We start from the raw sequence: 144,179 nt of genomic DNA, 5'->3' as shown, positions 1-144,179 counted from the left end.
TCATCCGCCTCCTGTGATACTCCTCGAACTGTTTTTTGGGAAGTAATGGAGAAGAGAAGCATCGAGGAAGACCCTATTGGAATCCTAGACAGAAGCTCAACATGGATGGATCCAATCAGGGAATATCTGACAAACGGTACCCTGCCGGATGATCATCAACAGGCGGTAGCACTGAAAAAACGAGCAACCAGTTTTGAAATAATAAAGGGAGAACTTCACAAAAGGGGGTACCTTCAACCCTTCTTAAAGTGTGTTACTCCAGAAAAGGGACGAGAGATACTAGACGATCTTCACTCTGGTTACTGTGCTTCCCATATAGGCGGTAGGACGCTTGCTCAACGGGCAAGGCGGCAGGGCTACTTTTGGCCTACTTTAGAAGCAGATGCGATGGTGATGGTGAAAAAATGTGACAAGTGCCAAAGGTTTGGCAAACTAATTCACCGTCCGGCTACTGACCTCACTACCATTCATAGCCCACTACCGTTTGCTAAGTGGGGCATGGATATTCTGGGTCCATATACGCCTGCTACAGGCGGAAGGAGGTACATACTTGTTGCCGTCGACTACTTCACTAAATGGGTAGAGGCGGAGGCTGTAAAGGGAATCAAGACAAAGGATGTAATTTCATTCATTTGGAAAAATGTCATCACTCGGTTCGGGGTTCCCATGTCTATGGTTTTTGATAATGTTACCCAATTTGAGACGTCTGTTCTCAAAAGCTGGTTGGGTGACCAAGGAATTTCACACTACTTTGCATCTGTCGGCCGTCCACAAGCAAACGGCCAGGTAGAAGCCTTTAATAAAATCATCTCAGACGGTCTCAAGAAAAAGATTGAACGAGCAGGCGGCCTATGGGCGGATGAATTACCACATGTTCTCTGGGCCATTAGGACGACTGAAAAAGGGGCGACTGGAGAAACTTCATTCCTCCTAACTTATGGTGCGAAAGCTGTTCTTCCAATAGAACACTACGAGCCGACTCTTCGAGTAATGCTATATGATGAAGAGGCAAACTGGGAAGCCATGCGCCTGGCATTAGACTCACTTCCTGAAAGGAGGGGCAATGCTGTCTTGCGCCATGAAATTTACCGCCTGAGAATGACTAGATCATACAACAAAAAAGTACACAGGCGTCCACTCAAAGTGGGGGACTTTGTACTTAGAAAAATGGAAGCAGTTGGTAGGGCTAATGAGTCTGGCAAACTAACTCCCAACTGGGAAGGACCCTACCGAATCTGTGAAGAGGTCAGGGACGGTACCTACCGTCTGGGAACACCAGACGAACAACCGTTGCCTCGAACTTGGAATGTAGATAATCTTAAGAAATATTTCTTTTGAATGATGTAAATAGTCAAGGGCTACTTAATAAAAGTTTGCATACTTAATATTCAATTTTGTACTAAGAGGGGCACGCCTACTAACAAACAGTCGGCTACTCTCCATGTTTAATTTTTATTCTTACTTAAAAGGGGCAGGCCGCCTATACATTTACAGTCGGCTACTCTCCATTGAGTATTTTACTCTATCTTCAGAGGGGCATGCCGCCTGTACCTTTACAGTCGGCTACTCTCCATTGAGTATTTTACTCTATCTTCAGAGGCGCATGCCGTCTGTACCTTTACAGTCGGCTACTCTCCATTGAGTATTTTACTCTATCTTCAGAGGGGCATGCCGCTTGTACCTTTACAGTCGGCTACTCTCCATTGAATATTTTACTCTATCACCATAGGGGCATGCCGTCTGGACATATAGTCGGCTACTCTCCATAAAAGAGGGCCGACTGGTTCCAAACACACAGCCACCCCCCTTATACTTAACTAAAAATGATCAGGGCCTGGCCGACCCTGTGCCTAAACAGGCGGCTACCCTCCTTTTACTTAGCACCTACGTTCACCAAGAACTAACTAAGGCCACAGGCCGAATGATCAGACCAGGCGCCAAGCCAACTGATCAAATCTTCAAAACTAATACGACCTGTCCCAACATCATAGCAGGCGTCCGGCGGCATCCCTCCGGATGAAATTCGTCGCAGAGAGCAGTTCCCTTTTGGGTAGAACATTGCTCTATAAACTAATTACACGGCACCTATACGGCTGTCCCCAAGGGCAACCACATAGCTGTTTTTGAGACAAGGATAACTCTATCACTAACCAAACCAGTGGTAGCAGTTGACATCTGAGTCAGATGACCACCTGTATTACTTGGGATAAATGCAGGGGGTACCTCTTGAGTTAATAGCCAACAAACATTGGGGAATCAAAAGGTTCAGCCGGCCTCCGCCGCCTGGTACCTTTACTACTCAAGCAGGAGTGACGGCGACTGAGTAACTCCAAAGTTAACTCATAGTCACTCTCTCAAACTTAGTATGGAGCCTAAAAGGTATGAGTCGTCCGCCTGTTTTTAGCAAACAGGGGCTCTCAACCACTACTCCTGCTAGGTTAACAACCTATGAGTTAAAAGCCAACAAACATTGGCAAATAAAGGGGAACAACCGGTACCCACCGCTTGATACCTCTACTACTCAGTTACTTGGCGACTAGGTAACAATCATGTTTACTAGGTCACTCCCTAAAAATTTTAGTTTGAAACTAAAAAGGTGTTCATACAGTCGGCTTAGACGGCCTAAAGTCTCTAGCCTAAAAGCATGACAAGTAGGAAACAACTTTCCTACTTGGTTAAATTTTACAAATGACAGGACCGCCTGCCTAAAGGGGATCCAACCTTTAAAATGGTTCGAATACCGACTGGATAAATGGCCGACTGATCGTCTAGCCTGGAAACAGACAACCAGTCGTCCAGGGGAATAGGCGGCGTGACTAACTATCCGTACCTGTCTGCAACTATTGGCCATGTAAAACAGTCGGTATAGTGTACAATTGGATATCAGAATATTCAATACTTAAACAAATTTGAAGCAAAACAAAAAAATTCATTAAAAAGAAGCCGGTCATTAAAGACCGGCAAAATATTCAGAGCCCCGGCCCCCTGGCCGGGTAAACACAAACAAACGGCACGCAGGCCGTGGGAAGAAGACATAAAGCTTAAGAAGGGGTCAGATCTTCAATATCAGCAGCTGCCGCCTGGTCAGCACTCTTCTTGCTGGACTCGGCTTCAGCTGCATCCTTCTTTGATGCATTACCCCCAAGCGACACAAGCGCCACTACCGGCTCCTCCTCCTCCTCCAACGCCTCTTCCTCAGCAGCCGCCAGGATCTCTTGATTATATCTATCAGAACACTGGCGGTACGTTTTTTCCCATGAGGCAAAGTCGGCATTGGGGAAGAGGCGGCCCCAAGTCATGCGCTGGATTTGAGCAGAGTCTTCCATCATCTCCTGGACCAGCTCTTTCTTTTTTTGCTCGGCCTTTTCCGAGAGCTCCTGAGTAAGACTCTTCTCCTGGGTCACCAGGCGTTCCTTTACGCTCGCCAAGGATTTCTCCAAGGTTTCGTATGAGGACATATTTTGGCGAAGAGGTCTCAGCTCGGCCTTGAGGTTGTTGATGGTCGCCTCCAGCTCGCTATTCCTCTTCTAGGCCGCCTCTAACTGGCCCGGATAGCGGCGGTAGCCTGCGCCTGATAATAAAGAATATCAATGGTCAGAACTTCATTTTGGGCAATTTGAAACATTGCCTTATCACAGTCAGAGGCGGCCATAGCTTTTGCAGCCTTTACCTCTTTGTTCTTCCGGTCAAGCGGCTTGCGAAGGCCATTTACTCGGAGCAGGGCCTAAGTAAAAAGGGGAACATGCGTCAGTTTCCAAACAAAAAGAGAAAACAGGCGTCCTGGAATTCAAATACTCAAAAATATGCTAAGTATACCTCAGCAAGGACCCCTGCAATCCCGTCTAGGTCAAGGGTGCCGACACCCCTGACCGCCTCCCTTTCAGCTGGAGGGACGACCTTTATCATAGACTTGGCCACCTCGACCAAGTCAGGCTGCTGAGGGCCGACTGCATCAAGCATAAACAAACGGATTAGACCTAGTAAAGAAGGGAGCAAGTCTAAAATTTACAAGGACAATTTCATACTTCTAAGTGGCCCAGCTGGAGTTTTAGAAGAAGTGGTCGGCTGTTTCTCAGCCGCCGCATGTTTCCTGGCAGAACCAGGAGAGCTCGCAACAGTCGTCCTCCGCGCCTTGGGGTCCGGCTGTTGGGAAGAAGAAGCTCTTGGAGCGTCCGTCTAAAAAAGAAGAAAAGAGTCAGTATATGCATAAACACAACTCCAAAAAGAGGGTGAAAGGTTCGAAGCCCACCAAGGGTGCCCCCTTGTTGGGGGAGTCGGTTGAAGACTGTTGCATGATGGAGGCCCGCAACATGGCCGCCGCAGTCTTGGAGGCGGTAATTTTTCTCATGGCGTCCGCTGCAAAAACAAATAGCAAAGTTAATAAAAGTCATAACAAGAAATGCACGGAACAACAGAGTATTCGACAGGCCGGCTACCTCTTGAGCACCGACTGCTGAGGCCACAGGCGGCCAAAAAGTACTCGTCGTAGAGCCATTTGAAGCTCGGGACGCAGTGCAGGGGTACTTGCTCTCGTACCCCTGAAGTAGAGTTCACCTTCGACTCTACTTTAAAGAGTCCTTTATCTAGGATCTCTTTATTAGCCTTGGGGGGAACAGGCGGCATGCTGCGGCCGCCTGCAAGAAGGGGCGGATTCTTGTTCCACCTGTTGAAGCGCTTGTTCAGCTCTGTGTCTGAACTCTCAATGATGAGGAAGGTGCTCCGCCAGTCCTTCCATTTGTTTGCTTTACCTCTCGTCATGAGGTAGCCCCTGTGGCTCGTCAATTGATACCATCCGGTACCGCCTGCCTTAGGGGTCCGGCTGAGGTAGTTCATGTGGGCGAAAGCCTCGAAGCTCGGCTCCACCCCGTGCAGTTCGCACCCGGCCACATAGCCGAGTACGTTGACCCAGGAGTTCGGGGCTAACTGCCATAACCCCAACTCATACCCATCCAAGATCCGCTGAACAGCCGGATGTAGTGGGAAGCGCAGCCCAGCCTTGATGGCCGCCTCGTAGCAGCCAAAGCAGGCGCCATCATAACTGGTACCAGCCGGCCAGACGACTGTGTCTTCTGGATCCGGCACGAACACTAAAAAGCCGGGGCCCATTGTGTGGTTTGCAATAAAGCTCTCCTCTTTCTCTTGCATGGCTGTGATCCGGCCCCGAGGTACCGTGCAGTAGTAGGGGGTATTTTGCTCTCGGTGAAAGGCGGATGGCTCCGCCCAATCGTCCCCCTTCTCAACTGCGTGAGAAAGCCTCGCCTCTTGTAGGCGACTGTTTTTCTCTTCTGTGTCCAGAGAAGCATGGCCAGAAGAGCTAGACTCGGAATCGTCCTCTGACGAGTCCGAAGAGGACGACTCCTCCCCTCTCCCGGAGGGGCCCGCCTCCTCTCCTTTAAAAGGAGCAGGAGAGAATGTAGAATTGTCAACTGTAAAATGGGAAGGGGTCACTTTGACTCCTCCCTCAGAACTGCCGGCTTTCAAGCCGCTTTGTTTCACTTCCACATCTGGCGCCTGGTCAGATGTTTCACTAATCGGCACCCTGTGGGAGGAGCCGTCTGAGTTTGAGATCCTGGCAGTCTTTTTTGTTCTGGCCATCATGCTCTGCATAGACACAGATACAGTCGGACTTTGTATAAAGGGCAAAGATGGGTCCAGAAAAGGGCAGGCGGCACTCCTAGTCCTAGATTCAGCCGTCCCCGGTGACCGGCTGATCACTAACCTAGGTCGTGTCGTGTGCTTCCGTGGTGCCATTTCAAAAAAGAATAAAGTAAAGAGAAAATTAAGAGTAAGAGAACCGACGGTTACCTGAACGAGTGACGATTGATGAAGTTCTGAAAATCCTTTGCAGTCGGCTTGTCAGAGCAGGCGATAGGCAGAAAGGGTCCAAAATGTCAGAGCAAGTTCAGGGGTCCGAATGTTCTCTCACAAAGTTTTCAAGTGTGAAAATGACCGAAGTCAACACTCCTTTATATAGGCGAAGTGAGAAGGCGAAGGGTCACTTCCAGAATTCAAAATTTTGGCGGGAGAATCTCTCGGCCTCTCGCCGAGTGACACCTGTAGCAGGTCGTCGCCTGTTACAGGGCGATACCTGTCACAGGTAACACGTGACCAGTCACGTGCCACCTGTGAGGGGCAAATGATTAGGGGATTTTTCCCCACCAATCACCATCTGACAAGTGGACCAATTAGGTTCCGCCATGTGTCCGTCACATGGGCCAATAGGAGCCTGCCACGTGTCAAGCAATGATCCGTCCACTATGGACCAATTACGACACGACACGTGTCCTTCCCATGACACCTGGGATAACCGGTCACCTAGGCCCAACTTCCGAGGGAAGCCCAATCAGCCCAAGGTTAACCTAAACCTAGATTGACACGTTTCCCGAGGTTATAAATACCTCCCTTAATCCTCATTAAGCGGGATAACACGCTAAAAAGCAGATTACACACATTAAACACTCTCACCTAGAGAGACCCAATCACTTTAATTTCCGCATTAATTACTCCTTAATCAAGTACTAACTTGACCGTTGGAGGCGGATCTCCAATCATCCGGAGCATCCGTTTGTTTTGCAGGTACAGGCGTCCGGTTCCAGTCTCGGAATTGTAACTCTCCCGCAGGACATCAGAAAACCCCGAAACAGTTTATGTGCCACGTGTCATTCCTCTCTCATAGCATTGTGCCACATCATCACTTAATGACATGTCATTACCAATTAACAAATCATTCCAACTATTATTGATGGATTAATATTTAAAAGCATTTGATGGGTTTCGAACACTAGACCTTGAGGATACAAGATCTAACTCTTTACCATCTTAGCTAATAATAATTCATGTCATTTATACAAATAAATATAACTATAAATGACACACACCAATTAAAAAGAAAACAAGATAAGCAATTTGAAAAAAATTTAAGAGGAATAATCAACATTTCTAAAACAATAAAGTAATAAAAATTGCTTTCTATACAACATTATGTTTAACATTTATGCATAACATACATAATAGATGATAATATATTTCATAAAGAAACAATTTAATCTTTCAAAAAAAAAACAATTTAATCAAAGTGGTAACCCGATGCAACGTCCGGGCTGCACGCTAATTACAAATTAAATGTTAAAATTTTTAAAATGCTACAAAAAAAAATTATAGAAACCTTAAATTCCTAGAGTTCTAGAATGGCTCTTCATATAAGACTTCCTCATCTATTTAATTTATTTTAAAATGTGATGAATCAAGATTGATCCATGTCAATGGTCATATGCTCAAGAATCAAGATTATAATTGTGTGGCAACAACATTCTATTCTAGATTATGACATGATGCATTAAATTGGATTGTTGTAACATCAACATTTAACTCTAGATGATGAGGTGATGCCATCGAATTAGATTGTAATGTTTAATTTCAGTGTAACTTTGTGTATTTAAGTTTCTTCAATTTTTTTTTTGGTAGTCCTATCGAATCAAAACTTCTCACAAGTTAATCCACTCTGAGTATACAAACAAGGACATTAAGAGTATAGTTACATTGGGGGGAGGATAAAGGTAGGTAAGGGAACACATACCCCCCAAGTTGTCTCTATTGAGGATTGATCCTATAAAAACCTTATGATTGTGAGATAAAAAGAATTTTCACTAAACCAAGCATTGCTTGCCTGGTCTTCAACTCCTTTATTCACTATAGATATACATATGTATAGTGTGTGTTTGCGCGTGCGTTCATGTATGTTTGTGTGTGTGTGTGTGAGAGAGAGAGATTTCCAAATCATCAAAGACTACTTTACCAATTTCTTATGACAAAGAAAGAATAACAGAAATAGGGTTATTAAGAGTCAAGTTATATATATTGAAGCTATGTTACATGGACTCAGGAACGAGTGTCGGATACGGACACATGTCCAAGTGATCCGTCAAGTTCCAAAATTTTAGGACACGAGGACTCTTTTCGATATTTGGACACGGGTGCGGGGATATGTCAATACGTCACTTAAAGTTATATAAAATATTTTTAAATTTTTCATTATGTCCACCCCTAATTTTTTTTTTTGGAATTTTAATTCTTTACTCGGTAAATTCTCCATTAAATAGTAGTCTTCTCTCCATCTTCTCTATATCAATGGTGATTTTCGAAAAAGATGTGTTTTTCTTTCATATTTCTCCTCTTTGTTTCCTCTCCACTCTTAATGGAAGTGTTCTAGTGCACAGTGAAGTATCGGACATGTGTCATGTGTCCGTATCATACTGTCGTGTCGTGTCGACATGGACACTTTGTGATTTTAGCCGTATCCGATTAACATAGTATTGAACTATCACTATTATTCATAGGGTTTTATTTGTCAAGATATTTCTTAGTACAATAGAACTATCATCATCTTTAATCTCATGTTAGTTAATAATGTTGTAGAAATGTGGTGTAAGAGAAATATAGTTCCATACAATTTGGGTGAAGTCACAGTTAAACTAGTGAAATCTTTCTATAAATTAAACTGGAGAAGACAAATACCTAAATCTTACACCGAACTAGAGAAGAAATTACTCTTTGTTTTGTGTGCTAATAATTACTTCGGCTTGCTTGACACATATAAATATGAGGCGTTTTTTTCTATAAAAATTTTTAAATTTTGACTTCAAATCGAACTCAAAGGGCCAATATGACGCCCAATACCTTTATAGAGCAAGTTTTGGCCCAAAAATTGATGTTTTAATTTTTTAAAATGAAACATTTTATTTAGAGGCAGTGAAATCTAACGCTTTTTAAATTTGAGGGGTGATATTATTTATAATTTCATAAAAAAAGGTTGGTTAGCTTTAAATACGCTATTTTGAGGGGTGGTTATTCACAATTTATCTTAATTCATTTTCAGAAATCATCAAAAAAATAGAGAATTTCGAAAATTAATTATGAAATTAAAAATAGATTTTCAAAAATTATAATACTTGTAATTCATTTTTGAAATTAATAAATGAATTCTAAAAATTAGAAAAATAATTTTTGATTAATTTTAAGATAAGAAAATAACTCAAAATGAAATTCTATGTCATAAATTTGGCCAATGAAAACGCATCACTTATGAAGTTATGATAATCATTTTAAAGATGATTATTTTAGAATTGAGGATGTCAGCTTTGTAAATTCCTTTGGTGTTGGTAAGTGAAAAATCATTATTACCAATTTGGTCTTCACTCGAGCTAAGAAGGAACGCTCATTATATTTTATAAATGGTTGCCTGTACAAAGAGAAAGCAACGAATGTTGCTCATGACACCAAATAATGCTTGTTCTAGTGGTAAATTGCCTAGCCCGCTAAATCGGGCCAGGAGAACCTTTGACTAATTTTGGTCCGCTAAGAAATTCAACTAGAGTCTTGTAGATATAGTTTACAATGTTTGGTTAATAATTGTATTGTTAGAAATCTGTAATATCGATTAATGACATCATTAATTTACTTAAGATGAAATCTTGACACATGTAGGTTACTTATCAGCCTTACCTCATCAATCTATACAAGCAACAATTTATTAGGGACCAAAGTTTACACCTACATACCTTCTAGGTATCTACAAATACCACTCTTTAACAACAATAAAAACATAAAATTATTGACTTTTACAGATTATATAGGGTATTATTGGATTGGCAATATATAACAATGAAGGTAGACGTCAGCTGCAGTAGTAGTTGTCAGATGAAGTAGTAGATGTTAGTTGTTGTTAGCTATGAATATATGTAATTAAAATATGAGTGTTCGATAAATAAAGTAGCGATTGAGTAGCTTTTACATATAAAATCAATGTTTTTTCCCCTATAATTATACATTAAATTTTCAATAGCTACATACCTCTAACGTTCAAAAACTAATGTTTTTAAGTTTTGATAAAAGGTATAGAGAGGTTGTTATATACATCCAGGTGTACGGTACACCCACTACATCCAAAAATATTTGTTTGCTCATTTGATAATAAAATGAGTCATAATCATTGAAATGAGCAAAAAAAAAATACCCTTAGATGCATTGTACGCTCTGGTGTATATCATAATTTATACCTCTATCACTAAACACTACTACCACCAGTCCATCACAACATTACCAAACACTCAAAAATTACTGCCGAATTCGCCCATAATCACATAATAGACACCTACCATCTCTAAACACAAGTACCAGTAAGGCAGTAAATTATTTTGACTAGCAAGGTTATTAGAGTAAATTTTTTTCAACCAAACAAGTCGGAAAAAATTGCAAAATCTCTTCCGTTAGAGAATCGGACACCTATACGCCTGTTACGGAATTGAAATTAGAAGAGTTAGAACACACTCTCAGGTCAGAAGTCCATTGTTTTCTCTCTCATACGTTACTTCATCGATCCAACCGGAGTTCATTCTACATTCCCAAATTCCTGTAATTTCCTTCAATTCAATCTCATTTTTCTTTTCAATTTAATCATCGAAATCTAATTGTTAGTTCTTGATCAAACGAGCTGATTTACGATTATCTGTATCATTTTATCAATTTCCTAAAGTTTGATCGAATTAGGGTTTTTACAGAAGAAAAGATGAATGACGAATTGCCCAATGTGAAAAAGTGGGTGGTGTTATACCCAGTATACATCAATTCGAAGAAATCAATCGCCGAAGGTCGCCGAATTTGCACTACCAAAGCTTGCGAAAATCCTACTTGCGATGAAATTGGAGATTGCTGCAAATTTCTCAATCTTCCTTATCACAAAGAGGTTTGATTTTTGTTTTTAATTTTTGTTTTTCGTATTGAATTTTGGTGTTAATTTTGTCAATTTGTTTGTGATTATTGGTTTTTGTATCAATTTTGGTGTTAATTTTGTTGATTTCGTTGAATTTTGTTGGCTGATGTATGTGATATTGTAATTGCAGGCTGAGAAGGCGTATCCAAGGGATTTTATGCAGAGAGGGAGGGTGAGAGTATTGCTAAAACAAGAAGATGGGAGTTTATGTAACCCTGAGATTTCGTCGAGTAAGAATTTCTCCATTGTGCCTTTTGTTAATCGTATTTTGGTTGCTTATTGTATTGATTTTGTAACATGTAATGTGTTTTTCGTGTTCGGATGTAATTCATTCATTGTATGTGGAAATCCCGGTTGAGAGGGTTAAGGCTTTAGACAATTGATGGGATCATTCTGCTTGGAAAATATGGTGTTAATATAGAATTTCAATGACATGATTAATCAATTATATAGAATTGAGGATGGGTGGGACTGGCATTCACACTTGCTGTGGTGAGATGGATCTGTTTGAAACAACTTGAATACCGATGTGGTGGTGTGTGTTTGTGTGTAGAACAATGGGCTTGTTTGAGGATCGTGAAGGTAGATAGTGTGTGTCTTGATGGACCCTTAAAGAGCTGAGAGTAAAGATACAATTGAATTTACCTTTAAGTTGAGATCAAAGGTAGATAGTGTATGTCTTGGCTAATGGAGTTTATTAGAACTTGGATGCTTTTTGTAGGTAAACAGGCATCTATTGTCAATCTTGTCATCCTCTGTGTGATAGTTTCTTTGTTGTACTACTGAGCCATAGATTTAGTGCTCCCATTCTACCATTCCAAGCGTGATTGTGTGAATCTGCTAAAATTTGTTGATGTCATGATCTTTTGGCCAGTATGGTTTTAGTGTTTTACCTCTATTGACAAACAAACAATAAGCATGTGGTGGACTTGGTTTTATGTGCTCTATTTCCAAACTTTCATTACATAGTCCTGGGCAGAGGATAAGTGATTTATTGGGTGAATATTTGAAGTTCCATGTTTAGGTTATAATTTCATACACTGTATACTGAGCACTTCTTATGTATTTAAGGGAAAAGAGTAAACTTATTGGGCTCTGAATTAGTGAATTGCATCTGTAAAGTCTGTAATCCATCTTATACAATGTGATCAGCTTGACAATTTATTGTTGAAAAGTCCTAGAGGACATTTTAGCAAAACTTTTGTTCCTGAGGTTGGAAGTTTAGGGATAGGCTTACCTCATGTTTTTATACCATTTTTTCTGATCAACTGCTATTCCTGATTATCTGACCAAGTGACCAACTGCTTGTTTAATCTTTTGAAGATTGCCCTTTTTTTCCAAAAGTAACCACTTTTATATATGTATATATGCCATCCTACTAATTTTCATACATAGATGTCCAATGTGAATTTATAGCCTTGATTAATTGAGGTTATTAAGGGAAAATCGTCTGCATTGGTTTGGGCATGTAAGACGGAGACCCGAGGGTGCACCGGTATGAAGAGTGGAAGAGTGGGACCATGGAGGGGTTAAACGAGGGAGAGGGAGACCGAAACCGAAAATGACTTGGTTGGAAGAAGTTATGAAGTATATGTACTTGCATGAGGATGAGGTTTTGTATCGTAAGGGCTAGAGGAGGAAGATTTTTGTGGATGACCACACGGAATAATCAAATTTGGTTCATGTAGCTGATCCCACTTATGGGATTAAGGTTTTGATTGATTGATTAATTGAGGTTATTAGTATTCCATTACCAAAAAAGAAAAAATCTTGTATAACTTTTTGTTCCCAAAGAATATTCCTGTAACTTAAAATTAAAACTTAACCTACTCAACCCAAGTGATGTGGACCTTAGCAACCTTAGTTTTAGAAAGCGAGGCGTTAGAGCTGGGGCCTTAGCTTTGTGAGATGCAAAGGCGTGCGCCTATGCACTTTTTTCTAGGCTGCTTCTTGCGCCTTATGCGGTTATGCTCTTATGTGGTAAGGCAAAAGTAGCTAATATGTAAGATAATTTTCTTAAGTAAAACAACCTGTGACTTTGTGACATTCAGATATACTTTAATATTAGAGGAGAGAGAAACCTCATATCCCCCAATCCCATTTGAATAACCCTAGCTATGTATCTTATAGCCCATTCACCTTTTCTCATAATTCTTTGTTTTAGATTTTTTTTTTTTTAAAAAAAAAAAAACTAAACTTATTAGTTTGTACTATACAAAAAGTGTCCTTACCTAGATAAGGCGTGTGTCTTTCCTTGCGCCTAGGCTCCAAGGACTTTTACGCTTAGCACAATCTCATTCTCACGTTTTTCTTTACATCCCATGTGATGTGGGCCCTATCATCCACTTATCTTTCAATTAAAATTTTACTCTTATTTCTCCACTATTTATTAATAAAATAAAAAAATAAAAAATAAAAAAAAAACCTATCCCAGTATCCCAACCCTACTATAACCCTTAATGTGCTTTCCCAAACTTAATAGGAAGTTTACTTGTAGACAATGAGTATTAACTAAGTTTTTAATCTACTCTAGAGAACTTTCAAGAGTCTCATCGATCCCATTATTTAGAAGATATCACCATGAACCTGTTCCATTTTGTAGTATGTATGCTTCGTATTTGTTTAGTCTTAACTTAAATCTGTCAGTGGTCTAGTATGCTTTAGATATTTTCTATTTCAGCCGGAGCTTCGATATCTAAGACCTTGGTTGACCCTTTTAATTGTTTTTACAAGTGACAATGCAACTCTATTCAAGAGGAGTTTGACATGGTGATTGCCATTTTGATTATTCTAGTTCTAGACTGTACTTATTTGGACACTTGGCGTATCTTGGTCTGAGTTGTATTGGGAGAGTTGACATTTTTTGAGTTTTTGCTCCTATTAATCCCAAGCTAGAGTGCTTGGTAATGTCAATTATTTTTGTTCAGTGATTCCTTCTTGGGATCACATGTTCTTTTGGTTTTTGAATCCATTTACATTTAAAGATACCTTTGCTTACTCGTCCCCTTAGAGTTTGCAAGGTTCTTCAACTTCTTTTCATCTAACTACTGGTTTTTGTTGCTTGTATTATAACAGGATATATACTCATTAAGATCAACTTTAATGATTAAATAAAAAAGAAAGCCCTGTACTAAGGAAGTGTACAATAATCCCACTGTTATGTGTGTGATGGGTGGTGGATAAGGTGTAACGTTATAATGATGTTGCATTTCTTATGAATAATTGCTAAAGTGTGGACGTATGTTCTTAAATAACAATTAAAAAGAGAGAATAATGAGACAAGACTCAAGAGCGCTATTTTGAAGGTCTAGGGGCTCTGTGATGGCCTTAGTTTGAGGACCAAGGTGATGCAGAGCTTTGCATGATGGAGAATGGTATCATTAGTTCTGGTCCACCTTAAGTAGCAGAGATAGTATTGGTTGTGTGAGCCTGTGAGTGCAAGTTATTGTAAGATGAACCAAAGAAATGGATTAGGCTAGTGAAATTAATTTCAAATATATGCTGTGAATTTCTTGGCTTAAGGCCCTTTTTGGTACCAAATTAATAAAGGAATGGAAAAGAAAGGAAATGAAGAGATGGGAAGGAAAAACCATTTTAATTTCTAATGTTTGGTAAATGTCAGTAAATAAAGGGAAGAGAAAGGAAACATCTTATATTTTTAATACCTGGCCAAATCCCATCAACCAAGTTACCAAACAAAGCCTAAAGGCGTGTCAATGGTGTCATACTGTCATGTCACAAATGCATTCTATCATTTACATGTGTAAGACATCTTTTGAGATTCTCTTGTACCTCCTCCTCCTCCTCCTCTCTCTATGAACAATCTTGTTTAACAGTAGGTTAGGTTATCATTTTTATAGTGTTCCACACCCCCAAATTAAAGTCCAAATTTATCCAAAATTCTTGTTCTCTAATATAAGTCTAAGTACAGTTTTTTTTTTTTTTTTAAATCCACCAATCCTCACGTCTTTTCTTATACAATTTCAATCATCCAATTCACCCAAATTCTTTTCATTCAACCAAACCCCTTTTTTCATCTTATTAAAAACATGTGTAGAAGGCAAGTGAAACTTTTATTTGGGGATGAGCTGAGGGGGTACCAAAGATTAACAATATGTTAACATTGTAAGCACTTGCAAAAGAATCTGATCTGCAGTTAAATGTTTTGATGGTTTGGGATATGTGTATTTTGCCACACACAATCTGTTTCAGTTTGATTTTTGCATTGGAGTTATAATCATTTTTGTGCTGATATACATAAAATTGCTGTACATTCCAAGAATAAATATAGTACTTACCGTTGTCTAACATTGAGCATTACAAAGATGAGATAAAATTTCCTCAACTTCTCAAGTATGGTCCTGCTGTTGAGGTTGAGGTTGAGGTCTGGATAAAAGCAATTATCTCACAACTTGCCTTGTAATTATTTGACTTTTCTGTTTGAAAAGGAAATCTTCATTTTTGTGTTTTATGTTGATGTTTTGGATGACAATAGCATGATCTTAAAAACTTATTTCACCTGTAAATATATTTGGTATAATAAGTAAAAAAAAAAAAATTGCTTTAGAAGATTTGGTATACAATATACATTATGCTGGACTGCACTGATTCAGCTTTCAACATCTATTGGCTTAGCCTTACAGCGCTTGCTATTCCTTCACTAAATTTATCGGTCTTTCTGACTATTCAATCCACTATAAAATCCTATTTACTGATATTTCTTTTGAACTGAGATAGTCTTCAACTTTCTTGTATAAAAGTTAGGAGCACTTTTTCTTCATTTTCCTCCCACTGCTATTAAACTGCTATGCTCTGACATGGGTCACGATGCCAGAGTGGTTTTGTTGAATGATAAGAAAACATAGGGAACATATTTATGTGCCATCTTACAAACAGAGGAAACTATGCTGGGTGGAAGAATGATTATAATGAAAGTTCGTCCCATGTGCATAGTTTAACTATATTCTTGCTGGAATATATCGATTATGATATTTTCCTTTTACATTGAAATTACAAATGTAAAATTTTCAGCGACTTATTATCTTCACTTTTTGACTGCCGCTGTACAGGAAAGCATTTGATGTTGAAAATTGCAGAAATGGTACCTCGTCATATTGGAAGAACTACAAAGAAGCAAGAACCAACTTCCAGCTCTAGTAATGCACCTGCAAAATCTGGCAAGGGTGGGAAAAAGAAAAAATAGGTCTAATTCATTGCTTTACCAATCCTTCTTGTTCAGCTTTACATTAGAAAATGAACTGTAAGTTGCCAGTTCATATTTGTGTTAAAATGTGATGAGTATTAGAAATTTAGAAGCATCATGTTTATCATCCGGTGATGAAATTCCAGTTGATCTTTGCGATGTCTTTTGCTTATCATGGATCATTTCTGCTAGACTTTTAGCCAATCACAAGCCAATCACAAGAGCTCAATCTTTTCCAGATTTTTTTTCTATATACATGTTTGGTTTTTCTGTCAAGGGAGTTCTGTTTTACTTTGGATGGTATATTTTGAGTTGTTTTTCGCATCTCTAAATATGGAGACCATTGTTAAGAGTATGAGTAACAAAAGATAGATCTTTTGAGAAAGTATAGCATAATAATGTAATAACTTCAGTCAATATGTTTAAATCATTGTTATCATCTTTAAATTACAAAGTCAGAATGATCCACTAGTCCAACTATGTACCATCCCTCAGGCAGGGGATCGGACGAGAGATCATAACAATGGCGCAATGCTGCAAGCCTTCTTGTGTCGTGTGAGTTGGGAGTGATCTGGGTTTAGACCATTTATATATACCAACATGTGAACTTCATCGTCTACAGTGTGTTACTGATCACTTGAAACTCATAACTTGGCATATTTTCGAAGATGTTTGTCTGCATCCTTTGCATGTTCTGGTACAGGAAGGTTGCAAATCAGAGTTACACGGGAAGATGATACCAAGGATTTGCTCTCTGAGTTGTTGGAGTTTGTTTTCCATAGTTGCACTTCCCACACCTGAACAAATGCAATGGCGACATATTTACCATTAGTTACACTTGCATGTTGCGGTCAGTATGTGACTCCCTGACTCTGTATCATATTCATTTTAACTTTTACACTATTTTTATACATAGTAAATTATTTTGACCACTATTAATAACTATATTTAATTAAAAACAATAACTTGTAGAATATTTGTCATTTGTATTAAATTTTACAATTAACTAATCTAAAATGCTCTATTTTTCAACTTTTTACAAATTAGCTAGTTAAGCTCAATAAACTCGTTAAAAAAGCTCTTTTATCGAAAAAATCAAAATACTCTTTAGCTTTTATATGGATTCGAGTATGAGCTCTCTAAACTGGTTAAATTAACTCTTTTTTTTTTTTTCAAAATTCTTTCTTGTTTCACAAAAACATTAAACACCCTCCAAAATATCAGAAGGGCACTTAGTACCATTATTGCTAGACGAATGAGGATGTTTTATTTGCATTATACAATTGGTTGTACCATATAAGATAATTTACGTGATAATTTACGTATGAGACTATGACATGTCGATAGCTAAAGGAAGATTATTCATCGATCTTTAATTTGGCTTCATCATCAATTTAATTTGCACGTTACTAATAACAAACAAAGGTCGTGTTCACAAATACATTCGTCACTTTCATTGATTGGAAGATGCTAACATGTCAATAATTATTCCCACACCTAACCTCAAATTCTCAATTGGTAGATGAGGATGGACTTAGTGGACCTCCTTAATTTTCCCATCCTAGTTAAAGTTCAACGTTTTTTATCATCCTATAATAAAGACTTAATTAAAGAGGGTGGTAGTATGGTAGGTGAAATTTTGCCTCTTATTAAAATGTATGTAAATCAATAAATCAACATCTACCACTAAATATAATTATACTACACTATGAACGTTTTATAAATTTCTTAGTACATCAACATCTTATACTACTATTCACCTAATTGTCAATACCCTCAAAATATTTATTTTAAAACTTTGTATAGATAACGACTCTAAATAGACTAATGATATTCCCATCGTTTCAAGTTAAAATAAGAGATAGGACTCATAGGAAGTTAGATCAGTTGACTAGTTCTTCGACTTTACAACAAGTCATTGAGATAGAGTTTGCTTCATATAATCAATCATACGGTATAAAAGTTGGCCCAAAAGGTCACAAGGACAATAACAAAAGCATAAAAGAAACAAAAGCATAAGAAAGACCTGAATGGTACGGCCAAGTGTGATGGGAACGGCCTCCGCTAGAACTAGGTCACCTAGCTCGGCCCGCTTTACATGGTTGATGCTAAGGTGGATTCCGGCCACTCGCTTTAGCCCACTTGCTAAATGTGCTCCCATGCTCGCCAATGATTCTGATATCAACGCCGATACTCCTCCATGTAACACCTTGAATGGCTGCGTATCCATTAATCGTTAAAGATGACTAACTTATTGAAACTTATAATCAAAATTGTAAGTACTCAAAATTTGAACTTATTTGATGAATTAGATCAAGTTGAATTAACACCTTATAAAGTTATAAGCCATTCATAAACGGTAAATTATTAATAATCCTATACTCCATCACCGGTCTAAAGTTAATGGTTATTGTTTTATGTTTATACCATAATTTGCGTGTATTCATTTTTATTAACTGACGTTTAACTCACTAATAGGAGTCTTACCTTACATCATATAGGTGTAAGGATCGAATCTTACCAAGCAATTGATGTAACGAACTATGTACTCCATCAACAAGATAATTTAAATGGGAAAACTTTTTGGGACAGATAGAACCGCGACACTCATATATAGAACCGCGACATTTGGGGTATGGCATAGCTTGCCATGCCCAAGTATTTCTTTTAGTTTGGCTTTATATCACAATTTTAATTATCGGTAAATTTTAAGAGGGAAAATATGTAAATAAATTTGCATGCATAAATGCTAGTGTGTATCCCTACCTTATAAAAAGTGGAAAGTTGTTCTTATGAATAGTGCACGGACCTTTTTACCCTTCAAAATGTTTATTTACCTTCTTATCTCTTTATAATCCATACCCATTAATGAGTTTTGCGCTTTAATTTCTTATCTTCTTAATCTTTATTCACCATCCCTGAGTAGAAGAAAACCCAGAGAAGATGAAGCACAACCCAAAAGTGCGCCAATCAATGGAGGCTATATTTAATTTATTGCACAACATCTTACGTTGTCAATCTGTCATAGAAAGCGTAAAATAATTTGTAATAATTATTCCCATAAACCATAATTGTAACTCTTTTCAAATTCCGTGCATTAGTTTCCTATTATCAATTCAATTCTAATTAAAACCAAGCTCAAGAATTGCTAGAGTTTGTAACTTGCAAGAGTTTTTTTTTTTTTTTTTTTTTGTTTTTTTTTTTTTTTTGAGGAAACTGATAGTTCTTTTATAATTCCAACAAATTATATACTTGGCTTTCCTATTTTTCCTTAATCTTAATGTCTCTTTCACCTTTAAAAAAAGGTTAGTATTATTGTTCAATGCATTATTTCACACGGCGACTAGCAAGAATTTGAAGTAATAACTACCACCTTGGCAACCAAGCTAATGTACTTTTAGATTGCATCAACAACATCCCTAACTATACTTCGGGTTCTACAGTGGGCTATCAAAGCCATTTCCTTTTCCTAGACTCTACTAAAACAACTTAGCAACAACATGAATAAGTACACAGTGTTTCTTCATACAAGAACACTGCCACATACAACATATTATGCTCAATGTTTGGTTGTAATTGTTGCTTTTGAACCTTTTGTTTGTAACATTTTCAAGGTTATGGTTTAAGAATATTATGCGTTAGGTTAGATGCTTTAGTTGTTCCAATAAACCTTAAAACTATGGCCTAAATTTGTAAGGCTTTAATAAAAAAAAAAACACTTATTTTAAACATAGTAATCGTCCACAACTAAAGTAATCGTTGTTCCACCCAAACACTACCAAGTTTTAGCTATACTTGTGATAATTATGTACACATGTGATAAGTGGATATTGCCATTCCTAAACACAAGCTGAAAAAAGCTAACTCGAAATGGCTAGCCATTTTGCGCGCAACGCGCGCGTTGACTGCCCTAGTTACATATAATTGGCGTAACACTATTTATAAGTGTTTAGTTAAGCTTTTACTCCCTTCGTTTTTAAATATTTGCTATACTTTTCTTTTTGGCCGATTTTAAATACTTATTCCATTTCCTTATTTGAAAATCTTATATAATACTTAATTCATTTCTCTCACCTAATGGGCCCAACATAAAAAAAAATAATAAAAATAAAAAAATTATTAATTTCATATACTATCTCCTTTAATTCTCTCAACTACTTTTGCTTTTTACAATTTTTTAATTTTTTCCTTACCCCACTATTTTATTACTTTCTCCAATTTCTCCTAAAACTCCACGCATACAGAAATGGAGCAAGTATTTAAAAACGGATAGAGTAATAAGATAGGGATTACTTGTATTATGGTAGCTTAGTCATCCGTATGAAAGTAAGTAGTAACAAACAAGTACATACTTGTACATTATTTAGTTTGTAACTTTGTACCCCACATTAAACTATTAGAGTAGCAAGTAATATTCCCCAACTTGTCAAACTAACAATGTGTCAGTAATGCTGCATCAAAGTTCCTAGATATAAATTTGACAATTGTAAAGTAATTTCAAGTGGAGAGTAATTATAAAATCATGTAGTAGGTATAAAGTACTACCTCCATCTTCAAAAAATAATAATAATAATAATAATAACATAATAATAATAATAACATAATAATAAATATAAATAAATAAATAAAATTAAAAAAAAAAACTTATTTGCATTGTGCACATGTTTTTAGAAAGATGAATAATACCAAAATAATGAGATGATAGAGTTTGATTCATTATAGGTGAATGTAAGTGACAAAATAGTGAATTTTTTTTTTATTAAAAGTACAATAAATAGTGAATGTTCATTTTATAAATTAATTTAAATAAAGCTTTATTATATTATCTACAAAAAAAATTGTCTCAAAAAAATAAAGGTTATAATAAAATGAATTAAATAATTTGAGTAGATAAGATGAAATATGACTTTTAATTAATAACTAGAAAATTTGACTTGTTAAATAAAATAAAGCTTTTCCATGTATGTATGAACAAAAATTTTGGGTGAAATAAGACATACTCGTATTTAATTATTTATGACGCACAGAGTATGATATTTAATGTCATAAAGGCTTATGTAACATCTCCTTAAAATTTCTTATGAGACGGAGTATTTTAGGCCACAAAGAAATAAAAAAAAAAAAGATTGCTAGCTAAGTATATCAATATATAAACATGGTATAATTTTGGAACTTTGATCACCAAAAAATTAATCAATTCAATTAAATATCAGCTAATTAATTAACTACTACTCCATATATTTTTATAATAAATATAAATCCAAAGAAAAATTTGCAAATTGCAGCCATTTAAAATTCGTATTTTGCAATATGTAGCCAAATTTTTTTTTTGCAAATTGTAGTCCAAAAGTTCGTATAAATTGTAAATTGTAGTTCAATTCAAGTTTTTCATCGATTAACATGTCAAAAAATCTTCGTTTAAGGTTTTATGGACCATTTTAGTCTTTAGGGGTCCTAATTGAGCTCGGAATTAGCAAAAAAATAATGTAAGTTTAATAGCTGCAATTTGCAAAATATGAACTTTAAATCGCTGCAATTTGTAAATTTTCCAAATCCAAAATACAAAACTGAAAACATTTGGATTTTTACTTGGTAAGATAAATTACCGAAGTATGGTATTACTATGTTACGTGCCAATTTTTTCTAAACAAAGTACTAGTTGTATATAAAAGTAGCAACTTTTTTAGAAGGACAAATAGAAAGAGCCGATAAGAAAGTATCAGCTGAATTATTGCTGAAACTGTCACTCCTAATTTAACCAATTTTTATTCTACAAAATCATCCAAAAATGAAAACAATAAATCAAAAGGAAATTAAAGTTACCTGGCAACATTTGTAGGTGACAAGGAGACGTCCGGTGACTTTAGCGGGAGACACTTCGTCGATTTCGAACCCGATTGCGTGGAGTGGAAAGTCAAGCTCCTCCGTCTTCGATGACGAAGACGGGGATGGGGATGGGGATGGAGAAGAAGAAGATGATGATGAAGGTGGTTGGTATTCCATTTGGTTTTTTCAGCGTTGGCCAACTTTGGAACTTTTTGCTTTTGATTATTTATTAAAGACGGAGGTTGTTGTTGTAAAAAATATAATGTTATTATGTTGTGGGTGTAAATGTGTCATGGATGTGATGGGAGTTTTTTGGTATATTGTGTGTTTTTTGTTTGGTGCATCTTTTTCGGTAACTGTATAATATCCTAAACTTTATTGTATTTTTGTATAGTTGTATTACTTGTATACTTGTAGCTAGGTAGCTGGACTAGGAATGGCAACGGGTCGGATTTGGATCGGATGGACCTTCACCCGCATCCATCCGCACCCGCCATCCGCTCCACCCACCACCCGCTTACCCCATCATCCATATCCGATCCACCCATCATCCGCGGGTGAAATGGATGGATCGGATGCTAAACGGATGAAAGCTATTAAACTTGCAATGAAATTATAATTTACCGAAATCATAATTTATTATCGGAAAACAAAAGTACTACAACCTTCAATAAATGTATAATATTACAGTAGTACACCAACTAGGTGTCAAATTACTCAAATATGTCAATAACATAAAAATGAACTAATGACTAGAACACAATTACAGTAGCAAATTAGCAATGAATTTGCAATGAGCCAAAGAGGTGAGATTTGTCATCAAGTCCCTTTTTTTCTTCAAATATCCATGAAATCGTCATCATCCTACAAGAGTACAAAAAATGTAAGTAAGACCATATAATGAATATTAACACAGAATTTTTTTTAATAAGTTTTGATTATTACCGAATCCAAGTCAACGACCTCGCTACCACTAAGTCCACCACCGCCACTGCTCATATCTAAAGAATCTTCATCTTCTAAAATGGTAGCACAAGCTTGAGCATTTTCCAAAGCAAGACCTTCATCATAAGTTCATAATCGAAAATATACAATTTAGTACATACTACTTTAATGGGAGTAAAATATTATTAATAATAAAAAAAAAAAAAAACAATTAAACATCTTGTTACCTGAATACTCTCCTTGAATCCAATTTTGCAAGCACATCAAAGCCTCTACGGTGTTTGCATGAAGTCTTGAACGATGAGGACTGATTACTCTACCACCCATACTAAATGCGCTCTCAGATGCAACGGTAGATGCAGGTATGGCTAGAATGTCTTTGGCAATTTTTTGTAATGTCGGATATTTGAGTTCAATATGCCAAAAATTCAAAATATCAAAACCCTCACTCTCCGGATAAGCATCCTCCTCTAAATAATGGTCTAACTCAGACCTCACATTTACTTTCCTTGTTTTGATTTTCTTAGCCTTACTCCACTTATCTCCACCATCATCATCATTAGAGTTAATTGAAGAAATAGGCCGTTTTCCATTCACATTATTTAGATTAGAAGTTGCCATACTCCTAGCTTCCTTCTCTTGATACTCATACAACAAGTCATACAACAAGTTTTTTACCCTATCAATTTCATCTCCAGCCTTATCATAATATATGTCATTAAAATAAAACTCTACACACTCTAATTTGTTCCTAGGGTCTAAAATGGCAGCAATGGCCAATATCCCATTAATATTAGACCAATACTTTTCAAATTTATCATTCATATTTTTAGTCATATCCCTGATAAGTTGACTATCACTTAACAACCAAGACCTCAATGCAAGTTTAATTTCACAAACTTGGCGAAAGAACAAATTAGAAGTAGGATATTTTCGGCCAGAAAAAATTTCAGTCGTCTTGTGAAACATTTTTAACTTTTCACAAACCTTTTCAGCAAATTCCCAATCCATTTCAGTAGGAAGTATAAACTTTAAACGAGGATTTTGACACTTGATATTACTAAACACATCCTTATAAGGTAAAGCACTAGTAAGCATTAAAAAAGTTGAGTTTCATCTTGTTTTGCAATCTAAAACCAACTTTCTACCCTCTTCTCCTTCAAAAGATTTCACCTTATCCTCAAACATTTCAACTCGTTTTGGAGTTGCTGCCCAAAAGGAAACACAATCACGTATCCTCTTAATTCCATCACCAATTACATCTAGACCATCTTGTACAATTAGATTTAATATATGTGCACTACACCTTAAATGCAAAAATTTACCCTTCAACATAAGAGATTGTTCATTAAAACGAGGGCTCAAAACATCAAGCATAGCATCATTTGTAGTACAATTATCAACCACAATAGATGAAACTTTTTCAGCAATATTGTACATGTTCAAAGTGTCCAACAAGACTTGAGCAAGAGTGTCTTTTGTATGTGGACAAGGCACATAAGCAAACCTAAATAATCCATATAAAACACAATAAATAATCCCAAAAACAAGCCTAAATTAGCCTTATAAAACAGTAAAAACAGCACCAAACTAAGCAAGATAAAAACACAAGCTAGCCATATTAATCACAATAATCAGCAATTCAGCATTAAAAAAAAAAACACACAAATCAGCATCTTATCAAAAGTAAGAGTGAATTACCTCAATATTTTGTTGCGCAATACCCAAAAGTCATCAATATAGTGACATGTTACAGCCATATAACCTTTTCTTTGATTTGAAGCTGTCCACGTGTCAGTAGTGATAGCTATTCTCGACCCATTGCTCTCTAATGCTTTCTTTAGACTCGACTTTTCACTCATAAACATCTTCATTATATCAGCCCGTAATGTATTACGCGATATTATCTTAAAATGGGCATTTAAACTAGTCACAAACCTCCTAAAACCAATGTGATCCACTATAGACAACGGAGACTCATGCATAATTACCATGTTAGCTAATTCCCTCCTTGAAACTTCTTGGCTGAAGTTATCATTTTCAACTCTAGCTGACCCATCAGATTTGCGGTTGACACTCAAAAGCTTTTGTCGAATATCGACCTTTGAATTCTTTCTAGTACACCTTAAATTTATGTGGTCCTTAAGGTGTGATGTTCCATTTTTGGTTATTGCCGACAAGATATGATCACAATGGAGACACTTAGCTTTTGGCATACCATTTATTGTAATCTTTTGAAAATGTTCCCAAACCATTGAAGTCTGTTTTCTTGCTTTTCTTGTGGATGTCTCACTTTCATCGGGTTGAGAAGACATGTGTACAGATTGTGAGGGATTAGTATTTGGTTGACGAGGTGGAGGTGGTGGTGGAGTAGGTGATGCAGTAGGTACAGTAGAAGGATTTGATGAGGGGCATGAAGAATCATAGTTATCATAATCATACCCACAATCAAGATCATTATTATCACCCATCATCCTATAACAAAAGTATAAAAAATAGGATTAATATCAAGTTCAAACTAGCAGCTTTAGCAAGAGTACAACATGCATAATCTCACCAACTTTTTTAATTATCTTTTATTATTTACTGAAATAATTGGGGAATATTTTCCTTGATTATTCACAATAAGCAAGTCAGAATATATACAAGAGAATGGCGTTCATTAGGCGTGATACTAGCCTAAATACCTAAGTATAAAAAATACATACAAAAATATCTACACGATATATATTTAACATTTACAATGCTATTCAAATTTAAAATTAGGCATAAAAGTTGAAGTTTTTAGATCTAAAGTTGAAAACATCAGAAACGTTAATACAGAAGAAAAAATAAAACAAATTTCAAAGCTACTACTTATTTGAAAATTTTGAATGCAACTATGTACAAATTAAATACATATAAAAAAACTAACAATCTTTAATAAAAAAAATGGTTAAATCGAAACACACAAACATAGAATCGATTCTTGGATTATAGATTTATAGATGGTGTGTCAAAAGAACAAATTAAAATAGGGAAATTAAAAAAAAAAGGGTATAAAATTATACCTTAATCGCTGGACGTTGTAGGTGACTAAGGTGAGATGGAGTCGCAGGTGGAGGTGGAGTCGCCGGTGAGGGTTGAGTCGCCACCGGTGATGGTTGAGTCGCCGCCAGTGAGGGTGGAGTCGTCGGTGAGGGACTGAGGGTGGAGCCTAAAGAATGAAAGGTATAGAGAGAGAGTAGACTGTAGAGAGAGATTGAAAATGAAAGAAGGTGGCTGCTTGAAATTTAGATTATGGTTTATTTAATTTCAGGGCATTTTTTTTATTATAAAAATTAAACGGGTGGATGATAAACGGGTGACGGATGACTAAAAGTTCCACCCGAATCCGACCCGATCCGTCATCCGTTTCATCCACCACCCGCCCTTCATCCGTATAAGTCGGGTTTTCATCCATTTAATTAGAGCGGGTGGAGCGGATTACTGGATATCCATATAAAATTTCCATCCTTAAACTCGACCAATGTTTTTTTTTTTTTTGTTGTCCTACCAAGTTTACGAGAGTTTAAGTTTGCCTGCATTTGAATTCGACCCGGGTTGCTGTTATTTGGATGGTATACTGGAAAAAGGGGGTTGAATTATACTATGTTCCTTAGTGCCTAATTTTCGCGGAGTACAATACTGATTGTTGCTAGGAACTTAGACAATGCAAAGCGGATTTTATGAGGAAACCATCCAGGGCCTAACTAAAAGTAAAACGTTGACCTTTCAAGAAATTGCAAACCAAACCAATCCATTATAATAGACCAAACACTCTTAGTTACAACCTATTACAATCGTACAAGTTCTTGACCAAACTTACTACCTAGTTCCTACCCAAGCCAGAACTCACCAAGAACGTAAATGTTCTTCACTTGAATCGAATCCCAGATTCAAATCCCTAGTAATACTCCCGGAGCACTACTCACTCGGCCTCACCAAGAAGCACACACTTAGCAATACTCAATTACAATAACGAGAATCCTCACGAACTCTCATACCCCAATATACAAACCACTCAAAACCCTTTTTACCTTTACAAGATCTTAGAGAATAAATTCAAATACACATATACGTATGATGGACACTCAAAATCTGTCTGGAATTGACTGGACGAACTGAAATCAAACCCTAACCAGGATGTATTATAATTTTCAATTGTAAAAAAAATATCTGAACAAAATGCTCTCTCTCTCTCTCTCAAGCTTTCACTTTCTCTCTCAAAGGTCATCAAGGAACTCCCTCCTTGCTTAGGCAAGGGGGCCTTAGGAGCCTTTGTTTGGGATCTTGTTAGCTTTCTTTTTCAATTTTTTTTTTTCTTTTACAGGTATTCAACTTGCGAGTTTTTCTCTTTGCCCTGTCCTATTTCGTTCTCTTCCTTTCTTTTTATTTATCTCTTGCATTATGGATGGTCCTAGTTAAAATATTGATAAAAGCTTGGTGTTTAGCCCTAAAGATGATCAGGGGGTTTTAAATGATCAATCATCTAGCGTGGAGGTGACTAATTTGATCAATATTGATACCAACATGACATCTCCTCATGATGGTTCGGTTGTGCATGACGTCTCAAAGGAAAATGAGGTCATGCATGCTATAGAAGATATTCAGATGATAGATGATGATAATATAATCACACCTTCGATTTCCCCTAATCCTATAATTAAACAAACCTTTAGGGAAGCTATAAAGGCTTCTTCTCAATGGTTTTCTGAAGCACAAAAATTGTTATTACCTCCACTGAATGGGAGGATGAACATCTACCTCCTCATGATTCTTCCAAAGTTGTTTCTTTTCACAAGGATACTTTGGAAAAATTAAGGAAGCCATGGAAATTAACTTTGATGGGGAAGTGTCTAGGAATTTCAGTTCGGCCTTCGTTCATAACCTAACGAGTTCGAGCTATGTGGAGACCCAAGGGTACTCTTGAGGTCATTGATTTAGGGAAAGATGTCTATCTCTTCAGATTTTCAATTCCGGATGATTATGAAAAAGCTATTTTAGAGGGACCTTGGTTTATTATAGATCACTATCTAATGATCACGAAGTGGAAGCCTAATTTTAGGCCCTCTATGAATCCCTTTGATAGGATGATTGTTTGGATTCGTTTCCCGGAATTACCTGTGGAATACTATGATAAAGAAGCTCTTTTCGACATTGCAAAATTAGCAGGTAACCCTCTTCGTGTTGATTATGCTACTGATCATCTTACTCGTGCTAGATATGCTAGGGTTTTCTTAGACATAGATTTATCTATCCCTTTAGTTACTAATGTTTGGGTGGGTAATGGTTGGCAATCTATTGAGTATGAAAACTTACAATGCCTTTGTTTCACTTGCGGAAAAATAGGACACACCAAAGAAAAATGTAATCAAAAAGTGGTTTTTGTTGACAAAGGAAAAAATGTTAACACATGCACTACTACTACAAGCAACAATATTTTATTAGACAACAAGTCTTCATGCTCCATTATCCATGAAAAGTCTACTTCCTCCACTATGCATGAATCAGGGGTTTTTGTTCCCTATACTTCTAATGAGTATGAGGATTTCTTGGTCTCTAGCTACTTGAGACTAAAATGGTCTCAACCAAATAAAAAAAATAGATGGAATTGAAAAAGCTAGAATGCAAACAAAATAGCTGAATGAAAGAAAAGAAAAGGACAACAAGTGGGGGACCAATGTTTTTGTACTGTAAAAATGGAAATTCTCACATATTTCACCCCTTCAATTTTTCCCCCAAATTCATGGCGGGATCCAAATCCCCCAAATTTTTCCCTCCTCTTCAAATTTTTTGGGAAAAATTAATGGATTCCCATCCATTATTTTTTGAAGGCTCGACTACAACAATAATCAACAAATCAGCTGGGAGGAGTTGGAGTATTTTTGTAGCTGGATTTCTTGGCGACTCAAACCCTAGTTGTCTGTTAAATTAATTCACGCAATTTAACTCAGATTCTTCATCAATTAATAACTTCAACAAGTTTACCGGTGGCGAAATGATGAGTAATTTTTCGAATAAAGAGATTGAGATGATTGAGGTCGGTGTTTCGAACAATCTTTGAATTGGTTTAGTTTTCTCTACAAACTCAAGTAACTGAATTAGTTTTTACTGATAAATCAATGCCTTATTTGCTGGTAGTTGTTCAACTGAAATAAATCAATGCACTTAATGGCTAGTAGTTGTAATTGCTGGTACAAGTAGTTGTAATCGAGATAATATGAAGATGGTAGTTGTAAGAAATTGATTCAATTGAACTGAGAGAGAGTTTAGAAAGGATGCATGTTACAATAATTTACATTCAAAATGAATACCATTAAATATCAGATTGGTACCAAGTACCTTCTAATTGGTATTAGCAAAAATGACAATATGGTACCATCTAAAATAAAGATCAGATATTTTTGGAACTCTCATTCCCATTAACTGAGATGGAATTGCATAAGCGGTGAAATGCGTAAGTGATGGAACTGAGATTGAATTTAAGCGATGCATTGTGGTTCCGTTTGTATGTTCTTAAAGGACCTGTTTCGAACATAATTCATGAATTGAATTAGTGAAGGTGGATGTAAGTTAATGATATGAACTTGTTTTATTTATGTGTGGTAGTCGGATTGTATGTGTGTTGGGGTAATTTATTTGATGAAATATGAAATAGATTACAAGTATGAATTTTGTTTTGTATAGCAGTGGTGTTGATTTATTGTAATGTTATGAAGATTGTTGCTTTGTCCTTTATTATAATGTATTATAATGTGAGAAGAGATAGTACTATATTAATATTTGGTTTGTTTGGGTAGGATTGTAACGTTGATAACCAGAACAGTGTCATGGAGGGGAGCACATATGTTAACTCCAGTTCAGATAGCTCATCAGATAGTGATGGTAGCTTGCAATTTGATTTAAATGAGGATTTGAATATTGATGGAGGGGATTTTTTTATTTGAATAAGGACCCTGCTGACTGTAGCTTTCCCAGGGATGTTGGTGAGTTGAATAATGATTGTGGACACAACTTACACAATTCGGGATCAAGTAGATGTATAGGTGCAGCTGCATTACCTCATCCAGAAGTAAGGATGGAGTTTAGTTCTTGGGATGACATGAATAATTACTATCGTACATATGGAGAGCAAGAGGGATTTGGGGTTGTGTGTATAGGTGGGAGAAATAATGATGTTTACAACAAAGCGGCATATAGCGGTTATGTTTGGAAGTGCGAGTGTTATGGAATTACAACATACAAGAAGAGGGTTAATGGGAAGAGGGTTGTGGTATATGATGAGCCATCGAAGAAGAGGAAGAGTAAAAAATGTGAATGTCCAGTGATGTTGTATGGGCAAGGCCATAGTGACGGTGTGTGGAAGATTATGAAAGTCGTTAATGAGCACAATCACACTATGAATCCTGAGCTATCAAGGCACATTGCAATGTACAGAAAGCAAAAGATTACGAAGCATTTGGAGCAAAGGATTGAAACTGACCATGCTTCTGGTGCCTCGGTTAGTTATATTTTCAACAACATGGCGGGCCAAAGACACGGATTCGGGAATGTTAGTCTTACGAAAAAATATATTCATAATTTAGTGAATAGGAAGAGGAGATTGAAGTTGAAAAACGGTGATGCATCTGCTATGCTTGAGTATTTTGATAAAATGACTGCCAATAACCAAAAAAATTTCCACATGCATCGGCTTGATCCGAAGAGCCGATTGAAAGACATCATGTGGGTTGATGCTAGGAGCAGGGAGGCGTATCAGTATTTTGGAGATGTTGTCTGCTTCGACTCCACTTACCTTACTGACCAATACGAACTTCCCTTCTCAAATTTTGTGGGTGTCAACCACCATGGTCAGACTATCCTATTAGGTTGTGCTTTGGTATCACATGAGGATGCTGAGACATTTTAGTGGCTATTCAAGACATGGCTGTCTTGCATGAGGGGAAAGCGGTCGGCGGCTATCATGACAGATCAAGATGCAGCGATGAGGAAGGCAATAAGAGTCGTGTTCCCTATGCCGGCAACACGTCATAGGTGGTGTATGTGGCACATCATGAAAAAGTTTGGTACGAAGTTGGGTGCTGTAAAAGATTACGAAGCTGTGAAAGATGCTTTGCAAGGTGTGATCTACAACAGCATTACACCTGATGAATTTGTTGAATCTTGGTGGGAAGTGGTGAAAAAGTTCAAGCTAGAACAATATGAGTGCTACGAGTGGCTGGAAGGTTAGTAGCTCCTTAAATTCATTTTTTATTTGAGGGTAATTTGTTCTTGTTTTATTTAATATTTGTTATGGAGATGATTTCTGAAATCTGAAATCTGCACTGTTAGTTACTAATAGAGATTTCAGTATTGAACTTGATTTCTGAATAAAAATGCAATGAATACCATTCTAGCCATAGATGGTACCTTTCTAGTCACAGATGGTACCATTCTACACACAAATTGTACCAAATCCAGTAATGTATTACCATCCTAGTCAAAGATAGTACCACAGTTGACATATAGATAAATAACAATGTGGAAATGGATAGTATAATTATGCACTTTTGTGGACTGGTTATTTGGATTTCTTGTACATAAGCATTTATTGTGTTGGTGATTTTTATGGTGATTTTTGTATTAATGGTGATTTTTAATGGTGATTTTTATTTCCTTATGTTGCTGTGTCATCTTGTTGTTGCTTCATTGTAGTTGGTTTTGTTGTGTGTAGGTCTATACAAGGAGCGAGAGATGTGGATTCTTGCGTACGTTAAAGGGGTATTTTGGGCAAGAATGCAGACTACTCAACGTGTTGAGAGCATAAATAGTTTTTTTGATGGTTATATTAATAAACATACCCGGCTGTGTGAGTTTGCTCCTAATTATATTAAGGCGATGGAGAGCCGAGCTAATAATGAGCACGAAGCGGATGCTAATTGTGCACGATTCGTTAGGCCTCTAATATCGGAATTTACCTTAGAAGGTAAATTCCAGAAGGTGTATACAGATGCAAAGTTTGTGGAAGTTCAAAACCAGTACAACCGTGTAGCATATCTCACTCTTGTGTTGAAGAAGTTATTGTCACAAAATGAGGTGGAGTATGTGTTTTCAGATCGTGTGTGGATTTATTGCAAGAATAAGAAGAAGGAGACTCCCCTAAAAGGTCGATTGAAGGTATATACTGTTGTGTATAGTACAGAAAGGAAAGAGGCAAACTGTGACTGTTGACATTTTGAATGTCATGGAATTATTTGCAGGCATATAATAAAGGTGTTAGACATGAGTGGAGTGACTGAAGTTCCATCCATGTATGTTGTGGATAGGTGGAGAAAGGACATAAGTAGGAAACATACGCTTGTCAAAGTTGCGTATCATGACGCATCAAAAACAAAGGAGGTGCGAAGATATGATAAGCTTATGTGTAGCACTTGAACCTATTGTACTTCGTGCTTCTACATCTGATGAAGTTGTGGAAGTGTTAATGGACTAGATTCAGCTAATGAGCCTAAAATTCGATGAGTTGCATGCGTTGGCTGAGGGGTCAGGCCAGTTCGAGTGGTGAAGAAAGGCCGCCTAATGGTGAAATGGTACCTCAAGCTCCCAAAACCGTAACCCCCAAAACCCCAAGCTCAGTTAACAAAGGTAGTGTTGTAGGTTCTACGGATACACCAAATTCTTCTACATGTGTGAAAGATCCTGAACCTCGGGGTAATAATAAGAAGGGGAGACCTCGAACAACACGTTACACATCTCCAGCGGAAAAGGCCATGACTAAGGTACCAAAGACAGGGGGCAAAAAGAAACAAGGCAAGGGACATGACAACGAAGTACAATACGGTCAGGTGAATCCCCATCCACCTGAGTTCATGCAACAACAAGTAAGTTGAACTGCTTTAAGTGTTTTATTATTGTGCCAATTATTTTCCCTTTTTTTTATTACTCACATTCTTATTATTATAGGTTGGTTTCCCAAATGTATTACCTTCTCGGCACCATATTGGGAATATGTTTCCCAATAGTCAGGTAACATCAATTTGAGTAAAGTGTATATTTTAGTGTGTTGTTAAGTGTTGGAGATGATTGTATTCATAGTTGTGTTATGTATATGAATATATAGGTCAACAACCAAGGATACTTTGCTGGTGACCCGTTGGTGTTCACCGGAAGTGGGAGTGTTCCTTCCCCACCGTTTAACAGGAGGGTGCTAGCTAGTGGGATACATATGAGCCAGCATAGTGAGGCAGTTGGTTACTTCACCGCCAACAATGCGTATGGTGAAGTCCAATTTGGTGATGGCATCCATTTTATCAACCCGGCACATGTGCCCAACACGACCATACAAAATCCATATTCGCATACTCTCATGCAAAATCCAAATCCACATTTGCGAAATCTACATCCCCATCCTAGTTTCTCCTAACAATGCCCCTGTTAGCAGCATTAAGAATGCACTCAAATTTTTCCAAATACGACTTCATCAGTTTCATCACCTAATCAGTACAAATACAACACAACCAAATATCACAAACACCACAACAACTACATAAAGATGGAAAAATGTAATTAATGGAAAGACTGAGAAAACATCTCCATTTACAGATTTTACCCTTGATGTGACCACACACACAAACACACAAACCCACAGAGACATCGTGTGGACATATAGAAGGAGGTCAACTGAAATATAACTCAACTCAAAAATACCACACTGATAGATATTTCAGCACATAAACACAGAGTTCAGTTCCCATAACATTATCACAACAACATACTGTAATATAACTAAACTAAGTAACTCAACACAAATAGCACCATTACATTTCATTAATCTACCACATTCAAAGGTAATTAAAAACTTGAAACAATTACAAATAATGGGACCAACCACAATCAACTATTTCAAGTATTGAAACAATTACAAAACCATTGATTGCAATCTCTTAGGTGTAGCATGTTACATTCTCATAAAAGGTAAATTCAAAATCCCATACCTCCTTTCCAACCCTCACTTCTAATGGTTCCACAGAGTCCCTAGGCTCCAATGGATGCCTTTCCCCGTACGCTACATCAACCAACTGACAAATAAATACGCACCATCAATCCACAACAACTATATGATATACAACCATGCGGAATAGAAAATCAACCAAGTTTCACTTACTTTCAGTTTTCCATAATCTAAAGACGACAACAAGTCCTCTTGAATAGCTGCAGTAAATTTCTTATCGGCCCACACATCAATTCTGGGCATTGTCCCCCAACTCAATGGAGGCAACGCAAGATGATCCAAATAGAATATCTGCAAAACCAAACACAACTAAATACACTACAATATGATACAATTTTAAACACAATACACAAAACAATCGAATATTAGACAAACTCACCATCAGAAATAGGGCACATCCACCCCCACTAGCAGCATACCCTTTCGGGTCAAATCTTTTCTGAAAGTCCCGCACATAACCCATCAGCCTTCTATGGACACAAGAACAACAGTCATACTCATTAGCACCAGCCTCTACAGTAACATCAGGTAACAAGCTAGTACACATGCTCTGACCGTTAGTCGTTGGACACAAAATGCAGCCCAAAATAACTGTAAGAAAGACCCTCATAAAATTGTCCTTCTTCTCCTCCGTTCCAATTGGCATCAGTCCTAAACAATCATATGCCTTTTGAATCGAAATATTCTCTCGCCCACTTGCATTCAGCTCACCATAATGCCTAACAATGTCCGTTACTTTACTCTTAATTAAAGGATCCTCTACCATATTTGGCACAGGTCTTGGAACTCGGGGCAGATCAAATATACACCTCCATTGCTCTGGTCCTAAAGGCAACTCCTTCCCATCAACACCAACTAAAACACTCTTATCATGATCAACCCTTGTCATGAGCCAATAACAAAACCTCCGATCAATTTTTTTTACTTTCAGCTTCATCAAGCCACCAAACCCACACCTCGTCACAAGGTCTATTTTCTCTTGATCAATGTTCAAGATAGTTATCAGATAAGAGAAAGCAGAAATCCGACAGTTGTTATTTGCAGACTGAAATCTCCAAAAAAATTAAATCAAACAAACAATCAGAAACCCATAATATCATCATAATTCAGAACAAAATTAACATAACCTATTCACAGAAACACCAAAAAAAAGGGATCATGGTTTACCTTTCCACACTTCCTCAACTGCGTACTAACGACAACCCCGTTCATTTTCACCTTCTCACCAACCGATGGACCCGGTTCTAGATCAATCTACAAAATCAAAATTCATTTATAAATACTCAAGACCTAACCGCAAACTAATTTAACAAACTTATTACTTTACTTCACCTCATCATCTTGTTCAACAACAATTCTTCGCCTCTGTACTTGGCCCGGCATCTCCACATATTGCCTCTGCACTGGAGGGGGCCTTTCCACATATTGCTTCTGAACTGGAGGGGGCCTTTCCACATATTGCCTCTGAGTTGCTGACGGCCTCTCCACGTATTGTCTATGCGGTCTTTCTACAAATTGTCTTTTAACAGCTGCCGGACGCTTCACCGTTCTATAGATCCTCTTCTGTTGCTGAACAGGTTTGCTGCGATTGGAAGTGTTGGGCACAACTTTTTCTTGCTTCTCAACCACTTTCCGCTTACGCCCGCTTTGAGTAGGTTGTAGGTACTCCACCTCTTCAACATAATCACCAGCACCTAACACCTCATTTGGATCATCTTCTTCCACCTCTTCTTCATAATCTTCATCTTCAGAACTGCCTTCTTCATTGCCATCATCCTCCGGGTCATCTTCTAATTCATCCTCAACTACTACATCCTCCACTACTACATCCTCCACTACAGCTTTCAATTTTCTTTTACCCATTTGTTTGGTAGAAGAAGCCGGGGCAGGTGTGTTCTTCATAATGTTTTTCAAACTGGCCTAAAATATTTATAATATAACAACAATATTTTAGTCATTATTAAATTACAACCAAATTCTGAATTCTGTAAACCAAGCTAATACAACAAACTACAACACAACTTCATTACACTCACCCCCCAATTACGTCTGCAGCTTATTGAGGAGTCACCAGACCTCTCCAACACCATGACTATAACAAAGGATAAATACATTTCATTAAATACAACAACTCAAATCCCCCATTAAATGACACACATGCATGCTGCAATTTAGAATACACACACAAAAATTCAACATAGGCTTTACTTTTCACCATAACAACCAGAACCAGGATGGTATCTAATAAACCATACATGGGACTAAACCAATACCACACAAACACCTAATGGTATTAATACAAATCAATACCACACCAACACTCCACTTTAAAGCACCAACCTAACGCACCCATTTTCATTCACAACACCAAGTGTACAACAAACAACTATCATTCTACAAACCACAACACAGCCCCAACTCATCAATTTTCAACAAATTTTCAATTCCATTTGTACAGTACATCCATATTTTAACAGAAAAAAAATAAACCTTGAATCATCCACTTCCAACAATTTATCAAATCCAGAAATCAACATTGTAATTATCCTCAAAAATCAATAGTGGTAGGCATGCAGAACACTACATTCAAAATTAACCAACAAAAAACACAATTAAGTCATTATAATTTAACCAAAACGAAAACAACCGGACCCTCGCTAACACAAAAACCTTATTTAATGGCATTACAAAATCAAGAAAATCAACAGAAATCAAAACCAGAACCCTAACTACACACAAAATCAAACAAAAATCAACACAGAATAACACAAATTACAAATTCAATGGAATTTAAACAAACATAAGGCAAGAACTATGGTAAACCCTAACTACACACAAAATCAAAAAATACAAAACGACATAATTACCAAAAGCGGTTCGAAAATGCTACTTCACTGTCGCGAAAACGTTCTTGCGTCCACTACAACTTCAAATCTACAGAATTTGATCGCAAATCTATGGAGAACTTCTTCGTCTCTTGAAATGAAAACCCTTGCAATTTTACTCTCTCTCTCTCTCTTTGAAAACCCTTGAAATTTTTTTCCTCTGTTTTTTCAGTTTCTCCCTCCAAAAGCCTTACAATCTCTCTCCACTTTTTAGACTTTTCATTTCAAAACTTTTGCTGAACACGTGTGGGCCCCCACATTCTGATTTTTTTTTTTAAAGTAGGACAGCTTTATAACGAAATTACCTTGGTACCCTTGGTTGAGACCATTTTGGTCTCAAGTAGCTAGAGACCAAGAAATCCTCAATGAGTATGGTCCTTGGACTATAGTTTCTAACAAAAAGAAATTTGGTCAATCAAAGTCTCCACCAAAAAAAAAATAAGTCACACTACTATCCTAGCAAAATTCCAAATCTGCTCAGGCTCAGGTTTCAAAGCCCACTCCAGTGAAGCCCATCTCAGCAAAGCCCAACTCAACGAAGCCCATAGCTTTTATTTCCAGCAAATCCATTTCAGCAAATATTGCTCCTAAAAATCCTAAGGATTTTGGAAAACAAGCTATTTTACCCAATTCCACTATCTCTCCAAATCCTTTTGCTCTGCTAGACCCCACACCTTCTTCATCCACCAATCAGAATATAGAAATTAATTTATTAAGTGGCAATGATGAGCCTTTCCTTGAAAATAACATACGAAATCCCCCAAATCTTTCTTCTAATTCTCTACTCTCACACGCTTCCCTTTCATCTTCCATTGCTCCATCTTCAGACCTCAATTGCCATTTGGCACACAACAACTCGGCTTTAGCTATAGAGATTCATGCAAACCATTCAACTTCTTATATATTAGTTCAAAATACCCAGAATATGATCAACAAAGAAAACCAAACCACTGAAATTACAAACACGAAACCCATCTCAAATGGAGAAAAACAAAGCAAAAATCCCGCCAATTCGTCCTCCCCGCCGGACTGTCAGAATCAACCGGAGGGATTCCCTAACTCCACCTCTCCACCAATCATTTCCTCCGACCACCCTATCCTCATCCAGCTCCTTGATTCTATAGAGCCAACCCATAACTCCGGCATAACCTCTTTTGATGCGAATGCCGCCACCCCCTTTTCACCAATTTCTGCCACCTCCGACACCATTCACGCCTCCGGCGACCCAAATTCCTTTTCGACCCTCCATAACTCCAGCCCAAATTTCCAATATAGTTCAGACCCCTCCTCCGACACCCTTGACTCCTCTGCTATGGTCATTGACCGAGTCACCTCCGACTCCAGCCAAGATAGAATTGATGTACAATACCCTTCTCCAAATTTCGAACCTCATCAACACTCAATTCAATTCTCTATCTCCTCCGAAACCAACCCCTCCGCAACATCAGACCCTTCCACCCCAGCACTCCCATCAATCTCAGCAGACCATTCGACCATGGTACCAACAACAAGTACCATGGCCAAGATATCTAAACCATGACCTAGTTCCTCCCCCAACCAACCCACAAATAATTGATCTTCATTTGGGAAAGAGCGAGCAAGATCTAGAAAGCCCAGATCACTTTATGAAAATTTTCAGGATCCGAAAAGGGATTGTGGGACTTCAAATCGACATCAACTTCTGGAAACAAAGAACACGATCAAAGAAGTAGACTCGATTGTACTCCCGTTGAAGATGCACGATGTTGTTCTAATGAATCGTGCGACGCAGTGGAAGGAGTGGGACAAGTTTGATGTCTTGTTCTACAATGGAAATCCGGTTTCTGAATTTCCAGATCTTCATATGAAGATTGTATTCTGGAATGTGAGGGGAGCAACTCGCAATGAATTCATACCTCATGCTTGGGAGGTAATTACTTCTCACAAGCCAAGTATTTTTATAATTCTTGAAACTAAAAGTGATGGTTTAAGGGCTGAGAAAGTTGCTAAGTTACTTGGTTTTGATGATTTCCAATTCATCAATCCGAATGGTTTAAGGGGTGGTATTTGGATGATGTATAATAAGAACGTTGAATTAATTAGCTATATTGAAGGGGAAACTAGGAATTATTTCCATGCTTTGTTTAAATTTAGCCCTGACAGCAAGGACGTTTTGTTAACTGTTGTCCATGCTCCTTCCTCTCCTACTCAAAGGCACAAGTTATGAAATGATTTACAAGCTTCTCTCCCCCCTGACAATACACCTTGGATTTTTTTGGGTTATTTGAATTAGGTCACTAAACCTTCAGAAAAATCATGTGGGCTGAAATTTAGGCAATCTCAGTGTGTTAACCTTAATAAATTGGACGAGGCTGCATGCATGGTTGATTTAGGGTTCTCTGGAAACCCTTTCACTTGGCATAATGCAAGAGAAGGTCTAGAGCTTATTCAGGAGCACCTTGACAGGGAAATGGGGAACCCGAGTTGGTTGAATACCTATCCAAACACGCAGGTATCGCATCTTGCTTGAACTTATTCAGATCATAGTCCTATTTTAATATCTTTATTTGATAAATGTAAAGGTGGTCCTTATACTTTTAGGTGTAAGGCTGCTTGGCTTGAACATGATGAATTTTCTTCGTTTTTTGTTAGTAATTGGGATTTACATAGCTTTGATTTTATTAAAGGTAGAACTGAATTTCTTCACAATATAAAGAGGTGGAATCATGATATTTTTGGCAACATTATGTAGGGAATATTTCAAGCATTACCCCTAGCTTGAACCCCACTGTGATCATACACTAAACTACGGTGGCGTCCAAAGGGAAGGAAGCTAGAGCAAAAGAGTCGCCAACAAGTTTTAGAAACTTGTAAACCGTTCACGAGGTGAAGGTTACACCCCTTAACAATCCAGGAGATCGTTAACTCCAATAGGTCTGGAACCATGACTGGTAGTTCGGGGATGAAGGTACAAATCCAATCTAAAAGAGATTGAACCTGCCCTAATAATAGGTCTCTACTTTATTATGATCGTATTCATGTGCGCTTTCTGACTAACATGCAATCAATAGGATTAACCCTAAACCTGTTTATCTATGTTGGTTGAATATTAATGCATAAATAAATCTATTATTGGTGATCACTTGAATTATAATCATATTAACCCTAAACAAGATTATTAATTATTTTATTAAGCGTGATTACAAATACCAATTCCCTTTAAACATGCATAAAAGGCGTGATCAAGCAATAATAATAAATATCAAGCAACATAATAAATCATCATAATAATTATTATAATAATCATAATAAAAATCATAATCATGTTAACAATCATAATAATTAAAATAATCATGTTAAAGCATAATAATAGCAAGATCATTAGCATGATACTAACAAGATTAATAACAAACCCTAACATGTCACTAAACAATAAAAATCAAATATATAGCTCTAACATGATACTAACATGATATTAGGTAAGAAAATAAAAGGCATCGCAAGAATCATGATTGATATAAGAAAATCACCCTAAATATCATACTAAAGAAAGCATCCTAACATGATACTAGGAACATCCTAAACATGATACTAGGAATCAATAAAACATACTAACATGATACTACGAATCAAAATAACAATCTAAGCATGATTTGTATATCATAAAATCAATAAATCAATTAAAGCACTTACTTGGATGCCTCGTACCTCTTTCTAATAACAAAATACACACGTTAGTAACTTCAAGGAAAAAGATAATCAAAATTTAAATTAAATAATTGAAATAGAGATTTGGGACCAAACCCTCAGAAATTAAAACCTTTCACGTCTAGGGCAAAGGCAACTTCGAACTTGGCTAGGTGTGTCTTGATCTTGTGAATGCGGAATTTCGTTTGTAAAAAGGCTAGTTTAGAAAAGGGAGAGAGAAAATAAGCTTTAGCTTTAGAGAGAGAAGAGAATTAGAGAGTTGTTTATATTTGATGAGAATTGATGATTGTAGATGATTTAAAACGGAGTTTTTAGGAGGCTATTTATAGAGAAAATCAGCCAAAAAGATAGAAAATCAAACCAGAGTTCTGACGTGAAAAAATGAAGTTAGCACCAGACGCTGACATTAGCGCCAGACGCTAATGCTAGCGCCAAGCTTAGCGCTAGGCGCTAATGCTGGCGTCAGGCGCTAATAAGATATTTTACGCGTTTTCTAAAATCAGATAGAATTTAACCGTACAGGAGGATAAAATCGTATTTTCCTCAAAAACATTCTTTTATTCTAATTAAAACTCTAAAAACTCAACAAAAGTCAATTTATCAATACTAATTGAATTAGGAATGAAAAGAACCTTCTAGAAGAATCTAGAAGACTAAAACCATTCCTTTTTTTTTATTTGAAACCAACTAAAACCATTCCTAATTGCATTAGGAATGACAAATCCATATTAGGCCCTCCCCTAGATCATTGGGCCGCATATAAGGCTCAAACCGGACCCAATTTAGTAATTTGGCCATAACTTCCTCAATATTCATCGAAATTGGGCTTATAATATATCGTTGGAAAGCTCTTTTCAAGCCCTATCCAACTACACTACTATTGGACCCATATCATGGACCAACCAAACTGGATTGACTGTTCTTGAATCCAATTCCTTGAAGTTACAAGGCTATTCTTGAAGAAATACCCAGTCATACAAAGTCCAAGGTCTTATCAATAAACCAAATCCGCATAGTGGGATTACTAACATGCTTATAAAGCATTAATAATAATAATTCAATGGTTCAATAAATCTTTTAAATATCCAATAGTTCCCAATGATATTTAAACACGGTAAGTAATCCAAACCATTCAAAACATGATTTCAATCATTCAAATACTTTTATTAAAATAAATACCTTCAAACATAATTTATTTCAAAATCAATTTAATTCAGTCACCAATCAAATCATGTAAAACATGTTATACAAACCAATTACTTTCAAAGGTATCTAGCCACTTAAACGTACCTTGATCCTTGCTAGAAAAACCACACACAAAGAACCTCAAGAACCTTGATTGAACACACCCTACAAATAAATATAACCTTAATCAATATAAGGTTAACAAATAATTAAATTAAAACCTCCCAACTATATGTACATGAACCTTTCAACATAAACATTATTAAAAATCTGATTTTATATAATTAAAACTACTCATAATAATTATTTATAAATCCCCCATAATAATAATAATATTAATAGTTGAATAAGAGAAGAAAATAAGAAAAGATAAGAAACCAAGGGAAAGAGAAGAATTGGATTTGCGTTGGAAAGAATAGGTAGAACTTGCAGAGGATATAACTCCTTTGATATAACTCTGAATTGGGTTATTCTTGAGCCTAACCTCAAGGATTTTTTGAGAGGAACAATATTCTGTGAAATGTCAATACCCCAAAACTGAACATAAGTGCCCCAAAATTGGCTTCATAGATAAACGGGATGATTTGTGTAAAAAGAGGAGAAGAAAAGTAGAGAATTGGTGTGAATAAGTGGGAAGAATTAAGGGTCTATTTATAGTGTTGATGGTGTAGAAATGATAGAGCTTAAGGTGTGATATGATTACTAGAAAATGTGATAAGTTTTTGGGTTGTTAAGGTACTTGAATCAAATTAAGTCTAGGTTAATAGTTGGGTTAAAAGATAAGAAAATTTAAATAGATATACATATGGTTGGGAGAAGAAAGATAGGAAAAAAATGAGATAATGAAGAAGAAAATTAGAGGTTAATTTAAAATATAATAATTAACAAACTAAAGTGATAACAATCAATAATAATAAAAAAATTGAATAAATAAATATTTTAGATAATATCAAAATTAGTTAAATATATAATGTATATTAAATATTTCTCTTGAAATAGTTAGTAAAATATGGACCGACCTTAAAAAGATAATTAAACCTATATTATTAATTTAGAAATACGAAAATAATTAATCATCCAAATGATTAAATACTTATATTTGGCGCCAAAATTCAAATAATATTTTGGCTCCAAATAATGAATTTACTAAAATACCCTTTTTATAAAATAATTCTTAATTAATTAATTAGAAAATACGTATGAAAATACGGGGTATTACAATATTATATATATATATATATATATATATATATATATATATATATATATATATATATATATATATATATATATATATATATATATATATATATATATATATATATATATATATATATATATATATATATATATATGTTGGACACTCAAGGTCTATCTAGAACTGACTGGACGAAATGGAACTAAACCCTAACCAGAACTTAGACTAGCTAGGAGTATTGACTTATCTTCATGGTAAAGGATGAAACCAATAAACACGACCACTGCACTTCATCAGCCTCAACTTTTAATGAATACATATGAACATATTTATTGTACACTCAAATAATTATTTTCGTAAAAGATAAGTTTTATCAAAAGAATTGTTCAAAAGATATTTTCCGAAAATAAGTTTTACAAATAATATATCTTTTTGTTTAGAATAAATTCTGTCAATAATAATCATATTTACTTTCAATAAAATGAGATTTTATTTAAAACTTATATTTTGGTTAAAATACTTTTCAAATAAACTTATCTTTTCCAAGGGATTTATTAAAAAAAATAAATATCTTTATTTAGTAAAACCAAATCCCTAAAAGATGTGCACGTATTAGGTAAATATATATCATTAAAACCGACTTTTAAAGACGTGCAGGCTTAAGGTCCTATTAGGTTCGGAACTCTGATAGTGTAACTCTAATTTCGTTGACTGTCTAGAATTCACCTTGGTTTTATAGACTTGTTCTGAATTGACTATTATGTCCAACATACTTACATGAATCCTAGAGCGATATACTCCCATTTCTCTGTCTTCATGTTGCTTATCAGAAACTCTTGTTTTGGAATTTTATAGTCTTGATGTATTTTGTATCTTGGGGCAATGTTCCACTTCTAGAACCATAGACCAAGTTCATAACTGGAACTTGCTGTCACTCTTCTTCATTCCTTGCTGGAACTTGTAGACCAAGTTCATCTAGAACTTGATTTCATCTTTGTAGTCCAAGCTTTAAGGAAGCTTCTTGTGTGTGCCTGTTAGGGAATACCTTATGTACCTATAGGGAACATGCTCCGGCTCTCGCAGGATAGCCTGTCGAATGTTCCTTCTAGATCTCGTTGGAGAATACCTTCAATTTTTTTTGAGGTTTTGTTCTCGTGGGAGAACTTGCTTTAGGTTCATTCACTCTCTCTTGTTTCTCTTGAAGTCATCTATGCTCCAACCCATTGACTTCACCTAAGTATGTTCTTGTCTTCACATAAACACTTAAGAGAATATTAGATTGAAGTTGGTTTGTCATAAACAAACTTCAAGTGAGAGAACTAATTTAAACTTAAAGCCTATGTAAATACTCCTACACATATACGACTCATGTATGCATAGGGTATTCACCTCATGAAGCTAATATGTACAAACAACTATTTACATAGTTACCTTCATGTGTCCCTTAGCCATCGTCATGCTTATCAACCATAACTCATCATTATTCATGTTCCTTCTATTGCTTATCATATATTACTCAAATTCCTTATATATATACTTGTCATTGCTCAGGTTCCTTGTATCTTGTCCCAAGGACAACTTGTTCTTTCTATGCATAACTTAACATGCACGTTAGATCGATAGTCATCATTAGTTTACAATCATCAAAACCTAATTACTCAACAGTTGCATACCTGGTTTATGGTGGGTGGTCGAGTCTCCCAATAAGAGTATTCTGCATTTGGTAAAGCTCGAACACAAGACCTCCCTTGAGCGATATTTAGCCAACTCTTGTTGGTTTTGCATTTTTATTGTTTATTAAGTGATTTCTCCATTAAATAATTTTTAAGTAACTTGAAGATTCTTCTAATGTTTAGATGTCAAAGTAAATACTCCATCCGGTTATATTAGTTTGTCCTATATCTTATTTTGAGGTCATTTCTAAAAGATTGGTCCATTCAATTTAGCCTGTGGTTAGGTGGGATTATAATGGAGTTTAAATCATCTTTTTGTGGTAGTTGTAGAGGAGTTTGGGAAAGGGATGAATTGGTCCACTTGTAGGGGCATATTGGAGGTGACTAAACAAGTTTATCATAAATATGGGAATTAAGGTAGTTGAGAACTTAGGATTATTTAGTATTAAATTATATATATATACACTCAAGTTATACCAAGTATAAGATGACTATTTGATTGTATTACTTTCTTTTCACGTGTAGTAATATATTGTCTCCTCCATCACTCTTGAATTTGTTCATCGTCTACTTTTAGTTCAATTTTTCAGTTGGGATTTGGAAAATTATTTAGAATATCTCAATATAAAGAGTTACGATGTAAGATGATAATAAAGGTTGTAATGCTATGAAATTGACTAAGAACAGATCGATCAATTCAATTAGGAAATTTTTATAATTTGATGGCGTTTACTAAACTGTCTATTGCATACAAAGACAATGGAATAATGAATGTATATTTGGTAAAGCTTTGTAAATGATGAATCAAACTACTAAGGAGATATCTTTAAAATTTCTTGAACATTTAGGCCTTGTTCTTTTAAGCTTCAGAACATATTATTATTATTATTAAATTGGAAAAATTAAAATAAAAAATCCAACATTTGTACTTTCTTTCCAAAAAAATCCAACTTTTATACCCCCTTCGTTAACAGGTTCATTTGACCTTTAACCTGTTAAACGGATTAATTTTTTTTTATAATTCTCTCACTTTCCTTGTCCCTATCCTCTTCGATCTTTCGCTCTCCTCTCTCCTCAATAACTAAAACCATAACACACTACAAGTACACCACCAATACCACAAGTACGCTACCAACACCACTAGAACACCAGAACTTCGTACCACCAGTACACCGCCAGTACACCGCCAACACCAGTCAACCACTCTTGATCTCACCACCACAACCTATCCCGTAAACACTCTCACCACCACCATGACACAAAATCCTACCATAACCACCCCAAATAACTCATACCAACACCATAACCCAGCCACCATCACTGAAATCCGAAATTTGAACCCACCCATTTCGCAGCCACAACCAAGATCTGAAACCCCTCCATAACCACTAAAAACCAACCTCAACCAACTTTAACAAGGTATGGTGGTCGGTTGTTAATTAGTGTGGGTTAGAGCAGGTGCGGTGGTGCAGGTTGAGGTTTCGTATTGGTGGCTAGGCGATTTGAAGTCGGTGGTGGCGAGCAATGGTGGAAGTTGGGGTAGGCTTCTGGGTTCGTGGAGGGGAGGTGCAGTGTGTGTAGGTCAGCGGTGGGTAAGGTGGACTCCGGCCGCCCGAATTCTAGGGTGGGGAAGGGAGTTGAGCGTAGGGGAGGAGGAGAAGGAATGGTGCAGGGGAAGGTGGGAAAAAATAACTGACTAATTACTAGCTAACATGTGGCATATAACTTACAAAAATTGATCATCAACAGGTAATGGATCTTTAGATGAAGGGGAGGTATATAGTTTGGATTTTTATTGGAATAAATTGAGGTTAGATTTTTTGGGAAGAAAGTGCAAAGGTTGGATTTATAATTTCAATTTTTCCTATTAAATTTTAATTATTATTATTTATTTAATATTAATTATTATTAAATAATAATTATTATTAAATATTAATTATTATTTTTATTATATTAATTTTATTTTAACTAATATTATTATTTATATTATATTAATTATTATTATTATTATTTAATATTTATTATTATTTTAATTATTATTATTATTGTTATTGTTATTGTTATTATTATTATTATTAAGTAGAGCAGAGCACAGCAGAACACTCAAACAATGCCATAGTAAAGTGAGAAACGATTGTTACCGATGTAATGATGGATTGTCTTTCAGGACTCACCCGCTGTAATGCACGCATGTAGTAGTACAAGCTATATGATAATTTTATCTATTAGTCCCGGTTCACTTCATCTTAAAAAAAAAAAAACTATTCAGCATAAATAATTTCAGTTTAGTAAAATTAACTTAAATTCAGTGAAAGTATGTTCAGTTCAATAAAAATAATTTAAGTTTAGTAAAAATCAGTAACTTCAAAGAAAAAATTAATAGAGAATCAACAAAAATAATTTCAATTCAACAAAAGTAATTTATGTTCAGTAAAAATAAGGTGAAGTGAACAAGGTCTTACACATGTATAGATTGCATTTTTGCATCAATAAGATTATGACCTTGTTTGGTAAAGAGATCTTTGAAAAGTTTTTAGCTTAATGAACTCTATTAGTGTTTGACCAATTTAAAATTTAATTTTGGTGTTTGGTAATATAAATAGCTTATCAAAAGAGTTTTTTTTTTTTTTTTTTTTTTTGGTCAAAAAGCTCTTATAGAAAAAGGTTATTACTAGAGCTTTTTGAAATTAGCTTATTGAACAATTAGGTTTTTTAGTATAAAATACACTAAAGCAGCTAACAATAAACAACTATTTACTAAACACTTTTTCTAAATAAGCTACTACATCTGTCCCATAATATAGTTCTTGTTTGTGCGTTTTTCACGGCATTTAAGAAATAAGAGAAGAAAATGAATAAAGTACATTAATAAAAGTGAAAAGTACAATCATATACAAAAGTGTGAGTGAGAAAGTAGAAAAAAGTACAAAGCATGTGCAAAATTCATGGGTAAATTAGAAAGTACAATAGATAAAATTAAAAATAGTGAGGGTATAATAGACTTTACATATTATCCAAAAATAGAAACATGAACAACTTTTTGGATCTCCAAATAGGAAAATAGGAACTATATAATGGGACGGAGGGAGTACTTACAACTAGCTTGTCAAATTATCAAATATAACCAGCTAATCAAATCAGTCAATACTATCATCTATATCAACCAACTAACAGCTGATTATCAAATAAGGCATTTGCCAATCACAACAAGAGTAAATAATTACTCCCTACGTTTTTAAATACTTGCTCCACTTACCATTTGTGACCGTTTTTAAATACTAGCTTCATTTCCTTATTTAGAAAGCTTTTACAATATTTAATCAATTTCTCTCATTTAGTGGTTCCAACATATATTCTCTCTCCTTCAATTCTTCCACTATTTTTGCTTTCTATAATTTTTTATTCTTCCACTAACCCCACTACCTCTATATTTTATTACTTTTTCTAATTTCTCCTAAAACTTCGCGGAAGAAATGGAGCAACTATTTAAAAACGGAGGGAATATTATACTTCTCAACAAAAGACAAAAAAATCTTCAAATCTTTATTGCCCTTGTGGTCCATAATCAACTTTCTGAAAAATTATGGCACCATTAAGATCCACAAGGAATAATAATTAGGATAGTAACATTGGTCCAACTAATTTAAAGTATAATTCTGAAAATCAACCTGAAATAAAGGTATACCCCACAAAGTTAAGCAAAATGTGGTTGAGCTCTTGTTTTTTTTTTTTTTTTTTTTTTTTTTTTTTTGAAAAATATGGTTGAATTCCTGAATATTGTTTGTAGTCTTCTTTTTTTATGGGGGTGGGCTATTATATTGGGTTTTGACGTAATTTTGGGCCTAGTTCTAGGAGGATAGTTGTAAGATCTAATTTGGTTCTATTGTATTGAACTTGAATCCCTTGAATCCAATCCAAACTAATATCAAAAGAAATTGAGTCCGAACTGAAACCAAATTATTTTTTAAAAATAAAAATAAAAAAATTCAATTTGGTTTGGATTGAATTTCAATATTTATCCGAATATATGTAACACACTTACTTCTGCTATTGTTTCATTTAGCAATTGAAGAATATACGTACCGTACATCTAACTAACTTAAGGTTAGTTTTTGCTTTTCAAATGATGATAAAATGAAAAACAATCATCAAAATAAGAACAAATACTCATAGATGTTCGGTACACCCGGGTGTATATAACAACCTCTCACATGTTTGATGCATACAAATCGATTTTTCCTTGACAAGATTAACATGTACTGATGCATGTACATATACCAAATTCTTTTATTCAAACCGAATACTGATTGAAAATCATACAACCAGTGTATTCCGATCATGCACTTGTACATAACTATTGATCAAAAGATTTAGCAAAATTACAGAGGATAGAAATCAGGACAAGGTCATAAGCATACAACTTGCTAGCCCGATTATTCTATTCTTTACAAGAAAACATATTTTAAAACTGAAATTAAAATTATACACATATTTTCTACCCAATAATAAAAGAAAAAAAGAACAAAGGTACAATCAATATTCAATACCAAACACTGAAAATTTGCATGATCTTGTACAAATTGGCAATGTAAAATGTATGTGCATTTTTCCCTCAATCCTGTTATAAGAGAGTACAACATCAACAACTGCAAGATCAGCAATCTTTGCAATGTCAAAACCTACAATTTTGCGTATTTGCGAAAAGGTTTCGAGGCCTCTTTTAGATGGTTGGGTACAGGGAGGTTGCATACAAGAGTAACCCTTGCTGATGATATTATGTGATCCCTCTTCATACTCGTCTCATCTGCATTCCATAATCTTACCTCCCAAACCTGTTAATAACCAACCTTTTTATGTAAGAGAATCTTCTAAATTACTCTTAATATATAAGACATAACATAATTATGTTGAGTCTTATTTGATTCGTCTTATTAATTAATAGATTATTAATATTCAATTGTTATATATCTCTACTAATAAGCATGGGAAATTTTGTAATCAATAGGTCACAAGTGTGTAACAAATTAAAGAATAAGTGGTCACTTAAGATATTATTTTTCTTTCAAGAAGTGTCAATCCCTTTCTCAAAACTTAATTCATAACGTCCTAAGCTTGTATTCCCTCCATACCACGAAACTCTTCCCAACTACTAATCTACGTACTAAGTAAAATGAATAAAGTAGTATAAGCGCAATTACTTGCACATTTAATAAGAACACTAGCCTCATAAAATGGGTCAAGTAGGGTAGAATAATAGAATTTCTTTGACGAATCAAATGTGAGTAAAACATTTTTAAGTTCTACTCGCATTTAATTGGCAGTTGGGAAGAGTTTCGTGGTATGGAAAATCTTAGTAAAACAGAACGAGTATTGAATTTCCCTAATTTATGAACAATCCTGTTTTGTTAAGAAACAGTGCGTCTTGTGTGCGGCTAGCCACACCAATGACACCATGTGACCACTTGTAAAAAAACAAAGTAATCTCTATAACACTGATTTGGTAACCCCTGTAATACTGACCAAATAACCCTTATAACACTGACGAAATAACCCATATAAAGCTGAACGAGTAACCCCTATAACACTAACAAAATAACCCTTATAAAACTAAAGAGTAACCCATAAAACACTAATAAAATAACCCTTATAATGGATGGTCACATCGTGTGACCAGCTACATATTAGACTTTGTGGTTAACAAATTGTTAAACAGAGGGGCGGGGAGGTGTCTATATCACTCTCCTTATAAAGTTATAAATCCCATGATTCAATAGACAAATCGTTTTCATTTATCACTTAATTAAGTGGGCTACACCCGTGACTAGGTTTAGAAGCCATCATGCCATATTACACTAAAGATGAGAAAACATCATTTTGTATTGATATATGGTTGAAGATAATGTCCAAGCACCATACCATATTTCTAGTAGTTGGGCTTACCTACCTATTTAAGAATAGTGGTGTCTTTTCTTTGGTGTATATTAATACAATACGAAGTAAGTTACATTTTCAAACCTCTCTTCCTCTATTGCTATTATGGTTATTTTGGACCATAAAAAAGTCAAAAGTTGCTTCAAAAATGAATTAGATTATAGTCAATAAGTTGATGTATTATTAGCTCCTAACAATTCTCCTAAATATAAGTTATATTTATGACTTAATATTAGTAGTAGTTAAATTAAGTTAAATAGGTCAATAGAGTAAATAGTGGGGCATGTTTTTCACCTAGTTTAGTGGTTCGTAATTTCGTATGCTAGTTACTGTTTAAGCTTGATAGTGTTCTTCTTCAACTAAAAGAAAGGCATCAAATGAAATCCATATAAATGTAATAAATGCATTGAAAGTGTGTTTTCTAAATAATTTCTCTATATTTTGCTTGTCCCCAATTAATACGGAGTACTAGCAATCCATCAAGAAATTAGGCTCTTTAAAGTTTAAACACACCACATGCTAATATGCTATGATAAGGGTATCCATACACTTTTGACTATCTTTCATTCTTTGAAAATTCAAAATTATTTAAACCCCTAACAAAAAACTACTCAACCTAATCTAGTATTGATTCCAATTGGAATGCTAAATTTGTCAACATTTGTTTCAATTAAGAAATTAACAAATATTTATTGTCATATTAGGAGTTTTATGCTTGCTAATGCAAATCTTATGTCACTTGATTAATAATTTTTTAATAAACAGAAAAATACTGATGCACTTTAATCGACAAATAGTTTTAGACATTTCATTGACTTTAGTTTTTAATGTAACAACACTAACAAGCGATAAATGGAGTATTCAAAGTATTTAAAAAATAAATACTACCTTCGTTACATATTATTTGAAACAATTAGATATTTTTTCTTTCTACTTTATATCAAATCGTTATAAATAATATGAAACGGAGGTAGTAAGTAAAAATAACATATATAGCTAATTAAACTGGAAATAAAAAAATTTATATACACTCAAGTGTACTGTACATCCAACAACCTAAGGTTAGTTTTTGCTTTTTTATTTGATGATAAAATGAAAAACAATCATCTAAATAAAAACAAATACTCAAGGATACACGGTATACTCGTGTGTATATAACAGCCTCTCGAGTAAAAATCCAAAAAGTTACAATACTGTAGACGTAGAGCCAACTAACTGACGTTGAAAAACATGTCCTAGGCTCCTCGTCCAACTCTAAAAGTCTAAAATGCGTTTTCTTCTCTACTAATATAACCAATAAACAATTCAGAATTGACAATAGAGGTCAGGATTATTGAAATCATGAGTTGTCAATCTTGTTATCCAAATAAATGAATAATAATGCCCTCGAATACTTAGTTTAACGTACGATACGCCTAGCTTTAAGTGCACTCAAGTGTTTAACTATTTATCAGACGAAATCAAATTTGGAAATACAAGAATTTAAATTCAATCATATTTAGGGAAGACAATTCAATAATTCATTAATGCTCCTATATTATGTTAATTTACTAGCTCATATATATAGGAAGAAAAGATACATAACAATTAATCATTGATTATATCAATTAATGCGTGATTTTGACATAATAAATGGGTTTGATAATCACACGATACCTGAATTGTGCGACCAGAGCTGAGAGGGGTTGCTTGAGCAAGAACAAGATCACCAACTTGAGCACTCCTCATATGGTCGATGCTTAAATGGATTCCCGCCAGGGGTGGGACTTTTCAAACCGAACCGTGAAACCGCCCGTTACCGAACCGAACCATCACGGACCGATCCGTTTATAAACCGATAAATGTAAACCGAAAACCGAACTGAACCGTTCAATATCAAACCGAAACCGAATTGAACCGCTCAATGTCAACCCGTTACGGACCGTAAACCGATAACAAACCAAACTGCGCAAATCCGAACCGAAACGAAACCGAACCGAATGGTTTATAAACCCGTTAATGACCCGAACCGTTTATAAACCGAAACCGTTTAAACCGAAAAAAAAAACCGTTTAAACCGAACCATTTGTAACCCGCTAACCGTTTAAACCGACCCGTTTATGAACCGAAACCGTTTAAACCGCACGTATAAACCGAACCGTTATAATCCGCTAACCGTCTAAACAGAACTGCCATAACCCGTTAAACCGTTAAAATCGAACTGTTTTCGAATCGCAACCTGTTTAAACTTATCCAATTACAAACTGCTTAATTCAAATTGAATTATTTACAACCTAAATGGCTAAATAGTAAATACAATTAAATAATTAATGTTAATAAATGTAGATCTAATCAAACGGCTTAGGTTTATACAAAGGTTTATATCACCTAGATCTAGGCCAACGACATTATTAATATCGTTTTAGATTACTTATTTATTTTAATTACAAGATATATCATTTATATCTTTTCATTCCAGTAATAAAGTCCACCCAAATTATCTTCATTGTTCCTTGATATTCATGATCATCCAATAAGATAACATAAGATTGGAGATAAATAACATTAAAATTAGAGTAATATCAACAAGCAATTAAAAAAAAGTCACCATTTTCATTGATTAAAATTCACAATACATATACCAATACATAATGAAACTACTATCACTACTACCCAGATTAGATTTCAGATTTACCAACTGAAACATCATCAAGTTTAGGGTTGCAAAAAATGATACATGATAAGATGAAGGGAGGAGTGAGAATGTGAGTGATTTGGGAGCAGAATCTTGAAGCAGAATCTTGAAGCAGCAGCCCAGCACCCAAGAGCAGAGGAAATAGCAGCAACAAGCAGGAACCAGCACACGCAATAACAGATCAGCAACTTATCCGAAGCAAGGAATAATATAAGCAGAAGGGACTCAGCAGGAACTTATTTTTGTTTTTCAAAATTGCTCTCAGATTTACGTTTCTCGTATCATCACTGAGCAATGGCTGTTTTAACTTAAAACTTGAAAAATGCTGCCAGCAAGTACATATACATTGAAGTCTCAACATAAATGACAAGGGCAGCGATGATTCAAGAAAAATTAAAACAGCAAGCATAAGAAACAGCAGCAACAAAACTTATCATAAATTCATAACACAAAAGGCAGCAACACAGCACCTCAAGCTGGCAGGAGGCAGGAACCAGCTCATGCAGGCAACAATATAGGCAATAACAACTCAGCAGAGACAACAACCAAAAGGCAAAAGCACTACCAGCAGGCAGCAGCTCATAACAAGTTCAAGCAACTTCAAAATTATAGCTTTTGTTTTTTTAAAATTTCTCTCAGATTTACAAGTTGAAGTACCCGCTTTACCAGGTGCTTTATATTCTTTGCCACACAAATTACAACGAGCATAATCAACATTTTCATTACCTATCGTCTTTACAAAAAAAGTGTAATGCTTCCATATACCTGCGGTTCTTTGACGTTTATTAACAGAAGGATTGATAGTGCCGGTATTACTAGCATCATCAACCGAGACAGAGGCAGCTTGAGAGCTAACAGTATCAAAATTTGATTGCCTCTCATAGTCAAATTCATCATACTCGCGAGACATGACTGAAACAAAAAAAAAACAACATTTATAACTTATAAGTACCAAATTAAGTGACAGATTCTACTAATAGTGAGCAATTAAGCATGCATTGTCTCATGTGACTGACACTGAAGTCACGACAGTGAATCCTATTCACTCAATACCAAAATTCAACTAAATAGATAGTTCATATTTCAGAATTTTATTTGCACTAGTCAATGTTTCAAAATTCAGAATTATACAACAAACGTGATTACAACATATATCCTAACAGAATATAGAAAGTTATATACGATACAGTCACATATGTGTACATTTTAAGTACTAACTTTAAGCCAATCATATACAATGCTTGTATTCCAACAATATGGGTTAAAAATATAAAGCTAAAATCCCAATAAATAAACAATGCATGTATTCCAACAATAATAATCACATAATCTGAACAACCCATCATCATTACTTTTAAATCGAGCATAATAAACAACAAAACAGCACAAATCTACCATTTTCCCGTAAAAAAACAAAAATACAATCAACAACAGATTTTACTCATTTTAGGCATATTTCGACTATATTCAAGCAAGAACAACAACAATAATCAAATACAAAAACAGAAAAACTGTATTAAAAAAAAAAAAAAGGAAAAAGTAATTACCTTTGACAGCTTGAAGGAGATTTGAAGATGGAGAACTACCTGAACTGGAGATCAAAAGAAAAAATCAAGAATGTAGATTATCAGAACTTGAAATAAATTAAAAAACCGAAACGAAAACGAAAAAAATCGAATAAATTAACAAAAAAATTACCTTAGGGTTTGACGGCTTGAAGGAGAGGAAGATTTGAAATCAGAAATCAGAAATCAGAACTTAGATCCAAAACAAAAATGAAACGAAAACAAAAACCCTAAATAAACAAACCGAAACAAAAACGAAAAAAATCAAAACGAAAACAACAAAAATTAACAAAAAAACGAGAATGTAAAGCGAGAAATCAGAAATGTAGATCCAAAACACAAATGAAACGAAAACAAAAACCCTAAATAAACAAACCGGAACAAAAACGAAAAAAATCAAAACGAAAACAACAAAAATTAACAAAAAAACGAGAATGTAAAGCTAGAAATCAGAAATGTAGATCCAAAACACAAATGAAACGAAATTGAGCTTGAGATTCTTGATAATTTCAGAACGAAAGAGTGAGAAACTGAGAAGTTAGAGAGAGAAACTATGACAGATTGTGAGATTGAGAGAGAAACGGCTGAATGAGTGAATGAGAATGGCTGAGAGAGTGAGAGTGGGTTTTTTTTTCTAGGTTTAGGTTTTACTTCAGTTGATCTAACCGTCCATATTCAATCTCAACATCTAAGTTAGATCTAACCGTTCATTTTTTTTTTTTTTTTGTAGATTCTAGAATATTCATCTAGATCTAACGGTCTAGATTTTCTTTGTGCTTTTCTAGGTCTTTTTGACCGTTTTTTTAATTATTTATTATTATTATTATTGTTAGTATAATTATTTGTTAATATTATTATTACTACTAGTTTACTACTACTATTATTATAATATTATTATAATAATAATTATTATTATTACTATTATTATTATTATTATTATTATTATTATTAGTTTATTACTTATAAGTTATAAATTGTAAGAAACGCAAATGTTTCAAAATTGAAATTGATTCAATACGACATAGTTAATGACTTAATGAGTTAATGGCTTAATGCTCATCAATATGACAATATCTGACATCTGTGAGTCTGTGATTGTATATCAGTATATATAATAAACTATAAAACTAATAATAACTTAATAAGTAATAATACTAATAACTAATAAAGTAATGAAAATCTAACCATTGTTTTTCATGGGCATTCAATCTAACCGTTGTATATTTGACTATTCGTACATTAGTATTGCATAATGCTTTCATCACCACTTTAATTAGTGATTTCGTGATTTCGTCCATTTAACTTATTAAGTTGTTTGAGTTAGTAATCTAAATAAAGTAACAAACTAAATAACGAATCCATTTAATCTCGTGTAAGTTATAATTTATAAGAAATGCAATGTTTGGAAATGGAAATTGATTCAATACGATATTGTTAATGTATATGTAATTATATTATTATGTATATGATGTATATCATATCGTACGAATGTACGGTTGGTATCATTATCATACTATCATAAGTATCATTGTCTCATTGAATTATTGGTATGTACTATAATCGATAAACATATTTAGTTATTTACATATCTGATCATTAAAACTTAAAAGTTTAAAACACTTGTTGATCAATCTAATTGAATACTTGTACATTCTTAATTATCGATTTATCGTATTATAAGTATCAACTCATTAAATCATGGTCATGATTTCGTGATTTCGTCCATTTAACTTTTTAAGTTGTTTGAGTTAGTAATCTAAATAAAGTAACAAACTAAATAACGAATCCATTTAATCTCGTGTAAGTTATAATTTATAAGAAATGCAATGTTTGGAAATGGAAATTGATTCAATACGATATTGTTAATGTATATGTAATTATAGATTAATTATTATGTATATCATATCGTACGAATGTATGGTTGGTATCATTATCATACTATCATAAGTATCATTGCCTCATTGAATTATTGGTATGTACTACAAATCTACAATCGATAAACATATTTACATATCTGATTATTAAAACTTAAAAGTTTAAAACACTTGTTGATCAATCTAATTGAATATTTGTACATTCTAATTATCGATTTATCGTATTATAAGTATCAACTCATTAAATCATGGTCATGACGCGATCTTTAAAACAATCATGAATTCAATTCATGACCCAAACCGCTTATAAACCGAACCGACATGATCCAAACCGTTCATAAACCGAACCAATTGAACTGTGTAAACCCTCTACTAAACCGGCCCATTTAAAACTGAGCCGACATGATTCGCACCGTTTATAAACCGAACCGATATTGATCCGGGTAAATCCGCCCCTAAACCGACCCATTTCAAACCAAACCGGCTTGATCCAAACCGTTTGTAAACCGAACTGACATTGACCCGGGTAAACCCGCCCCTTAAACCGACCCGTATCAAACCGAACCGACATAATCCGAATCGTTTATAAACCGACCCGCTTATGACCCAAACCGAATTTAAACCGCAAAGAAATAAACCGAAACCAAACCGAGCCGTGACTAACCCAAACCGAACCAAACCGACCCGCCAGCTAAACTAAACCGTTTCAATCCGAACCGCTCCAAACCGAAACCGACTCAAACCGAGGTCAAACCGAACTGCCAGACCGAAGTCCCACCCCTAATTCCCGCCACTCTTTTCATCCCACATGCCAAATACGCCCCTATACTCGCAAGCGCCTCCGATATCAACGCCGATACTCCTCCATGTAACACCTTGAACGGCTGTCCCAGTATTTTATCAGATTTATTTCAATGTACAGTTTTATAATACCAACATTTTATAATTTTTATAAATACACAATTAATTAAATAATATAATTTAATAATGGTCAAAATAAAATACGTAGTATACTCTCTTCGTTTTTTTTTTTTTTAAGTTGTACTTACTATTTTCGTCCGTTCTTTTTAAAAGCTACACTTTCTTCCTCTTTTGAAAACTTTTATCCATTAACAGTCTCCACTAACTCTTACTTTATCACTTCTCAACTCAGATCTATTCTCATTGACTGAATTGAACTTAACTTATTAAAGGTAAACTGAATTGAATATTTTATGAGAAAAGCAAATTAGAGCTGAATTGAATTGAAAATAATCTGTTGAGAACAGGCCCTAACTTCCTTTTACACCATTTTACTTTACAATAAAATAATTATCCACTATATTTTCTTACAGATTATTGTACTACCTCCGTTACAAGTTATGTGCAACGATTTGACATAAAACAGAGAGGGAAAATGTCTAATCGTTGCACATACTCTGTAACGGAGGTGGTATTATTTTTTATAACTTAATCTACACTACTAATATTTTACTTAATTAAACATCCTAAATCTGTGCGTAATCCCAACTCAACTTAAAAAAAAAAGAAAAAAAAATAACAAGGAAGTACAATAGCTTATACTGTAATTTGGAATGAATGAGAAATATACCGATAGAAAAATACAAACCAAAAAGATTTGCGTTTTGAACACGGTATTATGACCCGAGATGAAGACTTGAAAATTACATAATAGGCCTGGATGTACCATGAAGACTTGTACCAAATCAAAAAACAAAAACCCCAATTCAAAAAAAAAAAAATATATATATATATATATATATATATATATATATATAAAGAACGGGATGCATGTAATGATGTAAAGTTGTAAGTAGACAAATAAAAGTATTTTTCGTATCAATTTCATAGCTTTTGAAATAATAAAATAACGTTGCAATTAAAAAAAAACAGAAACATAAAGAATTGACGGGAGGAAAAAGAAGTAAACGAACCTGGCAACATTTAGGGGTGACTACGAGGTGGCCGGAAACACAAGAAGGCGACAACTCATCGATTTCGAACCCGATAGTGTGGAGTGGAGAGTCGAGCTCAGCCGTCTTGTTAGTGTTTTCGAGGACGGAAACAGCGGATGACGGCGATTGTTGCGGCGGATTTTCCATAGAACAATTTAGATTTTTTTTTTTTTTTTTTTTGTGTATTTAATTAATCCTAGGATTTTAGTAACAATTTTATGACAAAAAACTAGGAAGTTGGAAACACAAAATATGAAAGGGAGAGGGATGTTACGAAAGTATATATGGTCAATAATATAGAGTGGAGGGGAGAGAAAATGTGACAAAAGTGCGTGCAGTGTGTCTCACATGTACTCACCAACTAACATATTACGTGTACAAGACCTAAGACGGCAATACGGCGTCGTATTATACGAACTATTACGGAGTTATGGAGTATATGTATACTACCTCCGTTAACTTTTATTTGCAACTTTGGAATATTTTATGTCTCACAAATAATACCTCAAAGTTGCAAATAAAAGTTAACAGAGGTAGTATTATATTTTTTTTTTGAAACAATATAATATATATATTATATATTTATAAGAAATACCATTTGTTTTGTTATGAAAATAAAATAAACCACTAATAATTGCTATGATAAGATTTGATATTGAATTTCACATGTCTTTGTGTACAAAATAAAAATGGAAAATTATGCTTTAAAAGTGTTTGATTTCTGAACCAATAGTTGTCATTTGCGTTGAAGGGTGCTTAAAAATTGATTAGAATTAAATTAAACCAATGATAATTGACGAGTAATTCAATATACTCTGCAATATACTTTGAAAATCGATGTTGGTCAGTTGAATATATTTTAAATTAAAAATCTAAAATGTATCCATGGTAATGTACGAAATATAGTTTTAGTAAATGAAAATAATCTTAATTATTGAATTTTGTATATAAAAAAAAAAAATAAATAAATAAATAAAAAAGTCATTTAAAAAATTAATTAGTGGAATATTCCATTAAAAAAATTGTATAGATTATACTCTCTCCATTTTTAAATACTTGCTCCATTTCTATTTTTTACACTATTCATTTGTTCAACTTTGACTAATGTTTGTGATTTATACATAAGAAAAAAAATATAGTCTTGTGGATACTTGTTGGAATCATCTCAATGAATAGATTATTAATTTTCAATTGATACTTATTGGTAATTAAAGATATTGTGATCAAAGATTAGCATCCACATGCGTGTCCAAGAGAAATGGAGCAAGTATTTAAAAACGGAAGGAGTAGGATTAAGATTTAAAATCCATGAAAAGTTGACAAAATAATATCCAAGATTATCCATTTAAGGGTTGAAATGTCGTTATTAACTTATTATTATTATTATTTAAATGTTAAGGATATAGAAAAATTGTTGTACTAATTAATCTAGTACCAACTAATCCTGGGCACCGTGCCGGGCCGTGCCGCCGTGGGCCGTGCCTGGCGGGCCACGGGCTGGTTCGTGCCGTGCCGGTCGTGCCGGCGGGCCCAGGATTTCGTGTCGTGTCGTGCCGGCCATTTTCACAGGCCAGCCCACGGCACGGCACGACCCTCGTGCCTGGCGGGCTCGTGCCGTGCCGGCCACGTGCCGGCCTGCGGGCTGGCAGCGGGCTGGTGCAGTTTTCAAATTTTTTTTTTTTTTTTTTTATATGACAACATTATAAATTAATAAGTTTATAATGTATATAAGTTATAAAATTATAATTATAAGTTTTATAAGGTAACTTATAAGTTTATAACTTATAAGTTATAAGTTATTAAGTTATGAATTTTATAATTATAAGTTGAATATTTATGTTTTATAATTTGTATATTCAATATTTATATTTATATATTTACTTTATACTATTACTTTAAAATTTAATGTTTATGATTTATTAGTAATTGGTATAATTTTATTTTTTTTTAATATGAATTTACAAATTGTAACAAAACGGGGAAAAAAGGCAAATTGGACTTTGGATGTGAATAATGCGTACTTTATATTATTATTACTTGAGTTGAGAAAATTGTACAATGATAACAATGATAAAAATCATACAGTGATGGTATTAAACAAAAATTGGAAAATGATAAAATTGATATTTTTAAAATCGTACAATATACAATAATTGTCTATTCTTCTTCTCCTTCTTCTTGCTCGTCTTCGTCTTCGTCTTCGTCTTCGTCTTCGCCTTCGCCTTCAAGGTCATCGGCTAGTTGCATAGATTGGGAACTAGCCGAACCCGAACCGGAAGCGGAGGTTCCTTCTTCGTTGTCGTTGTGGTCGTAAGAACGGTCTTGTGAGCAATTTTCCGCATCCAACCAATCTTTGAAACACACGCACATTTCTAGTGTTTCGGGTTTTAGACTTGTTCTTCTATCGTCTAAAACCCTTCCGGATGCGCTGAAAGCTCGTTCGGAGGCGACGGAGGAAACTTGGATAGCAAGAATGTCTCGTGCCATTGCCGCCAAAGTTGGATGTTTCGAGCTTTGTTGTTTCCACCATGCAAGGAGGTCGAGGCTGTTTATCTCATCGTCGTCCATGCCTTTGGTGAAGTCGTAACTCAGGTACATCTGCAACTCCGAGACGTCGCTTTGCGTTCTCCTGATTGATGAATCACCTGAAAACCTTGAAATCAAGTTAGTAGCTTGTGAAAATAAATGTTTGGCCTTCTTACTTACGTTTTTGGATGGTTGGGAAGGCCCTGAGCGAGGAACGGTGCCATATTTGGCTTCATAGACTCTATATAAAGCAAAAAACTGATCCTTCACATTAGTCTTATAGTTTTCTACATCATCGTCAAGAAACATGCATTGAAAGTAAATGTCAACTAACATAAATGTGTTTTCATACTTTTGCCTAGGATCTAATATGGAAGCAAAAATATAAATCAAAGGAATCTCACTATAATATTTACGCCACTTTTTTTCCATTGCTGGAAGATACTGATCATAATCACTTTGATGGCGATGATCAGCGAAAAGTTAGGCGAGTAAGCATGCATTAGAAAGAAAGTTTTGAGCACAAGGATTGTAAACAGTAGAAAAACAATACGTCATGTTATATAATAACTGTAAAAATTGCATATATCTTTCACAGTTTTCCCAATCATCATCATACAAAGCATTTTGTGGAAATTTTTGGTTGCAAAATAATGTTAACGGGCCCTTGTACTCAATTTCCTTTGTTAACATGTCATAGGTGGAATTCCACCTAGTTGGGCAATCGGTTCTAATTTTTATTACCCTTATCTTTTGTTGTTTTAGAAAACTCTTCCATTCTTGGTATCTCATGTTAGAGCTATTAATAGACATAATAGCATCTCTGATTTTGCTGTAGTATGGGCCAATTGCCCGAACTCCATCCTGTACACATAAGTTAAGTACATGACAAACACATCTAGTATGAAGAGCTTCACCGTCTAATAGTACATCGGTTAAGTTTTGTTTGATAAGATTAGCTGTGTATGTCATAGAGGTTGCATTATCAAAAGTCATAGACATCATTTTATCTCGAAGGTTGTATTCGTCTATTGCTTGCATTAAATGGTGAGCAATATTAATGCCGGTGTGTGGGTATTCCAGCATTTTGAAATGTATTATTCTTTTTTGTAACATCCATTGATCATCTACCCAATGGCAAGTCACACATAAATAGTGATATTTATAACCACTATCCCAAGAATCGGCTGTTAAAGATACTCTACAGTTAAGGTTACTCAATTCGGCTTGTAACCGGACTTTGTACTCTAGGAAATTTTTCATTGCGGCGGAACGAACGGTTTTCCTAGAGATTCTTTTATGTTGGGGTTGTAGTGCTTTGTTAATGTAGGTGTTGAATGCGTCACTTTCCAAGAAAAGAAAAGGTTGTTCGGCGTGTACTATCATTTTTCCTAGTTCATCCCTATCCCTCTCATAGTTGTATGTAAAGCCGTATGGATGAAATTGGGAAATTTTGGGCTGGGTTGGATCACTAGCTGGTTTTGCACAAGCTTTCATGTGTCTAGATAAGTGTCCCGTCCCGTTTTTGGTAACTGCCGTGAATACACTATTACATGTTTTACATTTTGCCCATTGTTCACCATCTTTACTTAGGACAAAATAACGCCATACCTCACTCCTTCGGTTTTTCAAAAGTAGCATCTCAGTTTCGGTTAACCATTCATGATGTGTGTGATGGTTAGTAGTGAGACTAGTGGGAGTGGCAGTAGAAGGGGTAGAACCGGAGGGAATTCGGGTACTTTCTTGGCTACCTTGGCTAGAACAATAGTTTTGTTGATCACCGATATAATTAGGTGGAAATTGGTATGGTGGTAGTGGAAATTGGTTTAGTGGTGGTGCTGGAAATCCCGACGTATTATATGGCTCATAGCCCGGGGGGAAGTAAATGGGGTCATTGGTTTGACTCGTAATTTGGGGGCTCGTTGTATTTGGTGGTTCCCTAGAACTACTACTACGGATAAGTCGGCCTTTCCCCCTAGACCTAGATGATGGGTTGTTCGATGCCATAATTAACAATTAATTTTTTAATAAAAAGTGGTTAACTATAATAATAATAATTAATAACAACAATTTTAACAATAAAAATATCAATAATAATAATTAATAACAACAACTATAACAATAACAATAACAACAAAAATAAATAATAACAACAATTGTAACAATAATAATAATTAATAACAACAATTATAACAACAACAATAACAATTAACAACAATAATAATTAAACAAGATTATTCTAATAATAACAATAAAACAATAATAAATTTAAGATTAGTTTAGATCTTACAACCGTGCTTCAACGCTCCACTAATTACGATTACGAACTTTTTAATTTTTTCCGATATTAGGAAAATAATTAGAGAATTTAAGAGAATAATTAGAGAATTTAAGAAAATAAGGATTATTAGAGATTTAGAGAATATAAGAGATAAGAAGAAGAGATTGTGATTTTGTGATTTGGGAATGAAATGGAGGTGAGTATTTATAGAATTTTTGGGGAGCAAATTAGCAAAAAACTAGCCGTTTTTTAGCCGTTTTTTTGGCTTATTAGAGCTAGAATAAACGGTAACATTACCGTTGGCCCGCGGGCCGTGCCTGCGGGCCAGCACGGCGGGCCATGCCCGTGCTCGTGCCGGGCCGTACCTGGGAATTCTCAACCCTGTCCGTGGCACGGCCCGTGGCACGGGAGTTGAACTTCGTGTTGTGCCGTGCTTGAATTCGGGCCGTGCCGGGCGGCACGCGGGCCAACCCGGCCCGTGCCCAGGTTTAGTACCAACCAACATTGAATTGAATGGTAACGCCACTTAAGCGTTGGACTTTAGATTTTCTTTTTAACAAAAAACTTTTGGTGCGTAAAGTGTATTCTAGTTAGGGCGGGGCAGCTGGCAATTCAAATATGGTGTAATGCTTGATATGCTTCGTCAAAAATTCAAAATAATCCTCTTTATCAATCAAGTATAAAAGCCACCAAAGATGATTGAAATTTTGATCATTATTTCTAATCATCTTTTTTTAGGGCCGCTTGAAAAATATGACTACAAAAACTAGAATTAAAGTTTTAATCTAATTACAATATAATATCAAGTGATGTCATTAGTCTATATTTATTTTTAAGTAAAAATTACTAATTTAATGACTATCAAAATGAAGTTATAAAAAGTGGCATAGTGCCAATATTAATTCAATCTACTAACAGTGGCGGATCTAGAATTTAATAGGTGATGGGTCACCTTCATCCATCGATCCAAGAGGTGGCTTTTGTCGAGAATGAATTTAGGATTAAAGAAGCTTGTTGTATCACGCAATTTCCTTTTCAATATAAAATTATGTTACAATTTCAATTAAATTAATTTAGAGTACTCATATATAATGAATGTAGGTTAATATTATGGACTAAATATAGGATTGAATAAATAAAAGCAATGGCGGATTAAGAAATTCTCCCTTAGGGGTTTGAACCCTCTAAATTATCTAACATTACATAAGATAGCTTAAATTAGTTAATTGATGTATATAATATGGTGTAAAATACATCTAAAAAACAAAAGTATGATTGTGTAAATAATTCTTCATATGTACCAGTAATAAAAAACCAAGAGAAAAAAGAGAAAAAGAAAAGAAAAAAAAAACCATAAAATGATTCAAATAGCTTTTAATTTTTTTTAACCCTTTTTTTTCCTAGGTCACGTGTCCCACCTTGAACAAGGCTGAGTCCGCCACTGTCTACTAACCATGGCAAAGCTAATTAGTTGAAATCTAAGAGGGTCATGACCCATGTGGTTTTTCGCCTTACTAGTTACTAGTGTTTCGCTCTATTGGCGCTTATTAAAGTACGGAGTAGCATGAATGCATATTATATCAGCCTCATCCTTAGTCGCACTTATTAGACAGACCCTCCTCCTTAGTTAAGTCTAGCTATGCCCCCGCTACTAACATCAATATAATGGAGGATTGGATGGAAAATTGATGAAACCAAACGTAATTCACTTCAAAGATATTCTATGAATCATAACACTCGACAAGTCGACTGTATGAAAACATCTAGTCATATCCTTAATACTTGAAGATCCAACAATAAATTCAAGGTTCACTAATTAAAACAACACCAATTTGTTAAAGTGTGTAAATTACTAAATCGGATGCTTAATTAGGATTTCATAAAATCGATTATCGAGGAGGTCACAAGATGATAGAGTAGTACTTAAGCAGCTTTGGCGAATCCAACTCGAAGATTCCCATAATCGAAAACTGTGTGATAAGCTCCCAAAAAGATGTTCCCAAGAATCCTACCACCAAAACAACAATAAAACAGTTGTAAAAACAACAGGATTTGTGTATAAAATACTCAATTTGTAAGTTAACAAACACCAATAAACTGAACTGTTTTTTTTGTTGGAAAAGAGAATGGTTTTATTAGGCCAAAACCTCTCATAGGTAGGTACTCTTAATCCGGATTAGCGAGTTAGGAGATGTGGTTATGGGGAGAAGGGTATGGAAATCCCAACCCTAAAATGTCTTTAATGGGGTTTAATGTGAGATGCAAACTTTTTCCACTAGATCAAACTTGGTAATATATTACATTACACTCTGTAAATCTAATGTTTTTTACGGAGTACTACTTAAAATTTCTCGATTCTCAATACATATCTTGTAACATTTGTAACTATATTAATTTGATGTATTAAAATTACGGAGTATATATTTGAAATTTGTCAATTACAATCATTTAAAGTTTGTACTTTGCAAATTACAGCCTAAGAGTACTAAAAAATTGTAAATTGTCATCCAATTTAATTTTTTCCGCGATTTATGTGCCAAAAATATTCCGTCAAGGATTAAGGGGCCATTTTAGGCCTTTTAAGAACCGAATTGACAAAAAAGCGTATGTGCCTCGGTAAAAAAAAAAAGTTGCACACATATCAATACATTTTTTTATATGCAAAACGAAGAATTTATGTTTTTTTTTTTGCCAATTCTAAGCTCAATTCAAAATCTAAAGAACTGAAATGACCTCTAAAACTTTGACGGAACATTTTGCGGCACGCAAATTGATGAAAAATAAAATTGGGCGCCAATTTACAATTTATTAGTATTTTTAGGCTGTAATTTTTAATCTTTTTTTTAAAACGACTGTAATTTGCAAAATACAAACTTTATATAAATGCAATTAACAAGAATATTATGATGAATTAAACAAAGTAGTACTGAGTATATAGGATTATACAAGTACATGTTGTAAATATCCGTTAGAAAAAATGAAGAAATGAAGTACATGTATAAGATGACTTACCAAATAGGCCCTTGTGGTGAAGGGACGTCAACACCAACAAAGCCATTGAGACACACATGTGAACCACTTTGTTTTACTTTGAGGATGTACTGTACCATTTGGAATCAATGCATTAGGGGAAATGCACTTTTTGTCATTACTTTAAACTAAGAAAAAGTTACATATGACAAACAAAGAGATCAAATTGCACTTATTCATGACGGCGTAATAAAATACCCAACTTCATCTTAATCCTCCCTTCAATCTATAGAAAATTTATTTATTTTTTGAATGAAAAGTAATAATATTATTAAATAATAGTCTTACGACATCTAATTTTTTTAGAAATTTTATGTATTGTATTTATTAAGTCTGTTTGTAATTGTGTTACTTTAACCGATATATTGTCAATATATAACTTTCAGTCTTACTCTTTGATATTCGGATCTTTTATGGTTTAAAAAAAACCATTATGAAAATAAACATTGTAACTAATCTAACTATTATTACATGCAGTAATACGAAGTTACATTTATTCCTTTCATAATAGTAACAAATTAAGTCAGGAGAATATGTGAATAATGCATAAGTTAAAGTTATGTGAATTAGAGAATGGAGTTGTTGTGTTGCTTAAGCGAATTCAGAGGTTCTCGACGATGCAAGACATTGGAGCACGTGTTGCAGCTCATATTTTTACTAGGGTAGGCTTTGCTATAGCTAGAGGAATGGGGGCCCAGAATATATCTCGACTTCCCACTAATTTATTGTAGGTTGTATGACTTTTTATTTTTGAGATATAATAATAATCTAATATATATAAATAAAGTAGGCATTTTTCGAGAGTATTTGGCGCGCCACATAAGAAAAGGTATTATTTTGTCCAACGAAAAATTAGATTAATAATTTATTTTAGAATTAAAAAATTTACTCGCCACCTAAGCAAAAGTGACGAATAATATTTAAGAATTTTGACAGATACGTAAAAACAACGAATAGAGAATAATTAAAATTTAAATTTTTTTAAAAAACCTATAATTACCTTCTCTTAAAAATAAAAAAAAACAAAAATATTTATCTATATGAATGCAAATTTTTTATCGCAAATATTTTTAATCTTTTCCTAGCAAATATTATAAAACTAAATCTCATATGATTAATTTCTCATAATTTTTAATAGTTAAACTATTATAAATGAGACTAACACTCTAAATAGAACGGGTATATTAAATAAATGCATAGGCAAAAGACTAAGACGAATAAAGCTAAATCTCATATGACTAATTTCCCATAATTTTTAATAGTTAAACTATTATAAATGAGACTACCATTTTAAATAGAACGAGTATATTAAATAAACACATAGCCAAAAGACTTATTTTGATCAATTAAAAAAACTAGATTTGTCATTTATTTTATAAATTAAAAATTTAAATTGTCACATAAGCAAAATTAGTGAATAAGGTTTGAGATTTTAAATTCAAGCGTCACATAAAATTAATAAAACAACAAAAGATAACTTTAGTGTTAAAATTAAAAATTTATCTTATGATATTAGAAATTTTATCCATATATTTAATGAATGATCTTCATAAATATAAAAAATTTTAAATTAAATAAAATAATTTATTAGAACCGTGCATCTAATAATAATAATAATAATAATAATAAAGACAGGAGGGAGTTGTTTTTGGTTGGACTCAATGTGAAACGGAGTCACTCCATATGCCAATACTTTTTGTTCTAGGAAAATATTTTTCACGGAAAAATTTCAACAAAAACACACAAATATGAAAAGGGAAAATACAAATTAATCTGCCAGATAAACAAATTTTTGTTAATCTGATGGCATTTTTGTAAATATATTGATAGCAGGGTCATTTCTTCAACACTTTTGATGAGCTGTCCAATTACTGTTTGCTTTTTGCTTTTATTGTTTGGTGAGGAAATTACACACGTATCCCTTAACTTGTACATGAAAAGACGCATATAACCCTCCATTGGTACTTGAAAAGTTGAAAAGACAATTATACCGCTAAATAAACAAGAATTAACGGGGTATAGCCCAAAAAGGGGAAATACAAGTTATCTTTTTATTTGTTTGTTTTTAATTTGTACATGCTAGAACATTCATTCATTTCAAAAATGTTTTCACTCTTGCAGAATTATTTTCCACCCTTTATAAACCATACAATAAAATTAAAATTATTTTTTTTATTTTTTTATTTTGAAAAATATTATCTATCAAAAACATAGTCGTACACTCATACAACATACATCTAGATTTTGGCCTTTATTTGCGGGATTTTGGCCATAGATAGCACACCAAGCCATAAATTGTCTAAATTAGACGTACAATGCGAATATTACGTACGTCAATGTCACACATAGTTTTCTCTATATTGTGTTGTGCAAAATGTGTTGCACGAAAAAAAAAAAACATTGATATCAATGCTAGCTATGTATACTATGATGATCATGCAGTAATGCTCCATTTTGTTTGATCTCTTGGGAGGAAATATAAAAAAAAATGATATGTATAGGCAAAGAAATTAACTCTTTCACCTCTTATCCTTTTGACGGAACATGACCTTAAATTTTAGTGGTCACAAAAATGGGTATAATTTATTGAATAGAGGGCCCATTGTATTACGTTAATGTAGTCCTGTCACTTCTTATCTCGCTACATTTTTTTTTTTTTTTTTTGTGAGAAGGTAAGAAGAAATAAACATTAAGAAGTCCTCCTCACGAGGGGAATTTCTAATGTAACTTGTTATCTCGCTACATGCATTTACTTATTTATATATAACATCAATAAGAGGACCGATAAAGTATATAATCATACATATGCGATATGCCTTAATTAGAAATCTTTACAACAAAATATTGTAACTAAATCCCAAATAATTGGATATCTACTTATTTATTAGTTCTCCATTAGAAAAATAGAAGTATCAATTTTATTATAGGACAAAAACTTAATTTTTTAGGGCTTTAAAACATAAAATTTGTAGCAACAAACCAAACACACACAAAGAGCAGAATGAGTTGAGAAACTAACTTGCTCTGGCATGAGAGGGAAGGCTTTGTCTCCAATGGTGAATGAAACCGGAGGCATTGATCTGATTTTCTTACAATCGACAAACGATTTTTGCCCCGGGTTTGGAAGTTTCTCACATAGCTTGAACAAATAGACAATGATCAGTCACAGATTACACAGATTCACCTAGACAGTTAAAGTGAAACATGATCAGAATGTTACCTTATTCATAAAATTGAGTACTATTTCCTTAGCTTTCCGTTCTCTTATTTGCACTTGTAAGTAGATTACTGCCATCTCACAGAAACTACAGTATGCAGTGTTGTTGACAGTTGATGAGTTCTCCTCGTATCCACCATCGACAACTGTATGAATTCCGTCACTGCATAAGTTCCAAGGACTTGGTTAGAATTCAACAGAGTGAACACAATTGATTATAAAAGGTCCATGTAACAAGGCAATCGCGACACTAACCTCATATAACCCGTTTTGTTATTGTACAAACATAAGCCGACTGCTGAACAAACTCTTTCAGGTTCTAACTGGAGATGAATGAAAAGAATGCAACTAATTTTTATCATATACAAGAAAGAAATCAGCAGAGATCGAGTTAAAACCAAATAAAAGTCAGACAAACCCCTGCTATTAGATGATCCCATATTAGAGACCCGTAGTTTGAAACAACAGTTCTACATTCCAAGCTGACTATTCCTTCTGCTCCAATTGCATGATTAATTTCTGCGATGATCATCTGACATTTAACATTTAATGGTTAAGAACTGCTTAAGTTTTTATCAAAACAGTCAATAAATTTCAAGTCTAGAATGCATACCGTCGGACCAGCAAGTAAGGACGTTCCAGAATCGATTATAGCAGCACAGCCATCTGAACAATGACCTGTAAATTGTAAGGAAATGACAGTCACAGTCTCAGCAAAATCCAAAGGCGGAGTTAGAGAAATTAATTGAGGGACGGAGAGAGTATATGATTACGGCCCTCCTCTTACAATAAAACAATGAACGTAAATTAGCTGATTATGCAGCTGGTTAATGTACCTGTTGAACTGTTTGCTATGTCAAGACCGTTAAACTCGATCTGTTAAGACAATAACAAAGAGTATTATGAAAAAAGAGCACAACAAGATATCAAATTCATAACCTAAAGTTTTATATACCTGCCAATATTCACTATTAGCCATTGGGACATAAACATGATCACCCCTGTGACGTTTCCAGTTAATACCACCGAAAACAATTTCACCCCCGACTTCAGTACTAAGTGCATTCTGATTCAGCCAGAGAGAAAAGATTTGCTGGCTCACAAGCTTCTGCTGTATCATATTGTACCTAGTACAGAGAATAACCGATTGCTGTGTAATAATGCAATAACGAAAGGAAGCAGAAGATGTGTACAACAGTAGAACAGAAGCAGAGATCATAAGAGGCTAAAAAAGGCCAATTCAGTATTTATGCATCTTAAGTAGGTGATTATACTGGAAGATGCATTCTACCGCGCTAATCAGCTAGTTACTATAGTAGCTGCAGTAACTGCTTGATTACAAATTCAACAATCTGTCTCTCTAGTCTAACTTGATACGAATTAATAGCCTGATTGATTGACATGAACCAACACGAGATAAATTATAAGTAGGCATGGGTTAAGGGTTCTTGATCTAGTAAAATATACAGAATTTCTTCCAAAGTTTATAAAGAGAGTACAGTAGAAAAGTCATTAAGATGAGCTTAGCTCTACTGAGAAAAGGAATGTCGAATAGATGAAACTAAGGCGATCATTGTGAATCAGGAAAAAGAAAGGAACAAAGTACATACAGAATGTGAATAATATGTACCATAATGGTGCCTCTGACCCAACAGATATGTCCTGTAATCCTAAGCCAAGTACCCCATCGAACTTCATAAATATTAGATCTATTGATTTTTCTGCCAATGCTTCGACAAACACCTGAAAGACATAGGCTATGGTTGAGAATGAAGAAGCAGCATTGAAATTTGTGGATACCTGCACCATAAAAAAGAAGCAACAAACCTGATCTTGGACAATAAGACCACCAACATCGACATTATCTTGGCTATAGATGCCGGCTATATATCCAGAGCCGTAAGGTATCTTGTAAGGTATGCCTGTTGAAAATCGAACAAGCAGCTCAGCAGTCAGCACACTTGGCGCTTCTTTGGAATACACAATGCTTTCAACTAGCTTACAACTTTCTGATTTTTTTTACGAGAACTAGCTTACAACTTATAAGTGAAAGAATGTTGTAATTGTTTAAAAAACACAATGCTTTCATAACCTTCCAGTTTTCCAATTGTTTTATGTAATACCTCGCGACAAGAAGTTGTAAGTTAGCAGAAAATATAGCCTCACCAAACACTATACAACGAAATTCTTGGCATCAAGAAACAAGATTTAGAAACAAGAGTAATTACCTATTTTGGTGTATGTTCTTGACATCCTTGAGCTGTAACTGGAGTGAAAGTAGCAAGCAATCTGCTCGTAAACACAAAGATGTAATATAAACACTCTGCTTGCTGATGTTAAGTAAAACCAATTATAACATATAAAATTATAAATCAACTATAGCACAAACTCACCGAAAAGAAACATTTAGTAGACGGAACCCAAAGTTTTGAGCTACCTGTATCAAAGACCACATTGAACTTCTGAGGAGGAGTGCCTATGCCAATCTCACCATAATATTGAGTATCCATGAAATTCTTCAAATATACAATGGCTGAATCTAAATCCTTATGATCACGTCTGACTTTTATGCCTGAAGCAGTCGCTCTTTCCAGGTCTAATTCCCGCTTCTTTAGCTCAATGCTAATCCACTCGTTAGATTTTTCAACAAGGGAAGATGACAATGTCCAAGAGCAAAACCATATGACCATGAACATAAGACATAATATCTTTCCCATCCTCTGATTCTTCAGAGGAGGCTCGAGTTGTACCTTTCAAATTACCTATCTCAAACCGAGTAGATGAAATCAGAAAAAAAAAATAAAAAAAAAAAAGTCTTTCATTAGCTTTCTGGTTCAAGTGAATATATAAGATCATATTATAAACAGATTTGATGCACAAAAACCCTCATAAAGGCCATGATTATCGCGAAGAAAACTCAAGGGAATTGTCTTCTACATATGACTTGCAAGTTCTTCCTACTCGACCCTCACAAATCTTGAAATCCCTAAATGAACTTTCTATACTACTTCTCCCCATTAACATACCCAAACTAACTACTGTACGATAAATTGTTTGCATTTTAAGAGTACTCAATAAATTTTATTACAACTTCAAGTGGAAAATTGATTTGTTGTATTAGTATTTCCACATTTCCTATTTGTTTACATGAAAATTTGTCTAAGTGTTTCCTTATTTCTCCATTTCTACAACTTCCTTTCACATTTCCATCTCCATGCATGTATGAAACATTATAAGACTATCATATCAATGATCCTACAATACGCTAAAGGGGCTAAATATACGCCACCTTAATCATCGCCGAGGCAATCCTTATTCACTGCAAGGCCAAGAACATGACACTTGATGAACACAAATATATCAAAAATAGAGGCCATATAGAGTATGACGCATAAACACTTCTCTTTTTAGTCTTGAACGGAAAGTTTTTCACTAAATATAAAGTCATACGACATTTAACACCAAAGTTTTCACTAAACAAGAATTAAGTCTAATACGTCAAAACAAATTCCTACATATATATAGCTCTAATTTAAAAAAAAAAAAAAAAAAAAAAAAACATTAGTTCATTTTCATACCTCTACCCAAAAGCTCGAAGTTGAAAGAGTGAGACCTAGTAAAAATGAAAGCTTAAAACTATTTATAATTATATTTTGTTGTATTGCTTCTCTAATTGAAGAGTGAAGCTGAAGCTTGAAGTGGGAAATAACGAGGAAACTTCCCTGGTGGACTTTCATAACATAACAGTATGAAAAACTCCAAGCTAGAATTTTGTCAAGAATCATTGATCATTTTGGATTTCTGGGTTTCAGCTGTTGCTGTCGTCCTGGCGGCTCGATGACTGATTATCCATTTCATGCCAACTCCGAAATGGTTAAATTGACCGGAGACAGAGTACTTCCCGTATCTCCCTATCAGTTCATTCGCGATGATTGGATCCACTTCAACATGTCCACTATCAGTCTATTCACATTGTTTGGATCCGGTTTAACTCAGGACACGTTAGGTGATGAGTCATTCGATTTGAAAATAGTTCGTAAAAACAATTGATGGTCATACTGTATTATGCTGTAATAAAATCAATTTAGTTTAGGCTGGGCTACCTGTGTTAAAGTCATGTTTTCAAATGAAACATTGAATTACAATAAGTCTATTTTGACAGCATATATTGATGAAGTATGAAAATAAGGTTTTCTTTACAGAACTATAAGGGCAAACGAAACATCAACATAGGTATTCTAATACATATAGAGAAAAGAACGAGGCACAATAATTTGAATATCAACGAGTTTAGTTAGTTAAAGAGTGGTATCCAAAACCTAATAAATCCACTCAAAAAAAAATGTGAAACTCATCTTTCAACCATGCTTTGTCAAACCAAGTGCCTTCAACCATGCATATATCAATCAAATAAGAAACAAAACACACGTTTTTCTTTAAAGGCAAAATTATACCTTTTAAATCTTGACAAAAAATTGCCATATAGGTTGATTTTCATGTATTTTTCTCACAAGTTCCAAAATTTTGATAATGAAAGTCTTAACATAATTCAATCAAAAATTCTGATGCATGTTTGCAGATCGAAAATCTCCTTGTAATACAAATATTGAAATCTAATACTGTTAGACAACATCTTGCTTAACTCACATAGCATTATCTACAGGTCTCAGTTTCCTCCAATACCAAGCGTAAAGGGACACTTGTCTACTTCCCACCCTTGGCATAGCTGTCTCTTAATGTGACTGTGCGATTAAATACCAGTTTCTCCGGAGTAGAGTCTTTGTCTACAGCAAAGTAACCTAAACCAAGAAATAGCAAAAGAAAACAATCAGATACAGCAAGAAAAGTATTGCCTTTGGAGTCAACTCCGTTTGAAGGAGAGAGTTTATTGGACAGATAATTATTAATGAGATCATGAACACAATCATACTTTTACAACGTAGTTTTATTAAATAAGTATACAATGTTTGAGCTAGAATTAGGCAATCGGGAAGTCAATGAACATACCTAAACGTTCAAACTGAAATCTATCACTGAGTACAGCATTCCGGAGTGGAGGAACTGCATATGCCTTGGGTATGACAACTTTTGAGTTGGGGCTTAAATCGCCAAGCCAATCATCAAGCTCAGCAGGATTCTGAACAATCATAAAATAGATTAGTATTGAATGTTGATTAATTGATTATTACTGGATATTTGTTGTAAAGGAAAACAAGTTCCAGCTCTAACTACCTCAGAAGAGAAAAGTCTGTCAAACAGCCTGACTTCTACTTTAAGTGGTTCAACATCCGGAGAAGGCTCAGCAACCCAATGGAGAACACCCTAGGAAAAAAACGTAAATTAACCCCCAATTGTTAGAACAGAAATACCCATACATGTAACTATGTAAGTATTAAAAAGAGTGCAAACCTTTGGTTTCATTTTCTTCTCAGGGTCATACTCCGCACGAATTTCAACAATCTCATTGTCATCACCAACTATTACATCCGTGCACTTAATGGGAAACGCATATCTGTGTGTTGGGCATAGAATTTGACTAGTTAGTTTATAGTTCCAAGGGAATAAAACTTTTAGGATCTTTTTTTACAAATCTTACCTCAGCAGGACTGACTTCCCCGGAGCAAGGCCATAATAATCTTTCGAGTCTTTCATCCGAAAATCAGACTTTTCAATATACACAACATTTGAAAACGGCACCTGAGATGAAGTCACCCAAACTATATTATTCAGGAATCTCCCAGCAATATGACACAAGTGTTTAAGGACACAAAGCAACAATTGACGAAACATTCTTTTGAATAGAAGAATGAATGTTTAAACATTCTTTTGCATAACAACCAGGAGGGATACAGAAGTAAAATTAGTGCTGACCTTGTACAAGGCTGAGGCGTCGTCGGATGGAGCATCTGGCCACCTCTTAGCATCAAGGTCAATAACTTTACCAGCTTCTAGATTGGTGATAACGACCTAAAATCAGGAGAGCATATAAGACACACATGACGGATACTTGGGCTTATGGAAATGGTTAAAGGAAATACTCCAGACCTTCAAAGGATACAGGACCACCATCGCACGAGCTGCAGTTTTATTTAGCTCTTCTCTGACATGATATTCAAAGCGATCTAAACGAATCAAACTACTATCACTGCAGCCAAAGAAAATGGGAGTCAAATAACACACACAGTCAATATCTACCTTCTATCTAAATGTCTGTCCCATTGCAGAGAGAAAGTCCCCCAAATAATAGTACACTTCCATTGTCTAGAACTATACTTTCCTCACAGCTATTTAGAAAAAGTATTCAATAATATGAGAGTCCAATAATGCCAATGTAATAATATGCAACTATGCAATAACAAAATTTTCAATCAGTGGGAAAATTAACATGACTAGGGACAAAACAAATGCACACAGAGAAACAGAAAAAGCTTCACCTTCTAGTGATTCCTATACCCCTAACAAAGGCATTTATTGCTGTTGGTGACACCCCCCTTCGGCGCAAACCAGAAAGTGTCATCAATCGAGGATCATCCCACCCATCAACATACTTCTCAGTAACAAGACAATTAAGCTGTAGAACACATTGATATCAAACTAAGTCATGTTGCTGAACCCAGAGATTTTTTATATATTGAAGTTATAAGGAATTACTAAATTGAGAATATTACTTTTCTCTTTGACATCACAGTGTTCGTCACATTCAACCGCGAGTACTCCCATACATAAGGCATATATAGGCCAAGTGCATGCAATAACCAGTAATATGAAGCCCGACGTGTCTCAAATTCCAGTGTGCAGAGCTGCATTAATAATTGAATAAAGTAGAAATAATATGATTCAGATAATATAATAAGAGACAGAAAAGGATCAATATTATGTTCTAAGATGAATTAAATGAGGAGGGTAAATCCCACATTGCATTAAAACTACATACTTGAAGCTATCAAAGCAATCCTGTCAAATGATCAAAGAAATAATACTCCGTGAGCATGAAAATGTGATGAAAACGCTAAACTTTCAGAAGTATTGAACAGGACAGATCCCAAAAAACTTAAAATATACATGTTGTTGGTTACGACTAGATATTTCCACTTTAAAATTGTCTGCCTGCACTGTTAATCTGCTCTTCATGAGATGACAATGCTCACAAACCTGGGATTATGGTTTTATATCCATTAAGTCATGAACCCATGAGCATCTATAGTAGCCCTAATTGAAAGAAACTGTCAGTTGCAGAGATTTCTTCATTGATTGAAATAATTTTTGTCTTCATGAAAATTAAGTTTTAAACTTCAAACGCATCATGATTTTTGAATAATTTCTTTATAAGTCTCCACGGGTAACTATTATTGCTCTGGGTTGGGTATTTCATCAAATGATGATTATACTATGCAGTTAGTTAACTCTACAGAAAAAAATATAAACATTTTCCTGTCTTAGAAAGCAGTCTTTGGTCAGACTCGAGGCATACTTGAGATGCCACTCTCACTCGAACAAAAACATGCATGCCTTAAGATTTTGATTGAACCTAATAGCCCTTACATGGGTGATTAGCTTAAACTTATTCAAAGAAGTACATTCACCAGAAAATCTATTCTTATATTTCAGAATTCCAACAAGTTTAGCTATGTAAATGAGTGACATTAAGAAAGGACATGATATCCCACTTCTTTTGCCTTTTTGTGATCTTTGGGAGAAGAGTAAGGGAAGAAGCTACAGCAGCAATTTGTGAACTTCAAATTGGGGCAACAAGAGCAAGCATTATGTTCTTTTTCCACTGTTAGCTTTGCAATTACCCCTAATCCAAGAAGCTGCATACTCTAAGTGGTATGACTAGGGATGTTAAGGGGGGCAGGGGTGTGGGGCAGATGTTGGCCTTCCCATCCCCATCCCCGTCTAACATTCTCATCCCCACCCCCCTCCCTACGATGGGTCCAAAATCCATCCCATCCCCGCCCCAGTGGGTACAAATCCAAAACTATAAACCCCACACCCCCCCCCCCACCTCCCCACTATAAATTACAAACAATAAAAGATAACTTAATAAGTCCATATTACACAATTGTTTTTTCTTTATTGCACTACAAGTCTATTATATAATATTGTATTTACTACTAAATTTTACTTATTTTTAAAAAATAAATTAAAAAAATTAGAAAGTACATATTTTTATTTTTCTAAAGTATATGAATGCGGGTATGGTGCGGGTACAAAGTGGGACAAGTGGAGCAAGGCGGGATGGGCTGGTACAACCTAAAATCCACCTCACCCCATCACCCATGGCAGGTATGATTTTTATCCCCATCTACGACCCACCACCCGCCAAATTTGGCCCGGGCGTGGATGGGACCCCACAAACAACCCTAGGTATAACGTGCTTCTTCGTCGCTCACCCTCATGGCCCATAATTCAAGAAACTACTCAACAGTACCAAAGAACCCTACTTCTTTCCGTCAAGCAGGCAAACTACCTTAAAGGCAGTTCCAGAGTTCCTACAATGGTCATTTTTTAGGCTAACATCGGTATCAGGAGACATAAGGACAGCTAAAGTCAAGCTTTTTGCATCTGTGTCCTCTCAACAGACTTCGATAGATTGATGCTAGCACGGAATGAATGAGAATTAAAGGTAGTAAGGATTAGAAGAGTTTGCCTTGAAATCTATTAGATTATATCAGCGCAGTAACCTCCGACTGACTGGTGACAACGTTAGACCAGTTGGCATTGGCCTTTGAAAGGTTAAGTGCAATAAAAGCCTAAAAACAGTAGAAGAAACTCCAATAGAAAAACACGGCTTCTCAAGAGAAAAAATAATGAATCGATGATAGCTGGTAGGGTGAAAAGAAAACAGAAGTAGGCACAAACAAAGGTAAATTAAAGAGGTACACATAATGGTCCATGACCATCGTAATTGTTAGCATAAGCAAACTATCTTTGACTTTATCAAAGCAAAATATTCTCTAGCAAATTCTAAATTACAATTATATAATTCAACAAGCACATAATGGTCCATGACCATCATAATACTACTATACGTTCCACTTGTCTTGACAATAAACAACTCAACAAGCTAATACAGGAAGGGGGATGAACCACAAGTTCATAAGTAGATAACATTTAGTAGAGAGAGAGAGAGAGAGAGAGAGAGAGAGCATATAAGTATTTTATAAAAAAATAAAAAATAAAAAATAAAAAACCTACCGAATGAGTTACATTCTCAAGAGAATCTACAACGCAGTGTGCAAAATCGTAGCTAGGGTAAATACACCACTTATCTCCTGCTTTAGGATGAGGAGTAAACTGCACGAACCCCATAAGAAAAAAAATTAACGAGTCAAATACAGAAGGTTGGTTGGGGGAATATTATTTAACACAAGTATCACTATAAAAGTCAAGCAACAATTAGTCAGGTATGTGTACAGAAATAGCACTTGCCTTGATACGATATGCAATAAGATCATACATATTACAATTGTCATTTTGCATATCTTGCTTCATTCTTAGTGTTGCTTTTCCTTCCTCAATCATTCCCCTTCTCATTTCCTCAAAAAGTTTTAATGATTCTTCTACTGGTCTATCTCTCCAAGGACTATTTAACTTTTTTTCTCTGTACTCCTTTACTTCATCAGCAGTCTGCAATCCAACACTTTGTAAGGTAACAACTTTGTCATGTTGTTACCAAAAGTAGCTAATAGATACTACCTCCGTTCTTGAAAGTTCTTTTTAGTTGCTATTTGCACACAAATTAATGCAATAGGTGATTAAGTGTTGATATGGTGAGTGAGTCAGTGAGTAAGAAAAAAAAAAGTGAATAAGTAGGACAGAGAGTGTAAAAAAGGAATAGGATTAAGAAAAAGTTGGAAAAAGCAAAAGACAGGGTAAAAATGTTGGTGGTGTAAGGAAAAAAAAAGTGGGAAAAAGTATGAGAGAGTGAGTGGGAAGACATTTGTCAAAAATAGATAGAAATCATAGAATAATGTAAAAGTGTAAAGACCTTCCAAGAATGGACTAAAACAGAAAAGTTTTAGGAGTGGAGGACTGGAGGTAGTATATGTCAAGCACAATAACCATATATGTCCAACGAAAAGACAAAGGTTTATCACAACCCAAAACTAAAATTAAGGAAAAATTAAAGAAAAAAAAGGAAGACCAATAAGTGTTCATGAAGAAAATACCAACGCAATGACATAGGATATAATTGCAAACCTGATGGTCAACGTAAGCATGACCTCTTCTTATAAGTTCAACAGCGAGTTCATAGAGATCTTGAAAATAGTCACTGGTATAAGTTTTCTGCAAAGTTTAAGCAGACAGTAAGATTCCTAGTCTTGCTAGTTTGCTCCGTACAGAAATCAACTTATTCAACTGTATCGTCTGTATGGTCAGAATACTTTACCTTGAACGGCTCCCACCCCATCCACTTGACTATCTCTTCAATATGATCAATATACTCTTTCTTTTCAGCCTCAGGATTTGTATCGTCATACCTAAAGTACACCTTAGGTACATCAGAACTCACAAAACACCGTCCAATAATCCCAAAAATCAAGCTTTTCTCTGGACCCATTACAGTTTCCTAGTACGCTATACAGCACAAAAGAGTTATCAAGTCCATACACGTCAAATAATGAAAAGAATGATAGATAAGACAAACAGCACGCATTGACAAACATGCAGTTATGAAGTACATACCATAAATATTGCCAGCCAAAGAAGTAAATGAAATCCATATAAAGACAGAAAAGCAATATATTGAAAATTACTGCAGCATAGCAGATTATGAACCAAACAGATATTTTCACAAAAGTATCAAGCGAAAAAGTTGTCCACCTCAAATAGCAGTGTCCACCTCTATCCTTTGCCAATCCAAAATCAACAAACATTGCCTATAACAATAAGAAATTAAGAAGAAAAATTATTCTTTATCTAACAAAGGGTTTAAAGGTTTCGACTAAATTGACAGCATCAAGTTGCAAGCAACCTTGGCATGACCAATGTGAAGGTAGCCGTTCGGCTCAGGTGGAAAGCGGGTAAGAACTTTTCCCCCGGTTACTTTTAAGTGTTTGGCAAGAATTTCCTTGGTATTGCAAGCTCTTAAAACAGAACCATCACTGTAAAAAACTTCAGTGTGCACCTGAAAACATAAATATTACCTTATCAATTCCTTGCATATACAGCAAGCAACTTAACCTTTAAGATAAAGATCTTGAAAGATAAGCAGACCAACATAAATACAGCCATGAATGAGTAAGATAAGGTAACTAATTTAAAATGGTACAATGTCACATAAAGGAAAAGAAAATCCTTGGTATTTTCTCCAAAAGAAGCTATGTTTTCATCTCTTTTTACTTCACTTCAGCACAGTCATTTGCTAGAGAAAAGTCCATGCATTTGACTTAACTGACTCAACCAATAAATAAGTTTTAAGAAAATAAATTATTAATAAATAATCACTAATGAAAATAGTAGAGATTCAGCACTATAGATAAACTCTAGACTTAAAATGCTATCAGGTAGATGTTCTTATGCATGAGAAACTTTGAATAGGTAGTGAGAAAATACTTTATGGTATGCACATAAGCTTCTTCAAATACTACACATTGAAACATCATAATTAGGGAAGATACTGTATCATCACTTGCGCATAAATGAAAACACAAAATTATTTAAATGTATAACAATAACATGGTAAAAGAGCAACGGATATTAAATACTCCAAAAATACCTTAACATTATCTTCCGGTGATGGAAAGATAGAAAATGGGTTAAGTTCTTCTTCAGATGGCGGAGCTGCAGCAGCGACGACAGCTTTTTCCTATACAAGACACAAGAGCAGGGTAAGACAGCACAGTAAATTTAGAAAAGAAAAAAAGATCTATATCTCTCAGAAAACCAACCTCAGCTTTTGCAGGCTTTTCCTTCTTCTTTTTTACTGGCTTTTCATCATCTGCTGCAGTCCTTTCACCAAGTAACTCACGAAGCTTTGTATCTACCACTTGCTGCAAAATACGAAACCATACTTTAGAAAAAAAAATAAAAATGCATACGTATAATTCACTTGTTTAAGAGAGCTTATATATATGTCAATCTTCAAAAATACCTTGACAATCTTTGGATCAGCCCATGGCTGTCTCTCTCTAACACGTCTAAACAAGTCACCAACTGAAAAAGCAAAAGAATGAAGTATTAGTAGCTACCAGCTAACCTAACATGACATGACTTTGTCAAAGAAGATTGTTTGACAAAATGGTTTTTTCCAAAAACTTAAACACAAAACTAGGTATGGCAAGTTGACAACAGAAGCTAAGAGCCTAAAAAAATGCAAGAAGCCAAGCATTTATGAAATAATGACACATTATCCCTATCAATTCCTAACACAGAAATTCTTTACACTTGCATATCATAGATTGAGCAAATGAGTATATTCACCATAACATCACTAGAAAACGAGATACTAACCATTTGTTTTATATCGTTGCTCCAAAATTGTTGTTTTAAGCTCTTCAAAGATTTCACCAACAGTATTTTCTATCTCTTCATTAGAAACCTCAATACCTGATCAATATATGCAGTTAATATGTAACATACATACATACCTATTATAATTATAAGTCAATCTATCTAAAAAATTTAAGTCAATTCATCAAGATGAGCTATTTACCAACTCCACAATTTTTCTCAAAGTCACTTAAGCTGAATTTTTCAGGACCCACACTCATGAAAAATGAGAAAGCAGCTTCTAGTTGAGCGGGTGTCTTAACCTACAAATATTCAACTGCAAAAATATATCATTTGGGAAACAGAAGGCTTTACAAGAAAATAACAGTACTAAAAAATACCTTTTTAGTGCAGACATCACTGCTAAATAATAAACGGACTATATAACTAATAAATAAAGATATATGTGTAGCCACCATCCCACCACTATAAGTAAAACACAGGCAATAATATTTAAGATATCCATCGCTAACCTTTGAAGAAACAACATACTCACAGAGGGTTGGCCGATGCACTAGGGCATTGGCAGGAAATTTCGTAGCAACCTGTCATTTAAATGCATGAAGAAAGGGAGAGATGATTAATATCATTATATTTCAAGCAGGTGACAGTATGACTCTAAAGATAGTAAGCAAGCCAAGGGAAATATTGACAGGAACTTATCCACATATATACATAAGTAAGCTCCAAAACATTTCTAAACAGCGTTAAGTAAAGAAAATTTCTTCAATCCAACATAGATGGGGTAAACACAGCAAAAGACCAATACCGGGCAGGGTTTAGTCAATAACTTGAAGTCTTGAACTATATGTCATCCTCCTTTAAAGTTAGGTGACTTACCATGTACAGAAGATTTCCAGTAGTCCGGTCACAACCATCTGTAACGCCTGCCTGATTTCCCAAAGAGTTGGTAAGACAAAAAAGACACATTGACATATGCAATGGAAACAAGTGTACAGGAAATAGTAACTACCTCATGAATAACGACCAACAGATTACTGGTAACCTTGTTGTTGGCAATTGTATTATGAGCCACTTTCTCATCTAATCCTATTTTAAGGAATAGCTCCACTGCATTATCAGAGTTCTCCCCCGTTTTCGTAGGCATCTTGATGTAATTTGGATTAAGCACTAAACCAAGAAAATGCCCAGATATAAGGTATACAGAAAATTCGGCAGCCTCAATCCGGTCTTACGCTATATTTTGCATATATATTCTACGAATTTAAAAATTCATTTGCACCCCCAACTTCCCAAAACTCAATTCCGATAACCTGAATTACTCCATTGCTATTTGGGCCAATTAGCAACACTCTAAATCTATAATATTCACCACATTACAATCAAAGCATGCTATTTAATCACTATAGACACATTAAAAAAAAAAACAAATTCAGGTATTTGGAAAATCCCATCTTCCAAATATATACAGAAATATACCCAAAAAAAAAAAACATTTCTCATGTAACAAAATATAAATCAATTGAGCAATATTCTAACATGCAATTTGAGGGAAATTCATGAAATCTAAAATCAATTTCGGGTCTATAAGAACAGCTCACTTAATGTATTAACTAGTTTTTTGAGTAATTATATAGGCCTTCTGTGTTGTTTTGCATTGAAATCGAAGAATAACAGCAATTAAGCAATTGTATAGAAGTGCTAAATGGAGGGGCAAGCACTGAAACTAGAGAAAGTGGAAGAATATAGATGAAAATACCTGGGTTGAAGCTGTTGAATGGAAGAGAATGGCTGTTTTGCCTGTTTCAAGGGTTTCACAATGAAGAAGATTGTCAGTTAATTGGTTTAACGCAAATCAGACAGTGCAACTTGTCAAAATGACTACTAAATACCCCGACACTCCGAATAGAGGTGCAATTTGGGTGTATGGGTCAGCCGGTCAGGTTCGATGAAGCTGGATCGAGTCTATATTAAATTTGAGTCATGTCCATGCATACTCGTACAAATTTATACTCCAAAGTCCAAACTCTGAAGTATTTGTTTCATACTTAGAGTACCAGTAGCCTGAATCATGACATCATCATTTTTAAAGTTTTTGGTCATAATGATTAGCCCTAAGTAATTTTTTTTTTTTTTTTCAATGCATTTAAGAAGCTGAGTCTTAACAAAATCTGAAGTGGAGTCCTTAAAAATGAAGACTAACTTAAGACTCAACTCTTTTTTTTTTTTTGGTGTTCTACCCGGTTTACCCTTTGGGCTAATACGGATTCGATGATCAGTTCTGGGTGGTTGGGTTCTAATCCCCTCCCCTCAACTCTATGTAGATTATAAATGTTAAAAGGAAAAAAAATTAATAAATATTTTAATGAAATCTAAAATAAGTGGGAATGAGATAAATCTAATTGAGCCTTAAGAGTCTTAACATAATTAATAATTATAAAAAATAATTGAGTTTAATACAAAATCTTATGTGTCAATTGATTAAAATCTTAAAACCAAACAAGGCTAATGTTGCTCTTAGTTGAGACATTTCATTTAGGTATGTTTATTGATGCATTTTTTAAATGTAGAAATTTAATTATGTATTAGTAATCATATAAAATTCGATATTTGAAATATAGACAGATGAAACTAAAAAAAACTTTATATGATCAAGTTCTTCTGAACTCTAAGTCATAAACAAAGTCCTCCTTTGGTTGACTTGCGAATTAAATTCCCATAGAAAATTGCATTTCATGAAAAGGTTTTTTTTTTTTTTTTAAAAAAATAAATAAATCACGAATAGGTTTTTTTTAAAAAAAAAATTATGAAAAGTAATTTACCTAATGAAGGAATTTTCTAAACTTGTTTGATTGGCGATATAAGAATTTAAAAAATCTCATTACTTTTTATTTTTGCTGAATTGAAATTATTTTTCTGAATTGAACTTATTTTTACTGAACTGAACTTATTTTTACCAAACTGAAATTATTTTTACTGAATATTATTTTTTTAAGGTGAAGTGAACAGGGCCTAAGGGGGCTCGGTAATTAACTTCTCATTTGTGTTTGGCGTGAATTTCCACTTTCTCTATTTTTTTTTTCTTTTGTGTGTCAACCAAAAGAATGAAGTATCCAACTTATTAAATCCAAATAATTTTCATTTCCCCTATTTTACACTGTCAAGCGAAGCTCAAAGTCAAAGTAGTTATGGTGGTGTTTGAAGTTAAAATGTGTCAACTAAAATGAAACTGAAGAAGGCTTTTTTTGTTTTTTAATACTTGACAAATATGTTTTTTAAATCTGTACTTGTTTTCTTCTTAAGATGGACCATATTCTTTTGGTTATTCATATGAATTACTCCATTTGTTTCTTTTCTAAAGGTATGTTTGTTTTATTTACAAGTATTATTAAGAAAAATGTTTTGAGAGCATGTAAAATAATGAAATATTTGTTTTGGAGATAGGTAAATATGTTGATAAATGGGAATATATTCGGTGTTTTTTCTGTGTGGCTGGCCACATCGTGTTCCCGGAATTATGTATTTATCAGAGGTTACTTATTTAGAGGTTACTCAGTTGGTCAAGGGTTATTTATTCTGGGGTTACGTAATCGGTTAATTCGCTTTATGTGCGAGAGTAACCCCTGACCAACCTCATAATCTAATCCCTGACTAAGTAATCTTTGAGTGACCGAGTAACCCATGACCGACCAAATAACCCCTGAATAGGTATCCATAATAAGTAACTTCATAATGAGTAACCTGTGAATAAGTAAGTATATAATAAGTAACTTCAATAATAAGTAATCCCTGAATAAGTAACTTTTGGTACACTGTGTGACTAGCCACTGCACATATGTAAATTTGTAAAATATATTTGTTTTTAGGTAAAATATTTTGGTAAATATGAATAGTTGCTCTGTGATTATGAAGTATTTTGGTACTTGAGAATAGTTGCATTAAAATAAAGTAATTATAAGAGTGCTCTATAACCATTGAAAACAAACGGGTCGTGTACTATTATATGTTACAAAGTGAGTTTTTATATGAATATTATTTTATTTGTGTTCATTGTGATCAATGGATAGAAAATAAAACATATATTTTAGGGTTTTGAATTATTTCTTTGGGTTTGAACATTTTTTTTAAGGTATGAGCTAATGGATTTGATCTAACCATCTAAAATATTCCCTTAGTAATGGCATTTATGTAATTTTTTACCTTTTCTTTTTTTACACTTTTAACAAAATACCCTCAATCTTAAGGTTATTCTTTTCACTTTCTCTCTCCTCAGCACATCACTTTCTCTCTCCTCAGCATCTATACATCAACAAATTGGGTAAGTTTATTACTTGTTAAAGATTTTTTTTTTTTTTACCGATTTTATTGTTTTTTTTTTTTGCGATTTTGCTGTTATATAATGTGTGATGATTACATTTGTTTGTTTAATTTTTTTTTTCCAATTTTTTTTTCGATTTTTTCCTGTTTTTCTTTTCGATTTCCAGATTTTTTTCGATTTTTTTATTTTTCGAGTTTTTCGATTTTTTTTTTCGAGTTTTTAGATTTTTTTTTCGAGTTTTTCGTTTTTTTTTTTGAGTTTTTAGATTTGTTTTTCTAGTTTTTTCGATTTTTTCCAGTTTTTTTATTTTTCGATTTTTTTATTTTTCCATATTTTTTCCATTTTTTTTTTGTATTTTTTATTTTTTATTTTTCCTAATCATCTTTTTCCAGTTTTTTATTATTGTTTTTATTTTCAATTTTTTTTATTTTTCGATTTTTTTTTTTTGCTTTGAGTTTTTCTATTTGCTTGAATTTTATTGGATTTTAATTTCAGATTGTTTTTTTTGCTTCAATTTGTGTTTTTGATGATTAGGTTTTTGCATATTTATGGATTTTGATGATGTTGAACATAATTCTCCCTCCCCTGTTACTCATTCAGGTAATTTTAATTGTTTTAATACTTTAATTTCAATTTACTTATATGTTCTAAACTTTACTTACTTGCATGTTCTAAAGTAATTTTGTGAATTTATTGATTATGTTCAAAAGTTGTTTTAATGTTCTAAATTATTTTTGGTTATGTTATAAAGTAATCTATTATGTTCCAAATTTTTCCACTCTATGTCCGTGATTTGTTATGTTCTAAAGTTTTCAGCTAAGTTTAATTGTTTTAATGTTTTAATTTCAATTTACGTACATGTTCTAAACTTTACTTGCTTACATGTTCTAAAGTCATTTTGTGAATATGTTGATTATGTTCAAAAGTTGTTTTGATGTTCTAATTTTTTCCTGGTTATGTTCTAAACTAATTCATTATATTCTAAATTTTTTCACTTTATTATGTTCTAAATTTTATTATGTATGTTATAAAGTAATTTACTATGTTCTAAAGTTTATCTTTAATGTTCTAAATTATTTTGTATGTTCTAAAGTTTTCTACGTATCTTTCTCTTTATGTTTTAAAGTTTATTATTATGTTATAATATTTTCTTCATATTGTATGACTTTTATTGTATGTTCTAAAGTTTACCTTCTAGTTTTAAATTTTACTTTTTATATTTTCTATTGCAGTTGGTGTTATTTATCGTACTCCTGAGGTTATTGGATCATTTATCGATAATGTTAAAGAGAGGTATTATCGATCGCATGGCTACCACTAAGGAATGGATTCCAAGTGTTCCCGAGGAGTTAAAACCTCGTTTGGGGATGATATTCAAAGATCCTGAAGAGGGTCTTAGTTTTTACAAAGCATATGCAAATGCCGCTGGGTTTACTTCTAGGAAATCTACGACTACAAGGAAGAAGAATAACAAAGATATAATTGCTTTTCAATATGGAGTTTGCAATAAGTTGTTTTTATGTTTTAAAATTTTGTGTAATTTTTTTATATATTTGTTTTGTATTCTTTTCAATTTATTAACATAATATCATATTATTTTTTTGTCCAATTATTCTTTAAAAATTGTATCCAATCCATAGATTGATCCACAAACCACCAATTTGAACCCATCGATTTCAACCCACCAACCTACCATTGACAAACCCCGCAATGTGAACATATCACCTACGAGGCTACAACTTAAAATCATGACGAATTAACATTCCACACCGAAAGAACGGAATTCACCATGAGAATGGGGTTGGATGAGTAGAAAAGAACAATTTTTTGCGAGTAATGTGAACCCAATTTTTTTTTTTTTTTGGCGAATTAACTTTTTGATTGCATTTTTGGGAGGGTTTGCGGAGGCCGAGGCAAATTTTCCTAAGCATGTTTAATGAAAGATAAGGGTATAAAATTAAGTATTAATCAAGGAATTAAAAAAAACAAATTCAACCCAATTAATCAACCACCACCAACCCAGCCACGACCACCAAACCACCGACCCCGGAAACCCAACGACCCCCAACCCACCGATTCCACCAGCCACGACCACCAGAAACCCACCAACCCCAGAAACCCAACGACCCCCAACCCACCGATTCCACCGGCCACGACCACCAGAAACCCACTGACCCCAGAACCCAACGACCCCCGAACCCACCGACACCGAAACCACCAACCCAACACATCGGAACCACCAAAATCGAAACACCAACCCCGAAACCCACCGATTTGAAACCCATCAGTTTTGTAATTAGGGTGTTTAAAAAAAGTAAGGGTAAAATGGTAATTTTATCACTAAAAAGTTACTAAAAAGGAAAGAAATGGAAAAGTTGCAAGTAATGTGGACCAACCCAAAGAGGAAATAGTTGCAACTAAAGTGGACCGGAGGTAGTATAATGTATTTATATATATATATCAAAAAAACTTGGTGAGAGCGACAACTAATTGAAGCTTAGAGTAGAAATATCTTTGTGTCGTAAGGAGTTGGTGTCTTTAGTGTGACCTAATTCCTTTCCTCTTCCTTCTTCATTGTACGAAAGAAAAACTTAAGCTTATTCCAAATCAGAAATACTTTAGAACATTATAAAAATAATGTTTCAAATCTGTTTCAAATGATATTAATATTCCAAATGATACCCATGTTCAAAATAGTCATCTCCATATTTGTACAAAAAATGTACTATATATTGTTTTAAATATATGTCTAAAGATATAAACTTAAGATTTACACAATCATATATCAATTTTTGTTCAGCTTTGACCACTTTCTAGCCATCTTCATCACTCTTTTCCGTTCTTCATTTACTTCTGATGTTATAATCTTCCCACAATACTCCACTCGTAACCTTTTCATTTGCTCAAACTGCAAACAAAAAAAATACAAACACGTTAAAATTAAAATACACATGTAATTCAGAATATAATAAAAAATACTTTAGAACATTCCCATGTAATTTAGAACATAATCAGATTAACTTTAGAACATAGACATCTAACTTACAACATAATCAGCATTACTTTAGAACATAATCAAGTAATTTAGAACATAATCAGATTAACTTTAGAACATAGACATTAAACTTAGAACATAATCATAATTACTTTAGAACATAATCAGATTTACTTTAGAACATAGACATCTAACTTAGAACATAATCAGAATTACTTTAGAACATAATCAAAGTAATTTAGAACATAGACATTAAACTTAGAACATAATCAGAAATAAGATTAACTTTAGAACATAGACATTTAACTTAGAACATAATCAGAATTACTTTAGAACATAATCAGAATTACTTTAGAACATAATCAGAATATGGAGATGTAATTAGAACCTAATCAATCATATGTCTTGACATTTACATTATCCTTCTCTAGCCCCGAATTCCATTGTTTTTGACATCGTCCTTCATAGGTTTCCATGTGCTTCAACAAAAATACTCCACAATCATGTTTGTTTGCATTGCTCTTCCATTTCATCTCAATGTTTCTTGTTTCGAAAGTGGACAAAACGGCACTCTTGTTATCAATTTCTTCATAAAATTCACCAAATGCCTTCAACTACAAAATATATATAAATTAACCTTGAAGAAGATAGGAGGGGCAGTAGGCAGAGTAGAAGAGGCTGTAGTAATAGCCGTAGCAGCAACAGATCTATTGTTCGAATAAACATACACAAAAAAAATTCAAAAATTGACATTAATTTGCAAAAATCGAACTAATTCGAACAAAAAAAAAATAATCGACAGATCTAATTTTTCGAACATAAATATTTCACAAAAATCAAACAAAAATAATTCACAAAAGTCGAACAAAATAATGAACAAAAATCGAACGAAATAATGAACAAAAATCGATCGAAATAATGAACAAAAATCATTCGCGAAAATCAAACAAAATAATTCGCAAAAATCGAACAAAATAATTCGCAAAGATTCGAACCCTAAATTTGCTAAACTCGAACTCAAAATAATCAAACTCCATACGAAAAATCCAACTCAAAAATCGCACAAAATAATACGCAAAAATCGACTCCTAAAAATCGCAAAAATAGAACCCTAAATCCGAACCCTAAAAATTGCAAAAATCACCAATTAAAACTGCAAATTCACTTGAACATCATGCTAATTTCATGAAAATTTGAACAAAATCGAAAAGAAAAACATACCTGAAGCGAAAATCCTTCAAATTGCAACTTCTATCAGATTTTTGGGGGTTTTAGGAGAGAGAAAATGAGAGAATCGGGAAGAAGACAGAGAAAGTTAGAGGAGAGAGAAAAGGTTGGGAGGTGGGTAAGGGGGTTGAAAAAGTTGGACACGTGTTTTAATCTTAACCGTCTAAAACAACTTAATCCTACGGTTGAGATGGATTCTTATATATCTAGGGGTTCTTACCGGATCTCTCCCCTATATATATATATAAACAAACACATATCATGCATAATTTGTTTATTTTAATTGACACATTTTGCTTTGCACTCTATTCATTCAGTTCTTAAAGATTATCTTGACATCTTTTGTATGTAACTTTTCAAGTAAAAAACATAGTCATCAGAAATCTTTAGAAGATTTGATCAAAACCTATCTTTCAAATATTATAGTTTTATATCGTTTGTTTATAGCTAATTGAAGACTTTTGTATTTAGAATCATGAGTTTACAACACACACCTAAAAGAAGTAATGAAATATGCCAACAATAATATAGGAGAAATAATTTTTGTTTTGCTTATAGAAGAATTGTTGTTTTAGGTAGAGTAATAGTGGGTTTTCAGGAGGGGGTTTAACTCCACAGTGGGTAGTGCTATTGGTGATGGTGGCAAAGCTAGTGCAATTAGTAATGAAGGTGGGGTAATAAATAATAATAGAGAATGTAATTTTTATTTAGCATATATCCTCACGACCTTTTTGGGGTTTTGTTATTTGGTTTTAGTCTTTGTGTTATTTTCCTAGATTTGTGATACTTTTAAAGGAGAAAATACAAGTTCATATCTAATATCAACATAACATGTTAATATCACTTTTTTTTTTTTGGTAAATTCTTAAGCAAAAATCTCTTTTCTCTCTCCTTTATCACCATTGAATCATCACTGGCATCGTCTTCTACTACCGCACCACCACTAACACCATCATCCGACCATCGCAAGACCATCCGACCACAATACATACGACCACCACCACCACTAATCGACCACTACACATCCATTAGTACCATTGGTATTGGAGGCTAGCTTAGTAAGAATAATGTGAGGGCTCTGTTTAGAAGAGGATTAGTGTTGGAGAAGTCAAGATCTTTGGATAAGGTGTATGATGGTTTTAAATCAGCAAAAGAGATTGAACCAACAAACAAGGAAAATGGGAAGAAATTGGCAAGATGGGAAAATATTGTACTTAGGAATCTTAATGGTGAAGAGATAAAGAGATAAAGGTTGAGGAAAGTGTGCATTTTCCGGGTTTTGAAGATCAGAGAATCCCAGTCAATGAAAAGAAAATGAACCGTGACTCAAGAATGGAAGGGTCTAAGGAAGAGAAGAACACTACTAGAAATGGGCCAATTTCCGACCGAATTATGCCGACGGACATGATTTTCCGTCGCAAATCCTATAATCAACGACGGATTTAAGTTTGACGCTAATTTCGGTCGGAAAACATAGTTTCTAACGGAAATTTCCTCGCAAAGTTTCCGACAGAATTAAATTCGGTCGGAAAATATAGTTTCCGACGGAATATTTCGTCGTAAATTTATTTACGATGGAATATTCCGCCGGAAACTATATTTTCCGACCTAATTAATTCCGTCGGAAAATTAATTAGACAAAATTCAAGGGTTTTGATGTTGGTGTCCATTTGCTACGAATTCGAAAGAAAGAGAGAGGAAGAAACAGAGAGGAAAGAAAGAAAGAAGAAAGAAAGATCCGCCGCCGTCGAAGAGTCAACGTCGCCCAGCCGTTCGCCGCAGCCGGAGATCCGTCTTTCGTTGGTCAGCCGCCGGTAAGTGTAGCGTTTGATTATGTTCCCGCTTTTGTAGATCTTACTATATATTATGTAGCCTTTGGTATATATATAACTTTTGAGAAAATAATATTTATTAATATTTTCGCAATTTGATAATAGTTTTAAATATCACAGGTATTTGGTGCAGGAACATACGCAATTATAATAATATTTGTTAATATTTTTGTTAGAAAGGAAAAGCAGTTTGCGACGGAATTATATTGGTCGGAAGTACTTCATTTGCGACGGAAAACTGGAGTTAAATCCGTCGGAACTCACCTCCATTTCCGACGGATTATTCGGTCGTAGACCAGCGACGGAATAAATTTCGTCGCAAAATACACTACCAGCGACGGAAATATTCGATCGGAAAATAAAGTTTACGACGGAATATTTCGGTCGGAAATTACTGTTTTCGACGGAAATATCCGTCGTTGTAAACAGCACACCGACAGAAATTTCCGTCGCAAATTAGCGACGGACTAAACTAAAAAGTCAATATGTTACGCGACGGATTAAAATCGGTCGTAAAGTCCGTCGGAAAACACCTTTCCGACGGAATATTCCTCGAAAATTCAAGAATTTCCTACCAAAGGTTTTACGACGGAATTCTGTCGCAAACATGATTTGCGACGGATTTAGAGCCTTCAGCGAGGGAAAATTTCGGTCGGAAACAGGCCATTTTCTTGTTGTGGAATGTGGAGGCTACTGTTGATAAGTCAGAGGTTGAAGCTACCAAAGACTATTCAAATGGTAGCCATGAGTTATATAATATGGGAGATAGATCTCCCATGGATGTTGACAACTTGAAAGGCTCTGATTCAAGGTGTTGTTCAAATTTTGACCTTCCTAGTTTTAAGGTGGCATTCGTTAATCAAAAAAATTTATCTTGCTTGAGAATTGCCCGTGCAAATATAGATAAGTTGAGGTAAGGGATTGAGTTGTGGCTTTATCAACCACATTCATTGTCAATGTTGAAGGTCAGTACCTTCACCCCAAAAGATCATATCATGAATTCATGATGGAGACCCCCCACAAACATGGTTTGAGGGAAGCTGTGGTCTTTCACTCGATACCAACTTCGAGTGTGTTCCCAGATGATGACATCAATCAAAACATGTCATCATCAGTCAATGATAATAAAAGTTCCTCTGTCAATGAGGAAATAGAGCATGTTCACTCATCGCATGAAATTCTTACAACAAGAGTGAGTATCAAGTTCATAGTCATGAAGTGAAAGATAATAGTTTACTAGCTCCAAGGGGAAAGCATCAGTCATCCTTCATCATTCAAGAGCAAATTGAGGAGGAAAAGCTTCTTCAAAGCCATGACCAACACTCTCAATCATCAAAATAGGAGAGTTTGCTAGCTTCTCTGAATCCATAACCAACACTTTCAAGCTTGAGTTTGCAACCTAATTATGCCTATACTATCATTAAATCTAGTTTTCATACAGGTATGAAGAGGAAAGGTGGTACGTTCGGAAATCTCTTCGATCATCCAAGGAAGAGGCTTAACAATAGTTTATGTGTTTTTATTTCTAATAATAAATATTTTTGCGGTAGTTGTATCTCATGTAAGACTACATAAAATCTAGCAAGTATGACTAGAGATAAGTAGTAGTCTTGTGTTTTTTTTTGTGCTTCCTCTGTTGTAAAAAAAAAATAAAAAAAAATGCTAACATAGAATAGAGGATGCCCCGGTTACTCAAAATGATAAACTTTTTTTGTTAATAAAATGGCAAAGAAGTAAGTAAGTTGCCTCGTTTTCCGTAAATTGTATTTTTATAATATATTTTCTCTGACTTGCTAGCTGACATTTATAAATCTTAGTAACAGCAAAGTTAACGTGACAGTAACTTCTAAAGCAACATCTCTTCTTCATCCTTCACCTACTTACTGCTCCTCCATTTACTTTCACCATTCATAGCTAGTGAACACCATACCACTTTCACCACTACATTATCGACAGTTTTGATCTAAACAAAAACCCTAATTGAAAAGGGTGAAAAGAATGGTATGGTTAACCATTAGTGGAAAGGTTCGAATTTTTTAGAAATTGTACAACTCCAATGATTTGAGTTCTCAAGTAGTTGTGGGCTTTGTGGCCCACCTCCAATTGTCTTTAAAGATGGATGGTAGCTCAACTCGTATGAAGTAAAGAAGAGAGAAAAATTAGAGGAGAGAGGAGAGAGAAATTAAAAGGAAGAGAGAGAAATATTATGACAAATTTTACCTAACGTCGTCACCTAACAACGTTTATCTTTGATGACACTATTGCCCCTACTTTATCAGATGAAAGTACTACTTTGTCCATTAATAAACAACTCACGTTTCTCATTTTGATAAACTTGAATTTGCTCTACAGAATACTCCTTTTAAAAGTAAACTTGTTTAAACAAGTTGAGTGCGTCATACATACTAATGCTTTTGAGGTCATTTTTATTACTAGGGCGTGCCACGAGCCATCTAAGTACTACCTCCGTTACAGGTTATGTGTAACGATTAGACATAAAGCAGAGAAGAAAAATGTCTAATCGTTGCACATAACCTGTAACGGAGGTAGTATTTTACTATTTGGGATAGCAAAGCATTTAACGGGGGTTACACTTTTGAAATGACAAAAGAAGAAAAAGACGTCGCAGTTTAAAGCGTCTACTACTTTAAAACACTCTTAATTTGAATAAATGAACTTTGCATAAACACTGAATAACAGCAGAAGCAGAAGATAGTGAGAGAAAGTGTAAAAATGGAGTTAGATGAATGGGATTTGAGTGCTGAACAACTCGAATCCCTCGAAAAAGACGCTCTTCGTCAAATTGCTCTTCGCAAAAACTCCAATTCCAATTCCAATTCTACTACTAATTTTGCATCAACGACTACAACAACGACAACTCCTACCGTTTCCGGCGCCAATTCGCAGCTTCCGCCATTACCAAATTCTCTCCCCTCTTCTTCTACTCAGTCATTCAAGGATTCTTCGAGGGTTCAAACTCAGGTAATTAGTTTTATCCTCAATTTCTTGTAATTTTTTGGAGTAGTGGGTGTTTCAGGGTTTAATTGTACTGAATTTCGTTAATAAATTTAATGTTGCTAGCATGAAAAAATTTAGTTTAAATTTGCTGAATTTCCTTGATTTTTTTTTAATTTTTTTTAATTTTTTTTTTTTTTTGGAGTAAGGGGTGTTTAAGGGTTTAACTGTGCTGAATTTTGTTGAATTTTTGAATTTTGGTAGCATGAAAAAAAATAAGTTAATTTGTTGAATTCCCTTTAATTTGTATTTTTCTGTGAAATTTTGGGTTTGTAATTGAATTTTCTGCTTTTTGGGAGAGGTGGGTATGAGTGAAGTCAAGATATTAGTGAGATGATCGCCCTTTAGCTCATAAGAGTTATGTTACTTATTGTATATATTTTGTTGCAATTACTCTTAATGAGTGTTATGTAATGTTTAAATTTTGTAGCAATCACTCCTTCTGTTGCTTTTTGTTTGTCCCATTTGATAGTACTTATTGATTAAACGAGGAGATTCATAACAATACTATTTGAATAAGGGTTGTTTTGGGTTGTCGAAATTTTAGTAGTATATTTGTTATTTGAAAGGGTTATATAGATGATCATGCATGTAATTGTGAAAGAGAATACACTGGTTTGTTAATTATATACGAAGTACGAGTAATTGATTTTTGTGAATAGTTGGAATGGAGCGAAGCCTAGCAAGTAAAACTTTGAATAGCTTCATAACAATAGTGCTAGTAGAAATAGATATTTTTGTCATATCACCAGGTGCATCATACTTATAGGAACTTCTATACTAATGAACTTTCTTGTAAAGCTTCCTAATTTTGGTGGAATATCATGATGAGTTATCTCTTGAAATTTTTCTGGAAGAAGCAAAAATGTAGCACATAGTGAAAAAAGATGTTTGGATCCCTCAATGACATCAATGAAATTCTTGTAGTGATCGAGGTTCTTTGACCTTTTTTTTTTTAAAAAAAATTTCAGTAAAATAAAATTTCAATGTATTTGTTGAAAGAGTATATACTCCCTCCGTCCCATAATATAGTTCTTGTTTGTATTTTTTCACGGTATTTAAGAAATAGGAGGAGAAAGTGATAAAGTACATTTAATAAAAATGAAAAGTACAATCATAAACAAAAATTAGAGAGAAAAAGTGGAAAAAAGTACAAAGCATGTGCAAAATTCAAGGGTAGTTTAGGAAATACAATGAATAAAGTTAAAAAAGTAAGGGTATAGTAGACTTTACATACTATTCAAAAATAGAAACAGGAACAACATTTTGGTTCTCCAAAAATAAGAAAACAGGAACTATATTATGGGACGGAGGGAGTACATGATTAGATGGATGCTTCATAGAACAGAAAATTGGATCTGGTAGAGATGTCATAAGTCATCTTTGACGGGGCTTTTTCATCAATATTAGACTCTAGGAGAGGGGAAGGTGTGAATTGTGTGCTAGCATATGTTAGTCTCTATCCATTTGTGCTCATGACAGACTGAATTGTAATACAGATTTTGGTTGTCAAATATGTAATTATGTATTTTACAAATGTAGAATGTTCGCATTAAGCTAAACTAGAATTAGTACTGTGCACAAGTAGAGAGAATAATGAAATGAGAAAACTTGAGTTGAGTACCAGAATAGAACATTGGGAAAGGGAAAGGAAAACATTGTAATCTAGAATGACTTGAGGAAATGTTGTAGATTATTCTATAGGCCTGACACTTGAGTTTGAATCATATGAAAAAGGGAATGGTGGTGATGCATGTCTAATAGAATAGTAGTGATGGTAAAAAGCTGAGGATGGTTTATAGCTAAGTTTGGTGCTACTAGGTGATGATTCCACTTTTCATTTTTCTTACAATGTGCGGTGGAAATAAAAGAAAACGTCTATGCTACCGGATGATAATTCCTCTTTATTCATATAACTATAAGGTGGAGAAGAAGAATGAAAAAGGGTAGGATAATTAGTATTTAAAATACTACTATTGTGCTTTATTACTGCTAGTTTCACCCTATCTGTTGCATAAGATAATGCACTTGTGTCAATCTTCTGATATCCAGGCGGATGGTCCTTCAGGGTCCAGAGTCTTGCCATCGTCCGTTGCACCAAAAACAGCTGGTGAGTTGCTATAAAAAATTCGTCCATGCTAATTCAATTTTGTTTCTCAAGCACATTTTCCACTTGTGATGATTTGCATGGGCTGAAACCTGAAAAAAACAATAGCTATGCTTAAGGTTCAGAGTTAAAGTTCTATGGTTACTACAAGGTGAATAATAGCTCAGTGCAGCAGAATTGTGCAAATCAATAAAGTACAAAGAGTATATACTGCCTAAATTACACTCATAATATGGCTGTGGCTTGCTGGAAGTGGAGTTCCACAGAAAATTATGGCTGTTTTATGTCACAACACGAGCTTTTTAATCTACAGTATATATGAGCATTTTACAGGCTTAAGAACATACTTCGATGTTGCTTTAATTCTTGATGTCTGATTAGATGACTCTTCAAAGGAGGAACCAAAGCATTCTGTCAAGTTCTTTCTTCATGCTAGTGGAAATATAGCTATCAGGTTTCCGTATAACCAGGTATGCTGGCCATTATTCGTCCCAGTTATTTGCTTCATTCTCAAGGTTGTATCTGACACTGCTATTGCTCACAAGGTTCTTATAAATGCTGTCAAGAAGATTCCTAAAGCTACCTGGAATGCAAAAGAGAGGTTTTCTCTTCTTCTTTATGTGTTTCACTCTTTTTTAAGGACCTGGTGCTTACTTGCTCTATGATATGGTGCTGAAATGGCAGGCTATGGATAATTCCACTGTCTTCTTTGTCAACTGCTGAAGACATTCTCAGGGAAACTCCAGGGTTGAAAATTGAGGTGAAGTATTTCCTCTATGTCTGATGTATTTAGTGGCTGTTACAAAGTTCAAACTGTAAAGGAATATTGGTCTCATGGTTCTTTTTGTTTCTGGCTTATATAAGTCATTAGTTTTTTATTGTTGTTCCCTTAGGTTAAAGGTGTCCATTAATAAAGTACGAAGTATATTTCTTTCACAATGGATATCTATTTAGAAATGCTATAAATAGGCGAGAATCAGCTAATTTTTTATGCACTTTCGTGTTGTGACTTCTAGGTGGAAAATCTGGACCCCTTAGTTCGGAGAGCTATAACTGCTGCAACAGCTGCTCCGGATCTTCAAGGTGAATCTTGATTGGCATTGTGCTGTGAAATGCTGTACTCTTTTTGCTCTCTCTCTCTCTCTCTCTGGTGAGAAGCATACTTAGTGGAGAGATGAGAGAAGCGTAATTAATGTGAGAAGCATCAGAAGTCCAGATACATTAAAAATATGTTACAGATATTAGCGAAACCACATTCTAGATGCATAACAGTACAATGCAGATGCATTAAAATTCTAGTTTAGCTACATCAACTAATCACCATAGGAGAACTGTCAGGATTCTTATTGCAAGGGTACAGCTAAATAAAAAATATAAAAATAATAGTGAGCCCTGCATGAAGCTTTTGAACCAAGATAATCTCTCATTGAAGGAGGGTTCATGTGTCTTTCATGATGCCGTACTTTCCCAAATATTTAGCACAATTACAAACAAAATTGAGATTTAAAACCAATGTTCACCGGTTTCTGGTTGATATGGCCAGCAATGATTAACTTTGTTGACAATTTGACATCACATCATAGCCTATAAAATATATTTGTCCTCTTGGTTGAAAGAAAATAACTTACAGTATATAGGGAGAAAAGCCATTGCATGGTTTGGTGCCGAGTGAGTTTTAAAATTTAGATAATCTTTCATTGAAGGAGGGTCCATGTGTCTTTTCCTAGAAATATGGATGGGTTTAATCTTTTCAAATATATTATAGCCAACCATTTTAAAAGGTTTCTTGGTGACTTCAGGTCTTCAGCCCAATGGTACAAGATTACTTGCTGCATTAATATAACGATCATTGGCTCATGTAATTAACATATTTCAACATATTTGTGTGAGTGTCATTGTAGCCTCTTTGTAGAATGTTTGTGATTGTGTTTGTCTACCGTCTTCTCATTTAGTAGGGAGGACAAAGGGTGCCGGTCTTGCCCCTGTTTTGAAGAAAATTAATGATTTTATCTCTGGTTAGTTTCCCCCTCTTGTTCTAGGAACTGGTTAATTGTGCATAAGATGATGACTCAAGGTATATTACTGCTTTGCTGATTTCAAGAGTAGAGAATGAGAAAATCTCTGTGGATTGGTTGTCTTTTATCTGTCTATGCACTGGAAAGACATTCTTTATCTTTTAGCTCATGTTTCGGGTGTTATTTAGTGCGCATTATAATAATATACTTAATCTTTTACTTTGCAAGATCGATATGACAATATTCCAAGCTATATAGAAACGAAGCTTCTACCATTTCAGCGGGAGGGCGTCAGGTACTTGCAGACTGTAGATGACTCTGATAATGCTCTGTGTAAACCTATATGAAGATATTATGTCCATGTAGTACTGCTTAAAGAAGGACCTTTTTCTAATTACAATTTTACAACAGCTTTGCCGTTTGTCTTTTTTCAATCAAGTTTCTTGCTCTTAGACCTGCTAAAGACCCTGTACTACTGTAGTAAGGAGCTGATTTCTGATTCATAATGCTGTTATTTATCAGGTTTGTGTTGCAGAGGGGAGGTCGGGCTCTTATAGCAGATGAAATGGGTCTGGGTAAGACTTTACAGGTAATTGGAGGTTTCATGTAATTTGTGTGTGAACTCTGAAGGCTTGTAATTTGTATACAAATTGTTTTTATATGCTACTCTGAAAATGGATGAAGGCATGACTTGTAGTAATTCCATCAATGGGCTTTATATTTCTCAATATGCTGATCGCCTTAGTATAGCTCCCACTTTGACAAGATAATTAGAAGCAGCATTTGTTTTCAAGATTTGATGCCGATTATCACTTTTATGTGATGGGAACAATATTGTTGGTCATCGTGATAATTGCCTGATTGGTGTATTGATTTCACTGATTGCTGTTTTCCTTTCTCATTTCGACCTAAATGTGCAATGTCCACAGGACTCTTAAGTTGTAGTATGCTAATACTAAAGCTGCCTGCCTTATTCACTAGATTGTTTTGACTTTTGAATGATGGTCCTTGGCGATATGCATCCGTTCTATTGGACAAAAAGATTATAATATGGTTTAATTCGTAAAATTAATCATTCTCTCAAGTTAAATTGCTAAAGCATTTTCATTGCTTTTATTTCCTTCACAATTTTAAAAAACTGGGTTATAAACTTCAGGGGGAGGGTAAACCAACATTCCCTGCAAGGACAAAGCATATCACATACCGTTACACTTTCCGAATACTAATCAAAACTTTGTTGTTTTAAGCTGCTGAGACAATGATGTCATGATGATACCTTTAATAAATGAATCCTTTATGTTGTCTGAAAGTCATTTTGAGGGTAAATTGTTATGCGCACATATTTGATATGGCCGGAGTCTGTTTAACAAAGGTTGAGCATGGATTTGTAATTTACATGAACATCAAGGTGCGCAAATGTTAGTGCATAGTTCAGTTATACATGTTTCATGTTTGTTATGGGTGGGAACTCTACTTTGATTACCGCATGGTATTGTTTTACCTTTTATTGTTTGAAAGTGAGCTTCCAAGCTGTGTTAACGTTGCAAAAATATAGAGTTAAGTGGTTGCTAATTATTCAAAATATTAATGTTTGGATGCCATTTTCTGCAGGCAATTGCTGTAGCCTTATGTGTCCGTGAAGCGTGGCCTGTTTTGGTGCTTACACCTTCTTCTTTGCGTTTGCATTGGGCTTCTGTGAGTACTATCATTGGTGTTTTAGTATAAACTGAAAACTGTATTGCACTGCAGATACATTCGTGTCTTCATCAAACTATAATAGCATATTATAACATACATAGAGCTTAACTACAACTACTGTAGCTACTGTATGTATGAATGTATAAATCCATATTATAACAACTGGATCTCTGTTTAAAAGCAATAACTATTCTCTGTGGCAGCTATAACATATTCACAAAATTTTCATGTGTATGGTAGTCTTACTGCAATGGCCTGTTCTCACTTTGCAGTATATCCAACTATAATGTAGCTGCACTAGCCTAATGTAGGCGAACTCAGAACTGAGATCCTTTTTTCTATTGTGGTTCTTCTTATTGACAGATGATACATGAATGGCTGAAGATTCCTCCGTCAGATATTGTTGTATGTATACTTCTTATATACTTCTCTGAATTTTCTTGTTTGAATCTCCTACTTTTTGTTGGTGAGGGAGGTAGAGTATCCTGCAGCTGGTTTCTTGATAATTCTATGCGTTGGATGTTTGGGTCGTTTGCGCTTTTCTTTTACATTGAATAATCACATTTCAAGCTCTCAAAAGAGGCATTTGTGAATAATAACATCTCAAAAGTTATGCAGTGTTGGCCTGTAATATCAGGAGAGCTAAAGTGTGGAATAAGCACCAGGTCTCAAACTCAAATGTTATTTAGGCTTCACTTGTTTTGGACATCATTTTGCCCTTGCAGTTTGAAACAATGTATTGGCTTACCAATTTTTGTAGATTTTGGGGGGAGGTATTTTACATAAGTTTCAATTGGGGACATGTTGACTCTATTTCTTACAAAAACCAGTCCTACACTCTCTTCCTCAGAGGCTCAGAACTCAGAAGACAATTTTTCAAAAAAGGGACAATACCTGCTATCTACATAGATGTTATCCCACCCCTCCAACCTCTCCGTGAACGAGAGTGAGAGGAAGAGGCTTCCCTATAGGAATAGAAGGCATCAATGATACCTAAACTTGCATACTCTAATTTATGTTTTGGTGAAGATAAAATGAATTTCTTTTGTTTGATTGAAGATTCTTGTTCTCCATATCTGTATGGACGTATATGTGTGTATTGCTTTCTAAATTTGCTTACTTGTTTCTGATTTGGTTGAGAAGGTGAATTTTTCTTGTTTATTTATGTATAACTATATCATCCTATTGTTTCATCATTTTCATGTTATATTATGTTTTCTCAATAAGCTTGCATTTTTTCATCAGATTTTGACTGCTCTTTGGTTGCCTGTTATTGTTTGTGATTATCCTTGTTGGGGATGGGAAAATGTGTGCCTCTTTGTTTTGGGATCTGACTTGAATAATATGCAGGTGTTATTATCTCAATGTTCGGGATCAAATAGAGGGGGTTTTTCAGTGGTGTCCACAGCCAAGGGGACTGCTCGTCTTGATGGTTTGTTCAATATTGTTTCCTACGACTCTGTTCCCAAGCTACAGGGGACTCTTATGGCATCAGAGTTTAAGGTGAATATATCTGTTTTTTTTTTGCGTATGTTGAAATATGATATATGGTGCCTTAATTTCATAGTATTCCCCTATCCTCCCCACTCACGCCTTCTTAAAAAAAAGCTTGCATGTGGTGACTATATTTTTATTTTTAGTTACTACGTATAAACTGTTACTCTTTGATGCACATGTGTACAAATTTTGTTAAAGGCGGTGGTTTTTACAGTAGTTTTTAATATGTGTTGGCAGTGTTGGTTTATTTTGCATCTTCTTCTTCTGTTTTTTTTTCAATCAATGAGCATGGTGTTGCTGGAGCATGGGCATAGTAAAGCCATGAACTAAGAGAGCAGGCATGAAAAACCAGTGTTATTTTTTACAGCGCAAATGAGCCTACAAACCTATTTAATCAACACAACAGGGTATTGCTTGATATTTCTTGGTGCCTAGGGAATGTGTTTCAGGAAAACCTATTTTAGAAGCTTGGGAAAGTTTTGGCAGATAAAAATCTAGTTTTCTGGAGTTGACTGATTAGGGTTTCATAAAGAAGTTTCTTGGAGATCAAAATCCTTCCTAAGCTTATTTTTGGCATGCGCAGACCTCTTAATTTACTTTTTGAGGAATGAATTGTAGTTTAGGGGAATATTTGCTTGTGACATTGTTTAGGAAAAGCTAGTTACTGTACATATTTAAGTAGTTTTTGTAAAGGGTTTTAGCACTATAGATACAAAGACTATGTATTGCACAATTCATTTGAGTGTACTAGTGATTGTGAGTCTCACTTTGCTCATTATATCTGGTATTGGTTTCTTAGCTCCCTCTCTTCCCTCAGCCTGAAAGAATAAAATCATTGATGTGGAATTGGGAACATGTAAAGCTTTCTGCTACCCTTGCCTTTGATGAAATTTGTATTTTCTATTCTTTCATTATTTGTGGTTAATGAATTTACCTTATTATAAAAGTTCAATAAATAAATAATAAAGAAAGCACCTCTGGAATTTATGTATTTATGCAGGTTGTTATTGCAGACGAGTCGCATTATTTGAAAAATGCTCAAGCAAAGAGGACAGCTGCCTCTCTCCCAGTTATAGGGGTCTATTTCTTCCCTTTAGATCAATTTTATAGGAAGAGCTGCATTATACTCCCTGCCCGTGTTTTCTTTCTGTTTTTGACCTGTGAAACTTCTATGATCAATTTCAGAAAGCACAGTATGCAATTTTGCTTAGTGGAACTCCTGCTCTGTCAAGGCCAATCGAGCTATTCAAGCAGGTGATTCTCTATCTACCCATGCTTGATACTTTATCTTAATTTGGCTCTTTTCTTGTTCTATAGAGTTTTTTTTAGTTATTTTATTATCTTAGTTTTATAATTTATTTATTTTTATTTGGATACAGCTAGAATCCCTCTATCCTAGTGTTTACAAGAATGTCCATGATTATGGAAACCGATATTGCAGGGGTGTAAGTGATTCACTTGTTTGCTTAACACATGCCTCAGCATCCGAATTTGTTTACTTTGATGAGCCATGTAAATTTCTCCTTAATTTTCAGGGAGTATTTGGATTATACCAAGGTTCAAGTAACCATGAAGAATTGCACAATTTAATGAAAGCAACACTCATGATACGCAGACTGAAGAAGGATGTTCTTTATGAGCTTCCTGTAAAACGTAGGCAGCAGGTAATGCTGCTGTCTAGCCTGCACCACACTGCTGCAGTGCTGCCAATGCCTTTTGGTTTCTGATGTTTTTTGCCCATTTAATTAATTATGTGTTCAAAAAATCCTTTTGATGGATTGCTCATGAAGACTTCTTTTGGCTTTTCTATAGAAAAGGGGTTAAATTTGGTACTGGTGAATGAATTTTACATGTTAAGCTATATAATTCAGCTATATCTTGTTTATCCTTTTATTGGACTCTGATACAATAAATGATCTTCAATTTACTTGTAAATGACTGAAGGACCTTGCATGGTGATTATTAGGTCTTTCTGGATCTGGCTGAAAAAGACTTGAGACAAATTAAAGCATTGTTTCTTGAGGTAATGCATCATTTCATGGTGTGAATTAGCTTTCAAGCTTAAATGCACAGTGATTATTTATTGTTGATTTAGATACTTGTCGCAAATGAATTTTGAAATTTTTGTAGTGTTGTATGTTACATTAGATGCACAAGGACTCCTCTAGAGCCTTGTGCCATCCTCCCCTCCCCCCACACCACCCCCCCCCCCAAAAAAAAAAAAAAAAAAAAAAAAAGTACCCTTCCCAAGGACCCTAATAAGTAGTGAAGTACATTGTTCTTACCACTTCCTCTGTTTAATGCTTTAGCAATCAAGTGAGAAATTCCAATATTCTGAACACTGCAAAACTTTCATGTCTTTTCTTATAGCTGGGGGTGGTGAAAGACAGGATTAAAGCTAGCAGTTCCAAGGATGAACAAGAGTCTCTCAAATTTACTCAAAAGGGTTTGATTAATAAGGTACATTTTTTGCTTTATTCCTACTAGGATTCATGAACACAGTCACATTTAGCTGCATCTTTTAGCTATGTAAAGTAACTCTATGTTTTTCGATCTAACCTTGCTATTCTACAGATATATACTGATTCTGCAGAAGCAAAGATTCCAGCAGTTAAGGAATACCTGGGAACAGTCATTGAGGTGAGTTTATTATTGAAATAAGAATAAATTAAAGGAGGGAAACAAGGATCAGGAATTTACAGGATTACTCTAAATTTATTTATTTTGCCAATCTGTGTGATTTTACTTCTATTTACACAATAAATAAAAAGATGCGTTATTCTTCAGTTTGTTTTGGCTTCTCTTCCATGAAGCTATCACCTTGTGGGTATTTATTCCCTTTGGCCATTTTCAAGTGTTTCGTTGTAGTCCTTTTCTTTTAATTTTCTCGATCTCTTATTCTTTATCATATATTGGGTATGTTAGCTTTTGTGATGATTCTTTCATATTGCTTACATATTTTCCTTTTGGATTAATTGAACCAGGCTGGATGTAAATTTCTAATATTTGCGCACCATCAACCTATGATTGAAGCAATACACCAGTTTTTACAGGTAAATCTTGACTCCTGTTTTCCGTAATTTATCAAATTCATAGGCCTATATTCCCCATTCCTTGGAGCCAGGAGGATTTCTAATAGAAATAAAACCACAAGACCTCATTCTGAGGGGGGGGGGGGGGGGGAAGGCTCTTATTATGTACTTTGTATGTGCTATATAATTATATTTTGTAAGTTGACATGTTCTTGATTCCTGGTTGAACTTCCAGAAGAAAAAGGTTGGCTGCATTCGCATCGATGGTGGTACACCTGCAGCATCAAGACAATCTTTGGTTACAGAATTTCAGGAAAATGAAGCAATCAAGGCTGCAGTTGTATGACAACTCTTACCTTTTTTTTTTTTTAAAAGGCTAACTTGTAAGATTTATTTTCTTGTTTTTCTCTTTCAGCTGTCAATTAAAGCTGGAGGTGTTGGTTTAACTCTAACAGCAGCTAGCACAGTTATCTTTGCTGAGTTATCTTGGACCCCTGGTGACTTGATACAAGCCGAAGATCGTGCTCATAGAATCGGCCAGGTAACTAATTCAGCAAAGTAGAAGAGTTTTTTTTTTTTTTTTTTTATAAATTCTCTGTATTCAACCAGTCTCACATTTCCTATAATAGTCAATATTCAGTTATTATTGCCTTATATCATTAATGTACTTTTAGAGCTAGCCAAAACTTCCTAATCATGGCCTTTTCTCCCATTCTGCTAGGTCTCTTCGGTCAACGTATATTACCTTCTAGCAAATGATACTGTTGATGATATTATCTGGTATGATGTGACTTGCATTATAATATGAATCTTGAATTTAGTAGAGTTATTAAATGATCAAATGACGATGATGCTAACTAATGTAGTACTTTTTTTTGTTTGTCTTTATATTGAAGGGACGTTGTTCAGAGCAAACTAGAAAATCTTGGACAGGTTTTGTTTTTCTGCCAATTGCATGTCTATTTGTATCTCCTTCGCACTTTTTGCTTCTTGTTGCTAAAATGAAATCTGGATTTGTAATTTTTCATGGACATATTAGGTTCTTGACGGACAAGAGAATACCATGGAAGTTTCAAGCAACCTACCAAGATCTAGCCCTGCAAAGCAGAAAATACTTAGCTCACACAGATCACCTTCTTCTAGCCCTCAGAAGCAGAAAACACTACACAGCTCGCCTACTTGTAGCCCTATGAAGCAGAAAACACTTGATGGTTATCTAAAACGATGCGGTACCCCAGATACAACTGATGCTGAGCCTAGTTTGAAACATCCGAGAAACTAATTTTTTTTTTTTACTAACAAGGTTATGTACTATATATCTGTATAATTAGTCCTTTTGTAAATGTACATAATTCATGTCGACTTTGTAAATTGGAGAAGCCATCTGTTGATATATCTGTATCCGAGAACAAGCTTGTGCATCTCAGAACTGTACTTCCCTTCTTCCCCTGCTACTTGTCTAGTTTGGGAATTGGGATTGTTGAAGGAATGAGTTCCTTTTGAATTTTGATAACTAATCACACTAATTGAAGTTCCCATGTAATCACCTATTGAAAATTCATTTCTAACCACTCATTGTAATTTGAATTTGTCTTTTATCTCAAAACATCTCCATTAAATATTTTTTTTTTCTCCTATGTACTGATGATTCACATAGAATAACAATTTCTTTTTAATGTGTACAACGAGGGAGGGAATGGGGGATGTGTATATACTGGGTTTTGTGGGTAATGAACTCAAACTGAGATAGAGAACCCAAGCTAGATTTTGATTCAAACGGAGCAATAGATTTTGATTCAAACGGATCAAAACCAAGTGTGCTCAATTAAATGGATCAAACAAACAAACTTAGTTCATGTTTGCTGCAAAGGAAACCCAAGAGCTTTTTTTTTCAAAAAAAAAGATGCCTGTTTTTTACAGGACAGGGTTGCATTTGCCCCAAGGCCGCAAAAACTTCCTCCAAATAATGCAATTGCAGCAAGGCATTGTCTTCCGGTGAGATGATCGAATCCACTATGTCAAGAACATCCGAACAAGCATCAAAAGTGGACTTAAGCAAACCAGTATCTGTATGTGCAACTGTGCACAGGCCACAGGTGCATATATTAGCTATATTTAAAAACAAAATTAAATAAAGGATTTTTTTGTAAATAACCGCCCCTAATTGTACCCTATGTTGATTTAACCACCCATTTTTTTTTAAATTAAAAAATACCACCCCTAATTTACAAAACCAGTAGGTTTTACCACCCCTACCACTATTCCGACCAGTTTTCCGGCCAATTTTTGAGTTAGTATTTTATAATAAAAAAATAAACTACAAAAAAAAAAAATTGAAACTCATCCATGCCACCTCCGGTGGCGCAGCAGCCCTGCCATCTCCGGCACCTCTCTTCCCTTTCCCGTCTCTAGCACTCCCTTCTTTTCCCGTCTCTAGCACTCCTTTCTGTTTCCGGCCTTATTTTCGGCCCCCTTCCTTTCCCCCTCAACAATTTCAACCCCCCTCCTTGTTTTAGGATAGTTTCGGAGTTAGGGTTTCAGGTGAGGAGTTTCAGGCTATTAGGGGATTACAGGGTTGTGGAGGGTGGCTTAGGGTTTCGATTTCAGGCGAAGGGTGGGGATACGAGTTTTAGGAGAGGGATTAGGGATATGTTACGGTTTTCAGGCGAGTGAATGGGGAGCGATTGGTGCTTCTCCGGGGGTTGTTCAACAAGATGTGATTTTCAGGGTGGAGGAGGGCCCGAGGCTGGGGTTTTTAGGCGATTTAGTTTGCCAACAGTTGGGGGAAGATTGGTTGCCGACAAGGAGGTTGTGTTGGACTGTTGTAGTGAAGGCCCATGAACCCTCAATCAGAAAACTGGCCGGAATATAAGAGGGGTGGTAAATTAGGGGTGGTATTTTTTAATTTTTTAAAAAATGGGTGGTTAATTCAACATAGGGTACATTTAAGAGCACTCTCACCAATGGGGAGAAAAATGTCCATGAGGAGTTTTTGGGTTTTAATCCAAAAATAAAAGTCCCCATCAATGGGCTAAATAAAAAATGCCCATGGGCAAAACATTTTTTGATCAAAGTTTGGGCAAAATTAAAATCAAACCAAGAATGAATGGGCCCCACGTGCGACGCTGGCAATAGCGTTTTTTTTGCTCACCACGCCTCAAAACGCAGCGTTTTGAGTAGGGCTGGCAAGCAGGTCGGGTCGGGTTGGGTTCAGGTCAACCTGTTTACATAAACGGGTCAGGACCCCCCAACCTGAACCCGACCTGTTTACTTAAACAGGTCAAAAAAACCAACCTGAACCCGACCTGATTATAAACGGGTCGACCTGAACCCGACCCGCCTAAACCTGATTTTTTTTAATTAAAAAAAAATAAAATAAAAACCTGTAATTTACTAATTTCTTTATACTGTAATTTTTTTTAACCTGTAATTTGACTAATTTCTTTAACCTGTAAGATTCAAGTATTCAAGACTTCAAATTCAACACATAATTCAAGCAAACATAACTTAACAACATAATTCAAGAAAATCCTGCTGCATTAGTGCATTGTCCATACTTCATAGTTTCATACACTCACAACAACAACTAAAACTTGAAAAGTAGCTAGCCAACAAGTCCAAAATATTTCCAAGAGTTACATGTCCAAAATACCTCACAACATTTGTTTTCCAATGATATAGAATATTAATGTTGGTTGCACGAGGAATCAATGGCTCTTCCAAGTAGATTTGCAAGTCAGATTTAGCAGCAACATATGATTTGCTAGAAGAGAAGTTATCAAAGTCCTAAAAGATGTTTAAACAAAAATTACAATAAAGCATACAAAAAACAGAATTTAAAGCTGATTATCAAACAAAAAGCAAGTGTTCACAGTTACCATCATAAAAGAATCAGAAGCAACATCAACTTGCTCTTCATTAGGCTGTCTAGAAGAACGGCGCCTTGTTCGTGGTGTTGTTGTGGAAGCCTCAGTCACATAAGCACCATATAAATAATCCAACCTTTCCTTAAACTTCACCAACTCATTAGTACCCTCTATTTCCCCATACACCTTCTTAAAAGCCCACTCCACAAACTCATACTTAAATCGAGGGTCTAAAACAACAACCACAGCCATGATTATGCTAAAGTTGGTCCAATATTTAGCAAATTTCTCATTCATTCTTGCTGCCATCTTATGCATGAAGTTATCAGAATTTTCAAGCTCCTCTTTCAAGAGTAAACGGATTTTCAACACATTTGGGAAGTATACATTAGCGGTAGGATAATTAGTACCCGAAAAAACATTTGTCACATCAAAAAAGACCTTCAAAAATCTGAATAACTTCTCTATTCTCCCCCACTCCTCATTTGTTGGACAATGAATGTAATTGGCATCAACCTTTTGAAAATGAAGAAAAGCTTTTTTGTAGTACAAAACATCCTCTAACATCAAATAAGTTGAATTCCATCTAGTAGGGACATCTTGTCTCAATCCTCTACTTGAGTCTAGTTCAACATGTGCCACACAAGTCAAAAAACGTTGCTTTCTAGCCTGAGACCCTTTACAATACTTCACAGTTTCTCTCACCTTAACAACAGCCTCATTAATTTCTTTTAACCCATCTTGCACAATTAAATTTAGGATATGTGCACAACACCTCACATGGAAATAATCCCCCCCCACATACCAAATCAAGTTCATTTTTAATTACATCAGCAAACACATCATTAGAGGAAGCATTATCAAGAGTAATACACATGATTTTCTTTTGGATACCCCACTCTTTAAGCAAATCATAGACATGGTCAGACATATGGACACCGGTGTGAGGTGGAGGCAAAAAACGAAAGTTCAGAATTTTTTTTTGCAAATTCCATTGATTATCAACAAAATGGGCAGTCAAAGACATATAACCATCAGTAGTAATTGAAGTCCAACAATCAGATGTAAGAGAAATCCTACCCTTAACTACACTCAACTCCTCCTTAAGTTTATCTTTTTCCCTCTTAAACATTTTCAGAACATCAGCCTTCAAAGTATTTCGAGACACAAGTTTAACATCAGGATTTATGTAATTAATCAACTTCCTAACAGCACTATATTCAGCAAACTGAAAAGGCAAATCATGTTTCACCACAGCAATAGACAACATCTCACGAACAATATCATAATCAATTGTAGAACCCTATTCATCATAGAACCAGAACTGCTTGAATCAATAATCATCTGACCCACATCTTTAAAGGTCCTTTTTTTACATTTCTTAATGTGGCGTTTTAAATTACCAGTTCCTTGCCTACTTTCAGCATTATATTTCTGCCCACATTTTTTACACTTGCAAATGATGTTACCTTGTTCGTCAGGTTTATCAAGGAATTCAAAATTTGCCCACACATCTGAAGTGAGCTTTCGTTGGCGCTTGAAATGAATTCCAGGCTTATTCAGCGAGGTGACATTAGAGGTTTTCTTCTTTGATTCCGTTTGATGAGAATCAGAAACTTCATCATCTGAATCAGAATCCGGAAGATCAATGGGTTCATCAGGATTAGGGCTATTAGCCATCTGTGAATAAATTAAAAAAAGAATTACACTCATGGCATAAAAGATAAAACATGAAAAACAGAAGTATAAACTCATGAGTCATGACATAAAGAATCAAACTCATGAAATTGCAGAGTAAGAAAATCAAATCAGGGCAAAAAATCGCATAAACAAATCGCAAATAATCGCAAAATAAGTAAATAACAAATCAAATGTTCGAAAGAAATTGCAGAGTAAGAAAATAACAAACGAACAACATTAAATCATTAAATCACATAAACAAAGCATACATAAACCATAATAGCAAAAAATCGCATTAAAAAATCAAAGAAATCTGAAAATTGCATAACCAAATCAGGAAATTGCATAAACAAATGACTCATGAGCAAACAAACTCATAAAAAATCGAATAATAGGATTATTACCCTTCAGAATGTTTGAGATGAAGCTTCAATCTTCAAGGTTCAAGCATTTTTATTTCAATCTTCAAGAGTTAGAGAGAGAAAAGAGAGGAGAGAAGAGAGAGAAACTGAGAAGAGAGAGAGTTTGAGTGAAAGAAAGCGGCGAGAGAAAGAGGGAATTAGGGTTAGATAATTTGGGCTTGGCCCATATTTTAAAATTAGGGTTTTAAGTTAAGCGGGTTGGGTTCGGGTTGACCCCACCTGAAACCGACCCAATTAAATAAACGGGTTTATGCGGGTTGGTTTCGGGTTGGGATTTTCAACCTGAACCCGACCCATTTAACTTCAAGTCGGGTTCGGGTTGACCCAATTATATAAACGGGTTGAAAATCTCTATCAAAACCCATTTATTTCGGGTTGGGTTCGGGTCAGGTTGTCGGGTCGGGTCAGCTTTTGCCAGCCCTAGTTTTGAGGAAGCGTGTGCTGCGCTTCAACTCAAAACGCAGCGTTTTGAGGAAAGGAAAAGCAAAAAAAATTACTAAATGCACCCCTTACAGGCGCGTCAGCACGCCCAATCAGGCGCCGACACGTGTCCTGTCAGGGAGCTTGGACCAATCAGGAAATTCCTGATTATTACAACGGTTATATTTTTGTAACCGTTATTTTGTTCTTTTAAAATTTAAAAAAAAAAAAAAAAATTACCAACGGCTAGAAAACAAAATTCCCTACAAATAGAGACCCATTTTTCCTATATTTTCATATTTCCAAAATTCACATAAATTTGTTGTATTTACATTTTCTCTCAATTTCTCCCTCATAATTAGTCATACTTTTAATATTATTATTATTATTATTATTATTATTATTATTATTATTATAATTAATATTGTACTCATAAATAATTTAATCAATACCAAATTTTGTTAATAATAAAATTAAGAAATACTAAATTACAAATTTAATGATGTGTAAGAGAGATAAATATTGGTGGGGATTATAATTTTTGACCATTGGTATAGAAAAAAAATGACCAAGAAAATGCCCATGGGGAGGAGGAGTGAGAAAGTGGTTAGAGAGAGATTGGGCAACCAAAAAAATGCTCATTAGTGGCAATGCTCTAAGGGTGGTTAATTACAAAAAATCCTTAAATAAATTAGAAATAATAAGTGAAAATTACTAGTGGTGAGTGAAATTTCTAGTTGAGTAAATAATCACTGTTCTATTCAATTTCTAGTTTTCTCGTTTCTAAAACACAATCAATACACATTACCAAGTAGTATATATTATACAATGAATTGGAGTTTTATGTACAATAGGTCAATAGGTTTACCAAAAAGAAGAAAACCTTAATAAGAAATCAGACTCTCCAAAGTAATAATTCTACATTTCCAGAAATATTACAGCTTCATCTCACTAGTCTCCTCTTTCAGTTCAGACACTGAAATAATACTTGTAATGGCAATAAAATTTCTTCAGGAAGAAACAGCAGCAACAGCAAAGCGCAATTGATCCTTAGCCTCTTCTTCAAAATAGTTTGCAACGATCAACTCTACGTCTTCTAAACCGACACCAATGTAGAGAGGGTTACTAGTTTTCACAGAATCAGCACCTACATTACCATTCTGAAGTCTGACATTAGGTGCACTTTTACACTTGCCCATGCACTTGCACCCTTCAACAACTCCCTCGCTGCCTACTGCTCTTTGAAACTCCTCCATCAATGCCGGGGCACCTAATTTCTTGCACTTCCCGCCCATACAAACCTCGATCTTCTTCCCTATACTTTCCACTCTTGGCTGATGCAGTTTCAGAGTTTCCGAGTCTAGAACTTCGATTCCTACATCCTTGTTTAAGGTCAAATCAAGGATCATATTGCTGCACTTCTGCTCTGAGTTTAGAGGAAGTTGCTCACTCATAGATTGAGCTAACAGTGTGGTTGGTGTAGTTGTTTGTGGTTCCTCAATAACTGAATGAATCTCCTTGGTTTCAATAGGTCGAACAACAGTCTTGTTTTTCATAGTTTTCATGTCAATCACTTCATCACATTCGCTGTCACTCGATTCCGAAGAGGAAGAGGAAGATTCACAATTCTTCATCTTTTCTTCTTCTGCTTTTAGAAGCTTCAATTGAGCTAACAGTGTCTCTGCTGCTTGCTGCAAATTTGTCCAAAAATTAAACCAATAAGTACAACAAATCAAAGAGAGTTTAATAATCAGGAATTTAATACAACGATCAATTGCTTGAGAAATTTAAAAAAAAAAAAAAGCTTCTAAAACCCTTAATAATTCATTAGAATAATTGATAAAGCTACTTTCTTTCACAACCTAGATGAATAAACCTGAAAGCAATTAAACCCCAATATACAATCTAATTGCATATTCCGATTTAACTGGAACATATAATCGCACGCAAAAGGTCTTGTATACAACGAGTGTATTTTACACGTAAACACTATCACCTCCAATCACACAAAAGTTTACCCTAAGCACTTCAGGACCGAATTAACATGTTGCATTCAATACACCCGTGGTGTACAAGTTTTAGCCAAAATAAAATTATGTTCTGGATTAACGTATACACTTATCAATCAAATTAACATACAAAAAACAAAATAAATTTAAGGCATGAACATAACATCAAATTAGCATAACAAAACAAATCAGAAAGAAAGAAAGTGAACTTACAGAAATAGTTCTGGATTTATCATCATCAACAGCAAAACCCAGATTATTATCAGAATCCAAATTCAACCCAAACCCTAACTCAGAAAAAGTCGACAAATCCTTAACCAAACCCTTCAACAATTTCATCCTCTTTTTCACCGGAATCCCATTCCACCCTTTTTTCCCCTTTCCCTTTTTCCCTCCACAAACAGGAGAAACCGAAACCCCAACTCCAACCCCAGAATTATAATAATCTAAGTGTCCTTCATCTTCAAACCCATGATTCCCAACTTTTAATTTCAATTCCCTCAAACTGGGTGTTCGATTCCCTCTTCTAAAACAAACTTCAGAATTCAAAAAACATGAATTTCTTGAATTCCCAGAAACTTTTCCAATCTGGGTAGTGTAACAGCAAGAAGAAGACTTGAAAACGACGCCGTTTAACACCGCCATTGATGATTGCTCAAGTTTTTAGGATTTTCTCTCTCCTGATTTTTCGAACTCTAGAAGGGAGAAGGTGAGGGTTGTGTGTATAAGGAGGATTTATGGGGTACGTGGCGAGAGGTGATTGGTTGGAGGAGAGAGAAGTTGAAGTGGGAGTCAAGTTTGTGGAGCGATTGCTGTTTTCTGTTAAGCACGCGTTAGCTTGTTCCCGCCATGCGTATGGGATGAATCTTGGCCGTTGGATTAGTTGTGAGGGATTTTAATGGTCTGAGATTGATCTGACGTGAATGCCATGTTGGTTGCCATGATGGATATTGTAATAAAGTTTCTATATAAAAGGGAAGGAAAAGCAAAATTGTGATTCTTATTAATTTTTTGGTTTTTTTCTTTTAATTATTTCTAATTTCTTTTTCATTTTTTTTGAGCTCTTTCCCTAAATAATGCTAGCAAAACACCTAATTCCCAAATTACGGTCAATCTTTTATTAATTCCCATTATACCGTCCACGTAAGCTAAAAGAAATAAACCGATTTTTTTTATCGGTCCAGCTATAAACCGCTACTTGTACTCAGAAAACAGCCACTTGAAGTAGCGGCTTTCAAAACTAAAAACCGCTAATTCAGGGCTTGTTTGGAATCAGTTTTAGTTTTCACTTTCCTTTTAAAAAAGACTAAAAACCAAAAACAGGAAATAAGAAAAAGGTGTTTCCACTTTTCTGTTGTCAGTTTTCAAAATTATCATAATTTTAATAAGTTTATATAATTTTTTTATTCATTATGGGACTCATATCATATACTTTTAGAAAACAAAAAACCAAAAAACAGAAAACCATAACTATGCCAAACGAACCTTCAAGTAGCGGTTTATATCAAAACAAAGCATTGCTTTTTAACATGAAGACCAACCGCAAGTTTTAATAATTAATAATTAATAATTAATAATTAATAATTAATAATTAATAATTAATAATTAATAATTAATAATTAATAATTAATAATTAATAATTAATAATTAATAATTAATAATTAATAATTAATAATTAATAATTAATAATTAATAATTAATAATTAATAATTAATAATTAATAATTAATAATTAATAATTAATAATTAATAATTAATAATTAATAATTAATAATTAATAATTAATAATTAATAATTAATAATTAATAATTAATAATTAATAATTAATAATTAATAATTAATAATTAATAATTAATAATTAATAATTAATAATTAATAATTAATAATTAATAATTAATAATTAATAATTAATAATTAATAATTAATAATTAATAATTAATAATTAATAATTAATAATTAATAATTAATAATTAATAATTAATAATTAATAATTAATAATTAATAATTAATAATTAATAATTAATAATTAATAATTAATAATTAATAATTAATAATTAATAATTAATAATTAATAATTAATAATTAATAATTAATAATTAATAATTAATAATTAATAATTAATAATTAATAATTAATAATTAATAATTACCAGTTCCTTGCCTACTTTCAGCATTATATTCAGCAAACTGAAAAGGCAAATTATTTAAAAAGTTAGAAGTGTGTGATTTGTTCTTCAACTAGCTAGTCATTTCTATGGAAAATTCAATCAACAAATTAAAATTTCGTTGATTGAATTTCATTCCCATCAACTTTTGTGCCTTTTAAATTTTTAGTCTCTAATTATACTTTCTCTTTCTAATTGACAATTATCATAAGCACAACTGCTTTCTTTTTCTTTCACAAATTAGGAAAGAAGATTTATTAAAGTAGTTTTTTTTTTTATTATTATTTTTTATTTATTTATTAATGTTCATTTTCATTTTGATAAATGTTCATTTTCATATTGATACATGATCATTTCATTTAATATATATTTTTTTGCTTTATTGATATATACATGGTGTATGTTCACGTATTAATAAATGTTCATTTTCGTATTGATAAATATTCTTTTTTATTTTGATAAGTTAGTTATTTCAATTTTGATAGGCATTCATTCACATTTTGTAAATAATGTGCATTGATTGTTACAAATACTTTTTTGTTATGTACAGTATGGAGTAGTAAGTAATTAAGTATATATAGTACTTACTACTTAGCTTGCTTCCTTGTATGTCACACCTAACACAAAAATATATTTTATGCAAGACTAAAAAGGTGAGCAGAGCTTTAGATGTTTAACCACATATATTTCATAATCATTAATTTTTATGCCAAGTTCTTTATCATTCCAATATATGCTCATTTATATATGAGTAGATGCTCATTTACATATTTTGTTGTTCATGTCACTTTCTATACTTTTTCAGGTTCATTTTTACGTTTGTTTTTTTTTTTTAAAAATAATAATTTTTCATGTGTTATTTTTCATATCATATATGTATATAGAGCGTCAAATGTTCAAATTTACTATATTTAAACTAATTATTATAAATAAATTATTTGATGTTCTTATCAAAGTCTTGTGCTCATTCTCATATAGATACATAGCCACGATATTAATAGATGTATATTTTGAATTTTTAGTAGATGTTTATACAGATATTATTACAATTGTTCAATCCCATAATTTAAATGCACAATCAAGATATTTGTTAAGTTTTTGTTTGAATTTCATACGTACTGACACTTTAATAAATGTTCATTCTTGTATAGAAATATTATCATTTAGAAATGGATGCATGTTCATTGTCATATTAATTGATACATGTACATTAAGTTATTGAGTTATAGATATATTGACAATACAGTTAAAGCAATAGCCATATGAGAACAAAGTAATTGCACAACCTATAGTGTATCTATTAAAATACGAAAAAAATCTTTTTGTTGAGTGTTCATTTTCAATTTGATAAATGTTCATTATATATTAGCATATGACCATTCACATATTAATAGACAATCATTAGAGTTCTGATAAATGATATTTTCATATTAAAAATATGATCATTTCTATATTGCTAAATGTTCATTCATATATTGATGGTTTGTACATATATTGGCTAATGTTCATATTTATTCACTTTAATAAATATTTATCTACATTTTTATTAAATGTTCAATTTCAAATTTAATGATATTCATCCAAATTTTAATACTAGTTGAACTTCAAATGTTAATTACTTTCAAACATCCACATTTATTTATTTCGTATATTATAAATATATAATGACCAATTTATCCTAAGATATAAGTACATGTGCATTTTTAAAGGCAAATATGTATATATTAGAAGCTTATTATGTTCATCTTAGGGAAAGATGTCCCAAATTGCCAGCCAATTCGTCAACAAAAAAAAATTTATTAAATTAATACTTAAAAATTTAAATTCTAAGAGTGAAATGGATAAAGTAGTGATTGAGTTAGTGACACACCAACCTTTTATGGGATGATCTCCATCCTAAACACTATTCATATTAGGAAAGTAACATGTTCATAAATAAAATAAAAAATGTTTAGAAATCTAAACAACTTGAAGTAATGATTTAACATTTTTTTTTTAACATTTTCTTGAACAATTGTATAATCCGAATATGTACATTTTTAATATACTAGGATTTTCAATTTAAAAGACAAATATATATGTAAATTTTGGAAGCTGATATTATGATTATTTCTAATTTACAAATTCCTTCTCATAAAGTTTTTAGAACTCCTGCAAACAACCTTTCTAAAAAATTTATATAAAAAGTATTGAATTTTTTTTATTATATACAGATGTTCATTTTCATATTAATACATGCTCATTTTATTTTTATTCATGATAATTTCATACTAAACAATTACATGCATTTTATTTAAATGAACATTTACATATATTTAAAGGTTCATTTTGATACTAAAACACTTATTTATCATGTACTGTATTAGTTATATTTATAAAATTTATTATATTATGTAACAATGAACATTTACGCATATAAAAATGAACATTAAAATAATACATATTCATAATACTAAATCTTCATTTGCATATTATTGAATATTTTACAATTAGCATATTTTATTATTTTTATGTTATTAACTTTTAGATATGGAGTACTTAGTTTTTAATTGAAAGATGTTTTTTTTTCATTGGTCAATGAATAAATTTGCAACTGAAATTAAAGTGAAGTGAACAGCTCCGTAGACTGAACTAAATTGATTGGAACTAAACGGAACTAAACTGAAATTAAAGTGAAGTGAACAACTCCGTAGACTGAACTAAATTGATTGAAACTAAACGGAACTAAACTGAAATTAAAGTGAAGTGAACAGCTCCGTAGACAATAAATACTCCATTGTCCGTACTTCATCATTGACCTCTAGTCCACAATAAACCCACCATACTCATGCCTGAATTCTCAATGTCACATCACCTTAGATATTTTTTTATCATTATCAAAGCATAAGTAACAAATGCAACCAACAAAAGCATAAAAATCCAGAATTTAAAGAAGAGAACATTTTCAATTCATCTTTACCAAATCCCAATTATTCCCAAGTAATACTACAAATTTCAAACACTACTACTCCAAATCCCAATCTTTTTAGACTTTGAAACAACAATTTCTCAAATTTTCTGCCATTACCAAAAATAATGCAAACTCCATTGCAGTGGCAAACTGGTTCTTACCAATTTACCAAGTTTTCCCCACTTACAACAATGGTGGCATCATCATCCTTTACTCCCATCTTTTCTCCGTTCACTGCATTTTCAGCCAACCCCAGAAAGCTGACGCCTTTTAGGTGTGTTGCCGGGGAGAAGGCGGCTGTTACGACGGGCCCGGCTTTCTCTGTCACGCCGAGTAATAAGTCTGATGTTGATTATTTAGGAGAGAGCACTAAAGGGGACTTTAATGTCAATTTTGACAATTTTGGTATGGAATCATACTGATTTAATTCAAGATTTTAGGGTGTTTGATTGTTTGTTTTAATGGGTTTTTGTTGTTGGATTATTGCTGAATTTTGAAATTTGAAATTTGGGGGTTTATAGGTGGTAAAAGACAGGCTGGTATGGAAGGTCCTATTGAGGAATTAGCTAAATTGGAAGCTGATGAAGCTGAGAGGTTGCTTCGTGACTTGGGAATTCCGGTAAATGTTTGCTCCTTTGTGTGTGTATGACCTATATGTGTGTATGTGTGCCAGCGCGTTGTGTTGATTATTTTGTGTGGGAGGTGGGTGTATTGCATGATTTCAAGTTGAGTAATTTAGTTGGGGAAGTGATGTTTGTGCAAGAAACTCGGGTTTTTGATAGCGTGTGCATCTATAGGCGCATTTGCCTTATCCTGAACCTTAGAAAGAAAGAGAAGAAAAGGCTGCATAGTTATGATTGTGCATTGCAACTTGGCATATTGGCAATTCTCTGAATTGAAGGTTTCCAAGCTGACAGTAAAGTTTATATTTGTTCTTAAACAAGAGTTTTCCAGGTTTGATAAAAGTGTATTAAAAGGTCATGAACAACATGTTCATAATGTTTTTGAACCTGGCATGTCTAAGAATTGGAGGTTTATTCTAGTAGGAACCGGAAATGGGGCAGGTAATCTGATTTGTAGACTTCTTTTTCTGTTTTGGGGGGAAGGTAATCAGATTTGTAGGCTTGTTTGTTCTTTTCCGGGAGGAAGGATGGGGTGTGGAAAGGGGTAAATTTGAGAGTTACATGAACTTCATCCTTGTTTACCTTTTCCGAGATATCTGTTTCTTCTGAATTTAGGATACAGTAGGTGCTGCAAAGCGTTAGTTACCCATATGATGTGTTATGATGATGCTTGGAAGCATTTTCTAATTCCTATTGCCATGGACTTTTAAGCTCTTGTCAGTAGTTTATACTATATTTGGGTGAGAAGAATCTTTTTATTTCATGGCTTGGGCCTAAGCCTTTTTTTGGTTGCTGCATGGGATATTGATGCGTATCCCTCTTAACATACCTAATATAGTGTTCATGTAAAATTGTTGTTACTGTGCTAGTATTGATATTATTGACTTATGAGACAAGTATTTCTGTGATATGCCACTGTTAATTTGTAGATATTTTTATAATTCATTGTCCCAAGTACCCCTTCCCCTCTTTGCTAAGTTTTCCCTTGTCTTCATCATCAAATTTTCTCTTTCCTGAAATTCTTAGAGAGCTATTGAACCATGATTTCAAATATTTGTTGGAAGGTCTTACGGTGCATTGGTGCCTATAAACTTTCTCTGTGGTTATTTTGCAGGCTCCCTTTTCTGCTACACATTCTCCTCGTGGTATATTTTGCACGCGTACATTGAATCTTCGGTCAATAAGTGCTATTGGATATGACATGGACTACACCTTGATGCATTATAATGTCATGGTACTCTCTACTAATTTAAATCATCTCTTGGCTCTTAGTAGAATTAGCTTATCAATTTTGAGATGTTTTGTCCGCCTCAATTGTATGTGGTTGTGGAATTGCATTTTGCTGCAAATTACTATGTATATGTATAATGAGCATTAGTTGCATCTTAGTTAGCTCTTATAGTTATTTATATGTCCTCACATCTGCTTGTACTGTTACAGCTCTTTAAGGGTTTTTTAATTACTACGTCTGGTACCTTTATTATAGTTTACTTAGTGAGCTTCTCTTTCTTGAACTTTCTTTGTGGCTTTTTTTTTTTCTTCCTAAAATGGGCTTCTCTATCAGTATTTAACTCGTTAACAGTAAACCATGTACTCTTACACCTCTCTTGCCAAAGCTGGGATCCATTCTAGTTAATTTTCAGCTTTAGTTGACTTCTTAGGCAAGTTTATAGAAAATTTAGGAGAAAATTGGCCTCGCCTAAAAAACTTGCTTCTTCCTCTCTTTCATAACCACAACACATGGAATTTTGCACTATTCACACAAGCTCCTTTTGTGATTTATATGTTGGGAAAATATAGTCATGTGGGATCTTGTTAGATTTGTGTTAACATATACTTTCGAAATATCAGCTTTTTTTTGTATTTTTTGCTAAAAGGTAATTAAAGAAATCATTGGCACTGGCAAGCGTGTAACTCCCAACGTTGCATCAAAAAAAGAGAGGAAGTAATTTTTTATTTGGAGTGACTAGCCTCTCTCAAGCAATCCCCCATCTTAAAAAAAATTATGAGCCACTTCATTCACATGGGGCATGTATGTATACTCTGGCTCTATTCGTAAAACTTTGTTGCAGCTGTGTTCTTAGGCACATCCAAGCTCTTTTTATTTCTTTGCTAGCTTTCCTACATTTGGTGATCAACACTCACATTTCTGATCAGGTTGGGGCTTGTGATGGTTGTGGGGTAGGGGTACAACCTATCTATTTCTTAGAGGAAGGAACAATTTTTTTGAAAGGAACATATTCATATTCTTCCATTGCTAATTCCTTGAGTATCAAGCTATGCTCTTAACTGCATACAGTAAACTACATTTGGCACAATAATATGAACTATGGAAAATATAAGTTTATGTGAATGAATTTGCATAGGCTTGTCTCCATTTCTGATTAAAGAAGTATGATAAACAACAATGTACAGGACTACAGGTATTTTATCAAGCCAGTTACTGCTTAATAAAACATGCTCTTACAAAGCAAAAACACACTCCCACATATGTACATGTGGCCATGTGCACATACATACATAGACACACACTGAGAAATGTGGAGTGTGGTTGGTACGGATATCTAATCTAGGCAGCAGTTGGGATTTTGTGGAACATCTGAACAAAATAGGTGAAGTCACTCTTTCAGCTCTTTGGGTGTTCTATTGTGCTTCAGAATTAGGGGTGTTTGGATGCCGAGCTTTCACTGATAGTATGGAGATTGAATAGCATATACTTCTTATTTGGCATCAAGTTTTGACTCAACATATTTTGGCTAGACCTTTCCTTGAATCAAATTGATAGTCAGCTCTAATCCTACCGTATGACTTTTGTGCTCTAGGCCTGGGAAGGGCGAGCGTATGATTATTGCATGGAGAACTTGAAGAATGTGGGGTTTCCTGTTGATGGTCTTTCCTTTGATCCAAACTTGGTAAGCCTTTTTTTGGTTATGCAGAATAACAGATAAGCTATTATGCGTGATACTAATCAGATTGCATCTATGGATTGTGTGCTTTGGCTTGCATCATCTTTTCATTCTTGCTAGGTTATCAGAGGCCTTGTCATAGATAAAGAGAAAGGCAACCTAGTTAAGGCAGATCGATTTGGTTATATAAAGAGGGCTATGCATGGAACAACAATGCTATCGACAAGAGCTGTGAGGTAACCACAAACTTTCCTTGAGACCGTTTCTGTTGAAAATTGAAATAGTTTTGATTCTGTCTTCTTTATTCACTTGATTGGGAGGGATTGAGAATTGGTGTTAATTTTGTTTCTTTTTTCTTTTATTGTTACTTCCGCCGTTTCTTTTTAGTTGCATCACTTTCCTAAAACAGAAGTTTCAAATTAGTTGCATCACTTTCCTTTTTAATTAATAAACTCTCTATCTCTCTCTTATCACATGGGTCCATTTTTTATTATCTCATCTCCAAAAATTGCCTAGGAGTTCGCAATTTGGAAATGTGATGCAACTAATTTGGGTGGGAGGGAGAGGGATGGTTGGGTAGAGAGGAGGAAGGGGAGGAATGGGGGTGGCTTTTATATACATTTCAATAATAATAATGTATACACTGTACTACTTTGTGAGGAGTGAATACTAGTTTTTTATTTTTGTTTTTTGAAAGAAAGGAAACCTCTTTAGAGCAACGATTTACCCATACTTGCTCAATACCAATGGCCACTAGCTTGGTGAGGTGGTGGGCAACATGATTCTCATCCCTATTAACCTGTATCCACTTAAGATAAGTAAATTTTTTTGCTAAAAATAGAGAATATCCTCAAGAACTAAATCTAGATGTTCTATGACAAAGATAGAGCTTTAGAGGTGATTCATGATAACCTGGCTATCAGACTAAAAAACTACCTTCTCCGTTCCTTATCTACTTGCCAAGTTCACAGCCATAGCCATAGCCTTGCATTTCACTACCTCAGGTGGCCATCTGGAACTTTAGATATTAGTATCCTTGACGGGGTTCTTGTTTACATTGTATGAATGAGCAACTGCTGATAAATTTGAGTCTAGATCTTATCATATAGTGATGTCATAGTGATGTTTCAAATAGCCTTTACTTTGTGGCATAAATTGCAATCCTCCTTGCCAAGTGCTAACTAATGTTTGTGGCCTGCTACTTTGAAGTACTTGTAGAAGCTACTGATCAATTTGTTGGCCATAGCTTCTTGTGCTCTACCTTTGAAATTTAAACTCAAGTGTTGGGGGTGTTGGGGTTAAGGATCTTCTCTGCAGGTTGGACTACTATGTTTCTGTTCTTGTTCGTGGCTGTTTGGGATTGTGTGATTCTTTAGGCTTCAGTTCTTATAAATTGGCTGCAATCAGATTAGCTCATAAATAATTATGAAATTATAAAGATCGTGTACAAAGAGCTTAGTGCGTATTTTTTGTATCTAAATAGAACTGTGTTTTTGTTACCAGTAGGTAGTTGGTCATGGTTGATTACTTTGAGGTGCAATCTACTTAGATTTTGTGTATCCATTTCTAATTGATAAGATGCTAACTAGCGTACCTAGAGTCGAGGTAGAGCTTATACTGGCAAGTGTATGTTGCACACTGAAGCTACATATTCCCTGTTGTGGTTTCTGCTAACTATATTATGCATTATTCTATGATGTTTTTGATTTTTAATGGTTTTTATTCTTCCATGCAAGGAAGTGAAATATACGGGAGGGAGCTGGTTGATCTAAGGAATGAGAGTAGATGGGAATTTCTTAATACACTCTTCTCTGTTTCAGAAGCAGTAGCTTATATGCAGGTTTTCAATTCTCTCTGATCTCAACTGCTACTCTGGAGTATATTTCTTTTTTGGTTGGCTCCTGCCAAGTCATTATATTGATAAGACCAATCTTTTGTATGCAGTAATTACTTTTTCTTCACTTTGCCTCTTGACTTAAGTTTGCATCCTTTGCTGTCCTCTTGATTAGTTTGCTAATATTTATGTCAATATGTTGCTTGTTGGATACTTCAATACGTGAAAATATGTTTCGTCTTTGTAGTCCTTTGTCTCTCTAGAGGGATGAGCAGTGTGCCAATAGAAAGATGATTTATTTTTCTATGATATATTTGTAGCTATTAGTTTTCAATTTGTTGATTGAAAATATTTTTGAATGCAGCTGGTTGACAGGCTAGATGAAGGTGCAGTTGAAGCTGCGATTGGTCCACTTGATTATAAGGGGCTTTACAAGGTAATATCCTGCTTAATTTTTTTTTCCCCCTTTTTTTTTGTTTTTCCCCCTTTTTACTACTAAGGCGATTTATAATAATTTTTTCACATGTTTGACACTTAATGTATATTTTACAGGCTGTTGGAAAGGCCTTGTTCAGAGCACATGTCGAAGGACAACTTAAGGTGGTCATGTTCCTGTTCATCTATTTACATCTTTCTGAAAATGGCTATAGAAATTTCAGCTGAATCCGTAAATTTCCTTGCAGAGTGAGATTATGTCAAAGCCTGAACTCTTTGTAGAGCCTGATCCAGATCTGCCTTTGGCTCTCCTAGATCAAAAGGAGGTATGGATTTTCTTAATTAAATTTTATTACCCATTGTGAGCTGTGATCTAATGATGCTCTACTTAATTTAATCAGGCTGGTAAAAAGCTTCTGCTGATAACCAACTCGGATTTTCATTATACCGACAAAATGATGCGACATTCCTTCAACCGATTTCTTCCTAATGACATGGATTGGCGAGATCTTTTTGACATGGTATGCTTATTTGGGACATACCTTTGTATTTTGCTCTGTTAGTATTTAATGGTGCTATTGCACATAACTCCTTGAAAGTTTTGGATAGCACTTGCCTTTCCTTGGAAAATTAAGCCTTTGTACTCCAACCATCTTTAGTTCTTTACTGTATATGTGGTTACTGTTGACATTTATCCAACCCTGAAGAAATTGTCCACTAAAGAAGTGCTTGTTGAAATACTGATTTTTATCGAAGCTCTAAATTTGTATTATTTTTGGTTCTCAGGAGACTATGTTTCTGTGAGACTAATGGTGTGTTCTATTCACCCGATTTTCAGTTATAGAACTTAACTGAACATATATGAACATATTAGAACGTACTTCAGCTGTTTCTATGAGACTTGGTGTGTTCTGGTCATCCAATTTTCAGTTATGGAACTTATCTGAACACATATGCTCTTATTAGAACATATATTAGTTGTAAATTGAACTTGCCTTATACTTGGTTGTGTTGTGTACTCATTTTTCCTACCCTTCCTTTCTAAAGACTATGACCAAATTTTCTATGCACTATGGCTGAACATTGTGATATCTTTCTCAGGAGCATAATGTATCATTTTTGCTGCAGGTTTATTATATCCTCTGATGGTTTGATGCTATTATATTTAAAACATGTACTTCCTCCCTTTCACTAAAATAGCAACAATTTGACTTATACGCTATTTACATACTTTGTTCTGACTTTTGTGATTTATATATAGTCATGTGGGATCTTGTTAGATTCTCCTCAATTTATACTTTCACAGTATCAAAATTTTATAATCTTCACTTATTGATGATTACAGATATTAGTGATTGATATAATGCATTGGCAAGCATGAAGTGAGAAGTGTTGCAATTTTAGTGAAACGGAGGAAGTATTAAACTAAAAATGACAGCTTTAGTAATTGGTAAAACTGCTCCACCAAAATTTGTTCTGTCCTATTAAGTCAAATTTCAAAATTCAAACTAAGAGTATATGCCTTCTTCGTGGTAGAATTCATAAACCCGTATGTGTCCTATTAATTAAGTCAACCTGCAAACTAAAAATATTTTGCAACCACCCACCAAGAGAACACAAGAAAACTAAATGTTTTGATGAGAAAGCTTCTAGGCAACTTGAACTCTTGAATAGTGGGTGAGTGATGATCAGTGGATCTTTACTGTCTAGATCTGTGAAAAAATAAACCTGGATCTTCTCCAGTGAGATGGTAGTTGATGTAGTGATGTATATGAACCTGAAATGCAGATTGCAGCTTTTTGTTAAATTGTACTAGGCTGTAAAGCGTAAACTGAAACTGCAGAACTGGATGCAAATCATGCTGTGTAAGTATACTTTGGTGCAGTTGGTTTGTGGCTTAGGCCATACATTTCTTTCCTCTAAGTAAATTGTTCAATTTGAAATTATTGCTTGAAATGCTGCTGTGATGGATTATCTTCTTTATTTGTGATAGAGCTCTATCATAAATGTGTTCTTTCGTAACTTTTGCTTTATTGTCCTCTGAAGGTGATAGTCTCTGCCAGAAAGCCAGAATTTTTTCAAATGTCACACCCAATGTATGAAGTGGTGACTGGAGAAGGCTTAATGCGTCCTTGTTTTAAAGCATGTACAGGTGACGTGTACACTTTATTTTGTTATACATCCTGATAAGTGACATGGATTTTTTTTCCTTAAGTTGCAGTATATAAATTGTTTGAATATGATATAATCTCGTGTATTCTATATATATTTTTTATCTAACTGCTTGGTAATATTTCGCTATGTATGCAGGGGGTCTGTATTCAGGTGGTAGTGCCCAAATGGTTGAAAGCTCTCTTGGTGTTCAAGGAGATGAAATATTATATGTTGGTGACCATATATATACAGATGTAAGCCAATCCAAAGTTCACTTGCGGTGGCGTACGGCATTGATTTGCCGAGAACTTGAAGATGAGGTTAATATATAAAAAGTCCCTGCCTTTTTTTATTTATTTACGATGACAGCTTAACTGATCTAAAATTCTCATTTGTAGTATACTGCATTGATTGGTAGCCGAGCTCATCGAGCCTCTTTGATAGAGTTGATAAATCAGAAGGAAGTTCTTGGAGATCTTTTCAACCAACTTCGCCTTGCTCTTCAGAGGCGAATGAAAGATCGACCTGCACAGGTATCTTTTCGTCTTTATTTGTTGCAATTTTAGCATTTCAAACACCTCTTCTTTAAAAAGAGGGAGGAACATGGTTAACAAATAGCTCAATAAGGGAGAAGGGCTTACACGTTGTGGCCAATCATTGGGTGGGTGAATAAGTGTTCTAGAGTTACTGTATATGCATAGCTGATGACTTGATGTCATTGGTGTTCTAAATGTTTCTTGCAAACTCTTGCAGCTTCTATGCTCAAATACTCACTGCCTGAACCCAGCATGGGAAAAAAAAAAAATCCTGTGCTTGTTTTTGGCTCTCTCTGGGTTGCAACTATATAATCAGTTTCAACTGTAATTAAGGATACTTTGTTAATTAAGGATCATGATGAAGTTGAATGCCCGGAAATTCAGGCATGATACAAAGTAAAACCTTTATCAAATTATTAGTCTTATTCTAACCATAAACTTATGGCCTTGCAGACATTTGCTGCAACCAAACTGGATGATAAAGAACTCACAGAAAGCATGCAGAAGCTGCTTATTGTCATGCAAAAACTAGATGAGAAGATTGCACCGATGTTGGAAACGGATGGAGAGCTTTTTAATAAAAGGTATAAGATCTCAAGAGCTGTAGGATTTAGTCATGCTGTATGTGGGGTTGGTCTCAGTGGCTGCTGGCTGATTAGGGCTTACTGTATTGGCCCAGCTCACCAGCGCAAAAAAAGAAAACAAAAGAATCTGACAAATGAGATTTAACCCAGCTTGTTTCAGGAAAAAAAAAAGAAAAAAAAGAAAAAAGAAAAAGAAAAAAGAAAAAAAAGATGTAACCCAGCTTTCACGATATGCAAATTGGTTGTATGATATGATTCCTGCAAACATATTAGCTTGACTTAAGCCTTCACTTATTGAAATAGTGCTATTAGTCCATGCCCTTTTATACTAATGCAAGCGTATTTTTTGGGACTTTGACATGAAATTTACTTTTTAACCCCTTGAATCAGGTGGGGTTTTCTTTCTCGTGCAGGCCTTTGGGATAAAAGCCACTTAATGAGGCAAATTGAGAAGTATGTTTCTCTCCCTGTTGATTTTTATTTTTATTTTTAATTTTTTCAATCAAACTGGTCTATTCCTGGGGGAGAGGGGTGAATAAATGTTCCTGTCCATAGGCTTTATTTTTGTAAAAAGATGGAGTTTTCTTTTTTTAATTGTTATTGGGGCAGCTGTTGTTCTTTACTTCGTATCTTGTTGGCTTTACGTGGGCTGACTTGCATGTTCCTTGTTTAATTGCCAAATACAGATATGCTGATATATATACATCTAGAGTCTCAAATTTCCTTCACTACACCCCGTTCATGTATTTCCGCTCACAAGAACAGGTAATCCTTTATTCCTTTCCTGTCTGTAATATGTTTTGCTGTGTTTGCATGTTTGATAATCCTGCATTCCTGCTGATTTGTCTACTAAACATTCTTTCGAGCTTTCAATTCAGAGTGGCTTTTAGCCTTTTACGCTATTCAAATTCTCTGCAATATTTGGGACTATTTTCTTGCAAATGTGTCCTAAAAAACGTTCTGATTTCAAGTATCCCTTTTTGCTGCAGAACCTAGCTCATGATTCCTATTCCTTCTATTGTACACATTCTGACGAGGAATAGAACAGCATGTTCTCATTGTAACAGTAGTATCCAATCTGACCAAGAACTTGATGCACCTTTGTTTTTTACTAGTTATGGAAAGCGACGTGGAAAATGTAGATGATGTAACATAATTGTATCCATTCATATCAGTTATTGGACAGGCAGCCAGTCATAATAAGCTTGTTAGTGCATGAATAGGTTGGTCAGTAGCATTTGGTTATGGCTTTAGCACATAAAATTATCAGTTCGATCTGTGTAAACTATAGCTCTTCTTCTCTCCATTAATTCTGGCTCTCCACATAAGTTATAGATCGATCTGCATAGATTCAGCCCATCTTTATCTCCATGCCTGGCCCTGTATGGGATCAGACGTTCAGTCCTAGAAAGTAGTATTTATTCACTAATCAAATGGAGCTGCACTCTTCTGATATAAAATTATACTTGAATAAAAGAGGGAGATTATATGATATGCCCAAGTTTTCTTTAGTATGGATGCTAGTTTGCAACTTCCACAGGTATAATCGTGATGGGAGTTGCTCTGTGGGTGCTGTAATATATATACAATATCTAAGGACTTTTGTTTATAACGTTTTTGTAACACAGCATGTCGTTTTATAAGTTTACTATCGCAAATTTATCTTGTGTAAAAGAAATAAGCTTGCACACACCATTCATCTTACTGAAGTTCGGAGTTCGGATACTTCTATAAATCAATTCAATTACCTGGTGCAATGGCTCGTAAATTGGAGGAGAGATTCCATGGAGTCTCTTTCTTGCCATCGTCTCTCAAAGTCTCAATTCCGACGGTTAATTATTGAAGTTTTAAGCTTCCACACTAAGTCATGGCTACCAATCTCAAAAATTAAGTAAAGGTAATTTTTTATCTTGTTTGATTTATTAATGTAAGGACATAAGGTAACTTCTTGACCTTGCATTTTAAGATGGAGCTGCACTCTTCTGATATAAAATTATACTTGAATAGGAGGTTAAATGTTTTTTTTTTTATTATTTTTTTTATTTTTTTTTTGAGGGAAAGGAGATAAAATAATTTAACCATTATTAAATTGGAAAATTTGGTAAAAATAATCTCAACTTTTGTTGGTTCGCTCAAAATAATCCTAATTTTGGATTATTTCTAATAATCCAAACTTAGAGGGTTATTTGCTCAAAATAGTCCCATATTACCGGTAACTTGTTAGAGTGTTTTTTTTTAGGTACACCGTACACGTTTCATCACATGATTTGTGAAAAACATATAAAAAAAATAAAAAAATAATAAACTTTTAAAAAAAAAACCAAAAAACAACCTCATCCACCACCAACTTCCCAACAGCTGCCTCCTCCAACCGCCCAGAACCTCGATCTCTCGCCCTAATCGCTGCCGCGCCCAGAACCCCTCTCCCCCGCACCGACTCCGACGCTGCCACTCCCCCCTAAACCAACAAAACCCCCACCGAAATTAGGGGTGTCCATAATTCGGATAAAAACCGAAATCCAATCCAATCCAATCCAAACCGAATTATCAATTTGGATCGGATTGAGATTTTTTGGAAATTCGGATTTTCGGATTGGATCGGATTGACCCTAATTGGATCCAATCCAAACCAAAAACCGAATTGTAAAATTAAGCTTGTATATTTTGAAGTTTAGCTCAAATACATAATACTACATAAAATAAATTAGAGAGACTTTGTATTAATTAATTAATGACTTAACGTTTAACTGTGTATTTTAATCATGATTTTGAAGACTTTTATTTATAGTAAAGCTTTATTTTTATAATTGTATTAGGCGCTAAAAAAATAATGTATTATAATTCGGATTTTCGGATCAGATCCAAATAACCGAATTTTAATTCGGATTGGATCAAGAGAGAAATTCGGATCGGATCGGATTGGAAAATTGAAAACCGAATTATATTTCGGATTGGATTGGATTTGGACTAAATCCAAACCGAAAACCGAACATACACCCCTAACCGAAATAAACCTTCTAATGGGCTCTCTCCCACTCCGAAACCCTAGCGACTAGGGTTCCAAGGATGGGGATGGTCGTTTGGAGGGTTTTGCGGTGGGGCTGGGTGGTTTTAAGGAATTCGGGTTCTAATAATGGTGGTTTTGTGGTCGGAATAGGTGATGGTAAGGGAGTGGAATGCCGGCGTCGGCACGCTAGAGGAAGGGTCTGGACGCCGGCGCGGGGATTTCAGGAGGCGACGGAGGTGGGTGGTTCCGGGAAGATCGTGGCTGGTGGTAGGACAGTGGTTGTGGGTGGGGCTGGGTTTTTGTTAATTATTTAAGTTTTTTTTTTAAAAAAAAAAATAAATTTAAGTTCCTTTTTTTTTAACTTTGTTTTTATTTTTCAACCATTCATGTGGTGACACGTGTCACCGTAACCTGCTATAACAGGTTGGTGATCGGTTGGGACCATTTTAAGCGAATAATGTTCAAAGTTCGGATTATTTAGAAATAATTCAAAGTTGGAATAATTTTGAGCGAACCAGTGAAAATTGAGATTATTTTTATCAATTTTTCCTGTTAAATTTGTACTTACTAGTTACATTGATAATTAAACACCATCATTTTTTGTTGTTTATAAAATAGTCATCTCATTAGCAAACATAAAATTTATTTGGAAAATTCAAGAAAAGGAGATTGGGATCAGTCTGATTTTGCTCGAAACAGAACTGAACTGGACTAGCAAAACCAGTCCAAAAACCCGTACCAGATCGGTTTGGACTGATTTTTTTTATTTTTTCAAAACTATTGATACTATTATATCCCTACCTTATAAATATATAAGAAAGCTATTATGAATAGTGTATGTACAATCATATCCCTAAAAAATTTCTTTTACATATTTGCCTCTATTTCAAAAGTCTTAAAGTTATCTCTTGAATCACCAAAGATGATTAATTATTTGTGTTTATTAATGTCTTTTTACATATTTTCCCCTTTTGAATTTAAAAGCCTTAAAATTGTATCTTGATTACCAAAGATGATTAATTATTTGTGTTAATTTCAATATTTAAAGCATTTTTTAGTCTCTCCATTTTTATTTTTTTTTTATTTTTTTTTGTTTTCCCATTTGGAATATAAAGAATAATTACTACAAAATATTCTAAATTAATTTTAATATATGGAATACAAAAAGTACAAAGTATATCTATACTATATATTAAAAGGCGTTTCTTTTAAAGGAACGATTTTGTTAACAAAATAAATAAATTATGGTTTAATCTAGATTCGAACCCGTAACCTTCAACAAATAAAGGATATACACTTACCATCTCAACCAACTTTTATTAGTGTTTTAAATTTCATAAAATTAACATTATATATTTCTTTCAAATTAGAAGTTATTTAATTTATTTATTCTTCACAAGATTAGAAAAAAAATGCATATCAGGTTAAAAAAAACCGCAACATCCGAGGCAATGCCCAAATCACACACTAGTTATACAAACAGTTAAATATAATTATCAAATTAAAGAAGTACAAAGTACAAACTAGCAATTCGGGGCATCGCTCGGGACACACACTAGTTATTGTATGATGACTTGTATAATTTATTCAATTCGTCTCAATAAGTAACTATAAATTTACCAAGCAAATAAATATAATAAGTTTCAGGTAAATATGCACAAGGCATAAATGCCACCAATAATGCGCATAAGAATCCCTAGTTATAATAAATAAATAAAGGAAAACGATTATTTAAGGCCTATTTAAAACGTTTAAAATGAAATAATTGATATGTCCATTTTATATTGTGTTTTACCCCCATCCCTTGGTCATATTAAGGAGTATTTTTGGCTCTATGGAGTCACTTTTATTACTAATATGTGTTTTCTAGTGTTTTCGTAGATTTGATATTGTTTTTATAGGAAATTGCAAATTTGGAGTTTTTTTTTCCCGGACTTAATGGAGCCACTACGAGCATTGGAGTCGGAGCGCGTTAATATGACCATTTTATGTAGCCCAAGACCGATCAAAGTTATCAACCTGGTGATTAAGGGCTTAACAAAGAGTTCGAGGCATTGGACCGAGTGGTAAAGACCCAAAGAGAAAATCCGGATTGAGCCAAGAAATAGCCCAATTGAGAAGTCCAAGTTGCCCGAGATCTCGCCCGACGAGTAGGCCGTCGCTCTGTAGGAATGGCAACGGATCGGATTTGGGTCGGATGGAACTCCACCCGCATCCACCCGAATTAATCATCCGCTCCACCCGATCCACCCGTCACCCGCAAAACCCATCACCCGCATCCGATCCATCCGTCATCCGCGGATGAAACGGGTGGATCGGATGCTTAACGGGTGATAATTATAATCCTACTCTAACTATAAAATCTAATAAGTTAGAATAAAAAAAAACAAAAAACTTTTAGCCAATTTTAAACTTAAAAAGTAAACCATTAATTAAATTTTTATTCCAAACTATAGCAATAATAATAATCATGAACGTACTTTTTTTTTGAACGGAATCATGAACTTATTTCGGTACTACATAGGGAGGTTTTATATTTTTTAAAATAAAATTAAAGAATTTTTAGAATTTTTTTTTTTTAGAAATATACAGTACATCATTAGGCTCCATATAGCTGATCTAGTGGTTGAACGTTCTAAATGAATCAGAACCTCCTTCCTGAATGTGAGTATAATTGCACCACCCATATCACCAAATTTTGAAACGCCACACACCCTGTATGGAAAAAATCCTTGAACTATTAATCGTGCCATGTGCACGGACACCCTTGTTTCTGTTAATATGACCACATCCGGCATATGCAACTCTATTGCCGTGATCAACAAAGAACCGAATTCCTCCCTAGCCATATCCCTGCAATTCCATAAAAAGTATTTTGTGTTGTTGAAACGCAAGTCAACTATCTCTTGGTCTGTGACTTTGACCATAACATTAGTAATTCTTCCATCTAAATTGTTTGTTGAGTTTGGTGACCACCCAATCGTCAACTCAGTTGCAAACAATGGGGCATTGACCATGAAGAGCTTGAAATCATTCCTGTAACTTTGTAGGCTGATGGAATGTTCCCCCTTTGACAGCAAACACAATTCCATTTCATGGGGCAGACCGGGGGAAGGATCTATGACACCCTTTATGGAGTTGGGTATAATTTTGTCTGACCCGGGACCTTTTTCACCCCCAAATTTTTTGATGAGCCACTCAACGAAAACTTTAAACACCTTAGGATGGATAGCCAAGTCTGACAGGTTGGGTAAGTGTGCTGGTGTTGTGCAGTTCCCTGGTGTGATTATTACCATATCCGAATCACCTACTGTACCATCCGCCACCCCTCTAGCAACCTCAACTGAATCAACCATTGTCACAGTGACCATCCCCAAGGTCAATTTTGGGGTTTTAATTTTTGCTAAAACCACCTTTTTCACCGGATTTTTAATGTAAGAAGTTGGTATAGTATGTTTGTTTAAACTCAATTTAGGGGTTTGAACAATACCCCTCAATTGTTTCTTTTACTTAATTTTTTTGGCTGGAATTGTTTGAATGAATGAATCGGGAATTGCTAGTTCTCTCTTCACCAATCTTGGTTCTTTTAGTGAAATTAGTGTAATTGATGTGTTGTTTTCTGGGAATTGGTAGTAGTGTGGTGTTGTACATCACATTGATAAATTGGCGGTTTATTTTTGGAAATTTTCCCGCTATTCCAAATTGCGGAAGACGAAACCGCGCCACCGTTAAGCGCCATTCCATTTGAAACATACAGCATACTAGTCAACGGGATTTGCCATTACAATTGGGTCAGCCCATATATTAAACACGGGACAATCCAATGGAAATTGAAGTAGGGGTTTAATGTAATTTAAAAAAAAAAAAAACCTTATAAATTTATTTGTTTTTACAAAAAAAAAAAAAAATATATTATTTAATTCCCTTTCATGTATAGTCTTATTAATAATGTGGTGTGAAATTGAAATGTGATATATTATTCTTTAACTAAGGCTGGTGTTGTGTTTGATTAATGCGGAGTAAATCAATGTAAAATAAGAACGACATAGGCAATACAGAGGATAATGAAACAACACAATGAGTTGCATGGATTACAGATTGGATTCGGTTTCGGGTTTAAAAAATCGAATTACAAACCGAATGTTGACCTAACAATTTAACGTAACTTTCATTTTCTCAATTCCCCTTTCATGTACAATCGAATTTAAAAAGAAATATATATATATATATATCTCAATAGTCCTTTCTCAATATGTTATTTTCTCTCCCAAAGAATGTAGTTAACAATAGATGATTCTAGGAATTTTGCAGGTGATGTTCTACTATTGAATTTCAATGTTAAAGGTACAGATTTTGTTTTGGATTGGATTCAAATTTGAAAAACGAAACTACTTCAGTTTGGAGTCATCAAAGATTAAAGATCCGAAATAATTAAGTCATCCAACTAAGACCTTTACTCACAAATTTAGCCTTAAACATTGAAAAGACTTTAGAAAAAATATTAGGAAACACACTCCATAAAAAGATAGGAGAACTCTAGGCAAATTAAATTTATCTAACTTATCCTCAATTAGTTTCTTCTTAAATAACCAATCACTCACGTCATCAATTCATTAATTAAGGAAACACTCTTCACATTGCATAGAGAAACCAAATCAACACAAATAAATAATAGTCTTTAGCATAACTAGTCACTTTCATGCTTTGCATCAAATAGAAGAGAAACTACAAATGATGCCTCTTATTCCTCTTAGGGCCTGTTCCGATTGACTAAACTCAGCTGGACTGAACTGAAATGAACTGAACTGAACTGAGCTGAACTGAACTGAGCTGAACTGGACTGAACTGAGCTGAACTGAACTGAACTTATTAATTAGTGATTTTTAACTATAATTAGTGATCTTTGATTATTTATTACTATACATATGTGTATATACAAATGTACATATTATTATTATTATTATTAATTATGATTATTATTAATTATTGATTATTGATTATTATTATTAGTATTAGTATTATCACTATTATTGTTATTATTATTATTACTATTATTATTATTTATTGATGATTATTATTAGTTTTATTATTTCAATTATTATTGTTATTATTATTATTATTATTATTATTATTATTATTATTATTGTTGAGGGTAAAAATACCCCGTACACGTGGACCAGTCCCGTAGTGGCACGTGTGAAACGTGTCACCACGGGAAGATGCCAGACATTCAGCTCAATAGCACCCAAATGTTCAGGCCAATCTCGTGGTGACACGTGGCCCAGTTAAAGGGAGACACGTTTCGTCACGAGAAGATACCACATGTTTCGGGCATATGTCCCCCTTAAATCAGCACGCAAAAGAGGCCTAACAACGCCAGGGCCCAAATCCCGAGAGATATCCATGAAAGCCGCAAAGCGGCGTCCCCAAACTAACACGTGGCATTCACCGATTGCGCAGCCAATCACGTCACGCAAACAAACCCTGGAATGGGGCACGAGTCCCACCCCTATAAATACCCCAGTTATTGTTGTTGTTGTTGTCGTTGTAATAAGAGCTTAAAAGAATGAAATTTGGCTTTATATCAGTAGCAATATCATTAGATGTAAATTAAGAGCTGAACTGAACTGAACTGAACTGAACTGAATTGAATTTCAACGGAAGAGAACAGGCCCTTATAGTCAACTTGTTTACTCATAAACAAAATAAATGCATATATGGAAATATAGCCATCTAGAGACATGGGAATTTCTAAAAATAAATATTACACTATATAAAAATTAAATTTATATAATGACTTGAAAATGAAATTCCGGCACAATCGGGGTGCACTATTGTATTCGCCGACACTTTCCCGAAGGTTAACACACCACTTCCACACAAATGCACTTTTGGGTGGAATGTTGGAGCCAAGTAACTTATGCCCAATATAGAGTATATGTTTAAACATCCTCCATTTTATAGAGATGAATAAAGAAGATGAAAGATCATGGAGGAATCTTTTATGAACAAAGAAGAGAAATCAAAAATATTATGGTCATTAAAAACACCATAATTAACCTCTTAAATGGGGTGTTACAAGAAATCAAACAAGAAGAGGAATCCAAGGGAACCGTTGCAGTCCAATAGACAAACACGCGCCCGATCGGGCGGAGCTCGGCTGATCGGGCGGACACACTCCCTTTTCCAGATATCTTCTCGCGCCCGGATTGGATTTGGATGGAGTGTTCCGAAAGTAAATTGTTAAACACTGCCAACATTCGGTGTGAATGGACAATTGTGTATCTTTATTACTTTACCACCCCTTATCCTCCCGGCTATTTACTTCTATGCGAACCCAAAACCGGTTATTTACTTCTATGAAGTAAATAAAAATCTGTTTACGAATTTGATGTTCATATTTCAAAATTATGTATTCAACAATATATCAAAACCAAATAAACAAATCAGTAATTTAATCTAATAATCACCGTTTTTTAAATTAAACTCACAAATAAAGATTTAAGAGGAGTAGAGGAATAAGAGGACTCACGAAGAAGGGTTTAATATATCAAAATGAGAAGGAGCTTTGAACCCAAGATCATAGGAGCTTTGCTACTCCAACACCCACCCCCTAAAAAGAATTAGATTTAACCTACTTTTTATTATGTATTATTTTTTATAAAAATATATAAACTATAACTTAGAATTTTATTATCTTTTCGGTTAATCATTTATTTTAATTTCACGCATGACTCATAAGTTACATTTATGACCTTTTGTGTAATAAAAAAAAACGCATTTTCATTTTCCAAAACTTGTCTGGTTCCACTTTACACTTGAAATACAACTTGCGTAACACTTTAATTAAACATTATGACACATGAAATGCCAAAATTTAGTTACTAAATTTATCCAAAAGAAAAACCATTATGATATTAGTATCACAAGCTTGAAATATGACACATTGCTACAAATTGCTTGGAAAGGGTGTTAAAATAGAATCAAATCTGGAAAAAGCTGGTCGAATGTAAGCCCTTACTGTGTGAAGAGTGTACAACTCTTCAAACCCTACAACAAAACACACATCAGTGCATCTATTTAAGACACTTGCTCCCTTTACAAATTTTTCACAACTCAAACACAACCTAAAAAAAAATAGCACTTTCTTCGACCATTTCCTCCTTACAATCTCCTTCTACACGACACTCTTCAACTCCCTCTATGGCTTTTGTTTACCCTCCAGGGTTTTACGAGGCCTCTGTGGAGGAGAATTCCACACACTACTACTTCGAGCTAAACTACAACCCCGAGCCTGAAATGATTTTCAATGACTTTATTACATTTTACCTGCGGGTGGAAATTGTAGGCAGGTAGTCAGCGAACTAATACTTCGTGACTTAGTTGCTAATCCGGATGGGAGGCAGAATAGGATGAATAATTTGCTGATGGTGAATGAGGCTGGAGTGGTCTTCCCGGCTCACCTTCCAAATATCGTTGATGTTGTTGGACGTACCGATGTCCAGGAAATTATTGTCCAGCTTGAGCAAGATCCTGCAATCGTGTACGAGGGTGTCACCAAGATTATTCTGAAACTGCTCGTCTAGAAGATTGACCCGAAGCCGGTCATTCCACGTGGAGGACCCATTTACACCCTCAAAATGCAAGCTGCAAACACCCACTTTGGTTCCTATTCTGATTGTGTTCAATTTATGAAGGTAACCACGTAGATCTTATTTGCTTTCTTTCATTTTATATATTGTATCATGCACCTTATACACCTTTTAGTTATTATTAAGTTTCTACTATTAAAAATATGTAGCTGAGATCCGATCATAATATGTGTGCCATTATGTGCTCAGGTTGGATGTGAGATGACATCCATTATTTTCTCTGTTTTTTGCGACAAATTGATCCAGGATGACCCATCGAGTCGGTACCAGTGTGTGAGGATTCAGCCAGAGGTGGAGCAGCAAAAGCCTCTTCTGCCACCAGGCTCTACATTTGTGTTATGGAATGCTCGACGCATAACTAGGCCTTTGTTCTTAATTCATTTTCGTGAAATTGTCAACACACAACCCAATTTTCATTGTGTTGACTGAAATAGGGGCCTGCAAAAGAAGCTGTGACAGGGTCTTAGGCAGTCTTGGTACTAGAATGTGTTGGAAGGTTGATGCTGGGGGTGGTGTGCTTGGTGGAAGTGGTATTCTATGGGATCCAAGCAGGGTTGTAGCTATTGTAACTTTGACCCACCCCCCACCATCGCTCTCCGTTTTGTTGGTTCTGTGTCTGCAGTTGGGTGTTGAATTATGAGGTTAAAACACAAGTGGATTTCCTTTCTTTATTGTAATTCATAAGCTTGTAAATGTACACTAATCAATGTCTTTTTTAAAAATGCGCAGGTTGGACGAGGGGAAAAGGAAGGTTTCATAGCTGTTGTCGTCTAATTTCTCTCTTTAGTTGTTGGTGTGTTATGTCTTTCGTATGACTGTGTCATTAGTGGTAATTCCCCTAAGTGACTTTGATCACATGTTTAAGGACTAATGTATTTGTAATATTTGTGGTACTCTCTTTTCATGTACTCAGTTGTTGTATTTCATGTTTATTCAGTGGCGGACCCAGGAATTTCCGACTGGTGAGTCACAATCGATAATCAAATATGTAAAAAAAACTTTTTACCAAACAACCAAATAATAGTACTAAAAAATACATCTAAATATTCAAACAGTACAAAATACAACCAAATGTTCATATAATACTACAAAAGACAATTAAATAGCAATGCAAACTTATTACAATATTTCTCGACGAGTTTTCATGTTTTGATATCGATTTATGATATCTTTCATGCTAACATTCAAAAACAAATCATTCTCCAAATAAGTAATTAAACAATCATTCAACATTTGATCTCCCATGCTATTTCGTAGTTTGTCTTTCACTTGCTTCATGCCAGAAACAACACCAACTTCAAAAGTAAATAGACCCTATCATGAGTTTCAGACAATCCCGTTTCAACCAATTTGATTGAAAGTTCACTAAGACCCTTCAAATTCCAAAACCTTTCATCTCCTCTAACAGAACAAATGTAACTCTCAAGTGTATGACCAACAACTATTTATGAACTTGGAAATTCATTAGGATAGAATTTTGCAACCTTAATCAATTTTTCCTTATCAAACTTAGAAAAACGATCCACAGGACTCAAACAAGACATACACACAAGTAGTTCTTTAGTTATTTCGGGAAATCGATTTTCAAGTTCTTGCAATTGAAGATCAATGACACCAAAAAAAACTTCAACTAATAATTAACAAGCTAATAAACACCCTAAATAAACACTGACCACAATTCACATAATCGCATGATCAAAAAGGTTCAAATTTCATCAAAAAGACAAAAACCCAACAACATTAACAAAAGGTTCAAAGTTTACCAAACAAACAACAACAAAATCAACCAAAGTTTAATAGAATTAACTAATTAGACTGAATTAAATTGAAGATTAGAATTTTAAACTAAAAATTAGAAATCAACTTACTAGCAAAATGAGAATAGGAGATTAGAATTTTGAAGAAGCGACGAAGCGAAGAGCGGTGAGCACAGAGGACAGAGCAGGCGAGCAGCAGCCAGCAGCACAGCCAGCACTGGAGGCGTGAGCAAACTAGCGAAGAGCACTGTCAAACATTTCAGAGACTTTGGGTTATTGCAACTTTTCCAAGTCGTCTCATAATCACAATTCACAAATTCACAATAACTGTCAAACTTTGAAGTTTCAAACGAGAAACATTTTGCCACTGTCATAATCACAAATTCACAATTTTACAAATTCACAAGAGCACTGTCAAACTGTTTCCAAGTCGTCTCATAATCACAATTCACAAGAGCACTGTCAAACTTTTCCAAGTCGTCTCATAATCACAATTCACAAATTCACAATTTTGCCACGACGGTGTTACAATGTTACTTGATAATTGACATTCCTTTAGATATTAAGTGCATCGTTTTTCTCAATTGAATTTTTTTAGTATATGAAATCCCTAATTCAGATAATGCAAAATTCTCTTAAATTGAGTTGATTATTGAAAAATTAGGGTTCAAATTTAGTATTACTAAATCATAACTAACAAGTAATATCAACAATTAAATAAATAAATAAATAAAAAGCCGAAAGATGAGTAGATGACTAACCTGAATTTATCTAGCTGTGCCATCGCTTCAGTTCAGCAAAAATGGTGAATTGCAGCTTTCTTCTTTCAGTGTTCAGCCAAAAAAGCAAGGGCCCAATCCATTTCAATAAAGAGGAAGATGAAGCGAAGAGGAACTGAGGAAGATGCGAAGAGGAAGATGAAGCGAAGAGGAACTGAGGAAGAGGCGAAGAGGAAGATGCGAAGAGGAAGATGCGAAGAGGAAGAGGCGAACTCAGATGTTAGAATTTTTTTTTTTTTTTTTTTTAAAAAAAAGCTTAAAATTTTTTTTGGGCCCTGGTGAGTCATTTGACCCACCAGGCACAAGGCCCAGTCCGCCACTGTGTTTATTGTATGAACTGTGTTCTAGTGTTGTGCACTTGTGCTGTGATGCTTGTTCTATTTTTGGTACTCTGTTGTTTCTTATTTGCAATTTTTTTTTGTTAACTTTTTAATATTAAAGTGCCCTTCTAATTAATTAATTAACTCAAACTAAAGCCAAATTAGTTATTAATTTTTTGTTAACACATTCCTTTGAAAATTTATCTAACTTTGTCTAAAGACCAGAAAGGAAGTTAATTGGGAAATGAATCATTTCAGAACTTATGAAATGTTCAGTTACAAAATATTTGTTTCATTATTTCACTAATGACACAACAATATGATAACCTCAACCATTAATTAAAATTGGAAACAATTAAAGTACATAGTATTTTCTTTTCTTACCACTATTGTAGTAGTGAAGCACACAAATAAATTAACTAAGTAGTACAGTACAAATACATAAATACATAAAAGTGAACTTTCTTTGTTACATCAAAAGTGCCAGGGCTTTGGCGCATTGCAGTTAGCTCTAATGAGCTTCCCTTGGCTAGTGGTAATTCACTCCTAATAACTTACCTAATCATGGATTTTTTTATGAATTCTTCATCATCAGATCATCACGCTGGTTGTTGTTGTGCAGGTGGCTGGATAAGAGTAAGAGTCCAATTGCATTAAATTTAAAAAATTAGTAAAATTATATAATAGAATGAAAAGATTATTACTACTAATTCTTCTAGAAAAACACATACCAATATCTCGGCTCCTGGTGAAAAAATGGGGACATGCAGAATTATTCCAGAATAGAGCAACACCACCTTCTCCATCTGTTTTAGTGGCTATGATTGTGTAGTCACCTTTCACTGATTTCCTAAGTTCTGTAAGTCTATTGGAAATTGCTCTTGCCTCTGTAACGACAACAAACATAGGGTTGAACAAAATCTATGCCATGCATGCCCTTAGCATTCAAGCAAATGAATGCGTTGTGATGTTCAAAAATTGCCCAGCCCTCGTTACATGTAATGTATAGTACCCTGCATCTGGTTCCAATGTGCTTAAACAAGAAATCACCTTTAATTGGATGTTTGTAATACTAGGAGGCAAGCAGAACACCTGTACCGCATCTGTTCGCCGGCCAAAAGTGATACGCACTCCGTCCTATGGCAGCCTATTCATATGAAGGTTGCTGATGTTGCTGTTTGGGTGGAAATTTAATTGGTTTTTTGTTGAGTTATCTCCTTCGGTATTCATATTCAAGAGAGCTAATGATTCCTTTGTTGATTCTACCTTTGCAGTTCCCAATCAACACAACTCACTAGTGTTATAAAGGTAAAGAAAAAATGAAGCCAACACGTGACTCTCATGATTGAAGAGTAAATAAATTTTTAATGGCACTATTTATAATTTATGAATTAGGAAACTTTTTCTGGTTAAATTTTTTTAAAAAATTTAGAAGGGCTCGCTATAGCATTTCAAATTTTCCCGCGTTTTAGCTCGGTTTAAAGTGTGAAAATGAATTATCTTGTCCGTATTAAGTGGTTGTTCTCATTGATTAAAATAAGCTGAACAATACAATATAGAAGGTACGATAGTTTAGGACTCTATTTATCTCTTTAAAGTATTGATCCAGAATTTAGGACTCTATTTATCTCTTTAAAGTATTGATCCAGAATTTAGGACTCTCTTTATCTCTTTGATTAGGCGAAGTAGGTTTATTTTCATATTTGTAAAATTATAACGCCTCTTTGAATAAGAGTAGTGGGCTAATTTTTGAATACGTTGTACACATATCAATATGAATAAATAGACAATAATATAATATATTCATTCTTACTGTCATTTCTGAAATACACTGGACCTAACTAATACGAGATTATTTGAAAATATGTGCGTTGATATGAGTTACCCCAAGCCAAATAATTTTTTTATAGCTGTGTTTTAGTGTTTTTAGACCGACCCAAAAAATATTAGTCAAATCTAGTATCATTCATTCGTTACAAGGTTTAGGATTTGGGAAGGTATAGAGTTAAGTGTTCAGGTCTACGGTTTAGGGTTAGGGATGATTTAGGGTTTAGGTTTTAGGGCTTAGAGTTTATGATTATTTAAGGTTTAGTGTTTAGGGTTTAGAATGATTTGGGGTTTAGGGTTTAGGGTAATCAGGGTTTAGGGTTTAGAATAAATTAATTAATGGGTTATGGTAACAAGATTGAGGGTTTAGGGGTACATTAAAGGTATATAATGGTTTTACGGTTTAGAGGGCTTTTCTATATTAATCTGTTTCGCATTCTAAAGTTCAATCATCACAGGATTATAAGATTAGAAAAATCAAGAACTATATACTAAAAGACATACCAGCAATGACACGTGTCATCTTAACACTATTATAGATAATATTAACATAATTTGCGATATTATGTTAATGTACTTCAAGGAAGTATTAATATATTTTTTGAATAAAAATTGTTGTTCATTTATTG

General features: G+C 34.5%; 9 protein-coding genes and 1 long non-coding RNA gene across 13 annotated transcripts; 3 read left to right on the top strand and 7 right to left on the bottom strand.

The window, feature by feature from the left end:
* Positions 1-10,252: 10,252 nt before the first annotated feature.
* LOC110738615 (signal recognition particle 19 kDa protein-like) lies at positions 10,253-16,209 on the top strand. 2 transcript variants are annotated; one of them, XM_021919009.1, is made up of 4 exons: positions 10,253-10,410; positions 10,546-10,741; positions 10,899-10,998; positions 15,838-16,209. In XM_021919009.1, the coding sequence occupies exons 2-4, from the start codon at positions 10,565-10,567 to the stop codon at positions 15,969-15,971; spliced, it is 411 nt and encodes a 136-aa protein (XP_021774701.1). In that variant the 5' UTR covers positions 10,253-10,410; positions 10,546-10,564; the 3' UTR covers positions 15,972-16,209. The 2 variants fall into 2 exon arrangements, with proteins under 2 accessions (XP_021774701.1, XP_021774700.1); XM_021919008.1 differs by having other exon boundaries at positions 10,255-10,410; positions 10,557-10,741.
* Positions 16,210-16,346: 137 nt separating this feature from the next.
* Positions 16,347-22,173, bottom strand: LOC110738614 (1,4-dihydroxy-2-naphthoyl-CoA thioesterase 1-like). The gene is made up of 3 exons (XM_021919007.1): positions 21,795-22,173; positions 17,998-18,189; positions 16,347-16,768 (listed from the first exon to the last, which is right to left on the bottom strand). Exons 1-3 carry the CDS (start codon positions 21,972-21,974, stop codon positions 16,616-16,618), a joined length of 525 nt encoding a protein of 174 aa, XP_021774699.1. The 5' UTR covers positions 21,975-22,173; the 3' UTR covers positions 16,347-16,615.
* An 11,058-nt stretch (positions 22,174-33,231) lies between these two features.
* Positions 33,232-35,756, bottom strand: LOC110738552. Its single transcript, XM_021918952.1, has 6 exons — positions 35,086-35,756; positions 34,921-35,007; positions 34,133-34,798; positions 33,907-34,044; positions 33,737-33,820; positions 33,232-33,453 (listed from the first exon to the last, which is right to left on the bottom strand). Exons 1-6 carry the CDS (start codon positions 35,653-35,655, stop codon positions 33,232-33,234), a joined length of 1,767 nt encoding a protein of 588 aa, XP_021774644.1. The 5' UTR covers positions 35,656-35,756.
* Positions 35,757-48,644: 12,888 nt separating this feature from the next.
* LOC110738611 (1,4-dihydroxy-2-naphthoyl-CoA thioesterase 1-like) lies at positions 48,645-58,761 on the bottom strand. The gene is made up of 4 exons (XM_021919006.1): positions 58,360-58,761; positions 57,219-57,309; positions 51,969-52,069; positions 48,645-49,213 (listed from the first exon to the last, which is right to left on the bottom strand). The coding sequence occupies exons 1-4, from the start codon at positions 58,525-58,527 to the stop codon at positions 49,061-49,063; spliced, it is 513 nt and encodes a 170-aa protein (XP_021774698.1). The 5' UTR covers positions 58,528-58,761; the 3' UTR covers positions 48,645-49,060.
* LOC110738612 lies at positions 53,042-54,575 on the bottom strand. Its single transcript, XR_002514634.1, has 3 exons — positions 54,534-54,575; positions 53,752-53,898; positions 53,042-53,078 (listed from the first exon to the last, which is right to left on the bottom strand). It is a non-coding gene; the product is annotated as an uncharacterized LOC110738612 (long non-coding RNA).
* A 2,216-nt stretch (positions 58,762-60,977) lies between the features above and the next one.
* LOC110738610 (aspartic proteinase-like) lies at positions 60,978-73,118 on the bottom strand. 3 transcript variants are annotated; one of them, XM_021919005.1, is made up of 14 exons: positions 73,013-73,118; positions 71,828-72,196; positions 71,663-71,723; positions 71,262-71,356; positions 71,065-71,177; positions 70,390-70,561; positions 70,271-70,310; positions 70,048-70,112; positions 69,853-69,966; positions 69,690-69,757; positions 69,438-69,597; positions 69,237-69,356; positions 66,200-66,288; positions 60,978-61,025 (listed from the first exon to the last, which is right to left on the bottom strand). In XM_021919005.1, the coding sequence occupies exons 2-14, from the start codon at positions 72,149-72,151 to the stop codon at positions 61,022-61,024; spliced, it is 1,425 nt and encodes a 474-aa protein (XP_021774697.1). In that variant the 5' UTR covers positions 72,152-72,196; positions 73,013-73,118; the 3' UTR covers positions 60,978-61,021. The 3 variants fall into 3 exon arrangements, with proteins under 3 accessions (XP_021774697.1, XP_021774695.1, XP_021774696.1); XM_021919003.1 differs by lacking the exon at positions 60,978-61,025 and adding an exon at positions 64,875-65,195; XM_021919004.1 differs by lacking the exons at positions 60,978-61,025; positions 73,013-73,118 and adding exons at positions 64,875-65,195; positions 72,724-72,983.
* A 780-nt stretch (positions 73,119-73,898) lies between these two features.
* LOC110738609 (glutamine--tRNA ligase, cytoplasmic-like) lies at positions 73,899-83,759 on the bottom strand. Its single transcript, XM_021919002.1, has 24 exons — positions 83,650-83,759; positions 82,903-83,060; positions 82,770-82,820; positions 82,403-82,474; positions 82,093-82,192; positions 81,891-81,986; positions 81,532-81,593; positions 81,329-81,430; positions 81,157-81,246; positions 80,413-80,565; positions 80,262-80,317; positions 79,828-79,918; positions 79,638-79,724; positions 78,867-79,064; positions 78,633-78,731; positions 76,103-76,234; positions 75,869-76,005; positions 75,480-75,579; positions 75,306-75,401; positions 75,031-75,131; positions 74,844-74,946; positions 74,667-74,756; positions 74,442-74,571; positions 73,899-74,233 (listed from the first exon to the last, which is right to left on the bottom strand). Exons 2-24 carry the CDS (start codon positions 83,035-83,037, stop codon positions 74,139-74,141), a joined length of 2,376 nt encoding a protein of 791 aa, XP_021774694.1. The 5' UTR covers positions 83,038-83,060; positions 83,650-83,759; the 3' UTR covers positions 73,899-74,138.
* Positions 83,760-94,820: 11,061 nt separating this feature from the next.
* LOC110738608 (SWI/SNF-related matrix-associated actin-dependent regulator of chromatin subfamily A-like protein 1) lies at positions 94,821-107,232 on the top strand. Its single transcript, XM_021919001.1, has 24 exons — positions 94,821-95,244; positions 97,330-97,387; positions 97,766-97,854; positions 97,930-97,985; positions 98,069-98,144; positions 98,401-98,467; positions 99,628-99,694; positions 99,922-99,988; positions 101,011-101,094; positions 101,461-101,502; positions 102,448-102,600; positions 103,595-103,672; positions 103,780-103,848; positions 103,974-104,039; positions 104,130-104,258; positions 104,561-104,617; positions 104,965-105,054; positions 105,169-105,234; positions 105,579-105,647; positions 105,862-105,966; positions 106,042-106,167; positions 106,348-106,406; positions 106,523-106,559; positions 106,666-107,232. The coding sequence occupies exons 1-24, from the start codon at positions 94,996-94,998 to the stop codon at positions 106,906-106,908; spliced, it is 2,202 nt and encodes a 733-aa protein (XP_021774693.1). The 5' UTR covers positions 94,821-94,995; the 3' UTR covers positions 106,909-107,232.
* Positions 107,233-112,751: 5,519 nt separating this feature from the next.
* On the bottom strand, positions 112,752-114,749 carry LOC110738607 (diacylglycerol O-acyltransferase 3, cytosolic-like). Its single transcript, XM_021919000.1, has 2 exons — positions 114,237-114,749; positions 112,752-113,705 (listed from the first exon to the last, which is right to left on the bottom strand). The coding sequence occupies exons 1-2, from the start codon at positions 114,666-114,668 to the stop codon at positions 113,025-113,027; spliced, it is 1,113 nt and encodes a 370-aa protein (XP_021774692.1). The 5' UTR covers positions 114,669-114,749; the 3' UTR covers positions 112,752-113,024.
* A 4,260-nt stretch (positions 114,750-119,009) lies between these two features.
* LOC110738606 (5'-nucleotidase domain-containing protein 4-like) lies at positions 119,010-129,849 on the top strand. The gene is made up of 17 exons (XM_021918998.1): positions 119,010-119,541; positions 119,658-119,755; positions 120,874-120,993; positions 122,582-122,671; positions 122,786-122,901; positions 124,406-124,505; positions 124,864-124,935; positions 125,052-125,099; positions 125,183-125,260; positions 125,336-125,455; positions 126,981-127,086; positions 127,245-127,408; positions 127,487-127,621; positions 128,078-128,208; positions 128,599-128,661; positions 128,895-128,973; positions 129,198-129,849. Exons 1-17 carry the CDS (start codon positions 119,262-119,264, stop codon positions 129,249-129,251), a joined length of 1,854 nt encoding a protein of 617 aa, XP_021774690.1. The 5' UTR covers positions 119,010-119,261; the 3' UTR covers positions 129,252-129,849.
* Positions 129,850-144,179: the final 14,330 nt, after the last annotated feature.

Source organism: Chenopodium quinoa, unplaced genomic scaffold (assembly GCF_001683475.1).
Source record: "Chenopodium quinoa cultivar QQ74 unplaced genomic scaffold, ASM168347v1, whole genome shotgun sequence".
NCBI classification, from domain to species: Eukaryota; Viridiplantae; Streptophyta; class Magnoliopsida; order Caryophyllales; family Amaranthaceae; genus Chenopodium; species Chenopodium quinoa.
This window is presented reverse-complemented; position numbering and strand designations above follow the sequence as displayed.

Excerpts from the sequence above, each read along its gene's own strand:
- LOC110738608 (XM_021919001.1), top strand. The coding sequence starts at position 94,996 with ATGGAGTTAGATGAATGGGATTTGAGTGCTGAACAACTCGAATCCCTC. Across the intron at positions 101,095-101,460 it reads TGCGTTTGCATTGGGCTTCT|ATGATACATGAATGGCTGAA; the intron begins GTGAGTACTATC and ends TCTTATTGACAG. Across the intron at positions 106,560-106,665 it reads AACTAGAAAATCTTGGACAG|GTTCTTGACGGACAAGAGAA; the intron begins GTTTTGTTTTTC and ends TGGACATATTAG.
- LOC110738552 (XM_021918952.1), bottom strand. The coding sequence starts at position 35,655 with ATGAAGAACACACCTGCCCCGGCTTCTTCTACCAAACAAATGGGTAAA. Across the intron at positions 35,008-35,085 it reads TTGTTGAACAAGATGATGAG|ATTGATCTAGAACCGGGTCC; the intron begins GTGAAGTAAAGT and ends TTGATTTTGTAG. Across the intron at positions 33,821-33,906 it reads TAGATTATGGAAAACTGAAA|TTGGTTGATGTAGCGTACGG; the intron begins GTAAGTGAAACT and ends TTTATTTGTCAG.
- LOC110738610 (XM_021919003.1), bottom strand. The coding sequence starts at position 72,151 with ATGGGAAAGATATTATGTCTTATGTTCATGGTCATATGGTTTTGCTCT. Across the intron at positions 69,967-70,047 it reads CCTTACTTGCTGGTCCGACG|ATGATCATCGCAGAAATTAA; the intron begins GTATGCATTCTA and ends GTTAAATGTCAG. Across the intron at positions 69,758-69,852 it reads GGGATCATCTAATAGCAGGG|TTAGAACCTGAAAGAGTTTG; the intron begins GTTTGTCTGACT and ends ATTCATCTCCAG.
- LOC110738607 (XM_021919000.1), bottom strand. The coding sequence starts at position 114,668 with ATGGCGGTGTTAAACGGCGTCGTTTTCAAGTCTTCTTCTTGCTGTTAC. Across the intron at positions 113,706-114,236 it reads ATAAATCCAGAACTATTTCT|CAAGCAGCAGAGACACTGTT; the intron begins GTAAGTTCACTT and ends ACAAATTTGCAG.
- LOC110738609 (XM_021919002.1), bottom strand. The coding sequence starts at position 83,037 with ATGCCTACGAAAACGGGGGAGAACTCTGATAATGCAGTGGAGCTATTC. Across the intron at positions 81,987-82,092 it reads TGAGAAAAATTGTGGAGTTG|GTATTGAGGTTTCTAATGAA; the intron begins GTAAATAGCTCA and ends TATATTGATCAG. Across the intron at positions 76,006-76,102 it reads CTGTGATGTCAAAGAGAAAA|CTTAATTGTCTTGTTACTGA; the intron begins GTAATATTCTCA and ends TGTGTTCTACAG.
- LOC110738611 (XM_021919006.1), bottom strand. The coding sequence starts at position 58,527 with ATGGAAAATCCGCCGCAACAATCGCCGTCATCCGCTGTTTCCGTCCTC. Across the intron at positions 57,310-58,359 it reads TCACCCCTAAATGTTGCCAG|CCGTTCAAGGTGTTACATGG; the intron begins GTTCGTTTACTT and ends ATACTGGGACAG. Across the intron at positions 49,214-51,968 it reads GCTCTGGTCGCACAATTCAG|GTTTGGGAGGTAAGATTATG; the intron begins GTATCGTGTGAT and ends GGTTATTAACAG.
- LOC110738614 (XM_021919007.1), bottom strand. The coding sequence starts at position 21,974 with ATGGAATACCAACCACCTTCATCATCATCTTCTTCTTCTCCATCCCCA. Across the intron at positions 18,190-21,794 it reads TCACCTACAAATGTTGCCAG|CCATTCAAGGTGTTACATGG; the intron begins GTAACTTTAATT and ends ATGGATACGCAG. Across the intron at positions 16,769-17,997 it reads CACTTGGCCGTACCATTCAG|GTGTGGGAAGTGCAACTATG; the intron begins GTCTTTCTTATG and ends GCATTTGTTCAG.
- LOC110738615 (XM_021919009.1), top strand. The coding sequence starts at position 10,565 with ATGAATGACGAATTGCCCAATGTGAAAAAGTGGGTGGTGTTATACCCA. Across the intron at positions 10,742-10,898 it reads ATCTTCCTTATCACAAAGAG|GCTGAGAAGGCGTATCCAAG; the intron begins GTTTGATTTTTG and ends TTGTAATTGCAG. Across the intron at positions 10,999-15,837 it reads TAACCCTGAGATTTCGTCGA|GAAAGCATTTGATGTTGAAA; the intron begins GTAAGAATTTCT and ends GCCGCTGTACAG.
- LOC110738606 (XM_021918998.1), top strand. The coding sequence starts at position 119,262 with ATGCAAACTCCATTGCAGTGGCAAACTGGTTCTTACCAATTTACCAAG. Across the intron at positions 119,542-119,657 it reads TGTCAATTTTGACAATTTTG|GTGGTAAAAGACAGGCTGGT; the intron begins GTATGGAATCAT and ends GGGGGTTTATAG. Across the intron at positions 125,261-125,335 it reads CTCTCCTAGATCAAAAGGAG|GCTGGTAAAAAGCTTCTGCT; the intron begins GTATGGATTTTC and ends TAATTTAATCAG.